We start from the raw sequence: 105,753 nt of genomic DNA, 5'->3' as shown, positions 1-105,753 counted from the left end.
GCCGTCCCCTGCAGCATCCGGGAAACTTGCCTGTCTCTCCCCCCGCTGTGGCCCGGCCCATCCCCTGCGGCCTCCCTGTGCGGGCTCCTGACGAGGCACTGACCTCACCTCTGTGTTCTGAGCTCCAGACCCACCAGACCCCTGGCTGGGGTCCCACTCCTCCAGGCACTTGCATGTGCTGTTTCTAAGTGTGGTATTCAACAGCTCCAGTTCCCGCAGCTCCCCACTTTGCTATTAACTTGTCCTCACCCCACTAGGATGCAGTTCCACTCATGTGAGGTCCGTAGATGAGTTAGATCCAGAGACAAAGTAGATGATGGGTGCTTGGGGAGGGGGAGGGGGAGATAAGTTAGTGTTTACTGAGTTCCAGTTTGGGGAAATAAGTTCTAAAGATGATTGGTGATGGTTGTACACAATGTGAATTAAATGCCACTTCTGAATGGTGCACATAAAAATAGTTAAAACAGTAAATTTCATGTTACATATATTTTACCACACACAGAAAATAACAGCCTGTTCAGCAAGGGCTACAGGACTGCTGGAAACCCCACAGTCCCTGGAAGCTGCCCTCTTTCCCTAAAGGAAAAGCTGTGCTGAGTACAATTCTGTTTTAAAGAGGCAGAAGTAAAAGGAGAGGATGCTTTAAATAAAGGATATGTGAACAGAAACACTTTTATTACAAAAAACAAAACAAAAAAACAAATCCACATTGTATTGAGCTACAATATGGCAGCAGATAAAAAAAAGTTATTGTACAGAGTTTAAGATAAATCCTAACAGAACGTACTCTGGTTGCCACATGATGGAACACAGGATTCCAAGCACTTAGTAGTGGCGAGTGAAGTGAGCTTCATTAGGTTGGCTGCCCCGGTTCTGGCCAGCAAATCCACCTTGCATTCCACCACGTGGGATCACGTGACCCCGAGAGGCCCCACCGGGGGCAAAGCTGCCACGCCTGGAACAAATGCAGATGCTGTTTAGTGGGATGTGTTGGGTGCCTGTGAGTCACATGCTCTTCAGAACCCTCCTTCCTCAAGCAGCAGCACCATGGGACAGACCTCGCACCATTTTAGGACACAGCATTAGGGGAGGCAGGGTAAGTTGGGAAGACTTGAATGTTTCGAAAACTCCCCCAAGGCAAGCTAACATATACAGAGACCGACCAACAGAATGCCTTACCCTGATATCCCTCCCCTGTTCATCATGTGACCTGGTCCAGAGTGACCAGACATGCTTCTCTCACCACCTGGAAAACAAGGACACTTTTCACATGGTGCTTCCAAGCACAGAACGCAGTTTAGAGGACAATGACACAGGGTTCTGGTGTGTCCAGTCCCTTTCTTGAGCCACCCAGTCAAACCAAATCTCACAGGTCCCCAGTGAATGTATAAGCACCAGAAGGCCACAGGACGGTCCTCACTAAGTTACACGGGGGAGGAGTTACCAACACCCATATCACTCTTCTGTGCCAACCCTCACTCCCCACCGCACCCCACCCAGTCATTAAGGGGCTTCTCCTCTACCAGCCCCTGGGGAGGAAGAGCAGAGAAAGTACTCCTGCTCTCAGAGGAGGGGGATTAGCAATGATTAGTGAAGAGCAGGTGCAGCTTCAACTTTCTAGATGCTTCTCTACGGACAGATGCTTCCCTGAGAGCCAGTCCTTACCTTGCCACCTCTTGTGGCCCCTGTCTATTATGCCTCCGTCAGCAGCACCCTGCCATGCACGCTCATCCTCAATTCTTCGGCCATGGTCCCCCCAGTCACGCCTGCCCCTTGGAAAGAAACATCTCTGATTTGGAGGGCCCCATCTCTGCCTCTCAGAACAGCGACAGGAGTGGGTTCTGAGGTGTGGTTTTAGCATTCTGTGTTCCCAGCCCCCATCCCTTCAGGCAGTGGGGACTGAGGGAAACAGGGTGGCTCTGGCCCCATGTTACTCAAAGAGCTCCAAGGTGGCCTGAGTCTCAGAGCCAGTGCTCATCTCACCCCCGAAGACGGTGGGTCCTCAGCCTACCAGCTCTATGTGAGGCCCACAAGGGAACTGGAGTGTGAGACACAAACCTGGGTGGAGGAGGCAGCCCCCGGCCCTCGCTCATCCTCTTGTCAGAGCCGTATCTGCCCCACCCGTCACGGGAGTCCCGTCCGTGGCGCTCTGGTCCTCCGTGGCGTTCAGGATAATGCTGAATGTTAAAGAGCCAAAATGAAAAGGCTTTAGTATTAACCCCTCATCCCAAGGCCTTTGGGGCAACAAGGCAATAAAGACAACTACTACTCAGAAGCACTTGCACACCCGAGTCCCTGTTGCCAGGCACTCTGCACACTGCCTTATGCCACACATGCCATTTCATCTCACATGACACAGCTGCATCGCTGAAGCCTGCTCATGGCCTGGTGAAGAGCAGGTGCTCAGAGACAAGGAAAAGGAGGAGAAGGAGAAGGAGAAGGATATTTAGGGCTGAGATTCACCCTAATCAGAAGGCAGAGAATTGAGAGACTGAGGGACTGAGGGGTGCTGACACCTAGCAACTGCTCCATGCCCAGAATGAGCCCCTGTGCTAACAATATAAACACCCCTGCAGAGCCACGGAGTACAAGGGCCACAGGGATCCTTTAACACAACTCACTACTGGGCCTGGCATTATGCCCCTGACCTGCCACCGGCTCTGCACCAACAAGCACTGGGCTGCGCAGCCTCAACAGTGCCTGGCCCCATTCTTTGTGCTCCAAGAAGGAGGGATGAGAGAAGCCCCTGTCTGCTAGAGGAACATCCATGGATGACTTTTAGGAACCAAGGAGGTGGCTTTCCCTCCATGATTTGCTGTTACACAAACCCTACCGGTGACCTTGGGGGATTTGCCCCAGAACCACATTTGATATGAGAGGGAACCAGAAGGGAGCCCTGGCCATGAAGCGCCTTGGATGCCTGCTACAGCAGTCCGGTCACTGCCCACAGCCATGTTCACATACCCCTTAGGCTGGGAGCCCTCCAAGGCCATGCCCTTACATGAAGCCCTAACTGCCACCTGGTCTCTTACCCCCAAATGTGCACGGAGACCTCCCCTCAACAAGAGAAGATAAGGTGTCAGTTTTACCAGGTGGACAAAACAGAGCATTGTCCCTTCAAGGGGTGAAACCAAAGACCAAAATGTTAACGAAAGTCTGTGCTGTCAAATGAAAGAAAAGCTGTTTAAAATGGACTCCTGAAATAACACTTCTACAAAATAAATTATAGCTCATGATTTACAGAGCTTCTTCATCTGATCGTGGACAAAGACTAAGGTTTAAGAAAGAATGAATTTTGCCAAAACCAGTTTGGCTCAGTGGACAGAGCGTCAGCCTGCGGACTGAAAGGTCCCAGGTTCGATTCCAGTCAAGGTCATATTGGTTGTGGGCACATCCCCAGTAGGGGGTGTGCAAGAGGCAGCTGATAGATGATTCTCTCTAATCGATGTTTCTAACTCTCTATCCCTCTCTCTTCTTCTCTGTAAAAAAAAAATCAATAAAATATATATTAAAAAAAATGAATTTTTACATGTAGCCTTCTATCTAAAGACATAAACTGGACAGAGGAGTATTTAATACAGGGAAGCAGGAAAGTTCTACTTAGCAAGACCTGGTTCTTTAAAGCCCATTTCCACCTTTTTCTGGCATTTTAAAGTTTAACCAATTCTTTTGTCAAACTAACTAGCCCATGTAACAGTTCAACAAGGCCCCGAAGGTCTGTGCTATTTCCCCTTCCTGTTGTCATATGTCATCATCTGCCACTAAAAACAACAAATCCTTTCAGTTTTGCATTGTCTGATACCAGATGAAAACCTGCTAGCAATAACAGCTATGTGTGGGGAACTGTGCAAACACTTTCTCTGACCATGTGGTCTCATTTATTCAACCACCTATGTGGTACAATAATCTCATTTCACAGCTAGAAAAATTGGCTCGGCAAAAGTGGTGGCACCAGGCATGACCCTGGTTCTGATAGAGCTTTGACAGTTTAACCACCGTGTTCGACTTCTCCACCAAAGAAAAACCTTCAGACTGGGTCTAGATGTAGCTGCATGTAAGATTTATCTCCAAGAGCAGAGAAAACGGGCTCATGTGAGGATTAGTTCTGAGGTGGCAGAGGAACCCCTCATATACCAAGGAACCAAGCCACCCTCAGCCACGTTCTTAGGAAATGATGGACAGGCCGGAAAAATGCTGGAGTCAGGGAAAGGACAGACTCACAGCAATTCTGCTGAACATCAGCTTGACCACAACCTTCTCTCAATCCCTTCGATTTTCCATTTAACCACTCAAGAGTTGGCGCTCCTTGGGAAATTTCTCAATCCACATGTAAGATAGGAAATAAAATAGAAAACTAAGCTTATTTTCTAAGGTGTTAATTCTGCAAAGGGAACGAGTGTGGACCAGAGACTGGGATGCTATCTAGGATCAGCAGGAAAGGCTGACCAGGGACCACAGGTGCACCTGGACTCCACAACAAGGAAGTGTGGCATCTGTCAGCTGTGTAGGTCACAAGGTACATTCCTACAGAACCTTTCTGGCATTTTACTACCAGTGTATTTAGTTTTTAGGCGTATTGAACTTGAGGTCAAATCCAAAAAAGGCTCAGAAAATCTGTTGAGATTTCCCAACAAGATGAGCACAATTCAAATTGTCATCCCAGCCGAAACCCTCAGTGGTAGAGTGTCGGTCTGCGGACTGAAAGGGCCCCGGTTCGATTCCGGTCAAGGGCATGTACATTGGTTGCAGGCACATCCCCAGTCTCTGGTGTGCGAGAGGCAGCTGGTCGATGTTTCTCTCTCATTGACGTTTCTAGCTCTCTATCTCTCTCCCTTCCTCTCTGTAAAAAATCAATAAAACATATTAAACAAAACAAATTGTCATCTCACACACAGTGAATGGCTGCCCTTCTCCTTTACTCATTCTCGCACTAATGCAAAAGGGAGGAAGAGAAGGGCTGGTAGAAGAACGAAAGAGAACTCAATGGGAAAACTTTGCCTACAACCATAGTTTCTGACTTACCTGTCCTTCTCTTTCTCCCATCATTGACCTTGAACCTTCTCTCCTGAAAGAGATAATTGAAAAGAAACCGTAAGGAGCTAGTGGTTAGACCACCAAATAGAAAATATCTCCCAAACTGAATCCAGTACTCCACACACACACTGTTCAAGTGGATTCACAGAATCTAGAAGGGCCAACCTCACTTTTTTTTTTTTTTTTTTTTTAAATATATTTTATTTATTTTTTACAGAGAGAAATGGGGAGGGATAGAAAGTCAGAAACATCGATGAGAGAAAAACATCGATCAGCCGCCTCTTGCACACCCCCTACCGGGGATGTGCCTGCAACCAAGATACATGCCCTTGACCGGAATTGAACCCGGGACCCTTCAGTCCACAGGCCAATGCTCTATCCACTGAGCCAAACCGGTTTCGGCCAACCTCACTTCCTTGCTATTTGGAATGATCTAGGACAAACATCATCTGCATTAAGTAGGCAGGATCCTGGGGGCCCAACTCACCTGTCTACTGAGTGGTCAGGGTAGCGGCCCCGGTCTCTGTGGTCAAAGTCGTGGAAGCGGTCGTGGCGGCTGAAGTCAGAATGGTAACGCTCATCCAGGGCAGCTCTCTTGGCTTCTGGCCAATAGGCATCGTCTCGCCTGGGATGGGAAGTAAGAAAGGGCTGAGTGCATGTCCCCCCTCCAAATAAACTATCTTGTGGGAGCTGGTGAACTACCCCCCAAGACTATCCTTGATCCCACCAGTTAACTTGATCAAGAGTATTCTTTGCTGTACAACTGAGAGAGGCTGGGTGACGTAAGGTATGATTGAAAGCCCTGGCTGGTACTGTTCAGTGGTTAGAATGCTGGCCTGTGCACCAAAGGGGTCACGGGTTTGATACATGGTCAAGGCATGTACCTGAGTTATAGGTTTGATCCCTGACTCTTGTAGAGGTGTGTGTGGGTGGCAAGTAATCGATGAGGTCTCTTTCTCTCTCTGCCCCTTCCACCTTTCCATTGTAAAAATCAGATGAGGATTAACAATCAAACAGAAAAAAATCTGACTGAATGACTGTTCTATTTTGTTCAACACATCCATTCCCCTATGTAGAAAAGCTTTGGTTGGCCTGTAAGAGTTGATCACACATACTCAACTGCAGAATGGCCACCCTGAGGGTTGACCTCAATCTATCAAGACAGCAAACAAGAGGTGTTATCGGGGCTCTATAATGTACTTCTGTGTCTTCATCCATGACACTGACTTGACCCATTAAAGACATCCAGTGGGGACGAAACCGGTTCGGCTCAGTGGATAGGGCATCGGCCTGCGGACTGAAAGGTCCCAGGTTCAATCCCAGTCAAGGGCATGTACCTTGGTTGTGGGCACATCCCCAGTGGGGGTGTGTGAAGGAGGCAGCTTGATCAATGTTTCTCTCTCATCAATGTTTCTAACTCTCTGTCCCTCTCTCTTCCTCTGTGAAAAATCAATAAAATATATTAAAAAAAAAAAAAAAAAAAGACATCCAGTGGGGAGGACTTTTAGAAGTATTTGAAGTGATGTTTGAAAACATTTATGAGTAGAACAGACTCCCAGCATCAGTATTCTGCACAAAAGCATTAAAAAGTCCTAAAGGAATCTCAAGACCTCTTATAGACGTCATGTTGAATGTTGTATAGAGACCTCATTTAGCTCAAGGAAGAAAAAAGATAAATGCATTTGGAGACACTCAGAAAGGATCACTGCTGGGATTACCACCCAGAGTCCTCATAGCAGGGTTCAAATTTAGTCCTCTTTTTCACTGGTGGTTAGCACTTTAGTTTCATGTACCACATCAATATTTTTTGTAACAGAAAGTTTTATTATTTGAATAAACAAAAACAAATTACTGCAATGATTACAAAGCCTGGAAGGGGCTCAGAGCAGGTGCTCTTTGGTCTGCCTGCCTGGGTACCTGAACGCCCTTCTCAAGGAATCTGCTCTGGGACTGGAAGATAATGCCTTCATCAGCACAACTTTCTCCAACTATTTCCGCACTGGACCTCAGACCATTGCAGATTCCCCGACCAAGTACAGGGTATTGAGTTGGACTGTAGCAAGTCCTAGAGCTTCCTTTTAAATAAGAATCCCAAATGAACGTGATTTTGGGGAACATAATACAATTCTTTTTACAAAAATATATTGTATTTTATTGAGTTTTTGCAGAGAGGAAGAGAGAGGGATAGAAAGCTAGAAACATCAATCAGTTGCCTCTTGCACACCCCCCCACTGGGGATGTGTCTGCAACCAAGGTACATGCCCCTTACTGGAATCGAACCTAGGACCTTTCAGTCTGATGTCTATCCTCTGAGCCAAACTGGTTTCGGCCATAATACAATTCTTAATGTCATAGGCCACCCAAGGGTAGCCGGTAGGAGCAGCTCGGCTTACCGGCCATCCACATCATAGGGCCTCCGCACAGCAGGTCGCCGTTCCTGCTCATAGCGTAATTCCTGCTGACGCCGCAGCTCCTCCCGCTCTCGGAGAATGCGCTCTTGCTCCTTCCTGCGCTCATGCTCCACATGCATGCGCTCCCGCTCTAGCCGCTCCCGCTCCATGCGCTCCCGCTCCAGGCGGTGTCGATGGAAGGCCAGCCTCTCTCGGGCATACTCCAGCTGCTCCCGCTCCTCCTGCTCCCACAGTGCCTGCATGCGCTGCTCCCGTTCACTGCGCTCACGCAACCTGTGGGCAGAGAGCAGCAGCTGCAGGGGCCGAAAGGCCGCAGTGCTGGTGGCATCACCCTGTGAGTGATGAATGCAGAGAATGCTTTATGAATGCAGATCAGCCATGGAATACTGCAGAAATGTAGCTTGCAGGGCTGGGTGTAGACCTGCAGAACTGCTGCTCTAAGGGGAAGAACAAGGATGGAACCCACTGCATACAAAAGAGCAACAAGAGCCCGGAAACTAAGCATTGGCTGTGCTTACAGAGGAGTCCAAGACCAGCCAGGTTACAGCAAAGAGGTATGTGTGGGATCTATAATATAAACTAAGTTCAACATCTGACTCTGTAAAATTACCCATTAAAAATAAGAAACAGAACATAGTTTTCATAGCAAAGTCTGGATTAGAACCTTTGCTCTCTAAATCATCAACTTCAATTAGTCACAGTGAAACCAAGCTAATGCACTAGAATCAAAATCATTTGATGCTGTTATATAAATTCAGATGAATTTAACAACAAGCAAGGGCCTGTAACAGCTGAGTTGTAAAGTGCCTTTAAGACCATGCAAGGCCCCTGCCCCATGCTGGAGAGCCATTCTTGTGGTAGTGACACTGATCATAGTATAGCACGTTTCCTCCAGTCTCTGTATATCTGCGAGCCTGTCTCCTTTCCATCTTTTGCTATGCACTTACTGACACATATTTGTACTAACAGAAATGCATAATCTTGCCTTGTTTTGTGTGTGTATTTTGGACAAAATGGCAGCTTCCTTGGCTCACGTAACACATCCAGAACCCTCCCATATCCCATGCGCTTTCAGGAAGGAGCTCGTGGAGTAGGCAGGTTTACATAACCAGCACCCAGAGGCAGACCTCATGGTTGCTCCCAATCTCACAAAAAGGGACACCCATATCCCCATTGTCCTGTGCATAAGTTCCTCCAGGGAGCTTTGAAGAGGTGCCATTACTTTGTCTGGGACACTAGGAGTTAGAAGTGTGCCTATGCAGAATGTCTCCCTGGCTGTGTGCCATGTCCACTCCCACCCTACCAATACCCGTCTCCCACACTATAATTCAAATGGTGGATCAAACTAAACTGCTGAATGAAAAGCTGGTCTCACTGCTGTTTTCATCTCAATTTCCCTGATCCCCAGGGAGGCTGAACCACTTTCTACAGGTTTCCTGGACACTTGAATGTCTTTTATCCATTTTACTATCAGGTTTTTTCCTTATCACAGTGATTTCAAATGACCTTTATTCCCACCTATCATATGTCTTTTGACTTTTTTTCGGTCTTTCATTATAGAAAGGTTAACCCTTTGCACTCTGAACCATTCTGGACATTGGCTACCAGCTACTCGACGCTACTTTGCGGCGGAAATGTGCGTTGAATTAACTCAATTCCCCGTAATCACTAATAAACTGCAATGTCCCCTGAGAGGGGACAGCAGAGTGCAAAGGGTTAAGTTATGATTTAGTCTACTTCTCCCTTATGACTTTTCAGGACCTCTAAAGCTAAAATTCACAAATATACTTACTTTCATATTATATGAATGATTTTAATTTTTATGCTTGTGTTCAGTCATCAGTTCATTTTAACTATTTTGTCAGGGACATTGGTGAGTTGGGAGACCCAAAGGAGTGTCCAAAGAACAAATGACCCGAAGTCATTTTTGGGAGAGTCTATCACTACTGGGAAATGTCATTTTTATCAGGTTAATTTCCACATGTACATGGTTCGATTCTGCTGATTTATTTGCCAATTTCATTACGAAAACAAAAATTTCCTTTGCCCAATGCCTTTCCCTCTTAGGCAAAAGTTCTGTGTGGGACATTAAAAACAGTGACCCATTCCCTTTCCTCTAACTTTCTAGACTTTTTTTTTTTTTTTTTTTTTAACTACAGTTTAAAAGTTCTTTCTTGATAAGGAAAACTGTCACTCAACGTGGTTAACACTATTTGTGTTTAGTTTTAAAAAAATTATAAAAACTTTTTTTTTCTCAGCTTATTGAAGGAAGAGGATGTCTCAGCTCTCTCAATATCTGTCCCACCATTCTTCCTTTTTCATAGCTTCCGGAGCAAATCGGAGTAACTAACATGAGTGCACCAATAAACATTCCATCTCCTGCCACTGTTCCCTTCCATAATCTTCAGGAAGAGATGAGCCTATTTACATGAGAAAATAATTTGAAAAAGCCTAAAAGTCACAGCATGGAAAATGGAAACCAAAGGGGCCAACAGTTTCCACCCACAGCGGGCTTTGAAATAGCCTCGGACACAGTTATAACCAGTTCAGGGAAGCAACCAACCAGTGAAGATTTCTGGACCCTGACTCACCTGCGGGACTCCGAGTCTCTTGATTTCCGAGGCTCTTTGACTCTATCAAAGGACACAACAGACCGCTTCTCTCTGCTGGCTGATTTGCGATCCTGGCTCTTAGAAACCTGGTTCACCAAGGAACATTACGAAGGTAGAAATGACAACAGAAACAATCATGACCAGGTCCAAGCATCCAACATGAAGATAAGAAATGAAGATTAATGAGATAACTAGGTAACAAGAGGTTCCCTCCTAAGGAACTTCATATATTGCTTATAATTCAAAATCACAGATCTTCATCACCATTTAATACTAATATACAGGTGATGCAAAAGTAGGTTTCCAGTTGTTCATATGGAAAATACAATAATTAATAATAAAAGATCAAAGAAGAATTTTTTAATCCTTTGTCTTTTGCATCCACAGTAAATTCCTTAATCTTGTAGTTTTTGTTCATAATTTAATATGCAGTGAGTGTCCAACTGAGGCCCCTAGTGGTATGTGGGAGGATTCCTTATTTGTGCTGACTGCATTCTTTTTGAGATCTACCTATTTTAGCCCTAGAATCCACACTTTCATTTTTTACCATTTTCTTAAAAAATGTATTTCTATTAATTTCAGAGGAAGGGAGAGGGAGAAAGAAAAACATCAATGATAAGAGAATCATCAATGATAACAGAATAAATGATCGCCCGCCTCTTGCATGTCCCACACTGGGGATTGAGGCCACAACCCAGGCATGTGCCTTGACCGGGAATCAAAACGTGAGCTCCTGGTTCATAGGTTGACGCTCAACCACTGAGTCATGTGGGCCGGGCCTAAACATTTTTAATAAAGTAAGAGTAAAGGCTAAAATATATTAAAATATTTGCAAAAACATATACATAGACTTCCATAATCAGAATGTTTACTTGCAACTGATGCACACTACTCAATAGCTGGAATGGTTTGTCATCTGTGCAGCACACGGTTAACATAATGGGCCTAGGGTAGAATCTGGAAACTTGATGCTCTAGTGTCCCCAGTGGAGGGTTAACAGGTATGGGTGGTTCACTATGCCTGAACTGTGCAAACTATAGTTACACAGGAACTCCTGCGTTCCTTCTAGGAGTTGGGAATTTGATACATTCTCAGTAACCAGCCCCAATAAAAATTCTGCCTGAGACTCTAATGGGCTTCTGTGGGCAGAAGCATCACCGGTGGGTTGCTGCATTTTCACTGCTCTGTGAGCCTTCATGGGAGGGAGGGAAGCAAAGGAGCTGGTAAAGGGTTCCCTCCAAACTCTGCCTGTCTTTCCCATGATCCACTGTGTATGCTCACAGCATCGTTGTAGCCACCCTTAGCTGGAAGTACGTCTATAAGCTCAGTCCACGGGTCCCTCTAGTGAATCACTAAATGTGGGTGATCCTGGAGACCCACATCTATCAAAGTTGTAAGGCTGTCAAAAGTTGAATGTATGATTATCAACCCTAAAGAAGGGATACTGAAGCAGTAAGAACCTAACAGGGATTTTGTGGATTCTGGGTTCTGTAAAGCATCTGCAAGGAGACAGTACAGGATGAAGCTAAGGTGGCTGCAGGTTGGCTGGGTCACATGTAGATTAGGAATGCACAATGAAGTAATGTCAAAACTCTCAGGGCAGGAAATGAAAAATGGACTGGTAAACACTGGCTCAGGGAAAAGGTTCACCACTTCATTTGAATCTTAATATTACCTTTAGAAAAGAAGAGCAATAATTCTCATCAGGACAGAGTTAAGTATAAAGGAAAGCATTTACTTATTTATTCAGAATTTCAAGAGTTTATTGAGGGGAAAAAAGAGTTTATTATAACCAAACTGATAGCATGGGCCAGAGAGCAAGATCTCATGTGCTTCTAAAGGAAAGCTTTAAAGCTTTTTTTTTTTTTTTTTTAAGTTCAAGATATCTATATTTTGAAAGGGAGACAACCTTTCTCAAATTAACCTCAAGAATCTCTAAAACACACTTAGAAATGTAAATGGATGTCAAATGAAAAAAACTGCTAAATACCCTCGTTAGAAAATCAATACTCACTCTCTCTTTGGATCTCGATGTTTTGACACTAATAACAGGCACACCTTTAGATTTATCCATTACTACAGTCCTCTCGGTTCCTCGACTACCTACAGGAAGAAAGGTGTCAGTGTAAGGTAAGAAACAAGAAACATCCAAATGAGAAAAAAATACTGAACTCTGGAAAATAAATCTAGTTTGTGTTGCCAACCGATGACAGTAAACCAACAAACCACAAGGAACAGAGCTCAATGCGGCTCTTCCATATCGGTTAGGCGGTAGGTTACCTGATTTTGTGGTTCGAGATCGCTCTGATGGGCCAGGTTTCTGATCATCTGGATCTTTACTCTTTTCTCCACTTCCATCTTCACCCTTTCTAGCATCATCTTTTCTGTCAGCTTTATCTTCCCTTTTAAGGTTTGCTGATCTAGGGAAGACCCCAAAACAAACAAGTGTGTTAGATCAGGTATTCTGATAAACCAGCCAGCCACTATCAGATTTTTGCCATGAGCACCAAGAGGCTACCTCAACTGGCATGGACATGACACCCAAGAACAAGAGTCTATCCTGCTTTCGCCAGGTACCCCTGGATTAAGGAAATCCAGTGCAATGATTGGTGCTGGAACTGCCTTACAACAAATGGGAAAAATAAAGGGGGTCAGGGACCTCGTGCTCTTCCCTATCTGGGGAGAATTAAAGGATGTGAAACCAAGAAAAAAATCATCCTGGCTACAATTTCTTAGAAAAAAGAATACCTCTCACTGGTGCTAAACTTCTCTTTTTTCCCTTCACCCTCTCTTTTGTCAGAGGTTTTCTTTCCAGCAGGCTCATTTTTTGCCTGAAAAACAGAAGCAAATGGAAGTATTACCTTACTGTTTCCTCAAATAGTCACAGCCCTGGAAGAAAATGGCCCTTTACCTTTTCCACTGAGATCATCTTCCCGTGGAGCTCAGTCTTGTGCAGGTGGTTAATGCATTTTGTGGCCTCTTCTGCTGTGGACATTGTCACAAAGCCGTAGCAGCGAGCTCCAGGACTCCGAGCATTTGTCACAACCTTGGCACCCACCACCTCAAAGGAAAACACGGAAATATGTCTTGCACACAAAACCCTCCCACACAGTCATTACCGTTCACACTGCTTTCCTCTGATATGCCCCAAGTCACGCTTCCTCCCTGGTATGAGGATCCATGGAAAAACCCTGTCACCAGGTGCCTGAAAAGAGGCAGATGACTGGAGAAGATAATGCTACTGTCTTGCAGTTAACTACTCCAAGGACCTTCTCCACTTATGGCTATTCCTCCAGGGAACCAGGATGGCAGTGTGGCAAAAGCAAAATGAAGGCAGAGTTCTGCAAACATTCCTTTAATATTGTCTCAAACTTGTAAAAAAGTTACTCTGAATATACAGTCATAGATGTGAGCAGCAAATAGAAAGACACATCTATAGATGGCTACTGACCTAAAAACAAGTTTGCAAAGAGCACTCTGGAAGCAGAATCCATCTCATTAGGAATAACAACAACTTCATTAAGATATTTGAAGCACTAAAGGTACGTTCTCACATACTGAGTAATTCCCCCAATCTTTCAGCTGATGTCTGGCACCAGGTCCTGGAGAAGCCCCATAGGAGCCAGTATTCATCCTTATTTTCCACGTGGAATCTTAGCCCCAAAGGAAGGCTTCAGAGTGGTCTGCTTCTGTGTTCAATGAAACCTACAATGCTCCCAAGAACCCATAGGTCTCAGGGTGACGTTTCCCTGCTGAGAGCACCCATCTCCTCTGAGGCCTCAGTGGAATGAGGAAAGGCTCACCCGGATTACTGAGGCCCAGGGAGAAGTCAGCTATTTCTATCACCATGGCGTGTTTAATCTTCCCTTTGTTAGTTCTTGGACATCAATAACCAATGTAAATACTGTCGGTTTTATCTCTTATAATTTGCTCAAGCCTTAATATGAACAAGGGCCTGTACCAAGTTTTACTTTGGCTTGCCCCAAAATCTGACTCTAACAGGAAAGGAGCCCTGGATGTAATTTATTTGGGAGGCAAGTTCAGGAGCCACAGGGAGAAGGTGAGAGAAAAGGAAGGAAAGCCAACACAAGTGCCCTAACAAACAAAAAACTGTAGTGGGAACAGTGGGGGGTAGGTGGGTTGGAGGGGAAAGGGGCTGGTGCATGAGTGTCTATCAATCACTGCCATTACCAAGGGCTGAGGAAGGAGGAAAGAGAGAGGGGCTGGGGGTGCCCAGGGGAAGTGGCCATAAATGCCTCAGCTATAGATAAAAACAGGCTATGGGTGCCCTAACTGGTTTGACTGAGTGGATAGAAGGGTCAGGGGCCCTGGTCAGGACGTGTGCATGAGGCAATGTAATTGATGTGTTTCCCTCACATCAGTATTTCTTTCTGTCTTTCCCTCTCCTTTCCACTCTCTGAAAATCAATGGAAAAAATGTCCTCTGTCCTAACTTAGTTTGGCTTAGTGGATAGAGCATCAGCCCATGGAAGGAAGGGTCCCCCGTTCAATTCCGGTCAAGGGCACATGCCCGGGTTGGGGGCTCGATTCCCAGTAAGGGGTATGCAGGAGGCAGCTGATCAATGATTCTCTCTCATCATGGATGTTTCTCTCTCTCTCCCTCCCTCTCTGAATTCAGAAAAATGTATTAAAAAAAAAGACAAAAAAGAAAAAGAAATCCTCTGTTGAATATAATTTTTTTATTTTATTTTAAATCAGGCTACAGGTGAGAGCTACATACCATCTTTAGGAGGCAGTAATTAAAGGTCCCTCAGTGGGATATATAGTGGAGAGATAAGAAGTGTAGTGACTGGATAGGAGTGGGGAAATATAGGATGGAATCAAGGCACTGGAAAGCAGAAGTACTGAGTACAATGTTTATTATTATTATTATTGTTTATTTTTCAATAGAAATAAACAAATATAAAATTTGTTAGATTGTCATGGAACTACAACTATGACAACCCCTAAGGGTAGGTTATCTGGCTAAAAGCAGGTGTTAAAGTATAGAACAAAGGGCCAGTGTACAGATGATACAGATGTTCCCATAAGAGAATTGACATGAATCAGGGCACACAACTGTAAATGGCAGAGCTGGAACCCGTCACTGGTCAAGATGCAAAGGCTTGTACGTGTACAGCCTCACTTGTGCTGTCCTGCAGTTACCACTGGCTCACAGAGTGCTGATAGCATCCTCTGCCATGCCCTTTGCTACAGCCCCTGTAGCCCTTCTTGGGTTTAAGTCCTGAAGCCTTAAAAAAAAGTGGTAGCATGGGGGCAGTGGATGGGGGAGAATAGAAAATAGAGGGGGTCTGGAGGTTCCACAGATCTGTCACCTCCACATGTAGAGGGATAGGTGATCCTGCACAGGCCATAAACTGTGAGCTCAAAGAACAGCAAGGTGTCAAAGTGGTCACTGAGAGGACAGAAATCTGCATATAAAGGCTTAAAGACATCTTCTCCAGAAAACCCTTGGTCTTACCTTTCCATATTTGCTGAAAAGATTCTTCAAATCTGTAGCTCTGGTGGTGGAAGAAAGTCCACTAACCCAAAAATTTCTACCAGAACTGCTACGACCTATTTAAAACACACACAAAGAGTCTGGTCAAGAATATAATTCAAATAATATCTTAAAGTCATTAGGAACCACATAAGTTCCCCCAACTGTCCAATATACCAGCATCCCCCAAAGTCCACTGTCCTTACACAACTTGATTGACACACTAGGCCCAACAGGACCTGCAGCAATGCTACTTACAACAGCAAGCCAGGGGCTGTTAGGATCAGGGAGATTCCCTCAAAGTTACCAAAACATATCATGAAAACCAGTGAGGTGGCTTTTGAACAAAGAATGCTAGTATCTGTGTCAAACCACTTCGGGGCTCCTTGCAGGTGACATATACTTTGCACCTACCCCAGTTATGATTCTTTTTATAATATTTAAAAAAATATATATTTTATTGATTTTTTACAGAGAGGAAGAAAGAGGGATAGAGAGTTAGAAACATCAATGAGAGAGAATCATCGCTCAGCTGCAAGGTACATGCCCTTGATCGAAATCGAACCCGGGACCTTTTAGTCCACAGTCCGATGCTCTATCCATTGAGCCAAACTGGTTTCAGCTCTTTTTATAATATTGAAGAATGAATCTAGATAGTAAAATGTCAATTAAAGAAAAAATTGTAATCAAGAGGTAAGGTGCTGATAAAGCTGAAATACCAGGTAACTCCAAGATATCTGACACCAGAGCATTTTTTTCCATTTCCAAAGTGCCCTCGTGAAAACAAGGCCAGCATGACAGACATTGATACATTAACCCGAAAGGACTGACCTGCTCCCCACTACCCAGGACCTGCAGAGTGAAGAGCAAGAGTGGAAAAAGACACATGTAACACACACAGACACATCTGGGTGAGAAATGCAGTAATATACCGCACTGGTGCTGAAGCTACATACCCACAAGAGACCGCCGTAGGGACCTACCTTTGTTCTCTTTGGACAGCCGTTTTGTATCCGAGTCATCTTCCATAGATCTAAAGAGAAAAAACAATGTCACTCCAGGAGGAAGAAGCAGAAAGGAAACCAACTTAAAATTATAAAACCCGTGCTGAGGTTGCATACCTACCCGAAATTTAGTTCTGAAAAAATGATACCCCGACAAACTTGTATTAAAAATCTGACCTAACCATAAGATTTCAGACCCAAAGGAGTTAATTAATTCGGCTGGGCTAAAGATAATTAAGAAGAATTAAAGAAAACAACCATGATGGTTGAGAATAGAAAAAAGACTTATCTGTTTAAAATAAAGAGAAATAAAACATTCTTTAGAAATAAATTACAATTTCGACATTCTGACTGCCAATTGTAGAAAAAACAGCTTATGTTTATCATTAAACAACCAATGAAAAGGAGATAGCATCTGGTCTAAAACTGAGAAAAAACAAACCTCATTTTCTGATCAGCGCCCTCACTGGCTGAGGACTCTTTAGGAGCCGGAGGGACTTCATTACAAGCTTCAAAAGCAAACTTCTTCACGTCTTCTTTGCTATCCCTGGGGTCTGGGCTTGAGGCTTCCTGGGGCGCTTCTGCCACCTCCTCGCTAGAGGCTTCTGTGCGCTCTGAGGCTTTACTACTCTGCTCAACTGGCTCCTCTAGCCCTACAGGCTCACAGTCCATCCTCTCGTCACCGCCTGTCTGCTCCACGGGCTCCCTTTTCACTACCGCTAACAGGGTGTCTGCCTCGCTCCACTGAGCTTGTGCTGTTGACTCGCTGGCCAAATCTAAGTCACCCTCCTCCGGGTGGCCGCTGCCAAAAAGGTCCTCTTCCTCCGCAAGCTTTCTGTCTGGCCCCACGCTACTTGTATCCTGTGCAAATGGCTGCTCCAGCTCGGAACCTTCTTCTTTTACTGGCTCAGATTTACAAGTTTCCCCCAAAATGTCGAGTATTTTCTCATTTTCTACGGATTTAACAGGAATAGAATGGCACAAGGTTTAATTACCAGGGAAATAAAACAATCACAAATGTGGAACTGGCGCGGCTGCCACACTAACACGAAGAGAACTGCTAGCTAAACAGAGATTGGAAAACCCATGGGTACACAAGTTACACTGGTTACACTACCTGCACGCCAACCGACTGCTACAGTAAGCCGCTATGCTACATGGAAGAGAAAAGCATCCCAGAGATTTAACCCCCAAAACCTTCTGGCTGATTCTTGAGTCTTCATTCTGTCGTCGTTTACATATGACTCTTCCAAATTTAGCTTCCAAAGTCCATGTTGTTTAACTGAATGTATCACCATTCACTGAACAGCTCAATTTCCAAATTTCTTTGAATTTCTTTTAATAGAACAGTCCAACATGACAATCAGAATCTTTTCCATCGGTGCTCTGAGATATTTGAAGTCCAGAAAGTGTATAGTATTTGTTTGGAATTCTCATGAAGAAACTCTTTCCTCTTCTGGATTCCAGTAATGTCTCAATGTTTTAAAAATGTATCTCCCTGCCGCTATCTGCACTGCCTGAATTAAAAACCATAAAGTTAAGGTACTGTCCAATATCACAAGATCTGTTCTGTGGGGTACCGCAGTATTAGCTCGACAGGCATGCAAACTCTTTCTACATACATTTAAGTGCCATTTATATTTAAAAAGGCATGAGATCGGTTCATCTCATAAATTCATTTTGCAAAATGAGAAATTAGCCACTTTCACAGATCTGGTGATATGGCTGGGTTTCCAATCTCTATGATCTTGGTATGGTCTAGATTGTAAACTTTTAGAACAATGTATACTATCTTAAGGCAACTTTTTAAAATTAAGAATTCAAATTAGAGAAGGTGGAAAACTAGAATGGTTCCAAACCCCCACTAATAAATTTTTCATTGAACAGTACCTGGCTCCAAGGAGGGCTCTTCAATTTCCTGTGAAAAAAACACACACAAATAAATAAAATTAAAAAATAAGATTTGTACTACTTGGTTTATACCAAAAACTACAATAACTAAAAGGGAAATAAAAACATGGACTAGAGCATTCACAAATGCAACAGGGGGAGAACTTGCTTGTGAAGGAAAAGAGCTCTCACATCTGGCATTCCAGCTCCTTCCTCTTGGCCGCAAACCCCACGTTTCAGGCTACTCTCAAGCAACCTGGTCTCTGGTTTTCATTGTTTGCTGTTTTCCCAGCGCCTAGTAACATTTCACTTTTCATGGTGATGAGCTGATCACATGCCTATCCATCCCTCTAGACAAAACTCTTAAATGCAAGGAGAACGGTGCTTTCATTTTTCTACTTTTAGTGTCTAACAGAATGCCTGACACATAGCAAACAACCAGGTTTTCAGTAATTAATGTAGCATTAGTTTAGAATATTCGCAAGACTGAGGGAATACAGGCACGTAGTTGGAAACTGTTATTTTGCAGTTGTACCACAGCTACCCCTTTGTCACCTGAGAGCTCTCCACGATTACATAGATCTCCTACAATCAAGATCCCCACTGGGCCAGGCCTAATTGCTCAATATCCCTCCAACCCTTCTCAGGAAGCCCTGCCAATTCAGACCATTGTTATCCCTCACCTACAATAGCCTCTGGTTTACTATTCCCATCTCCATCTGTCTGCACTTTTGCCACCATAATGAGCACATGCCCCTCTGGGGCCTAAAGGCTTTAGAAATGGCCCCTCACATCACCTCCTTCCCCAACAGGCCCACTTGTTCCCTGACCTCACTCCCAGCCATGTCTTACACATTTAGGTGAGGGGTCCTCAAATCATAGAAAGGTCATCCTGAATGGCTTCAGAGGCTGAAGGGCCTTCCTCTAAATATGTAATGCCTGTCCCCTACAAAGTACATTATTCTAGAATTCCAGTCAATAGTGATGAGCACTATTTAAACACCTTATGTTTACATATATTAGACAGTACTAGCAGGTTGAAACTATTAGTGTCATCTTTTTCTCAGATTAGGGGACTGGCACAGAATGATCGACAAACTTGCTCAAAGAACACACAGCACACAGAGCCCAGATGTAAGCAAAGGCTGCGTACCAGTCAGACCAATTCCCAATGCTGTTTATGTGTGTACTCCACGCATGGAGGACTGGCTTTGTGAGGATGGAGAACAGTCTTTTCTCTCACTCATGTCTGTGTCCACACCATCACATCACAGGTACTTCTCATATATCTCATAAATGGTTGTGGATGGTCTGTATCTTTCCCTGGAAATTGACCTGCCATTCTAGGAAGCCCTAGGAAACTGTTCACTTTATTCAGTTTCATTTAAATGTTAATCAAGTTGTTTTTAATATAACATATGCCACTTTGGGAAGTAAAACACTATGAACAAAACAAAGGATCACTCCAGGCAGAACAATTCTCTCAACTTTTTCCAAAGAAAAATGAATATATTCCTATTTGTCTCTGGAAAGGGTTATGTGCTTTCCATTTTAACTTGGGAGTCCTTTGACCACGAGCAAAAACTCAATAAAACAACCAGAACTGGCTCCTCCTTTCTTTGCATAGGGAGAAACAAAATGCATCTCTTCAAAGTAATAGAGACATCAGTCCTAAAGTGAACTGGGTTCCAGGAAGTTTTATTGTTTGAGGTTTGCAAACTCCTTGAGGCTAGGGCTCTACTTAACCAGTAACAACCAACCTTGCCCTGCCTGGCAGAGCCAAAAGAGATTATTTGAAAGGTGATTTCTTTTTCTTTTCTTTTTTTAAAAAAATATATTTTATTGATTTTTTACAGAGAGGAAGGGAGAGAGATAGAGAGCTAGAAATGTCGATGAGAGAAACATTGACCAGCTGCCTCTTGCACACCCCCTACCGGGGATGTGCCCGCAACCAATGTACATGCCCTTGACCGGAATCGAACCTGGGACCTTTCAGTCCGCAGACCGACGCTCTACCACTGAGCCAAACTGGTTTCGGCTGAAAGGTGATTTCTAATTAAGCAGCACAGTTGACATAAAAAACAAACAAACAAAAAATAACAATCAAGGACTGGAATAAACTGATTGTATTTTCATTTCCTTACAACAGTTTCTATTAAAGCCTTAGCCAGCTTGGCTCAGTGGCTAGAGCATCAGCCTGTGGACTGAAGGGTCGCATAAACCTGGGTTGCAGGCTTGATCCGCCAACAGGGGTTGTGCAGGAGGCAGCTGCTGATTCTTTCTCATCATTGATGTTTCACTCTCCCTCTCTAAAATTAATAAAAATATATACAAACAAACAAACAAACAATTTTTATTAAAAATTAGACCCAAGCCCTGGCCAGTTTCTCAGTGGTTAGAGTTCTGGCCTGTGTAACGAAGAGCTGTGGGTTCAAATCCCAATCAACTGCATGTACTTGGGTTTCATGTTTGATCCCCAGTCTTGGTTGGGGCATGTACAGGAGGCAAAGAGTTGATGTGTCTCTCATATCAATGTTTCTTTCTCTCTGCTCCCCGCCCTCTCTTAAAAAAAAAAAAAAAATCAATGGAGAATATACCCCTGATTAAGGATTTAAAAAATAATAATTAAAAATTAGACCCAAGTAAGTTTATTCCAACAGTTCATATATATATAAGTCTGGCAGAAACATTAAAAGGAAACTCAAGACCCACATTTATTGAAATCATACCTGTAAGTTAGTCCACATCTCATTTTTTCTCATCTAAGGTTTAATATTTACAGATGGTAATGAAACAGCCAAGATGATAGAGTAATCAAAAAAATTCCTTGCATTTTCCATAAGAAATACTTCCCAAAGGCAGAACCAGAAGCCTTGGAATCCATGTGACCCAGCTGTGATGTTTGTGCTCTGCCCAGCCTACCCCCCCTGCATCCTATTCTGGACCCATCAATCTTTCTTAAGGAGGGAGCCCTCCTTTGCTATTGACCTAACAGTCTTTCTGCAGAGGATGCCCTCAGCAATCAAATCAGCAAAAACTTTCCCAAATATGCCCTCTGTTACAGGGAAGCCATAGTAATTGAATGGGAAATCAAGACAATGAGTCCTTTGCAACAGGTACATGTATTTAAGGGGAGGGGAGCAAAACCCTTTCTAAAAATGCTGACAAAGTAGGCAATATTAACAAACCTTGCAATGACTTTTTCTTGGGAGTGCAACACAATGTCTGTATTGGTTTCCAGAAACTGTAGGATAAGCTTTGATGCCAAAATTATTGAGACATAACAATTTACCTGTAATATAGTGAAGTCAGATGATGAAGTATCTAAATTATTTATAGTTTCTCTGTCCTCTAGCTGTAAAATAAACAGAGAAGACAGTTTATTACATCAATAAGGCAACATAATGGAACATCTATACAAAGCAAGTAACAGCCATGAAAAATCACCTATGACTGCAGTACATAAACTTTTATAAGTAGATTTGGAGCATGAGGTTTGGAGAATACTCTTCAAGGAACAATGTCTAGAATCATGCGTTGGAGTGGATTCTTTTTAAAAAAATATATTTTATTGATTTTCCACAGAGAAGAAGAGAGAGGAATAGAGTTAGAAACACCAATCAGCTGCCTTTTGCACACCCCCTACTGGGGATGTGCCTGCAACCAAGGTACATGCCCTTGACCTGAATCGAACCTGGGACCTTTCAGTCCGCAGGCTGACACTCTACCCCACTGACCCAAACTGGTTTCAGCTGGAGTGGATTCTGAAGACTTTGGTGGCCACCACCACTTTCCCAAAACCTGGATGCCAATGACAATGGGACTATTGCTTCTAAGGTGGCAACTTGCCCTGAATGGAATGGCATCTCTGAGAACCCTACTTCCTACCATTTTCAACATCCAAATCAGAGCACAGGACTGGCAAAGCCCCGGTGATCCATCACTTTTTCTGTATACCTAGCAAACTTATCTTCATAAAAGTAAAATTATCCAATAAATGGTATCAAGACAACATGGTGCATGAGTTAAGGCCATGGACTCTGGAATTGGTCTGGTCTTAATTCTTATCCTCTTATGATCCTGGAGATAGTTCCTTACCTTTTAAACCCTCAATTTCTTCAACTGAAAATGGGAATAACACCTATTTGTCATACTGTTGTTTAAAAAACAGCCCAGGCCAGCGTGACTCAGTGGTTAGAGTTGGTTATACCCAAAAGGGTCTCAGGTTTGATTGCAGGTTCTATCTCGGCCCTGTCAGGGTGAGTGAGGGAGGCAGCCAATCAATGTCTCTCTCCCCTCCTGTCCTCCCTTCCCTTTCTCTAAAAAATAAACGGGAAAAATATCCTTAGGTCACAATTAACATCTCCCCATACCCGATTAAAGAACATAATGCCTAATGCCTGGCAGACAAGCCTTCAATAGTGTCCCTGAAACGTTTAATGAATCATTCTGCAAATGTATAGCATATACTCCACTTCTCATCTATTATGACTTTTGAGGAATTGATGCACTCAGGGCACATTCTAGAGACCGAGTACCTACAGCATGTTCTTGAAGCTGCTCAGGAAGCTCTTTCATTTCTCCCTCTAGCTCTCTACTATCAGATAGAGACTCTGGGAGATTATCATCATCATCATCTTCCACACAATCTGCAACACTTCCATTATCGATTTCTGCTTCATCTAACACGCTGATATCCATCATGTCAATGTCCTGCAAGTTCTCCAAACTGGCTTCAACATCTTCCTGTGACATAACAAAACACAGCCATCAACAAATGAACTGCTACTGGTTCATCACTAAGTAGAATTACTGTCAATGCTACACATACCTGTCCATCCCCAGAATTTTCCTCCAGCCCATTATCTTCCACACCTTCTTCTTCTGGTTTACGTCCTAAAGAGATAATAGTCAAAGCAGGAGATTAGTAACATGCGTTTTGCAGAAGCAATACATTTTTTGGGAAATATTTTTATTGATTTCAGAGAGGGAGAGAGAGAGAGAGAGAAACATCAATGATGAGAATCATTTATTGGCTGCCTCTTGAACACCATCTTCTGGGGATCAAGCCCACAACTCGGGCATGTGCCCTTGAATGGAATCGAACCTGGACCCTTCAGTCTGCAGGCTGACACTCTATCCACTGAGCCAAACCAGCTAGGACCAGAAGAAATAATTTTTGACTTTTATAAGCCCACAGCACTACAGAAATGGCCACCTAAAACACCCCCACTGTCATTTTATAATCACTTAATATGTTGTGAACATATTTCCATATTCTTTTGTTGTTGTTAATCGTCACAGGAAGGTATTTTTCCATTGTTGTTTTTTCCACATAAGAAAGTAAATAGAACGAAAGAGAGGGAAGAGTGGAAAGGAGAGAGGGAGAGAAAGAGAGAGAAGTATCAATGTAAAACATCAATTGGTTGCTTCCTGAACGTGCCCTAACTGGGGCCAGTGACCCAACCTGCAATCTTTCAGTGTATGGATGACGCTCTAACCATCAAACTACATGGACCAGGAAGTATTTCCATATTCTTTAATAGCACTGCATGGAGATATCATCATTTGTCTAATACCTATGGCTGAAAAATTTAAAAAACACTTAAGATGAATACTCTGGTGATTTTTATTTTTTATTTGGCATCTAGGCAATTATCCTCTTAGAACATGTTTCTAGAAATGGCACCCCCAGGACAAAGAGGATGTGTATATTTAAGGCTTTGATTAAAACAAATGAAAACAGGCACAATATTGTAATATCCCAGAAGAGTTATTTCAATTCACACAGTTTCATCTGCAATGAATAAAAGTGCCAATCTTTCTGAATCTTTGTTAAAATCAGCCATTTTTCTTTACCCTTACCACTGTACCAGGTAAAAAGGACTACTTGTAACCTGAATTTATCTGATTACTGCTTAGGTTGAAATTTTGTTGTTGCTCAAATTGTAGTTTTATAACTCTCATTTACATCCTTTTGCCATTTAAAAGTTTCTGTTCTTCCCTGACTGGTTTGGCTCAGTGGATAGAGTATCGGCCTGTGGACTCAAGGGTCCCAGGTTTGATTCCGATCAAGGGCATGTACATTGGTTGCGGGCACATCCTGCAACCAAGGTACATGCCCTTGACCGGAATCAAACCTGGGACCTTTCAGTCCGCAGACGGACACCCTCTGCCCTTACCCTCCCCGCATTGTCCTCATCCATAGGTGTACGATTTTAGTCCAGTCTCTTCCTGCACCCCCCAAAAACCCTTTTCCCCTGATAATTATCAATCCACTCCCTTCTCCCTTTCTTTGTAAAAAAATCAATAAAAAAAAATATATATTTTTTAAAAAAACAAGGGTTGGAGAAGTTGTGGAAGAAAGGGAATCATCATTCACTGCAGGTGGGAATATAGACTGGTACAACCACTGTGGAAAGCAGTCCAGTGATCCCTCAAAAATATTGAGAATAGCGATACCATACAACTCAGCAATCTACCTCTCCTGGTTATATACCCCCAAACCTCGAAATCATGTATTGGCAAAGATTCATGCACTCCTATATTCATTGCAGTATTATTCATGATGCCCAAAACATGGAAATGACCAGTATCCCATGATAGAGGACTGAGTAAAAAAGATGCAGTACATATACAGAACGGAATATTACTCAGCCACAAGAAAGGATGAAAGAGTACCATTTGCAACAAAATGGGTGGACCTTCAGAGTATTATGCTAAGTGAAATGCCAGTCAGATAAAGCTAATAACCATATAATATCACCCATATATGGGTTATAAAATTGAAACTTGTGAACATGACCAACAATGTGGCAGAGGGAAGAGGGTGGAGGAAGAAGGGGATCTTAATACATGGTGGCAGGAGGTTTGACTTTGGGTGGTGGACATACGGTGCAATATACAGATGTTTTAATATAGAAACCACATTCGAAACTGTATGTTCACGTTGACCAATACCATTCCAACAAAATAAAAATTAATTAAAAAAAATAAAAGATTCTGCTAAACAAATTATTGGTCTCAAACTACTTTGGAGGAATGCTGAGAGTAACTGAGATATGCTTGCAGGGATTCTGATTAAAATAACCAGAATGCTGATTTCAAACCATCTTGAATTTGTTCATCAAGAGGGTTAGAAGAGCCCTGACCAGTTTGGCTTAGTGGATAGACCGTTGGCCTGTGGACTCAAGGGTCCCAGGTTCATTTCCAGTCAAGGGCATATAGCTTGGTTGTGGGGACATGCCCAGGAGGCGGGGATGTGCAGGAGGCAGCTGATTGATTCTTCTCTCTCTTCAATGTTTCAAACTCTCTATCCCTCTCCTTCTTCTCCATAAAAACAAACAAACAAACAAACAAACACCAATAAAAAATATTAAAAAAAAAAAGATGGTTAGAAGATAGAACTCTACAGTATTTTCAGTTAAACTCCCAATACAATCTAAAAAGGTAGTTGAAAATTGAAAATATTTTCAACTACCTTTTTATTTATTTATTTATTAAATATATTTTATTGATTTTTCACAGAGAGAAAGAGAGAGGGAGAGTTAGAAACATCGATGAGAGAGAATCATCAATCAGCTGCCTCTTGTGCACCCACTACTGGGGATGTGCCCGCAACCAAGGTACATGCTCTTGACTGGAATCAAACCCGAGACCTTTCAGTCTGCAGGCCAATGCTCTATCCACTGAGCCAAACCAGTCCCAGCTCAACTACCTTTTTAGATTGTATTGAAAGGTTAACTGAACTTGTCATATAAAATACTTTAGAACTTGCCATCCAACCTAATAAAAAAGTAATATGCAAATTGACCATCACTCCAACATATAAGATGGCTACTCCCATGTGGTTAAAGATGGCTGCCCCCATGTGGACATAAGATGGCCACCACAAGATGGCCTGCAGGGGATGGCAGTTGGGGGGGGGACCAGGCCTGCAAGGGAGGGCAGTTGTGGGGGACCCAGGCCTGCAGGGGATGGCAGTTGGAAGGGGACCAGGCCTGCAGTGGAGGGCAGTTGGGGTGATCAGGCATGTAGGGTAAGACAGTTGGGAGAGGACCAGGCCTGCAGGGACGGCAGTTGGGGGTGACCAGGCCTGCAAGGGAGGGCAGTTGGGGGGGGGGGGACCCAGGTCTTCAGGGGAAGGCAACTGGGGAGGACCAGGCCTGCAAGGGATGGCAGTTGGAGGGGGACCAGGCCTGCAGAGGAGGGCAGTTGGGGGGACCAGGCCTGCAGGGGAGGGCAGTTAGGGGTGACCGGGTTGGCAGGGGAAGGCAGTTGGGGATGACCAGGCCTGTAGGAGAGGGCAGTTAGGGGTGACCAGGTTGGCAAGGGAGGGCAGTTAGGGGTGACTAGGCCAGCAGGGGAGGGCAGTTAGGGGCAATCTGGCTGGCAGGGGAGCAGTTGGGCATCGATCAGGCTGGCAGGGGAGTGGTTAGGGGCAATCAGGTAGGCAGGCAGACGAGCAGTTGGGAGTTAGCAGTCCTGGATAATGAGAGGGATGTCCCAGATTGGAGAGGATGCAGGTTGGGCTGAGGGATACACACCCCTGTGTAAGAATTTTGTGTATTGGACCACTAGTATAAAATATCACAATACGCCCTAACTGGTTTGGCTCAGTGAATAGAGCATCAGCCTGCAGATTCAAGGGTCCCAGATTCAATTCCAGTCAAGGCATGTACCTTGATTTCGGGCACATCCCCAGTAAGGGGTGTGCAGGAGGCAGCTGATGTTTCTCTCTCATTGATGTTTCTAACTCTCTCTTTCTCTCCCTTCCTCTATGTAAAAAAAAAAAAAAAAAATCAATAAAAATATATTAAAAATATATATACCACAATATTCTATAAAGCTCCAAATAAAACTAATTCTGCTGGGCAAAGAAATCAGACACAAAAGTGATTCTACTGAATGGTTCTACTTACATGAAGTTCCAGAGCAGGCAAAACGAATCTATGGTGACAAGAATCCCAAAATTTTGTGGGAGAGGTAGGAGGGGAAGTGTGACTGGGAAAGAGCAAGAAGAATCTGACAGAACTATTCCTTATTTTGATCTCTACCTACCTCAAAACATATGAAAATGAATTCCAAATGAATTAAAAATGCTAATGTAAAAATAAAACCATAACTATTAGCTCTACAATGTAAATTGATCGTACTTTTATGATGCCCCCTCAGCCAATCATAAACGAGTATGCAAATCAACCCAACAAAGATAGTGGGTTAATTTGCATATGCTCGCAGTGAGCAACCAGGGGTGGGGAGGGACACTTGGGTTGCCACCATGGCGATGATGCAGATGTTCTGCACGGCTCAAGATGCTCTGGGCAACGTGGGAAAGCGGAAAGGCAGCTCTGGGCTAGAGCGAAAACGCAGTGCTGACAGCCATTCTTGCATGAATCTTCATACACCAGGCCTCTAGTCAAAATATATTTCTTTAACCAGAGACATTTCTGGTTCATGGCAGCACTGAAAATTGGATATGCTGAATAAAAATGGGAAAATAATCTCAACAGTCTAGTACCAAGGAAACTGATGAGCTACATATTGCTGTACATCATATGAAAGATTACTATTAAGCTACTTTAAAAGAATAAGGTCTTTTACTTGTAGAAATTGGAAATATGTCCTTAACATGTTAAGTGAAAAAAGTATAATAAATCCTATCCTTTACTATATACTATAATAAAAGGGTAATTCGCAAATTGACCCTAACAGTAGAATGACCAGAAGCTACCGGTCACTATGACGCACACTGACCACCATGGGGCAGATGCTCAATGCAGGAGCTGCAACCTAGGGGGTCAGTGCGCTTCCACAGGGGGAGCACCGCTCAGCCCAGAAGCTGGCTCAGTGGTGGGAGCTTCTTTTGCATCCATAGTAGTGCTAAAGATGTCCAACTAAGCCAGCAGATGGACATTTCCCAAGACCTCCTGGCTGCCAGAAAGATGACTGCCAGCTTAGGACTGATCCACCAGGGTGCGGGCCTAAGCTGAAAGTCGGACATCCCCCAAAGGGTCCCGGACTGTGAGAGGGTGCAGGCTAGGCTAAAGGTCCTCCTTCCCACCAAGTGCACGAATTTTCATGCACCGAGCCTCAAGTTATAAAATATTTTGTATAGGAGCTAGCTGGTTTGGCTCAGTGGATAGAGTATCAGCCTGCAGACTGAAGGGACCTGGATTTGATTCCAGCCAAGGGTACATGCCTGGATTGTGGGCTCAATCCCCAGTAGGGAATGAGCAGGAGGCAGCTGATCAAGGATTCTCTCTCGCCAAAACCGGTTTGGCTCAGTGGATAGAGCGTCAGCCTGCGGACTGAAAGGTCCCAGGTTCGATTCCGGTCTAGGGCATGTACCTTGGTTGCAGGCACATCCTCCGTAGGGGGTGTGCAGGAGGCAGCTGATTGATGTTTCTCTCTCATCGATGGTTCGTTCTTTCTTTCTTTCTTTCTTTCTTTCTTTCTTTCTTTCTTTCTTTCTTTCTTTTTTTTAATATGTTTTATTGATTTTGTACAGAGAGGAAGGGAGAGAGATAACAAGTTAGAAACATCGACGAGAGTCATCAATCAGCTGCCTCTTGCACACCCCCTACTGGAGATGTGCCCGCAACCAAGGTACATGCCCCTGACTGGAATCGAACCCGGGACCCTTCAGTCCCCAAGCCGACGCTCTATCCACTGAGCCAAACCGGTTTCAGCTCTCATCGATGTTTCTAACTCTCTCTCTCCATTCCTCTCTGTAAAAAATCAATTAGGACCTTTTTCTTATTAATCTTCACCCTAGGTTATTTTTTCCATTGATTTTTAGAGTGGGAGGGAAGGACCTATTTTTTTTAAAGCAAAGGATAATAAATTTACATAGGTGTGTCTGCATCTTGATGTTTTTATTTTTAAACTAGTGGCCTGATTGCACGATATTTGTGCACAGGGGGGTACGGGGGGCTGTTCCCTCAGCCCAACCTGCACCTTCTCCGATTGGGGACCCCTTGGGGGACATCCCTTTTGCTATCTGGGACTGCTGGCTCCTAACTGCTCACCTGCCTGCCTGTCCCTAACTGCCTCGGCCTGCCTGCCTGCTCACCCCTAACTGCCCTTCCCTGCCAGCCTGATCTCGCCTCCAACTGCCCTGGCAGCCTAGCACTAACTGTAGGACTGACTTTCCGGTGGTTCAGCCTTCAGTCGTTATGGAGCCTGGGTTTTTATATATATTAGGATGACTGCATATACACATAAAAGTCTTATAAAGCATGCCCAACTTTCTATTAGGTTTTCTCCTTACTGAGAAGAAACTTCTACATATTGCTTAATGCCAAGTCTGTAATTTCAAAAACCTTAGTATAATTTTTTTTTTTGGGGGGAGGGGGTTAATCCTCACCTGAGGATATTTTTCCTTGTTTTTTTTTTTGTGAGTGGAAGGGAGGTGGAGACACAGAGAGAGGGGAACATTGATGTGAGAAAAACACATCGATTAGTTGCTTTCTGAATTTGCCTGAAACAAGGCCGGGGATAAGCCTGCAACTGGATTATGTGCCCTTGACCAGAATTGAACTTGGGACCCTTCAATCCACAGGCTGATGCCCTATCCACTGATCCAAACCGTTTAGGGTAGTACAATTTTTTTTTAATGGAAAAGCAAAACAAAGCAAAACAAACAAACAAACAAACAAAAAACAACATTCAGCCGAAACCGGTCAGAGCCTCAGCCTGCGGACTGAAAGGTCCCGGGTTCGATTCTGGTCAAGGGTATGTACCTGGGCTGTGGACACATCCCCAGTAGGAGGTGTGCAGGAGGCAGCTGATCGATTATTCTCTCTCATCAATGTTTCTAACTCTCTATCCCTCTCCTTTCCTCTCTGTAAAAAATCAATAAAATATATTTTAAAAAATATAAATAAATAAATAGATAGATAGATAAAAAAGATTCAAAAGCTCCCACTACAATTGTCTTTTTCTGATTTTCCAGTACACTTCCCCTTATCAAAGACATTTACTTGGGCAAAGGCAAAAATACACAATGTATCATGGACCCAGAAGTGATTTCATTACAAGGTGAGGTCACAACTACAGCTCGCCCACAGCTTACACCACACAGTGTGGCTGACATTGGTGCCTGCTTCTCAGACATTTCAAACCCTGTTCTTTCTTCATCACTGTCCAAGTAGTATGAATATTTAATTTTGATTTGGACCTGAGCAATAAAGCCTCCAAGGGACTATTCAGAACAGTCCAAATGCCCAATATTAATGGATTCTTTCTTAAAACAGTAGTTGAATGATATTAAATTACTGAGTAATTACCGAGGAAACTATAGGAAGATATAGTCCCTGCCCTCAACAATCTGGTTATGACATGTTGCCAAATGACATAAGCAAGATATGAGGAACTAGGTCACAGCAGTGTAGAGGACCTAAGGACTTGTGAGTTGCTTTTGGTAGGATCACAAGTTGTCTCTTGATGAACGAGGACATGAATACAGAGAAGAGTGGGCAGAATACAGAAGGCCAAGAGAATGAACCACATATTTTACAGCCTGATGAAAGCCCAGAGTGTAGTAGAGGAAGGTAGTGGGGGAGGAAGGTAGTAGGGGAGGAGGTATCTCCCATGTAAAGCAAGCACTGAACAATGCTACGTGGAAAGTGGTTTTTATACAGCAGGTAGTTTTTAAAGTAATGTCTATAAAAGTGACAACTTTGTTTTGGCCAGGCAGCATTCAAAAGCGCAGTTAGTTTCTGCAAGTCACAGCAATAGTAGACTCAAGCCATCCTAATACTCTTTTTTTAAGGAAAGTGAAGAGCCAGGAATAGCAAAGGCTGCTGAGAAATCTAGAGGAAAATGAGTAAAGGTGTAAATGCCCCTTTCACCCTCTGAATTCCCAAGTATCACAGAAATATATAAAATACAGTGATCTGTCCCAAATACGACCAAGTAAATGAGGCACATTAGCAAAGGGAGTAATTTTGAAGACAGTGCGACATTAGCAGTGGTCATAAATTCCTTGATACCTTTGCTAGATCTCTTTGATGTCTTCTTGTTTCCTTCAGAGGTAATTTCAATTTCATCAGGATTACCCCCTTCATCTTCAATTGCCTAAAGGAAAGGTAAATGGGGGAAAAAAATTTCACCATGAAAGTCAACAGAGACTTGACTTTCACAGAAGCTCGGGGTCAATGATTTGGAAGTGCATCACCTTCACCCCTTCCATTCTTTCTCTTGCTCTACACATTGAAGCAAGGGCTCTGGAGTTAGATGATAACAGTTCTAAGCTCTGTGGTCTTAAGGAGATTTAATTAATCACTGTTTTCTACTTCATAACGTGGGGTTACACAAAAATACAGCACTTACCTTAAAAGCTGTGTGAGAACTCTATCCCCCATGTAAAGCAAGCACTGAACAAACTACCGTCTTATTTTTGACATTACCACTACAATCTGGTTTATCCTATTCCCGGGCTCAATGGAACTAAAAAACGGAAAGGCACTCTCCAGTCTCCTATGATTCCACCCGCTATTTGACCTCAGAAACCCCTTTCCATGCCACACCTGCACTCGACACTGTCTGTATAGAATACAATTCGTTGGCTGAGTTCCTACTGTGTGTGGCTTGGAACAAGACATGACATGTGGTACTTCATCTATGACTGACTCTAAAGGTCTTGCTCTCAGCCAGTAGGGGACTCACCTCAAAGGGTACAGAATTAGAGGATCTTGACAAGCCCAGCCTCCCACCCCAAGAACTTGTCACTCAATACAACAGCCACACCCACACTCAGCAAATCAATACTGAACATGCTAATGATGATATCCCTGAAAATTGGGCTTCAGGTTTTACTAATAACCCTTTCTTTTTTTACTGTACTATCCAGTGAGCATAATTTTCCTATAAATCCACTTCAAATACTGCAATTTATTTGTAGACCGTTTCAGATTCTCAGGAGTTGCCAGCTTGCTATCTGAGTTTAGAATGGGACTGGGGGGTCCTGCACCTACCTAATCTGTATCAGGAGCAAACAAAACCTCTCATCTCCCTGAAGCCAAATCTAGAAAAAAATCAAAGTTCTGCCCTGGGATCAAGGAGCAGACAACCAGAAAGAGAATAGAGCTGTTCTAGACAGGAGGAGTACATTTCACCCTCACTCTCATTGGGGTGCAGTGTTTACAGGGTCATCTCTACGGGGACTGAGAGCTCTGAGTCATCCTCATCGGCCTTGGCAAATTAACTTTGTGTGTGATCCCTCCATCTTTTCCTCTTCTGCCGTCCCAGGAAAAATAAACCAAGGAAGGGATACAAACTGGATGACAGAACTTGGAGAGAAAGAGAAGATCAGCAATAATTCCAGACTTGCTTGGGATGGTAGACGAGTTCATAGGCTCCTGGTATTTACTAGTACATAGTGCCCATGTCCCTAAGAAACTGAAAGGAGGGAAAAGGTGGGATGGATTTGTCCCCTGAAAAATGACAGTGATGGAAGATGCAGTCTCAGCCACCCGCCTGACAGGAGGATTTAATACCATCTTAACAGCTGTGCAGGCATGCAGACTCTCTGGGAGGAAAAAGTATAAAATGCCCAATTTGGTTTTGTTGACAGGAGGCTCTGGTGGCTGAGAACATGGACTACATCTTCCCAAGTGCCAACCCTCACCACCCTCCTTGCGTTTCCTGCAGGTAAACATCTGGGTTAATGAACTGCCTGCCCTGAATAAAGGACTTTAGTATTCATAGTGAAGAAAAGTTAAGGAAGTTAGTATCCATAGTGAAAGAATAGAAGCTCTAGTTAGAAAGGCCCCAACTGGCTCTGGGCATGTCACCTCACCACTCTTGAGCCTGAGCTTCCTTATCTGGGAAAGTAAGAAAAATAGGAAAAATATCTACTTCCTCTCAACAGCACTCAAAATAAAAAATAAAACCCCAGCCCTATCTGGTTTTGCTCAGTAGATAAGAGCATGTGGACTGAAGGGTCCCAGGTTCCATTTCGGCCAAGGGCATGTACCTTGGTTGTGGCACATCCCCAGAAGGAGGCAGCTGATTGATGTTTCTCTCTCATCAATGTTTCCAACTCTCTCTCCCTCTCTCCTCTCTTCCTCTCTGTAAAAAAATCAATAAATACATTATTAAATTAATTGAATAAATAAAACCCCATTCCTTAGCTGTTTGGGAGTCAGGGTGGAATGAGTCACATAGCACACTATCTGCAGGGAATGGAGACAGGGGTGAAGGCTGAGGGTCTCAAGACAGGAGGAGGCTGGCAAGTGTGGTTTAGTGGTTGATGTTAACCTATGAATGAGGTCACCTGTTTAATTCCAGGTGGGTGGGGGCTGCTGGCTCCAACCCCATTAAGGGCCTTTCAGCAGGCAGCCTATCAATGATTCTCTTGCATCATTGATGTTTCTACTTCTCTCCTTCCCTCTCTGAAATCAATAAAAAATAAAAAATATAAGAGCTAGGTGGAGAAAAGGTAAAAAAAAATAAAAAATAAAATAAAAATGAAGCTAATAAGAATAAGAAAAGCGTAAGAGATGCAAACATTTACTTGACTCCGTGTTTCTCACACCTATCCTTCAGTACCCCTTCAGGTAGGGATTACAGGAAATGACACAGAGATAAAATGACTTGTGACAGCAATCAGATTCCCAGTGTTTACATGCGCCAGGCAATATGCCAAGGCCTTTTAGGCAACCTCACTTAGTCCTAAAACAAAAGCACTATGTTTTCCTTCTTTTTACACAGCAGCAGCGGGCTCAGAGAGAATTAAACGTCTTCCATGCAAAAGATGAGGCTTCAGAGGCCCCCCAGAGCCCTAATCCCGGTCGCACACTGCCTGCCCTTTGGGGTAAGCCATCTCGGTGTCTTCCCCAAGCTCGTCTTTTACATTTCTGGCCCCTATTGCAAACGACACTTTCCCTTCCGTGTTGTACTTCCAAGATAGTGATGGCAAACCCCAAATTGGTTTTGCCCTTAAAATATTTCCTTGACATGCTCACTTTATAAATTAACCTCCTATTCAAGGATCGTTGGCCCTGATGGGACAATAAACATCTATCTTTGTCGAAAAGACTCTCGCGGCCGGCGAGGGCTCAGGGACTCCGCCGTCTTGAGTTCAAATCTCCTTGACCGTTCAAATCTCTCGACCTTCCCCTGCCTCCCCCAGGAAGTGAGGATTTCAGGATTCCCCATCCATCTTTGGGAATGAGAGGAAAGCCCTCAGCCAAGCGGTTGCTGCGGAAAACAAGCCATCGGGCGATGTAACCCGCCATCCAGGGCTGCGCGGCTCGGCTTCCCCCCGTCGCGTCAGATTTTCCTTTTCTTTCCTCGCCCCACTGCGGCGCTAGGATGTGAACCTGGGCCTGGCTGGGCTCGCCCTCCGCTGGGGCCTAGGAGGAGCAGGGAGAAGCACGGAGCGCCAGGCCGCAAATGGGGGCCGGAGGCGGGCCCCGAGACCACACAAACTCTGCTGCGGCTGCGGAAGTCCCATGACCCAACTGTGGTCCAGGCAGAGGGCCCCGGCCCTACCTTTCTGAGCCTCTCCATCAGGGCGCTCTTGTTGCCGCTCGAGTCGAGGTTCCGTTTCTTCAGCTCCGCCCGCAGATCGATCACCCGCAGGTCGCTGAGGCGCCGCGTCCCGGTCTCAGACGAGGCGGAGCTCAGAGCCGCAGCGCCCGCCGCACCCGAATCGCCTAGGCCTGAGAGAGCCTCCGCCATTCCAGGGACCCTGGCTTCGCCACCCACTTCACACAGAATCGGGCCTGGGTTCTCTCAGCTCCTAGCACAAAATGACGCCACCAGCCAGAAAACTGCTTCAGCCCCCCTCCCGGCTCGTCTCGCTTCTGCGCAGGCGCACCTGGCGAAGGCCCGGATACTCCGTAGCGTCTGGGACTGAGGAGAGAGCCTGAGGGGGGGTGCGCAGGCGCGTTGCGACACTCCAGCCTCCCGCAGCGTACGGCCGGCACGCATGCGTGTGGTATCTACGGCGAGCGTCGTTGGGAACCCGTGGCTGTGGCTCCTCGGAACGCCTGCAACAGTTTGGAAAGCGGGGCGGGAAGAAGTGATTGCGTTTTCCTCTTAGGCGGCGCCATTTTGTGCTCCGAGCCGCTACAGCCGCCGGCGGTGTGGGGAGTAGGTACCGGAGAGGGGAAGCTCGGGATGGCGGAGACCCTGGCGGGCTCTGGCGACTCGGGTTCTGGCGCGGCCGCTGTGAGTCAGGGTGCCTCGGAGGCGGGGACCCGGCGGCTCAGCGAACTGCGAGTGATCGACCTGCGGGCGGAGCTGAAGAAGCGAAACCTGGACACGGGAGGCAACAAGAGCGTCCTGATGGAGCGACTCAAGAAGGTGAGGTGGCTCGGGGCAAGGAAATCAGGGTGCGCCCCTGAGGGGACCTGTCACCGCCGCTTCTGGATCCGGGCGACTTCGGCCCGCCCCCTCTTGGCCGCCCCCCCCCCCCCCCCCCCCCGGCCTGAGCTGTCCGGAACGAGGGCGCCTGGCTGTGTGACCTTGGCCCGTTGTCGTCCCTCTCTGTGCCTTGTTTCCTACCAGGTAGTCGCCTCAGGTGCGCTGACAGCCTGCCTCCTGCCTCCTCCCAGGCGCGAGTTTTAGATTGGGCTCTGTGACCTTGTACAAGTGCCTGTGTCTCAGAGACTCATTTTCCCTCCTGGGAGTACAGATGTTGAAGGACCTTTGAGATCTTGCAGGAAAGGGAGCTGTGCTTGTACCTGCCCCAGGCAGCTCCTTCGCACTTACCATACCCTACGCCAGAGGGCTCCTCTCCCAGGTTGCCTGGCTGACTCCTCCTTGTCTTTTGGATCTGTTTGCGATGTCACCTCCCTGGTCACTCTACCCTGTCTAAATCACCTTCAGTAACGTGCAGCCCCCCCCCCCCCCATACACCTCACTATCTCTTGTCATCCTGTGCTTATTCCCCTCAACACAAGGCATAACCCAAACTTAAATATGGAGGATTGTCGTGTCTCCAGCCAGAACAAGCCTAAGGGTGGGGAACTTGTGAGTTGAGTGTGAGAGCCCAGTCTTGTGCCAGGCAGGAGGAAAGCACCGAGGCCGTTTCCCCAACCCAGCCTCTCTGTCCTCCCTCCCCGCACTACCCCAGGCCAAAGATGGCTTGGTACAAGCCTCTTGTTATTTGTTATATTGTTAACTTAAACTAGAAGGTTGGGCAGTTTCAAGGTTACGGGCCAATTTGCAACTGGTCATGACCCTGATTCTGAACACCCTTTCACACACCCCTTTGTCTTGGGGCCTGAGGGAAGGGGGTGCAGGGAGAACCAAGTTGTTCTGGGTTCATCCCGAGTCTTGTGGGCTTGAAGCCCAGATAGCAGAAACAGACTTGCTCTCTGCAAGGAAGAGTTAGAAGTTGTTACTTAAAAACTACAACGTGGGCCCTGATAATGTAAAATGCATCTCTTGATAATGTAAAATCCATCTCTTCCTGACAGGCAGTTAAAGAAGAAGGGCAGGATCCTGATGAAATTGGCATCACATTGGAAGCCACAAACAGGAAGACAGCAAAGAGAAGTGTTAAAGGTATCCACCTGTACTTACTGCTGCTGGAGGCTCCAGTGTTGTTGTGAGAGCTTACTTAGAGAACTGTCTTTTTAGCACCCTTTCTGCCCTCCGGGCCAGGAGGAGAATGTCTGCAGCTGCCATTGTTTTCCATCTCCTAATTAGCCTGCTCTTCACCAGCGAACAAGTAACTCTGTCAGGGTGCTGGAGGAGACACCAAGTGAAATTAAAATACATGCTGAAAACATCTCAGTTCTTGCCATCTGTATTTAAAAAGGACTAGAGTAAGACCCTCTAAAAGCTGTCCTGACTGGTTTGAGCACCTGCTTTGGCTTCCTTCCTGGTTCAAAAAAATACGACTTAAATCAAGGAAAATGACAACCACCCAAGACCAAATAGAAGTCAGCTTCTCTATGGACCAAAATAGATTGTCACAGTATTTGTACCCAGCCTATGTTTTTACTAGTGCGATTTTAAAAAAAATGAAGATATAATTCAAATACTATACAATTCACCTACAGTGTACAAGGCAGTGCTTATTCACTGTGCAGTCATCACCAGTGTCTACTTCTAGGTATTTTCATTACCTCTGTGCCCACTAGCAACCTCTCCCCATTTTCCCCTTGGCACTGATTGACTTTGTAGATTTGGCTATTCTGGACATTTCATATAAACAGAATCATACAGTCTGTGGCCTTTTGTGTCCACCTTTTTTCACTGAGTATTATGTTTTCAAGGTATTATTGATATATTTATGTCATGCCCATACATTAATTCCTTTATGGATAATATCTATTATTTCTTGGAAGGGTTTAATTTTAGAAAACTTTGAAACCTTGCTCCCCTTATTGTAGGGAGGAATTACTTATTGTATTAAAGTGATGAAGAATTGACCAACTGTCCTCATTATTAGATTTTACAGTGATAAGATCAATATAATTTAGGGAGTGGAGGACAGTTGTTTAGAAAGTCAAAAGTGCCAAAGCCGGTTTGGTTCAGTGGATATAGGGTCGGCCTGCGGACTGAAAGGACCCGGGTTCTTGCCATCTTCCAGTCTGTTTTTAGGACTCTGTAATATTTTTTATTTCAGACAATGTTTTCTTCATTTCTAGTTGATCTCTTTTCATATCCTCATAGGTCTCATTTATTTTATTGGCCTTTTTTAGAAAATTCTTGAAAAGCCTTATAACTGTAGTTTTGAACTCAATGTCCATTCTTTTATTTTCTTCCATCTCCTTCCTTTTGTCCTGCAACTTCTCTGCATTTTAGCTGTTACCCTGATTTGATGGAATAGTTTTGTGTGCTAGTTGTTCTGGTAGAGCCCAGTAGCACAGCCTTCCCAGTTACCTGAGGTGGACAATCTTGGTGTAATCCTTTGTGGGCTGTGTGCAGTCTTGTTGTTAAGCCTTGCTTATTGTTGGTATCACTAGAAAACGTTGATCTCCAAGCCAATTGGCTGTGAGGATCAGCAGTACCTCAGCCAGGAGGGCTTCTGTACTTGGCTTGGATGGAGCAGAGTCTCGGGGTGGTGCAGACAAGCTTTGGTTCCCTGTCAGTCTTGCCTTAGGAAAGTCCTGTTCGCAGTGAGTCTCACAAGATTGATTGTAAGCGCGCACACCTCTGGTATAGGCGCAGACAAGCTTTGGAATCTCGTCAGTCTCTCCTTAGGAAAGTCCTATTTGTGGTGAAAGCAAAAGCCAGCCTCTGGGAGAGCTTCTGTGCTCAGCTTGGATGGGGTGGAGTCTCGGGGTGGTGTAGACAAGCTTTGGTTTCTTGTTAGCCCCTCTCTGAGTCCCGCAGTAATGACCACTGGCTTCACACACCTCCGAGAGATCTCTGCCCGCTGCCTGACAGTTCGGCCTCACCCTGACTGGGGCCATCTATCAGAGCAATAGGGAGGTTCTGTTTTCCTCCTGAACAAGAAAGCCAGCCGCGCGCGTTAGCTGTCAACCCTCTCTGCGCACCTGGAGCAAGCCAGCAGTGAACTTGGCCTTTCTCTCTGCTTGCTGGGAGTAAGTCAGTAGTGAACTCGGCCCGCCCTCTCTGCACGCCCTGAACAAACCAGCCTTTTTGTGCGCACAGTTCTCTGCACCCTCACAGTTCCTGAAGCTTAGCGTGCCTTCTCTCTCCTTCCCAGATGGTAGAGCCTCCTCTCAGCCAGCTGTCCGGCCCTTCAGGGCAATGTTTTCCCTATTTTCCAGTTCTAAATTCAAATTTGTTGTGGTAGGCTACATTCGGGTGTCCACCCTATGCCGCCATTTGGTTTCTCTGAAGTGTTCATTAATCAGTTTTGAAATTTTTTGAAATGCTTAGATATTTTGTTAAAAATCAAATGCTTTTTGTTTGATAGTATTACAGAAATTCTAGATATCATATACCAATGGAGACAGAATTGCACACATTGAAACAGGCACTTCGACTGATTGGCTCTATGGTTGAGTGTCTGTCTACCCATGAACCAGGAGGTCGTGGTTTGATTCCCAGTCAGGACACATGCCTGGATTGCGGGCTCGACCTCAAGTATGAGTTGTGCAAGAGGCAGCTGATGAATGATTCTCTCTCATCATATTTGTTTCTATCTCTCTCTCCCTCTCACCTCCTCTCTGAAATAAAAAAAAATTTTTTTACTTAGTAAAATACTTAAAAAAACACACACAGAAAACAAAACAGGCACGTCTTCTATTTTTTTTGTAATGTGTTCTAAGATTGAAATCTATCATTCTGCATAAACTAATTAAAAGCCTACACCTGAGTGTTATCTGATTAAACAATTATTCTGTAATCAGGACAGAAGATAGAGGAAGAAGGCACAGAAGATAATGGCCTAGAAGAGGATTCCAGAGACTGGCAGGTAGGTGGCATGACAGTGCAGACGGCAGCAGGAGCTCTGAGTCCTGGTCTACCTGGTCATTGATACTCTCATTCCTCTTTATAGGAGGATGTGGAAGCAAGTTGGGAGAGCTTGCAGAATATTGACATGATGGATGTTAGTGTGCTAGAAGAAGCTGAAATGGAGAACAGCAGTGCCCCAGACTTTGGGGATGATGGCACAGACAGCATCCTCGATTCCCTTTGTGACAGCAAAGAGCATGTGGCTGCACAGCTGAGCGAGCTTCCAGCTCAGCTCACAGGACATGCTGTAGGTAACACCGAGACACGTGGAATGTGGCAGGAGGCCCTAGGCTCCCAGTGCTTGTGTGCTGCTTATATGGGCAAGAACATGCTAAGGGTTGGTTGATTAAATCAGTGTTTCCCAACCTTCTCTCATGATGAGAATCACCTGGTGGAGTTGTTAAAACACAGATTCCTGAATCCCAACTAAGAAGTGCTAAACTAGAATTTTTGAGAACATATAGGTAAAATTGCATACCTAACTTAGTGCTCTGTATATAAAATCTGTCTTAGAGCACTAGTTAAGTATACAATTTTACCTATATGTTCCCAAAAATTCTAGTTTAGCACTTCTTAGTTGGGATTCAGGAATCTGTGTTTTAACAACTCCACCAGGTGATTCTCATCATGAGAGAAGGTTGGGAAACACTGGATTAAATAACAAGCAGCAAAATTAGTCACCATAAACGTTTAATTTAGGAACTGAACCTTGGTGGTAAATTCTGTTCATTTAAACTCAGCATAGGTCAGATATTAATAACTTCTTGGTTAATTTAAAAATATATATATTTTATTGATTTTTTACAGAAAGGAAGGGAGAGAGATAGAGAGCTAGAAACATCGATGAGAGAGAAACATTGACCAGCTGCCTCTTGCACACCCCCTACCGGGAATGTGCCCACAACCAATGTACATGCCCCAGACCAGAATCAAACCTGCGACCCCTCAGTCCCCAGACCGACACTCCACCACTGAGACAAACCGGTTTCGGCTTTGTTAATGTTTTTTAGAGACTATTTCTATAATAATTGGCGGGAGACACTTTCTAAGCATAAGCCATAAAAGGTTGCGCAGTTGATAAAGGTATTTTCCCTTTTAAAAAGTAGGTAAAAAACAAACAACTAGAAAGATAAAACAAAAACAGTTTATAACTTAATCATCCAGATAATCTTATAGATGTTTTATTTTTATTTTTTATTAACTTTTTTTAAATAAAATTATTATCTGTGTACATATCTTACCATTGCACCCCCGCCCCCCCCATAGATGTTTTAGAAAGTTTATACATAAGACAGTCATGCCCTGACCTGTTTGGCTCAGTGGTTGGAGCATCAGCCCACTGACTGAAGAGTCCTGGATTCATTTCCAGTCGGGGACATGAATCTTGGTTGCAGGCTCGATCCCTCGCCCCAGTAGGTGCGCATGAGGGAGGCAGCCAGCCTTTGAGTCTCTTTCACATCAATGTTTCTCTCTCTGTTCCCCTCCTTTCCACTCTCTAAAAATCAATGGCAAAATATTCTCAGGATTAACGACAAAAGGATAGTTAATCATATTAAAAGGTGTGACATACAGTGAAAAAAGTATTTGTCACCCCAGAAAAACCCCTTCCATCAAAGGGATTCACATTAATGTCCTGGTGTGTAAGGTAGGGCCTTAATTCCCAAGTTCTCCCAGTATTTTGGCATAGAGCTCTCTGTGGTGGCCATCCTAGAAATAATGGTCATTTGAATCTTACCAACGTGGCATGCTCAGCCATTCTAGTTTGGTTGTGTTCTTTACTTAAGGCATTATACCTTAAACTAAAATAACTGCCCTCGAAGGACTGAACTTTAAACCTTCAAGGACAAAAGCCACAAACTCCAAACATCACTGCTCAACCTAGGATAATATTAAGCAACTGATTTTCCCTCTCTAGGCGTGATCCTGTTGTATTATATTATTTTCAGAGAATGTACTTGGTTTCTAACTTCTTGGTTAATGGAAGTGTCCAGGTTATAAGGTTCAAACTTATAAAATAATAAATATTTGGAAAGGGATATGTTTGTATTTCACTTAGAAAGGTAAAAGACCTTCAAATTTAGTAATCTTTAAGATAAGTGGGATTTGTTTACTTTTTTATTTTGATTTTTGATATAGTAAAAAAAAAATAAAAATAGTTAAGTGTTTGTTAAATACAGCACTCTAGAAGAAAGTACCCTGTTGCTGTTATTTTAAAAGTGTTGCTTCCAAGTGAAATTGGAGGAGTACCTGGTTTTGAGTTCTGCTTTGGGAATTCTATGGCTGAGTGCTGTATGTAGACCACCAGTATGTGGAGACTGGCTGTAAGCGAATTCATTCATTCATTTGGGCAATGCTGACAGAATACCTTCTGTCTGCAAGCCTCTGTCAGTGATGCTGCTGTTATCCAGTACTAGAACAGATGTGGGGACAGAGGCAAGTAATAAACTGAGTAATCTGACAATTAACTTGTGGATGGCAGTAGATATCAGAAGGAAATAGATACATGGGTTGCCTGGACCATAGTGAGGCATAGGCCTAGGCATTCCCAGCTCTGAGCCCACAAAGTGACCTTCCATTATCTTTCAGGTAGACGGGGAAGGCTTTGAGAGCACTATGGATGCTTCATCGTTGGACTTCAAAGTACCTTCGGTAAGTGACCATCTGTTTCTGCATGATTGGAAACTTCACATGAATGATTGGTGTTCCATATTTGGAAAAGATGTGTAGGTGTATGTACAGATGATTCATTGAGGATTAATATTGAGCTGGGTGCTAAGGATAAGAGGTTTGAGAGCCAAACTGATCAGTTTCAGGGTTTGCAGTCTAGTTGGGGCAGGGTTAATAACCAACAAAGAATGTAACTGGGAGAGAAGTTTGAGTAGTTGGCCAATCTAGAAGGCTACCTGGAGGAAGATGTGTTTGAATTAAGGTCTGACATTGGTCAGGAGTTAGCCCAGTAAAGAAGAAAAGAAGATTTTGGGGTAGAAGGGAACATGGCTTATTTCAGGAATGGAGTACACTGGATAAGGGCCGAGGGGCGGAGTGGGGCTGCAAAAGCAGGTGTGCCTGACTGCCAGAGTCTTTGGGTGGGAAAGGATTTGGCAGGTGTTCTTGTTTTCAGTGGGAAGTCAGGGAAAGGTTTTATTTAACAGGTTCCAGTTGTAAATAATAGCTTATGTTGGGAGAAACACACTTTTTTTTCTCCAGTCTGATTTGATCTATAAAGCAGTGGCCATCTGTGTAACTTCTGCCTTGACTGTGGGTGTCTGCCAGCTGCAGAGGCCATTAGATCAGCTTAAACTTGGGTTGGGATGGCCAGACTCTGAGTGGAGAATTGAACAGGCTAAATATTACCGCTGCCTTTCTGCTTTTGCTGGGGGGAAATGGCAAAGTGATTGTATAACGGAATGCATTCTTTTGCGTGGATCTGCCCAGTTTTTAAGTGCCTAATTACTTTTCTATCTCTTCTTATTTATTTATTTATTTATTTATTTATTTATTTATTTATTTATTATTTATGTCTAAAGTTTTATATATGTCTCCTTTGCCCTGCTTGACACCCTCCTCCCCCTCAGCCATTTCCACCCTGGGCAAGTCCCCACCGCCCCAGTGTCTGTGTCTGTAGGTTATGCTAATATGCATGTGTATATGTCCTTTGGTTGCTTTCTACCCCCCTACCCCCCATCCCCCTCCATTTGTCTCTGGTTCTATTCTTGTTCATAAAATTCTGTTGGTCATTATTTTCTCTCTTTTTTTATTTAGGATATTGAAGAACCACTCTTGGAGCCAGGTACTGATAAGAGAAACACAACAGTTATGGTTTGAAAGTTTTTCTCACTATGTTTTTTTCAAGCTGTCTATATATTTTATGCTGTATTGTGATCTTATAAATGATTTTAATGGTGGACAATCCAGATCGTACAAGGATCAGAGATTGGAAACCCATTCATATCACCAGATCTGTGGAACTGCTGCTCTGGTTTCTAGAGATCAGTTGTATGTGGTGAGATGTAGTGGTTACATTCATCTCTCCAACCTCATAAAATGGCATTCACATAATTTCTCCTTGTGATTCTTCCATGTGTTTCTACACATGAAACAGATCCTGTGATATTTCTCTGCAGTCAATTTGATTAATGCAGTTAAGGCAGGATAAAGCAATTGTCAGGGAACTTATAACCTGAGAAGTGACTGGATTCCAGAAGAGGAAACAGAGTTTCTTCATGAAAATTTCCAGCATGTTATTTCCCTTCTGGACTGCGTTTATCTCTCGCCATCTGAAGAGTTTCTGGTGTTCCTGTTGGACTGTTCTGTTAAAAGAAATTCAAAGAAATTTGGAAATTGAGCTGTCATTGAGTGATGACTGCATTCGGTTCAGCACCTTGGACGTTGGAAAAATAAGTCAGAAGACCCAGACTTGAACCAAACATGAAGAAGACTGTTGAGAAGCAGCCAAGTGGTTGTAGGTGTTTAAATCGGTGGGGGCCTGTTCCATGTAGCGTAGCGGCTTACTGTACAGTCGGTTGGCGTGCAGGTAGTGTAACCAGTGTAACGTGTGTACTCGCGGGTTTTCCAATCTCTGTGTAGCTAGCAGTTCTCTTCGTGTTAGTGTGGCAGCCGTGCCAGTTCCACATTTGTGATTGCTTTATTTCCCTGGTAATTAAACCTTGTGCCATTCTATTCCTGTTAAATCCGTAGAAAATGAGAAAATACTCGACATTTTGGGGGAAACTTGTAAATCTGAGCCAGTAAAAGAAGAAGGTTCCGAGCTGGAGCAGCCATTTGCACAAGATACAAGTAGCGTGGGGCCAGACAGAAAGCTTGCGGAGGAAGAGGACCTTTTTGGCAGCGGCCACCTGGAGGAGGGTGACTTAGATTTGGCCAGCGAGTCAACAGCACAAGCTCAGTGGAGCGAGGCAGACACCATGTTAGCGGTAGTGAAAAGGGAGCCCGTGGAGCAGACAGGCGGTGACGAGAGGATGGACTGTGAGCCTGTAGGGCTAGAGGAGCCAGTTGAGCAGAGTAGTAAAGCCTCAGAGCGCACAGAAGCCTCTAGCGAGGAGGTGGCAGAAACGCCCCAGGAAGCCTCAAGCCCAGACCCCAGGGATAGCAAAGAAGACGTGAAGAAGTTTGCTTTTGAAGCTTGTAATGAAGTCCCTCCGGCTCCTAAAGAGTCCTCAGCCAGTGAGGGCGCTGATCAGAAAATGAGGTTTGTTTTTTCTCAGTTTTAGACCAGATGCTATCTCCTTTTCATTGGTCGTTTAATGACACACATAAGCTGTTTTTTCTACAATTGGCCGGCCAGACTGACGAAATTGTAATTTACCTCTAAAGAATGTTTTATTTCTCTTTGTGTATTTTTAGTGGCTGATTTGATTCCTTCTTTTCTCAACCAACTATGGTTGTGTTCTTAAATTGCTAAGTGTTCTCTTCAGTTAAATCGAATTGATTTAAGAATCTGATATTGTATTTTGGGGGGTCAAATATCCAATATAAGCTTACAAAGGTTCTTGTTAAAATTTTACTTCAGACTAATTTTCTGGTAGGTATTCAATTTTAGCACACATTATATTTTTAATTTAGTTCTCTTTTGCTTTTTTCCTGCATGGTTAACATTAACTTTTGTCTCTAGTTCTTTTAAGGAAGAAAAAGATATAAAGCCAGTCATTAAAGATGAAAAAGGTATGATTTACGTGGTGGGGAACCACCTGTGGATCCCTTGGCGTAGGAGGGAGGGGCCTGAAAATTGCCACATTCTGGAATTTACAGTGAATCCTGTCACAACCCCATTTTCCATTGAATAATGTAAGAAGGGTTATAGAAACTGCTATCTTTTTTTTTTTTTTTAAATATATTTTATTGATTCTTCTAGGAAGAGAGAGAGATAGAGAGCTAGAAACATCGATGAGAGAGAAACATCGACCAGCTACCTCCTGCACGCCCCCTACCGGGGATGTGCCCGCAACCAATGTACGTGCCCGCAACCAATGTACATGCACTTGACCGGAATCGAACCTGGGACCCTTCAGTCCGCAGACCGACGCTCTACCACTGAGCCAAACCGGTTTCGGCGAAACTCCTATCTTGGTTGAGATCTGATCATTGAAAGACATTTCAGTTCGTAATAACCTGTACATGATTACTCCTCAAGTAAGAAAACTCTTGTTTTTCCGGTCCAAATTTTCATCTCTGTCCTATGTGTTGGCAGTAATTAAACTCTTGAATTAAAAGAGTTGAAATTGAAAAGAAAAAAGAAGCATTGAAGTTGAATGTGGTTAGGGTTTAAGAGAGAGCCACATTTCAGGAGTGGTCATGGTTACTTTTATTCCTGGTGGCAAAGCATAATCTTCTCTCTCTGCTTCAGGTCGTATCAGCAGCAGTTCTGGTAGGAATTTGTGGGTCAGTGGACTGTCCTCCACAACTCGAGCAACAGATCTGAAGAACCTTTTCAGCAAGTATGGAAAGGTATGCTCTCCCTTATGTCTGTCTTGCTACCCAGCCTCAATTTAGCATTAAAAAACAAACTCAATAAAAATATATTTAAAAAAAGTGTGTGTGTGTGTGTGTGTGTGTGTGTGTGTATATATATATATATATATATATATATTCTCTCTCAAGCCCTGTTGGTGTGGCTCAGTGATTGTCGACCTATGAACAAGGAGGTCACAGTTCAATTCCTGGTCAGGGTACCTGCCTAGGTTGCAGGCTCAAACCCCAGTAGGGAGCCTGAAAGAGGTAGTCCATCAGTGATTCTTATCATTGATGTTTCTATCCCTTACTCTCTGAAATCAATCCTATAAAATAAAAGGCTAATATGCAAATTGACTGGCAAAACGTTGGCTGCTATGATGCATATGACCACCATGGACAACCACTCAATGCAGGAGCTGCCCCCTGGTGGTCAGTGCGCTCCCATGGGGGGTGGAAGTGTGTGGCCACAGCTCAGCCAGAAGCCTGGCTCACCGCTGGTGAGCTAGGAGGTGGTGGGAGCCTCCTCCACCCCCACAGCAGCGCTAAGGATGTCTGACTGCTAGCTTAGGCCCGCTCCCTGCTGTGCATGAATTTCATGCACCAGGCCTCTAGTAAAAATATATACTCAAGTTTAAAACCCTACTTCATGCTAATTTTATTGTTGGTCATTTCTAATTTAAGAAAAGGCTAGAGGAGGAAATCCTCAATGAGGAAAACCTACCTTGTTTTTGGTTAGTGTACCTTTTTTTTCTGTTTGAGAGTGGTTAACAAACTAGATAAACATGATGTAGAACACTATGCAGGAAACTTGTGTAAATAGCTAGAATCTGAAGTTCTTGTGGTTCTTTCTAACTTCTCTTCAAGAAACTGCTATAATCTTTTGGCTTATACAAAATTTAAAGCTGGCATGCTGAGGGTTTTTTTCTTAGCAGTAAGTTAAGTGTTGGCTTTTATATCTTACTAGAGGCCCAATGCACATAATTTGTGCCCTCAAACGGGGGAATCCCCAAGCCTGGCCTGTGCCCTGTTACAGTGCAGGAGCCCCACGATTGATTGCCCCAAGGAGGTAGGCCAGAGCCAGGGCCCCGCCTCCGTGCTGTGCAGAGCCAGGAGGCTGGACTCGCAGGCAGGCTCTGTGGTGTGCACATAGCGTCAAGCCCTGCCCCACCCAGCCCACCTGTGCATGCCCTCTGTGGGCATAGCCATCTTCTGATGGCCTGAGGGCATCACGGCTTGAGGACCACTTAGCCTTTTATTAGTAAGAATAGCATCTTAAGTATATACTTTAAAAATAGAATGTGATAGTGGTTTACAAATAAATCACCTAATAGGCTGATATTGGGAGCAGGCAGAAAATAATACAGTTCTAAAACTTTCTAAGGAACTTAAAGAACTTTTAAAGTGAAAATTATTCTGTTACTTTGGAATTAGGAGATGAAGCAATCTTTTTTAAGCCATAGAGACTGCCCTGGTCTCCAGGTGCCTGTGGGAAGTGGCCCTCTGAGGGGAAGGTAGGGGACAGTGCTTCGAGGAGTTGAGAACTTGCAGGGATTCTAGGCAGAGTTCCTGAGGCTGACTCTCCTAGCCGCTCAGTCATATCTTTGCTCAGATCCATGTCGCCCAAGTAGGTATTGGTGAATACATTAGTGATTTAGGCAGTATGGATCCAGAAGAAGCATTCAAAGGGCTTGGAAAACTTAAGCCGTAACCTCACTTATTTTGTTGACCTCTTTCTGAACTCAGGTACTGATTATAAAGCCTAAGCAAACATATAAGGTCTCTGTCATAGATCTTACAGACTGGTGGGAAAATCATTTACAGAATAAACATACAACACATTGAATAAATATGTTAAGGAAAATTACAGCATGCAATCATATGGTATGAGATCTAATTTAGATTTGGGTGGTTGGTTCAGCAAAGCTTGCTGAGGAAGCCATATTTAGGGCAAGACCTGAATATGATTGGAGTTCAGCATGCCTGTGGAACTCAGCTCTGGGTAAAGGAAGGCCCAGTGGTGGGACAAGGCTTTATAATTTGGATGAACTCATCAAAGGCTACTGTGCAAAGCTACAGGGCAGAGTGCAAGGGTAAGGAGTGGGGAGACAGCTTCTCCTGGTACCAGCCCTTATTTGGGTTTAACTGTCATTGGAAATGATGCCCTTGCAAGGATTATTAGTTTAATGGAAAGATCAAATGGCCCCATAATTGGCTAAGACCCTTGAGCTTCAGGAGAAGTAAGAATGCAAAGCTGCTCTGCTCTGTGAACCGGCACTGTGTCTTCAGCAGAGGCTTCTTTCCCTTTGTCCCAGGATCCTTCAGTGTGCGGGCCAGTGCTCTATCCACTGAGCCAAACCAGCTAAGGCTAACCCAATCATTTTTTATTGGATACCAGGCATTGTGACTTTTACCTTGTGAGCTAGTTATTCTTATATCCCTGCAAATGTCCCTGAGCTTTTGCTGGGGCACAGTTCAGGCACTTGCTCGATCAGTGCAGAGGCCTGCTGTTAAGTTTGTTAATCAGGCCAGAGCTCAGGGCTAGCTTCATCCACTCCTGGGCAGCATCCTTCTGAGCACTCAGCCCAATGCCCATGAATTACAGGCTTTTCTGTCCAGCCCTTGGGTTCATTCTGGGGGAAGTGGGCCTTGCAGCACGAGCGAGCTCCGGGGATTGTTCCCTCTGCTTCTTAGGTGGTCATCTCCCCAGTCTTGGTGGTTTTCTCACACATATGCGCCACTCAGGAGGACACTGAAATTCTCTGCAGCTGTCTTACGTGTCTCTCCGTATGGTACTATGATTGGTCATTGCTTTTATCTCCTCAGACTCTGACCTGTGCTCATCTCAGGGATACCAGCCCCCTCAGTTCCTCCTCCCTGCCCAGGGCCTACACATCTAGGCAGTAAGAATGGGCAACCATAAGGCTGCCTCATGTGTTTCCACTCTTGCAGAGGTCTCCATCCTGTGTAGCCTGGTGCGTGGTGTCTGAAAACCCTTGTTGTCTACATTTCCTACCGTTTTTTAGTTTCAGGTAGCAGGAGAGCTAATGGCTGGCTCTCTGTGCTGGCTGTAAGTGGAAGTTTCTCTGATCTATGTCAGAGGTCTTCCTAGCCTTGGTTCACATAGATCGGGGTGCATTTCTGAGTAGATATTCCCTCAGCTGTCCATGGATAGAATGGAATTAGAGAAAATGATCTGAATGGGAAGGGCTTTTGATTGATTAAAAAGTTTCCATTAGTGTAGTTCAACTCTTTTTAGCTCTCCCTGTTTGCTTTTTGTCACTGTAGAGCTCATCTTGTATCAAAAGCACTTGTATTTTGATAGGTCAATTATTTTTAATAACTAGGAAGAACTGACAAATCCTGGAGAAGTAAAAACTAGTATAAATGATTTTTTGGGGGGTTACTTATGCATATTTATTTAGCTGTGGTCATGGGGATTATCCCAATTTTCCATAAAATCCTCTTGATTCTGCTGCAGTATCATGGCATAAAAGACTCAAAGTGCCACTAGACAAAAAGAAATGGTTTTGTTTTCTTATTGGCCATGATTTTGGATAATGTTTGGGAACATTTTATGTTGATGGCCAGAAGAAAGATACCAAATGTCTAATGGAAATGATTTTGATGATCAGTTAACTGCTAGTAATTTTTTACATTGTGTGATTATCTGTATGAGAAAATAAGAGTGCCCTTTCCCATGAAGGTTGTCGGCGCCAAAGTGGTGACCAATGCCCGCAGTCCTGGGGCTCGGTGCTACGGCTTTGTCACCATGTCTACATCTGATGAGGCTACAAAATGTATCAGCCACCTCCACAGAACTGAGCTTCATGGAAGAATGATCTCCGTAGAGAAGGTAAGGCAGTCCTTGCCTGTTCTTTCTCATGAACTTTACCTGGGGGAAGACCTAGTCCATGAGCCATTTCTATCTGCATTATATTTTTAGGCCAAAAACGAACCTGCTGGGAAAAAGCTGTCCGACAGAAAGGAGTGTGAAGTGAAGAAGGAAAAAGTATCTAGTGTTGACAGACATCATCCTGTGGAGATCAAAGTTGAAAAGTAAAGTAATTTTTTAAAAATATTTTTTAATTGATATCAGAGAGGAGGGGAGAGGGAGATAGAAACATCAATGATGAGAGAGAATCGTTGATTGGCTGCCTCTTGCATGCCCCCTCCTGGGATTGAGCCTGTAACCTGGGCATGTGCCCTTGACCGAAATTGAACCCGCAGGCCGACGCTATGTGCACTGAGCCAAACCAGTTTCAGCTAAAGTAATTTTTTTTTAACGCATTCTCTTGGGATGATGGCTGGAAGGAGGGCAGGTGGCAGCCACAGGGTAGCTCAGGAAACAAGCATGTGTCCTTTGCATAAACAGCCTCACCAGCTTCTCATTACATCACAGGTGATTTCTGCATCTTGCTGCTACTTCAGTGTTTAGCTTTCAACAGATATTCATTTCATAATGCTAAAAAAATAGATTCAGATGATCCTTAATAAGTATGTACATCTAAATAACCTAGTAGCCTGTTGGAAAAAAACACACACAAAATAAATAACATTTTTTTATTAAGTATATTTTTATTGATTTCAGAGGGAAAGGGAGAGAGAGATAGAAACATCAGTGATAAGAGAGAATCATTAATCGGCTGCCTCTTGCATGTCCCCTACTGGGAATCAAGCCCAAAACCCAGGCATGTGCCCTTAACTGGAATCAAACTTGAGTCCGCAGGCCAATGCTCTATGCACTGAGCCAAACCAGCTAGGGCAGGCACCATTTATTTTTTATTCCAAACATCCTGGGCCCTTGCACAGCCTCTGAAAACTTGGAATCATTTCACAGTCCAGGTTGATTTTCATGTGAATCATGCTTTTTATCCCAGCAACTGCAAAAACCCAGCTTTGCAAAGATAACATCATTATTCAAAGGAATGTAAGCTGATTGAATATTGAAATGAGCCGCCTGAAACTAGTATTTTGTGCAGCGCCTGGCAGTTGTCAAGTATTTTTGTGTTTCCCTCAAAAACTTGAAATATCCCAGAATACGTATTAGTTCACTGAGGTACCTTGGGGATTCCTTGGCATAGTAATTTGGGGGTCTATTTTTATAAATAGATACTATTTATTTAAAGGAGGTGATTTGTAGCTTTAATGAAGATGGAAATAGGGACAGATCTTTCACAGCAGGCATTGATTATACTTTTATCAAAACAATATGCTTGCCTTAGCTGGTTTAGCTCAGTGGATAGAGCATCAGCCTGCGCACTGAAGGTTCCCGGGTTTGATTCCAGCCAAGGGCTCATGCCCAGGTTGTGGGCTCGATCCCCAGTAGGGGGCGTGCAGAGGCAGCTGATCAATGATTCTCTTTCATCATTGATGTTTCTATCTCTCCCTCTCCTTTCCTCTCTGAAATCAATAAAAATATCAAAACAAAAGCCATAGGCTTATCATTTGGGTAGGTAGAATTTGGTGATGTGCTTGATAACAGTGTTATACTCAGAACACTGTGTGTCTGTGTTACACTTATATTGTCAACACAATTTATTTCCACTTCCAGGTCCATTTGCATTCTAAAAATTAAACCCTTTGCTAAGAATCTGTAAATTTCACAGTAATTCCATTTTGCTGTTTTTTTTACATAAGAAAATTGATAGTTGAGTAAACATGACTGTGGACATCAATACTCATAAGTATTGGGCTTAGTTTTTAACAGTATAATTGCTGGTCTTCAATGTGACCAAGTTAGAAATTGTAGGGCCATGAGAAATGGCTATTAGATGAGCCTTCATGTACTAAGACCCATGATTTTATCAGCAACTTTAAAAAAAAAATATATATTTTATTGATTTTTTACAGAGAGGAAGGGAGAGGGATAGAGAGTTAGAAACATTGATGAGAGAGAAACACCGATCAGCTGGCTCCCGCACACCCCCCACTGGGGATGTACCCGCAACCAAGGTACATGCCCCTGAATGGAATCGAACCTGGGACCCTTGAGTCCGCAGGCCTACGCTCTATCCACTGAGCCACACCAGTCAGCTATCAGCAACTTCTTATTTAAAGGACACATCTATTAGCAGTGCTAAAAATATCTCTATTGTTAGAATATGAGGAGCTGTTGAGAGTTGGTTTTCTTAGTATCTTGAGATGCTTTTCGTTGGTTGATTTTTTTGAATCACAGAAGTGAGATGTGTTTTTGGCAAAAAGAAAGGGGATAATATTCAACTAATGTGTGTGTGTACAGGGTGGTCCCTGAGTCTCTGGAAGAGTCTTGTGAGATCTGTACTCCGTGTAGAAAGAAGAGGAAACTGGCCCAGAAAGGGGACCCAAGGTCACACAGCTCAGCTGGCAAGCAACAAGGTCAGAATTTAGTCCTGAGCTGTTGCCCTCAGTCCTAGGGCACTTAACTGGGTGATGAGCTTAAGGTGTTTAAAACCAAACTGCCTACGTGATTTGCCTAGCAGGTTGAATATTTCAAAATTTGTTTTTAACCTTATTTATTTCATTCAAATAAACACTTTTATTAACCTTTCCTTTTATATTAGGAATTTCTAGGCTTAGTCGTCAGCCTAAGTGAAATGGAGAAGCTTGTCCATTCAGGTGGCTTGTCTTAGTTGTCATGGATTAGTAGTGATGTTTCTATAATTGTCTTTTAGAAAGCACACACTGAAGTCAGGCAAAATATCACTACCTGGTTGAACACTTTTTGGTATATGTCCCTCCAGCCTTTTTTCCTACGGGCAGGTGTTTTCTTTATTGGTTTTCTTATGTAGGTACTTTTTTTAAAAAATTATTTTTAAGTTAGTGTTATCAACAAGTCCTTTGTGTCTAGGAGGTGCCATGTGAGTACAGTACAAGGAGGGAGAGGTCTTCTGTTGAAACATTATTCAGGTCTCCTTGGAGGGAGGAGGCACCACTGCAGAATAGTGGAAGAGGTACATCAGAGAGATTCATGGTGGCTTTATTTGCAGTCATTTGGCACTGGAACCAATCTCTAGTCTATCATAAGGGAAATGGAAATAGCTGTGCACTGTTGGGTAGCAGCTGAAAGGAACCAGATCTGTGTATGAATCCACACAGACTAACCTTTTTAAAATACGTTTTTATTTTTAATTTTATTTTTTTTTAAATTTTTAATTAATATATTTTATTGAGTTTTTACAGAGGAAGAGAGAGGGACAGAAAGCTAGAAACATCGATGAGAGAGAAATATCGATCAGCTGCCTCTTGCACACTCCCTACTGGGGATGTGCCTGTAACCAAGGTACATGCCCTTGACTGGAATGGAACCTGGGGCCTTTCAGTCCCCAGGCCAATGCTCTATCCACTGAGCCAAACCGGTTTCGGCTTTATTTATTTATTTATTTATTTATTTATTTATTTATTCAGAGAAGCAGGGAGAGGGAGACATTGAAACAGCAATGATGAGCAAGAATCACTCATCAGCTGCCTCCTGCCATGTTCCCTGACTGTGAATTCTGGTTCCTAGGTCAGTACTCAAGCACTGAGCCACACCGCCTGGGCCAGACTAACCTTTCAAGCAGTTATTTTTCAACCGGTGTGCTACAGGAATGTTTAAAACATGTAATACCTGACTATTTAGTCAAGGGTACTGACCTCTTTTCCCTTAGATTGTCAAAATAAAAAATGACAACAGCCAACTAATTCACCAGTAGCCGTCCGATGAATGAAAATCATACCTTTTTTTCCCCCCCTCTTTTGTCACATTGGTAAAAAATACATTTTTTGGTGTGCGGCAGCATTTTATAGTGACTAGTTTGTGTGAGCCATGAGCTGAGAATCACTGCTTTAAAGCATGAGGCGAAAAGTGCTAAAGAGCACCATATCAAGGCCCATCCCACTATGTTAGTCTCCAGAAATGTAAAACATTCCTGAAGATCTTTATGGTTATGTGCAAGTACCCATAAAGGTTCAAGAGGTGAGCCAAATGATTGACAGTTATGGCAACATGGGTGGTGATGGGACAAGTGTATCTGTGACATTCACTGCATCTATAGTATTACTATATTGTAAGGGAATCCTGCCCTGGTTGGTTTTTTTTCTCATCTGCCTGGGGACCAAAGGGTGAAGTGTTTGATTCCAGGTAAAAGGGCACATATGTTAGTTGCAGGTTCCCCAGCCCTAGTAGGGGCATGTGCGGGAGGCAACCAATTGATGTATCTCTCTCACATCGATGTTTCTCCACCTCCTCTCTCCCTATGCACAAGAAGTCACTGGTTCAATTCCCCTTCAGGGCGCATGCGTGGGTTTTGTACTTAATCTTTAGCAGGGGGCATCAGGAGTCACCTGATCAATATTTTTCTCTCATTAGTGTTTCTATCTCTCCCTCTCCCTTCCTCTCTCTCTAAAAAACAGAACTGCCTTTGGTTGAAGTGATAGTTTCCATATTGGCTGACATATAATAGCATTTTATTTTATTTTTAAATATATGTTTTTTATTTCAGAGAAGAAGGGAAAGATAGAAACATCAATGATGAGTGAGAATCATTGATCGGCTGAGCCCACAACCCGGGCTGGGAATCAAACTGTGACCTAGTTCATAGGGCAACGCTCAACCACTGAACCACGCTTGCTGGGCTAATAGCATTTTAACTCCTCCAAGTATGCAGATATTGCCAGGTACAAGTGTTAGTGGGCAGGTGGCTCACTGCTTCATGTTGTAGGAATGTCTGTTCCTGGTACTGTACCTTCATTCTATATCATACTATACCTGTTTGGGGGAAATTTTTTCCAACAAAACTTAATATTCCACATATACAAAATGTTTCAAAATGAGACATTTGAAAATAGTTTTTCACAAGCATTCTTCCATCATGTATAGTTGCATAGATGTCATATATGTAAGTGCTTCTAGCATCTTGGGAAAACATCCTCATGAGCTTGCAGTTTTCTCCTGCATATTTTGAGATGTGACAGATAACTTAAGTGGGAATAGGGGCTGTGTCTGAAGAGGGGAATATTATCAGTTTTCAAATAATTCTCTCCATCCATTTGCTGCTGGCCTGGTTGGTTTTGTGCATCAATCTGTGCGAGCAGACTGCTCCTATTAGAGGCTCAGGAACTCAAGTTTGATAACCATGTTTTTACATAGAACTGTAATTAAGAAGGAAGAGAAGATGGAGAAAAAGGAGGGAAGAAGGCCTGAAGACATTAAAAAGGAAGAAAAAGACGAAGACGAGCTAAAACCAGGAACTACAAATCGATCCAGAGTCACCAAATCAGGTGATTAGAGACTAAGTGTTCCTGAGGGGGAAAGAGCCAGTCTCAATGGGCTGGTGGGTGTCATAGTAGATCAAGTAAGTGCAGCGAGCTTTTTAGTGACTTTGCCTAGTTTTGCTGCTTCTAAAAAGCCATTAAAGCAACAGAGCCTCAGGTGATGAGGTGGCTTAAAGGAGTTTCTACACAACAGCAGAATGCAGAGATGTTCTGGTCAGTGATTTAGCTTTACTGGCAGCTCAGTGATCTGCGTTCTTATTTTTCCTGAGTCTTTCACAGAAAAAAGTGGGGGTTTGCCATGGGGGTGTCCTAGTTCTTATAACTACTTCAGTACAACTCTATACGTGTGTAATCTTATTTTTCTTGCCTGTATGGTAAAGCCAGATCAAATGAGAAACAGAAAATGAAAATCTCATGTCTGTAGACTGTGGAGGAGCAGTTGCACTTATAGTGTGCCACCTCTGTTGTCATTTTATAAAAATTGCTTGCATTCTGCATCTTCAGACTTGCATGAAGCTCCACAGAATGTTTTGTGGCAAAAAAAACCCAAAAACAAATACTCACACACAAAACAAACAAACCCATCCCCTCCCCTTCTCAAAAAAGAAAACCAGAAACAAAACCTGACCATCTGGAGCATTGGGATTTGGTGCAGTGCATTACAAGTTAGATCTTAATCATTGGGGTAATTTGCCAGCAGTCTCCTGAGGAACGTGTTTTTAAAATGCTCCTGGAGTATTGCAAATTTCCCTAAATCCATGGTGGTTCTGGCAGTGAGAGCCTGCTTAGCTTGTTGTGAAGAGGAAGAATTGGTGTAGAACCTTTATTGCTACAGACAGATGAAGGGAAGCCCACTCGTGGGGGTGGGGAGGGGCTTCCTCGGAGCCAGCAGTATCTAATTCAGGCACAAGAGCCTGGGTTATGCAGAGCATCCCACAATGTGTGGTAGGAATAAAAATTGAAATTGGTTATCCTGGAGCCACTAGGATTGAGTATGAGGGGTAAAGGACACAAGCCTACAGGTGGAATGTCTTCGTGTACATGTTGCAGAATGCACTTTGTCTCAGATTTAAGTTGTAAGATGCAGGCAAGTCCATTCTAGATGAGCAAAGACATGTTTCCGCCCAGTGTAGTCCTATTGGTAGTGCTTCTTTTTCGTAATCCTTGCTAGAGGATACTCTTTCCTTTTGTTTTAGAGTGAGTGGACGGAAGAGAAAGACAGAGAAACATCAACTTTTATATCATCATGAAGACAGGGACAGGACACAAAGGCTTTAGCATTAGCATTAGTCACTTGACAGCTGCGGGGCAGGGGTGGCAAGAGCCCCCAGCTGGCCTGTGTACATCAGCACATTTTCACAGATTGCTGTGTTTTTTCCTGAAGGAAGCAGAGGAATGGAACGGACGGTAGTAATGGATAAATCAAAAGGAGAGCCTGTCATTAGTGTGAAAACCACAAGCAGGTCAAAAGAAAGAGTGAGTATTGCTTCTGCCATCTCAAGGCCAGTCGTTTTTTATTTGCATTTATGGAAACAACATTGTTCTGCCTTTAAAATTTTTAAGAGTTCTTTGAAGTCCTTGGGAGGCATATTGTTAACTCTTTAGATTATGCATAGAAACATGAAATTAGATTCTCGAACTTACTTCAGAACAGTGCTTATCCATGTTTGCTTTCCAGAAATGTGTTTGCCCTTCTTTGATTCTTTGTCAGGTTATGCCATCTTTTAGGACAGTGGTCCGCAAACTCATTAGTCAACAGAGCCAAATATCAACTGTACAATGATTGAAATTTCTTTTGAGAGCCAGATTTTTTAAACTTCTAACGCCAATTCTTCAAAATAGACTCACCCATGCTGTGGTATTTTGTGGAAGAGCCACCCTCAAGGGGCCAAAGAGCCGCATGTGGCTCGTGAGCCGTAGTTTGCCAATCATGGTTCTAGGAGAATTGATTGCCAATGACAGAGCTGGAAGGACAACACCCAGGCTTTCCAAATCGGAGGCAGCTTCTACTCTTTTGGCTAATCTAATAGCAGTTTATTCATTTTCTTTAGTTGATTTTCTATTAAATTAACCAAAAAGAAAAGTGGAGTCCACTCTAAAACTGACTGTCATGTTATCAAACAAGAAGTTACATTGCTTATTTTGTTAAGGGTTAGATGTGCATGTGAAAGAGGTCAATGAAATAAGACAAGGTTTTTCACCCTGAGGAATTAGCTGCCATTTACTAATATAGGTAACACTGGGAAGGGAAGCCATTTTGGAGTTAAAAGTCCTAAATTCTACTTCATATATGGTAGGTTACACATCCATATTTGCTTTATATTTCAGTGTAGTTATTGAGTAGGAACTTGGATATACAAGCTGGAGTTTAGGAGATACATCAGAACTGAATATGTAAATATGAGACTACTAGAGGCCTGATGCACCAAATTTGTGCAAGAGTAGGTCTTCCTTCCCCTGGCTGCCAGCACCAGCTTCCCTCTGGCACCTGGGACCCAGGCTTCCCTCTCAGCCCTGGCTTAGTCCAGAATGTCGTCAGGAAGGACATTAGCATATTATGCTTTTATTATTATAGATTAATACATAGATGCCATTTGAGGTTCTAGAATTGGATAAAATCACCATGAAATGAGAGTATAGAGATCAAGAGAAGCCAAAAAAAGAGATAATGAAAGTAAGATGTTTCTAAGTGCTAGTTCAGTAAACAGGACTCCCAGTGAGATTGTTAATTGCAAATGTAAGAAGAGAAGAGTAGAGGAAATCATCTGATATGCCTGATCCAGCTAGGAATATCATTCTGAAGCTCACGAGAGAAGATGGGAGTGAAAATATATAATTAACAATCATACACATATAAATGATGGTTAAACTCAAGGTCCTGGATCATGTTCTTTTAAAACGACGTGAAGGAAGGAATGGGACATTGGGTTCCCTTGGTGTATCTGGTCAGTACAGGAGTCTGGAAAATCAATCAGAATGTTCATATATTAATTGGAATTTAAAATAAAGATTACTTTTATACATAAAAAAAAAAAAAAAAGAAGTTACATTGCTTATTAACTTAAGCACATAGGTGGACAAGCTAGCGACCTCCATTTTATCTGTTTCCCAGATTAAGATTCTAGCTAATATGTTAATGAGGAGAGCAACACTTTTTCAGTGAATACACTTTTTATGATTCACCCAAGAATACTTTGTGTTGTTAAGACTTAAATTTTAAATTAACATTTAAATTTCATAGAGAGCAGTTCCTAATGCCATTTTTTCTATGGACTTCATGGAAATCATAAAATACAGAGAAATAAATAAAAAAGACCCATAAACTTACCACTCAGATAACTGATGTTAAAAAAAAAGATGTAGTAGTGATGTAAATGTGATTAAAGCATTCAGATATTATAAGAAGGCACAACATAAGCACAATGGAAGCCTCTTTTCTGCGTGGGCTCCTCACACTTCTTCTTTTTTTTTTTTTTAATATATTTTATTGATTTGTTAGCGAGAGGAAGAGAGAGGGATAGAGAGTTAGAAACATCGATGAAAGAGAGACATCGATCAGCTGCCTCTTGCACACCCCCTACTGGGGATGTGCCCGCAACCAGGGTACATGCCCTTGACTGGAATCGAACCTAAGACATTTCAATCCGCAGGCCGATGCTCTATCCACTGAGCCAAACTGGTTTCGGCACACACAACACATTGTATATGCTCTGAAACACCACCACGAATGGGTTCAGATGACTTGCTCTTGGACACCTTTTGTGCATAACATACTGAGATATACAGTGCTACTTTCTAATTTAATTTTGAAATTATTGTAAATTCACAGGGAGCTGTAAAGAATAGGACAGAGGTCCTATGTATCCGTCACCCAGTTTTGCCCAGTGGTATTATTTCCTGTAACTGTAGCACAATATCAAAGCCAGCAAGGTGATGTCGATGTACAGTGTGTGTGCAGTGCTAAAACATTTAATTGCTAGTGTAGATGTCATGCTATTGAAAACTGCTGTGGGCAGCCTTCCTATGTCTGCCTCTTGGCAGACTTGCAAACACCTGTCAGTGGGATTGCTAGGTCCAAAGGTGTATGTATTGCTCTTTGTGGTGGATGTTATCAGGTGCCCTTCAGAAAGTTACAGAGGATGCTGCCATTCCGGGGGTGCAGAGCTTTAGCCGAGTCACCAGTAGGTGGCGAGGCCATGTTATGACCAGGAGTACAATTTGAGGACTGCAGTGCCTGCTGGTCTCTGCACTAGATCATATCCTTCCCCCAGAACCTAGGGTGGCTGTCCCTCCTCATTCCCATCTGCGGAGTGTGTGATTACACTTTAAGCTCTGCCCGTCTCATAGGTGAATGATGTTTTGGGGGTGCATCTGTCTTCTATTTGAATGTCCCTCTCTATTCCCCCAGCCCCCACAATCTTTTTTTAGTAGAAGATCTGGTTCTAATCTTTGCCCATCTTCTTTCCAAGTAGCTTTGTCTTCATTGATTTTTTTTTCTTAAACCCCTTGTGTGTGCTAATTAAGAAATTAAGCTGAACAGCATTTTCTTTTAAGATTTTTAATTGATTTTTAGAGGAAGAGGAAGGGAAAAAGGGACAGAGAGAGAGAGACACATCTATGTGAGAACAAAACATTGATCAGCTGCCTCCTGCATGCTGCCACCAGAGATTGAATCTGCAGCTCAGGTATGTGCTCTGACCAGGAATTGAACCAGTGCAACCTTTTAGTGTACAAGATGACACCCTTAACCAACTGAGCCACACCAGCCAGGGCAGAGGAGCTTTTTAAAAATGTGGTGTCCCTGACCCTGTCCTGTGAAGGAGGCCCTGGGTTCTGGGATATGTGAAAGCTTCCTGGGAGCGTCTGATTGGTGGCCAGTCTTGGGTGTCTCAGCCTCTGAGAGCCTTAAAGATGTTAGTTGGCCATCATTGTTTTCTACCTTATGCCAGAAACAGAATAGGCAAGTCACCCATTAATCTTTTCTACATTATTGGGAGTGAACTTTACAGTACAGTACCTTGTACTGTATTCTGTTTTAAGGCTGCCTGCTTGAGCCCTGACTTAGCACTTGAGAAGTGAAAGATGTAGTCTTTCATCTTACTGTCCAAACAGCAGGCCCTACAGCTGCCCCCCCCCCCCCCCCCCCCCAGTGAATGAAGGGGCCATGTGGCTCTGCTACACTAGAAAAACTGCCTGCAGGTTTCCTGAGGTTCCATCCCATCTTTTCTCTTCCCTTAATGTCCTTTGCTTACAAGGTTTAAAAGCCAGACTAGAGGGCCCTAGCTCGATAGGCCAGTTAGAGCATCGTCCCGACACACAAAGGTGGTGGGTTTGATCCCCGGTCAGGGCACATACAAGAATCAACAGGTGAGTACATAGATAAGTGGAACAACAAATTGATCTTCCTCCCTCTCTCCTTTCTCTCACTTCTCTAAAAGCAATTTAAAGAAAAATTAAAGACAGATTATGGGGTGAGCAGTGTGACTCGGATGTGGAATGAAGCGGCCTGTGCTGGGACCTCCATGTAACCTGAGTGCCACAGAAGAATCTTAGCTTAATCCAGATAATGTGTATTTCACTTTCATTGTGAATTTGTTGTAATCATTTTTCTGACATTAATCAACCAATTTTGGTGAACAGAGCTCCAAGAGTCAGGATCGAAAATCCGAAAGCAAAGAGAAGAGAGACATGTTATCATTTGACAAAATCAAAGAGCAGAGGGAGCGAGAGCGCCAGAGGCAGTGGGAGCGGGAAATCCGAGAGTCGGAGAGGCGGCGGTGAGTGGGGCGGAGCAGGCTGCTGGTCTGCTCTGGGGATGGTTGTCCTTTCTCCCCAGTGAGTCTCCTCTGTAGCCTGGGCTTGCAGGCCATCTTGTGTGTTTCCCCTGGGGCCAAAGGGACAGTATGATATTCATCAAAAGGCCCCCTTTTTTTTTTTTTTCAAATTGAATTATTTGGGTAACATTGGTTTATAAAATTATAAAGGTTTCAGGCATACAATTCTACAGTACATCATCTGTATATTGAATGTGTGTTCACCATCCCACCATCAAAAGCCCATTTCTGCTGAGCATTTCCCCTGCCTGGCTGTGGACCCTGGCCCGTGGAGCTCACCCAGGGATGGCTTTGATGGAAGGGTCCCAAGTGTCGAGGTCTAAGTCTTCCCTAGGGAAATGTACATAAATAGGTGAGATTTAAAAATAATAATAAGTGAGATTAAAAAAAAAAAAAGGCAACCAAGGAATGTGGCAGTTTTATTGGCGATGTTACAGGAGTGGCCTCTTCACCCCTGGATGTCTGCGGTTATGGCCTTTTCCTGCAGCAGGGGTCGCAGTCATGTTCTTTGCCCTCTCACCTTTCATTAAGAAGATAGTCTATTGGAGTAAGCCTGTCATTTCTGATTCTGTGTTCTGCCATATCATGTCAAGATATTCAGAGCCCCCTGACATTCCTTCCAGTGTTGTTCCATGAAACAAAAGGTTTACATCACGGTGTTTGGAGAAGTTTCTTGAGCTAAAGCAGATCACATACAACCCTCTTAAGTTATGCTACGTTTATCTGAAGTCACGTGATTTCAGCTCCTGCCTGTGTCACTTTAGTAAATAAAAGCACGTTGAGAAGCCCTTTGATCCCATTCGGAGGTATTTTGCTTCCAGCTTGCTCCTGCTTGGTTTGGAGGCTTCCAGGCACTGGTGGAGAGTGAGAGAAGCGGCAGCATGTCCTCTTCTCTCACAGAGAGGGTTGGTCCCAGTCTCTGCTCAGCTCTTGGTGTGCCGTGACCGAGGACATGAGACCTTGGTCCCAGCTGCCGGTGCCAGGCCACCATACAATCGCCTCACTAGCTTTTGCCTATCCCCACACCTTCCTAGGTCTATTCAAAATGACACTCATTTCAAAATACAGTGTTTTTAGGGGGAAAATATAGAAAAGAGGGGGCTCATTGACAGCATTAACCTACAATAGAGTACCTCTTTACCCTCAGGGAAAGCTACCATAATTGCTTCTTAAGGGTTTTCTCTGTATACACAGCAGTTACCCTTTGCTTTTCTGACTTTTCTCTACCTTACTGATGTGTGGCTTTATTTGGGGGCCTTTGAGTCAAGACCTCCTGGCCTGAACCTGAGCCCTGTGTCTCCTTGCTGGTCCCTCCCAGCCCACCTGTGTCTTTGCTTTTTTGAGAAAGGGAAAGTTTGGACATTGGGGCTTCTGGCTGTTCTAAGCAACTTAGTGGGAGTGGGTAAGCACCTGCCGCCTATAGCCTGGCCCAAACCAGTGAGCATCCAAGAAACCCAGAATGGCCAGGTGGAGGTATCCTGGCCCCCTTGGAGGGCAATGCCTCAGTGGCCTGGGACCTCACTCCAGAGTGGCCTTGCTGTGTCCCTGCAGAGAGCGCGAACAGCGGGAGCGGGAGGCCTGGAAGGAGAAGGCACGGCTGCACCGGGAGCGCATGGAGCTCGAGTGCCAGCGTCACCTCCTGGAGCGGGAGCGCATGGAGCGGGAGCGGCTGGAGCGAGAGCGCATGCGAGTGGAGCGGGAGCGCAGGAAGGAGCAGGAGCGCATTCACCGAGAGCGGGAGGAGCTGCGGCGTCAGCAGGAACAGCTACAGCAGCTACGCTATGAGCAGCGGCAGGGCTTCCGGAGGCCCCATGACGATGGGCGGTAAGGATCCAGCCCACCTGCGGCCTAGAGGTGTGGCCTCTCCTCCCGTTCCGGAGCTGCTTCGGCTGCTGTCCATCTGAGTGCTGGAGAATCAGGGCTGTTTAACACGAAATTTGGACACCTGTCCAGAACTCGTTGCCCTCACCACCAGGGGTGTGTGTAGTTTGATGTCAGACTCTCCTGGCTGTGCAACGTTCTCCCCAACTGAGTTCATGGAGAATCTTGATAGTTCCAGTGCTGAAGGGTTTGTGATGCTTCCGCTTAGGCTGTGCCATTATTTGCACTGATTCCTGGTGGAGCATCACCACCCTCCAGGTGCTGTTGCAGGAGATGACCAGGCGTGCATTAGGCCCTCATTGGCCACGGCCGCCACTCCACGTCGTGTCCTTGTAGGGGGAAAGGCACAGAGTTGGCACTGGGGAGAAGGATATTACCTTCTGTTTTAAAAGTAGGCTTATTGGTCTCTAGCTTCTCTGAGCTGCTTAATTGTCAGTCACCCATTACCTCACCACCCATGAGCCTAGTTTTCTGGTAAAAATCAGGAAGAAGATAATTGGATGCTGTCCTAAGCTGTATGTAGTTCACTATCACCCGATCTAATTCCTTTGCCTTTTGCATAAATCTCAGGGGGAGGTTCAGGTTATAGAAGATGGAAAGCTGAAAACGTGGCACCTCAGAATACCAGTATTGAAGAATCAAGTATTTTTATTTCACTTGCATTTGAACTCAGGTGGGGATCAAGGTATTAACAGCGTTATGACACAATTAGCTGACAGCGGTCCGATTTTCAGAATTGTCAGATGAGAATACTCGTGCCTCTTGGCAGTTTTGGGAATATTAATTTATCCAATCAAAGTGATAGTGGTTGAATGTTTAGCGATTAGCCCTGCAGTACATTTTAAATGATGCTGGGTCTGGAGAGAGAGCTCCCCTTCCTACCTTCACTCCCTTTTTTCCTTTGTTCTCTTTCATAAGTAAAATTTCCCTCCTTTTTAAAACAGGCGAGATGATGCCTATTGGCCAGAAGGAAAACGTTTGGCCCTGGAGGACAGGTACCGCCCTGATTTCCCTCGGTACGATCACCGCTTCCACGACTTTGACCATCGAAGCCGAGGCCAGTACCAGGACCATGTGGTTGACAGGTCAGTCCCCCACCCCCTTTTTGCAGTAGAGACAGGTCTCCCTCTGTTCTCTTAATGTATGATTTACTTGTGATGTGCTAGTGGGTAGGGTTTGACCAGCCACACATGGGATTCAGAAACAGGCCTTGAGCAAAGTGTCTGAATCGTGGCCAGTTATGGCATCCGGGATTTGTCTGGCAAGACGGTCCCCCAGACCTCATTTCATCCACTGTCCTTTGCACGGAGAGGATGGATGGGGCCCTAGGCAGGACCTGAGCCTCAGAATTCCCCAACACTCAACTCTCTTGGGGGTGGCCCAGGCTCTGGGTTTCACACCTCCCTGTCCCTCACGTCAGCACCAGCCCCCAGGATTCACTATCACCCGATCTAATTCCCTTTGCCTTTTGCATAGGGAGGGAGGGAGGAAGCAATTAATATACAGAGATGAGAAAGCAGTTCTTAGAAGAGGTGTGACCTGCCTAAACTGGTGAAGGCAGAGTGGGCAGGAGGGTTTACTGACAGGTGTAGGTTTCTTTGCCAGCAAACTACAGAGAGAACTGACCAGAGAATGGGGGGCAGTTCTCACTGGGCCTTGTTTGTGCTTTGCAGGTCAGGGTGGGTTTTCAGCCAGTGTTTTTTCTTTGCCATGCGTGATTTAACGAGGACTAGATTAGGAAGACAGCCCTCACCTTTCCAGGTGAAGAGTTCTCTCTTTTTGGGAGAAATCCCATTGGGCTCCCCTGGGCTGCATATCCTGGAGCCATTTCACATTCATTAGCTCTCTGGAAGGGAAAGGAAAATGTGGCTAAAAAGCTACTTATTTAATTCATTGTGGCTGGAGTTGGTTTGAGATTTGGTGTGAATCAAATGTGTTGAGTAAGAGGTTAGGTTTCCCTGTTACCAGGCCATAGATAAGTGAAGGCTTAGCTTCATTCATGGGTGTCTGCTTCTGAGAACCTTCCCTCCGGGGTATTTCAGTAAAATTAATATTTCTACCTTGTTAGGATCTGACTTTACTCCCACCCCCAGGGAAAGATGTGAGCCTGCTTTTTTTTTTTTTTTTTTTTTTTTTTTGAGGCAGTTCTTCCTTGGGGAAATAGAATGAGGACCCCAATTGTGGCTTTTGTGGGACCTGTAGAAATGTTGTATGGTACCATCAGCTGCCATTGGAGTTAGATTCTTTTACTTATTTATTTTTTTCAGGAGGGAGGGCTCAAGGACAGTGATGGGAGAGCGAGACGGACAGGTGAGTAACATCCAGACATTGGGTGCTGCTCTGTGTCTGGGTGGGCGGGGAGCATGGGCACGGCGCTCTGGAGAGTAAGTAACAGGCAGAATTGCTTGTTTTCTGATAAGTGGAGGCTTTGTTCAGATGCAAAGGGCTTGTTCTTGTTTCATTTTATCTAGCAGAAACTGCAAGTAGCTCTTGTTGCCAGCTTGCTTAGAGTGCCTCTGAGTCTCGGGACTGTGGGTACCCCAGATGGGGCTTAGTGGCCTGTCAGGCGGTCATTTAGCCCATGTTTGGTGGTGGCGGGAATCCCTCTGTTTCAGGTGCCTCCGGGGTGGATCCCAGTGCCCCTCATCTGCTGATACCTGGTGAGGGATGCATAAGGTGTCAGTTCAGAAAATAGGGGAGCCTGCCAGGAGAAAGGCAGGGGACAGGCATCGGCAGCATAGTTCTTTAAACAGGAGTGTGTGTTCCAAGAACAGTAGACCAGCTCCATATCACGGCCCAGACGTGCTGGATTCCTGAGCACAGAACTGGTTGGCCAAGGCACTGAAGTTCTCTGCTGCGCTTGCCTCCAGTGTCAGCTACTGAGGAGCCGTGCCACCTCCATAGATTGAGGACAAAGGAGGAAGTCAAGGGGACCTCCTGTTATCAGCAAGGAAGACTCTAAGTGACTTTTCTCAGTGGACCTCACAGGGCCAGAGAGGCTTGTGCTGGCACTTTGTGTGGCACCAGTGATAGAGCTGTAGGGACTCTCAGTTCTCAAGCAAGGAACAAAGAGCTCTGCCGTGAGCTCCTCAGGTATCGTCAGGGTCGCAAACAGAGCATCCAGAAGCTAGCAGGATTCAGAATGGGCCTGGGCAGGCCCTCTCAGAGTGGCCAGAGGCGCTGTGGCATACCCTGGCCCAGCCCGCAGTGTGTATAGGTTGACAGGCCTTCCAGAGGTGAACCTGTACGGGCCTGTAGGGAGTGAGATGGCTAGAGTCGCTCTGTCCTTCTGCCTTTCAGCACTACTCAGATGACCGCTACTGCCACGGAGGACCACCAGAGCGCCACGGCCGGGACTCTCGGGATGGCTGGGGGGGCTACGCCTCAGAGAAGAGGATGAGTGAGGGCCGGGGGCCACCACCTCCACCCAGGTTAGTGGGCAGCCCATGATGGTGGTGGGCATCTTCCCCTGGCTGGAGGCCCGCCTCTCTGAAAATGAACTGGCTGTGTGCACCTTGCCAGGTTGCCTGCATCACCCCAGTTATGAACATCTGTATCACAAGGCCCTGCCTGCTGAAGGAGACATCCCTGAAGCCTTCCTTAGATTTCTCCCCCTAGAGTCTTAGGCTAGCGGTTGAGAACCGCTAGCAGGGTCGCCTAAGACCATCGGAATACACAGATACCTACTTTAGGATTCATTAACAGTAGCAAAATTAAAGTTATGAAATAGCAACGAAAATAATTTTACGGTTGGAGGTCACCACAACACGAGGAACTGTATTAAAGGGTCGCGGCATTGAAAAGGTTGAGAACTATTGCCCTTGACAGTAGAAAAGCTTTACTCCCCCACATCCACACCCCCCTCCCCAGAGTTTTCTTTAGGAATTTTGAAGGCCAGCATCTTGGATACCAGAAGGTTCTACTTTATCTCTCTTGGGGTTTCAGGGGTTCAGTCTGATAGATTAATGCAAAGTGTGCTTTCCCAAGCCACCTACTTAGCACTCAGTGTACATTTAAACCATTTTCCTTAAGTACCTGTGGGAATATAAATGAGAGAACTCTCTTTCTCAGACTGTTGACAGCCCTGAACAGCCTCACTGCATGATTGGGTGTCGTCACCTGTTGGCAGGCATTAGAAACTTTCGGGTGTCACTTTTGGGGAGCAGTTTTGCATTTGCCCTCACAGACGTGTTGGGGGCTCTGGTGGATTCCTAGTTCTTGCCTCTGAGCACTTGTCAGCCCAATGGTCAGTACACTTGTCATTCTAGACTCAGCCTTGGTCTTATCATTCCTGGATAGTCATGATGACTGCTGGTACCCTCACACTGGGACCGTATTTGGATTTTAATCTCGCAAAATTTCTGTCTGAAATAAATTTTTTAAAAATATGTTTTTATTGATTTTAGAGAGAGGGGCAGGGAAAGGGATAGAAAGAGAGATTGGCTTTCTCCTATATGACCCCTACTGGGGATTGAGCCCACAACCTGGGCATGTGACCTGACTGGGAATCAACCAGTGACTTTTTGGTATATTGGTCGATGCTTAACCACTGAACAACACCAGCCAGACTTTTTTTCAAACAGCTTTTTTTGACACATATTTCACATGCCATACAGTTCACCCATTTAAATTGTACAATTCGCACTAGCCAGTTTGGTTCAGTGGAAAGAGCATAAGCCTATGGACCAAAGGGTCCTGGGTTTGATTCTGGTCCTGGGCATGTACCTTGGTTGCAGACTCCTTCCCTGCCTGGGCCTTTGTCAGGGCTTGTGCAGGAGGCAACCAATCAGTGTGTTTCTCTCACCTCGATGTTTCTCTCTTTCCCTCTCCCTAAAAATCAATGGAAAAATATATTTGGGTGAGGATTAAAAAAATAAAGTAAAATCTACAATTCAGTGGCCTTCAGTATGTTCATTACAGTCTATTTTAGAATATCTTCACACACAAAAAAAAGACTTGCCCTAGCTGGTTTGGTCAGCCAATATAGCGTTGGCTTGTGGACTGAAGGGTCCCAGGTTCTATTCTGGTCAAGGGCACATGCCTGGGTTTCAGGCTTGATCCCCGGTAGAGTAGGGGGCATGCAGAAGGCAACTGATTGATGATTTTCTCTCATCAGTGATGTTTCTTTCTCTCTCTCTCTCTCTCTCTCTCTCTCTCTCTCTCTCTCTCCCTTCTCCTTCTTCCTTCTCCCTCCCTCTCTCCCTCTCCCTCTCCCCCACCTTCCTCTCTGAAATAAATAAAAATGTATTTTAAAAAAATCATTTTCTATCCCCTCCACCAGCCCCTAGCAATCACTAACCCACTTCCTGTATTTCTGGATGTGCCTATTCTGGACATTTCACATAAATGGAGTCAAATTCTTTATGGTCTTTTGTGTGTAGCTTCTCACACTGTGCATCATGATTTCAAGTTTCATCCACGTTATAGTGAATGACAGTGCTTCTTCATTCGTTGTGGCTGTTTTAATTTATTGCTTTGAAAGAGAAAAATATTGGTTTGTTGTCCCACTTATTTGTACATTCATTGGTCGCCCCTGATATGTGCCCTGATTGGAGATTGAACCTGAAACCTTGGTGTTTCTAACCAACTGAGCTGCCTGGGCAGGGCTTTTTCTTTTCTTTTTTAGATTTATGAGTTTACTAGAGGCCTGGTGCATGAAATTTGTACACTCGGAGGGTGTGTTTCTTGCAGTCCAGAAGCCCTCAGGGGATGTCCGACTGCCTGCCATGGCCTCTGCACTCACCAGCCATGAGCCCGGCTTTGGTTAAGCAGCACTCCCCCTGTGGGACTGCACTGACCACCAGTGGGGCAGCTTCTTTGTTGAGTGTCTGCCCCCTGGTGGTTGGTATGCGTCATAGCGAGTGGTCGTTCTGCCATTGGGTCGATTTGCATATTAGCCTTTTATTATATAGGATTTGAGCCAAACTAATGACATATGCTGGGAAGCTAGATCTCAAGTGTTCCCACTGCACTCCCTTTCATGGTCACATAATGTTCTCCAGTATGGATGGACCACTTCTTATGTATCCAATCATGAGTTGAAGGACAAACACTTGGGTTATTTCCGTTTGGGGACTATTATGAATTATGCTTTTATGTAAAGGTTTTTGTTAACATATGTCCCCTTCCCTAGACACTTAGGAGAGGTGTTGCTGGTTCCATGGTCCCTAGAAGGTGAACCTTTAGAGGAACCACTGCTGTTGTTTCCCCCGGAGGCTACCCCATTTTCGGTTCCCGCTAGCAGTGTGAGGGTTCCAGTTTCTCCACATCCTCACCAGCACTTGTTACAGTCTGTTGTTGTTTTTTATTGCTTTTTTTAAAATCCTGACCTGAGATTATTTTCCCATTGATTTTGAGAGAGAGGGAGAGTGGAAGGAAGAGAGGGAAACATTAATATGAGAGAGACACACCGATTGGTTGCCTCCCACACACACCCCAACCAGGGCCGGGGATTGAGCCTGCAACCCAGATACATGCCCTGACCAGAATTGGACTCCTGACTGGAATCAAACCCACAACCTTTCAGTCCAAGGGTTCACATTCCATCCACTGAGGCAAAGCTGCTAAGGTTAATCTTTTGTGTGTATTTTTGTTTGTTTTTGGTTTTTTGAGAGAGAGAAAGAGAAAGGGGAGATAGAAACATCAATTCGTAGCTCCATCCATTTATGCATTCATTAGTTGTTTCTTGTATGTGCCTGACCAGGGATCGAACCCACAACCTTGGTTTATCAAGACAACATTCTAATCAACTGAGCTGCGTGGCCAGTGCCTATCTGATAAGAGTCATGGCGTAGCTGGGATGGGGGTGCATCTCAATAATCTGGTTGAGATGTTACTGATGTTGACCACATTCTTGTGTGCTTACTGGCCATGCGTGTACCTTTGGAAAAGTGTCTGTTCCCATCTTTGCCCACTTCCCTCAGAAACAATCGGTACAAGGTGTGAAGGCTGAAGCCATGGCACAGCCTTCTCTAGAGGCACACTGGGGTGTATCTGCTTTCCCCCCCCCCCCTTTCGGTACAGGGGTGGACATGACTGGACGGAGCACAGTCAGAGGCTGGAGGAGCACCAGGAGCGTGCCTGGCCAGGCATGGTAGACGCAGGCACGGCAGGCCGGGAGCACGGTAGGTGGCTAGGTATGGGCTAACTTCTGCCCATTGGGGGGGGGGGGGGTGCTCCCAGGAAGGGTTGGCCAGTCCCAGAACTCTCCATAGGCCAGCTCGCCCCTTTTTCCCCCCAGCCTTTCCAGAAACTTCCAAGAAGCGAGTGTTTGCAGGCTCTTTCTTCTCTTCCAGGTGCTGAGAGGGGCCTTTCTGGACCCTCAGTGACAGGGCACGTGGCCAGTCGGGGTGGATTGTCGGGGTAAGATTTGTTTCTGCTTCTCACTTCCTCTCCCTTTTGTGCATGTTTGATCAACTTGCTGGGTTGAATGGTTTGAAAACAAGTCCCAAAAGCAGCTCTTGGTAACTAGTGCAAATAACACTCTCCAGGGACCTGGAATGTAGTCTGTAGTTATGCTGTTTCTCACCTGGAAAAAGCCATGCGGGCTCCGAAGGCTGCAGAGCTGCGTGCTGCCATGTGATGGTGAAAATGTAAAGCATTTCAAGGGATAAATGTGTGCCTTTGTTCCTAGGCGAGGTGGCTTTGCACAAGATGGGCATTCCCAGGGCCACGTGGTGCCCAGTGGAGAACTGGAAGATGGAGGCCTGGCCGGCCAGGACCGGGGCAACAGAGTCCCGCACCCCCACCCCCCTCCATACCCCGCCTTCACTCGCCGCTACTAAACCCCACTCCCTCCACGTGTTCAGGTAGGCAGATGCACTGTTGAATTTCTTAGCCAGTTACCTTGAACTTGTGGAATCTTTTAAGAAACAACAAATCCTGCCACCATGTAGTAGCTCGGTAATATGTGAACTCATTTTTTTCTTTTTTTAATAAGCATGTTCTTGTTCTGCTATTTTTGAGACAAGGTTTCTGTAATGAGGCATTCCATTTTCCATTAATATAAGTTTATGGTTCGAATTCTTGTGTGTGTGTGTGTGGTGGTGATTACAGAGCAAAGAATAGTAATACCTTCAGCACCACCATTGCTCACTTGGTGGTGGCTGCCAGCTCATCATACTTGAATTCTTCCAACCGTTGATAAAGTGGGCATAATCTCCCCATCTGAGAAATAAGGAGCCAGGTGCAGGGGTTAGATCACATGCCCAAGGTCTTAGAGCTTGTAGGTGGCAGAGCTGGGATGGGAATTGGGAAATCTTTGTTGAGGGGAGGGGTGTGTGCATTGTGGAGCCCCTGACCAGTCACTTCACTCTGTGCCAGAGTGCCTGGGGCAGCGTCCTGTGAGGGTGTGAGGTTGGGGGCCTGGCTAAGGGATGGGCACATGTGTCGGGCCCTGGGGTGCTTGGTAGCTGCCCTGGGCGCCCAGAGCACACTGGCTCTTCTAAAAGGGCTGCCTCTTCTTGGCACGGGCTCAGTGCGCCTGGTCCAGTCATTTTTCTGGAAGAGAAAATTTTCTTTTTTTTTTTTTTTTTTTTGGAAGAGAAAATTTTCATGTGAAGTCTCCTCATTTGTGATAGAGTTGATTCCGGTTTTCTTCATTAAAGACTACCGAATAAGGCACCTGACTGGGCAGAGGTGCCACATCGCAAGTCCGAGCAGGCCCCTCCAGGGGGACACCACAGTGAGGTGCTTCTCTTCTGGGAGAAGAGCAGTGGCACAGGCAGACTGCCCCTCAGAGAGGGGCACTGCAGGCATGTTGGGGCAGAAAAGCCATATCCGTCACCTCATGAGTAGGAGGTCTGGTGGCCACAAGGCTGAGGCAGGAGGAGGGTTCGCTTCCCACCTTTCCTGGCCCTGGTCTGGTGTGGGAAGAGTTAATCCACTGTGCTACCTGCTGGGAACCTCAATTCCCTTCCCTTGGTAACTGGGACAGCCACCCCACAGGCCCCAAACAATTGCCAATTCTCCCTGAATACCCTGTGTTCCTGCTGGGCTGTTTAGTTTTAAAAGAGCAATCTGAAAATCCTCCCCACCATCAAAGGCAGGCAGTGCTGGCCCTCCGTGACCTGTCTGTCTGAATTGCTGCAAATAAACACTTTGTGAGCTTTCCCCACCACATGGGTTCCTAGAGTCGTTTTCCAATGACAGGTTGACAGGACATCGGCCCCATGTTGCGGACGGGGGACGACATGGCATATTGCTTCCTGCACAGAAGTCTGTTTCTGCAAAGTATAGTCTGGGCTTTCCATTTGGGGCACGAAAGCCAGACTTAGCCTGAGGTAGTGGGTGAGAGCAGCTCAGCTGTGGTCACGTAGCTGTGATGGAGCCATTACTCCGGCGGGCAGAGTTGCATCCCAGAGTGCCACCAGCGCGCTCAACGGGCACCGCCACCGAGCTGCTTGGGGAAGCCTTGGACAGCCCCTTCCAGTTAGCTGGGCCTTTTTTGTTAATCCTTTTAATAAAAGGTGTTTTTGTTTTGTTTTTGTTTTTTCCCATTGATTTTTATTGTGGAAGGAAGGTTGGAGGGAGAGAGAGAGAGACACATGGATTGGTTGCCTCTCACCTACATGTGCCCCAACCTGGCCTAGGATTGATCCTGCAACCCAGTTACGTGCTCTTGATCAGGAATCTAACCCTTGACCCTTGAGTGCACAGGCCAACACTCTAACCACTGATCCATGCCAGCCAGGGCCCAGCTCTGTTTTATTAGTATATAGAGACACAAAATATTTAGTTTGCTAGGGCTGCCATAACACAGTACTGCAAACTGTATGGTTTGAAACAAATTTATTCTCTCCCAGTTATGGAGGCTAGAAGTTCAAGATCAAGGTGTTGGCAGAGCTAATTCCTCCTGAGGCCGTGAAGGAGGATCTTTTCTGGTGGTCACTGCCAATTTCTGGCATTCTTGCCATGGGAAGCATCGCCCTCTCTCTGCCTCCTTTTCCCAGCCTCCCTGTGTGTTTGCATCCAAATGTCCCCTTTTTATAAGGACACAGTCATACTGGATTAGGGTCACCCTAATGACATGCTACCTGTGTAAAGGCCTTGTCTCCAAATGGGGTCACATTATGAGGTCCTGGGGGCCAGGACTTCATATGGATTTTCCCAGGGGTGCAACATCTGGGTAAATTGAGAGGAGTGCTTATTGTTCAGTACAGAACCTTACCAAGAGTTGCTCACCATTTCTGTGAGCAGAGCTTCTGGGGTCTCTGCCTCCCTGCTGATTCTGCCTGATGGGCATTGGCTGAATAGGTAGGTCCTCACCTTCGTGCTCAGTGTCGGACATTCTTGTTTTTTCTGTCTCTATCTGATAATGAATGCATCACATTGGTTGGATTGTTCCTTTTTTTAAGTTGTGTATAGTTAGGTTATATTCACTCTGATTTTTATTTCAGGAGAGAAAAGAGGAGGTGGAACAAGATATCTGTTACATAAAAGGGGCTGCAGCCCTGGCCAGTGGGTTCAGTGGTTAGAGCATCGACCTGAGGACCAAAGGGTCACTGGTTGGATCCCCAGCCCTGGTCCGGGTACATGCAGGAGGCAACCAGTCACTGTGTCTCACATCAGTTTTTCTCTCCCTCCCTTCCTTTCACTCTAAAAAAATCATTGGAAAAATGAAAGGGACACTCGGGTTGTTCCATCCTTTGGCTTCTGTGCATAATGCTGCCATGAAGACAGGTGTATCTGTTTGCCGTTCTCTTGGTGGAGACTTTTTAACTTGAGGAACCGCCTAAATGTGGCTGCACCATTTTCTATTCCCACCAGCCATGCACAAGCTTTCTAATTTCTCCACATCCTTGCCAACACTTGTTAGTTTCTGGTTTTGTTTGTTTCATTTTATTTTTTTGTTTTGTTTTTGTTAATCCTTGCCTGAGGATATTTTTTCAATGATATTTAGGGAGAGTGGAAGAGAGGGAAAGAGAGAGAAACATAGATATGAGAGAAACACATAGATTGATTACCTCCTGCTCCAGGCCCCATGCCAGGTAGGAGCCTGCAACCCAGATATGTGCCCTTGACCGAAATCGAACTGGGGACCCTTGGCTGACAGGCCAATGCTCTATTTACTAAGCTGAACTGGCCAGGGCTGTCTGTTTGTTTTATGATAGCAATCCGGACAGTAGAATACTATTGTATTCATCCTTAAAAAGGAAGGACATTCTGACATCTGCTACAAAGAGATGGACATTATGCTCAGTGAAATAATCCAGTCACAAAAGGACAAATATTGTGTGATTGCATTCATAAGAGGTCCTTAAAGGAGTCATATCCATAAAAACAAAGCATATTGTGGGCCCTAGCTGGTTTTGCTCAGTGGATAGAGCATCGGCCTGTGGACTGAAGGGTCCTGGGTTTGATTCCAGTCAGTGGCACATACCTGGGTTGCAGGCTCAATCCCCAGTAGGGGGTGAGCAGGAGGCAGCCGATTCTCATAATTGATGTTTCTATCTCTCCCTCTTCCTTCCTCTCTGAAATAAATAAAAAATATATTTTAAAAAAATACTTTTAAAAAAAGAAAAAGAAAGTATATGATTGGAGCCAGGGGCTGTGGTAGAGGAATGAGTGTTAGTATTTAATAGGGACAGAGTTTCAGTTTGGTAATATGAGAACATTCCGGAGATGGAGGGTGGGGATGGTTGCACAACATTGTGAATGTACTTAATGCCATTAAGCTAAATACTTCAAAATTGTGCCCTGGCCTGTTTGGCTCAGTGGATGGAGCGCCGGCCTTCAGAGTGAGGAGTCCCAGGTTTGGGGGCCCAAGTTTGATTCCGGTTAAGGGCATGTACCTTGGTTGTGGGCACATCCCCAGTGGGAGGAATTCAGGAGGTGGCTGATTGGTGTTTCTCTCATAGATGTTTCTAACTATCCCTCTCCCTTTCTCTCTGTTAAAAATCAATAAAATATATATTTTAAAAATAGTTACATTTTATGTATATTTAATCACAATCCTATCTAATAAAATGATAATATGCAAATTAACCATCATTCCATCACAAAGATGGCAGCGCCCATATCCATGAGATGGTGATGCCCAATACTCTCAGCCCTGCTGGAGTCCCCCTAGTCCAGGGGGTGGGAGAGGTGGCCACTGAGGGCAGGCAGCGTGAGTAGCCTGGCAGAGTGCTTGCTTCGTTGCCCCGGCGATAAGGCAAGCATTCTGCGCCTGGTCGCTGATAGGCCTCTGGGCCACAGAGAGCCTCTGGGCAGTGGGCATGGAGCAGCCAGGCCCTGCAGAGAGCTACTGCCCCACAGATTCGTGTGCAGGGCTACTAGTTTAAAATAATTTTAAAGGTGGGGATCTGTTAGGTATCAGGAGTGAGAACCACTGGGATATAAACTGGGAAGTGAGGCTCAAGAACCAGACTGCTTAGAATCAACCCGCCTGTCTGCCTGCACCTTATCCCTATATGCTAAGGCCTGTCCACAGGAATTTACTAATTTTTCTCTGCTTTGGCTTCCATAACTGGAAGAAGGGAATAGTGATAGTATTTACCATAGAGGGCCTTTGCTATGATTAAATTAATTAATATAGCCCTGGCCGAATGGCTCAGTTAGTTGGAGTTTCATCCCATACATCAAAAGGTTGCAGTTTTGATTCTGTCAGGGCACATACCAAGGTTGCAGGTTTGATCCCTGGTCAGAGCTCATATGGGAGGCAACTGATCAATGTTTTTCTCTCATTGATATCTCCTTTTCTCTAAAAATCAATGAACAGCCCAATAGACAACAAACCTTCAGGTTCGATTCCAGTCAAGAACATGTACCTTGGTTGCAGGCTCCTCCCCAACCTGTGTCCTCATCAAGGCTCGTGCAGGAAGCAACCAATTGATGTGTTTCTCTCACGTCATTGTTTCTCTTTGTCTTTCCCTTGCTCTTCCAGTCTCTCTAAAAAGCAGTGGGGCCCAGCCGGCGTGGCTCAGTGGTTGAGTGTTGACCAGGAGCCAAGAGGTCACAGTTCGATTCCCAGTCAGGGCACATGCCTGGTTTGCGGACTCGATCTCCAGTGTGGGGCATGCAGGAGGCAGTCAATCAATGATGCTCTTTCATCATTGATGTTTTTATCTCTCTCCCTCTCTCTTCCTCTCTGAAACCAATAAAAATACATTTTTTAAAAAGATATGTTTCTCTGCCGGAACCGATTTGGCTCGGTGGATGGAGCGGCGGCCTGCGGACTAGAAGGTCCCGGGTTCAATTCCGGTCAAGGGCATGTACCTTGGTTGCGGGCACATCCCCAGTACGGGGTGTGCAAGAGGCAGCTGATCGATGTTTCTAACTCTCTATCTCTCTCTCTTCCTCTGTACAAAAGTCAATAAAAAAATAAAAAATAAAAAGAAAGAAAGAAAATCAATAAACATATCCTGAGATGAGGATTTTTTTAACAATTAATTATAAAGCTCAGAATTGCTCCAGGCACATAATAAGTGCTTAATAAATTTTGCCAGGCACTAAGAGGCCCTGCAGGAATAGGGCCCAGGATGCCCGTGTTTACAGGAGATCTGTAAAATGAGGAGGCTAGAGGAAAGAATTTATTGGCTCCACAAGTACAAAAAGAAGACTGTAAAATCAGAATTAATACCTTATCAAACGTCTCCACATCTACAAAAATGTGTCAACTTTATCAACTGCTAAATTTTGTATTCATAATGATTTCATTACATTTCAAAACAGCTCCTAGGTTAAATTTTCTCACTTTGTAGGAATTCCCACGCCTGCAGGATGATTGCCAGGCTTACATTGCATGTGTTAGTTTTAGTCAAAAAATTTCAAATGCAACGTTATAACAGGGCTTTTTACCTTTTAAACACACATCCACAAAGTCGTTGGTTAGTGGGGATGGGGTGACTTTTAACTGGCTTCCAGGTCTCTCCTGTGAAGTATCACTGTCCCTATCTTGGTTACATGGTCCAAGGTGAGACCCAGATGTCATAAAGAGACAAAAGTCAGAAAATAAAGACTTGGCCAACCCACCTAGAATGTGGTAGACACAGAGTAGTGAATGCTTACCGAACTTAGGAGGAGGAGAAAGAAAATACAGAATAATTCTGTATCTTCAAGTTTTCAGTTTGCTTCACCTCTTGTATGACCTACTGGCTCTTTTGAGGCCTGGTACAAAATTTCTCTGGTTTAAAGTCTTATGGGGCTTCTAGATCCTGTGTCTTCTGGTGTGGGCAGTAAACACCAGGTGGAAGACTATCTGCTGAGACTCAGAGGGAGCACTACAGACATGTTTGGACTGTGCAGTAGTAAGGCTGCCGTTACTTAGAACTGAGGAAGGTATAGGGAGTTGCGTGCTTCTTTAAAATGCACCTCCTGCTCCAGCCCAGCAGCTCAGTTGATGAGAGCATCATCCCTATATGCTCAGGCTGCAGGTGCAGCCCAGGTCACATACAAGAAGCAACCAATGAATGCATAAGTAAGTGAAACAACAAATGGATGTTTCTCAAATCAATACATAATTTTTTAACGTGCACCTTACTCCACCTCCAGCAGGTCTGAGAGTTGGGGTTCCCAGGCTCCCAGTCAGACGTGCTGGTTTGATTCAGGCCCTACCTCCAGCCACTCCTGGGATCCTGACGGTTGAGAAGCACTGGGATGGTGACCCTTTTGGGGAGGCCTCCATGAGGGTTGGGTGACTTGAGACCAAGCTAGGCGGGAGAGTTCCAACCCAAGCTCTGCCCTTCGCCACCTGGATGACCTTGAACCCCTCTGAATTTTCTTGTAAAATGGGCAGGGCGATTCAGAGGATGTGAGAAGATGATGCATTTAAAGTGCTTTACACAGTATGTGCATGTAGTAGGCTCTTAACAAATGGTTGTAGTAGCTGTTAATCCTATAAGAACCAGGTCTGAAGTAGGTCTCTGCCTCCGCCAGAAAGCCCTCCCTCTAAGGAGCAAGTGTGGCCTTAAGATGTAAGGAAGGGGTCCATTCGGCATCCATGCCCGTCTGTAATCTATGATAGTGCATTAATAATTTCTTTTATTTAAAAATATTTTTTATTGATTTTTTTACAGAGAGGAAAGGAGAGGGAGAGAGAGAAACATCGATGAGAGAGAATCATCGATCAGCTGCCTCCTGCACACCCCTTACTGGGGATGTGTCCACAACCAAGGTACATGCCCTTGACTGGAATCGAACCTGGGACACTTCAGTCCGCAGGCCGATGCTCTATCCACTGAGCCAAACCAGTTAGGGCTGCATTAATTTTTAAAACCAAGAGGCCCCAGGTTTGGTCTTTTGAATGCTGCATGCTGCGGGGTTAAGTGCTGGGAGCCTCTCGCCGCTTCTTCCATTTCTTCAGTCTTACCTACTTCATGCCAACCTGCTGGGAAACTGCCAGGGCGCCCCACATACCCAGCCACAGAAACCTCATAAAAGGGAGGCTCATAAAAGGCACTGAAGCTTCTCCTGCATAGTGCTGCCGGCCACGACGGACCAAATGTTTACAGACTCAGCTGAAATGAGACCCAGCAGGGTAGATTTCACAAGCAGCTGAGAAAATGTCCCTTCAGCCCCTGTCCCTGGAAAAACAGGACACATGGAGGGAAGAAGCCCACTTGGCCAAGCCCCCTCCCACCCCCAGCAAGGCAAGATCAAAGATCTGGGCTCAAGAGTATACTTAGGAGCCTTTTCCAGCTCACTCATTCATTTAGCAAACGCTTCCTGGGCATTTCCTGTGTGCTGGGCTCTGCCAGGGACACAGCCATGACCATAACCAAGACAGACCTGCTCTCCGGAGCTCAGTGGATGATTTCAAGGACGAGATGGAATAAGGAAAAGAAGAGATTAAGAGGCTCCCTGGAGGAGGTGACTGGAAGGGCATTCTGGGAGAGGGAACAGAATGTGCAGTAGCCCAGAAAGGAAAGGGTGCAGCACCTCAGAGCAAGCAGGTGCAGGGGAGACGTGGGGTCAGGCAGAGTGGCCTCCAAAGTCTGGGTGGTCAGGGTTCAGGTGTCAGCTAGCAGGTGATGTGGGGGGCGGGACATTGAGAAGAGATCCCTGCCCTCTTAGTAAGGTTCAACGGTGATTGTTCTTCCCTTTATTTTTTTTACTTATTTATTTTTTAAAATATATTTTATTTGATTTTTTTACAGAGAGGAAGGGAGAGGGATAGTTAAAACATCAATGAGAGAGTCATTGATTAGCTGCCTCCTGCACGACCCCTACTGGGGATGTGCCCGCAGCCAGGATACATGCCTTTGACCAGAATCAAACCCGGGACCCTTCAGTCCACAGGCCAAACCAGTTTGGGCATGTTCTTCCCCTCTTTTGGACCTTCCTTGCTTGGGGGCCCAACAGGGAGCCAGCAGTAGCCAGCCCTACTGCTGGCTCCCTGGGGAAGGGGTAAGCCAACATGGCCTATGGGCCTCTTCAGTAACAGAACCAGGCACCCCCAATCATCCCTCCCTGTGTACCCCTTATTAGCCGCACCCTCTGTCCTCTGCTCTGCCCTTGTCCAAACAGAGGCTGGAAAAGGATAAAGCAGGGGGACCACGTGCTCCTCCAGGTATGAGGTCCCCTCCCCAAAGACCAGAACCTAGGAGGCAAGTGTGGCTGGCAGGCAAAGCTGATGAGGTTGGTCATCACACCCCACCCCAACTGAGTCATAGCGACAGCCTATGGTGGCAGGAAGTGCCAGGATGATATCATTGGGGGACAGGGCACAGGGGATGTGGCTAAGAAGAGGGGTACACAGAGTTACAGTCGTGTTCTCAGTGTCCGAGTCTGCCAGCGCTGCCCCGATGGCCTTCCAGAACCGTGACCCAGCTGCCACCAGCTCGTAAAGGAGCCGAGCCCAGCGGGGCACCGCCCGGGGCCCTTGGGCAAGAGGTTACAGCAGGAGCTGATGAAAGGAATTTCTTCCTTCCCTGAATCAGACAACCTTTGCAAATGGGTGGGGACCATCTGGAGTAGCTGGCACAGTATTCGTAGACTTGAGGTATAAACTCTCCCTAGAGTCCCCCAGTGGCTACCCTTACAACGTGCCCGCGGTGAAGTTCTTCACGCCCTGCTACCACTCCAACATAGACACCCAGGGTAACATCTGCCTGGACATCCTTAAGGACAAGTGGTCTGCCCTGTATGATGTCAGGACCATCCTGCTCTCCATCCAGAGCCCGCTGGGAGAACCCAACGTCGATAGCCCTTTGAACACACATGCCACAGAGCTCTGGAAAAACCCTACAGTCTTCAAGAAGTACCTACAGGAAAACCATGCAAAGCACGCAAACCAGCCAAGAGCCCTGACCTGGGCTGTCCAGCCTGTCTCCTTGTGCTTTTTTAAAAATTTTATTTTATTGATTTTTTGCAAAAGGAAGGAAGAGGGATAGAGAGTTAGAAACATTAATCAGCTGCATCCTGCACCCCAACCCATTGGGGATGTGCCCGCAACCAAGGTACATGCCCTTGACCGGAATCGAACCTGGGAACCTTCAATCTGCAGGCTGACTCTCTATCCACTGAGCCAAACCAGTCAGGGCTTTGTGCTGTCCTTTTACTTTTTTCCTTGATGGTCTGTCCTTGCCTTGATTTCTGTGTAGGACTCTATCTTCAGCTGTGGTGTCATATTTGTTTTGTGTCTTTGTTTTTTAAATTAAGTCTCTGGTTGAGCCCGTGATGAATATATTAAATAAATACATTTTGAATTAAAAAAAAAAAAAAAGGGGTATACAGGAAGGACTGATTGGAGGTAACTGGCTCAGTTATTGAAGAGACCTTGGGCTCTGGCAGTGGGGAAGAGGTGTGAAGGGAGAAAGAAAAAGAGATAGAGAGCCACAGAAGATGAGACAGAGCTGGAGAGAGATAGACACAGAAAGAGAAGGAAGAGAGAAGAGGCTGAGACAGAGAAATAGACACAGAAACAAATAGAGACATAAGCAATCACAGATGAACACAGGGGAACCCCGAGACCCGCAGTGATGTTAAGCCGGAGCTGTCATGCCCCCTGTCCCTTGTACCCACCAGGTGGTGTCCAAAGGCCATGCAGCCATCCCTGCCTTGCCCCTCCTTAGCAGGAGGCCCTGGGCCCCAAGGAGGAGGGATGGAGGTGGAGGCTGGCACAGGGGAATCCCACCTAACCTGGCCCTAATGTGTGTGCATGTATCATGTGTATACCTATGCTTGTTTGGGACTGTGTCTGCATTGGTCTGGGTGTGCTTTTTAAAAATGTTTTTATTGATTTTAGAGGGGAAGGAAGAGGGAGTGAAAGAAATATCAGTGATGAACTGAAACAGGTTTGGCTCAGTGGTAGAGCGTCGGTCTGCGGACTGAAAGGTCCCAGGTTCGATTCCAGTCAGGGGCATGTATGTTGGTTGCGGGCACATCCCCGGTGGGGGGGGAGGGGGATGGTGCAGGAGGCAGCTGGTCGATGTTTCTCTCTCATCGACATTTCTAGCTCTCTATCTCTTTCCCTTCCTCTCTGTAAAAAATCAATAAAATATATAAAAAAGAAAAAGAAAAAGGAAAAGAAATATCAGTGATGAGAGAGAATCATTGATGGGCTGCTTTCTGCACACCGAATGGGGATGGAGCCCGTAACCCAGACATGCGTCCTGATTGGGAATTGAACCATGACCTCCTGGTTTATAGGTCAACGCTCAACTACTGAGCCACACCGGTTGGGCTGCATGTGCTTGTTTTGAAGTGGGTGTGTCTTCATAGGTCTGGGAGTGTATGTTCTTGAGTGTGTTTCTGGGGAGGAGAGGTAACTCTATGTGTCTCTTGTCTCCATACCCACAGAAACCTGCCACTACCTCTCCATTCACCTTCCTCGGCAGCTCTGTGTTGAGTCACCGAAAGAATTAGAGATCTGAGCCCTGACCGGTTTGGCTCAGTGGATAGAGCATTAGCCTGCAGACTCAAGGGTTCCAGGTTGATTCCAGTCATGGGCATGTACCTTGGTTAGGAGTACATACCCAGTAGGGGGTGTACCTGAGGCAGCTGATTGATGTTTCTAACTCTATCCCTCTCCCTTCCTCTCTGTAAAAAAAAAAAATCAATTAAAAAAAAAAAAAAAAATATATATATATATATATATATATATATATATATATATTAGAAAAAGAATTAGAGAACTGAAACATTTATGGAGCACTTACTGGTGGCGCCCAGAGTCTGTCATGGGACCCCCAAGGAAAGATGACAGGAGACAAAAACAGGTGTTCATGAAACTGACGGAGGAAAATTTAGGTTCTACTAAACCTCAGCACCTACCGTGTGCCAGGCCCTAGCTAGAGGGCTACTTTAATGCTGTGGACTCAGTTTCCTTGTCTGTAAAATGGACCTGATATTAGACCAGATTATGGCTTTGCTGTTAAGTGATTGAGTTGAGTTTTGTAAAGCTCTTTAAACCCTGCCTGGCACAGCCCAAGGAGTCCGTAAGCATCAGAAATCACTTATAACTGCAAGCACAATATATATATATATATTGTGCTTGCAGTTTCTAATATATATATATATATATATATTTTTTTTTTTTTAATTGATTTTTTTTTTTTTACAGAGAGGAAGGGAGAGGGATAGAGTTAGAAACATCCATTCACCCACGGGTCAGTGGGAGCCCCTGGGAGCCCTCCCCTCACTGCTCAGGGTGTGAGGATTGTCTTAAAGACCTAAGAAGGTAGAAGCTCCGAGGCCTGCACAAAACTTCCCTTTTGGTCCAACTCACTGGTTCAGTCAGCGCACAGGGAATTGAGTAGATGAGATGCTATTCCAGGCATCAGGGACTCGGCCATGAACAAAACAGACAAAAATCCCTGCCTTCGGGCAGTTTCTGCTCTCGTGGAAACAAAACACAATAAATGAAATTGATTTGTCACTGGGCAAAGGTGAGTCATTATAATTAGTTATTACCCATCAAAGGCTTTCAGTACACTTTGCCATTTTACCTTCATGAAAGATGGTACTGACTTACGCCAGCAACAGATGTGTTCTTTGACTTGTACCCTCACAGAACTTAGTATCTTCGTTGAATATTAGAGAATTCTAGGGTGATTAAACACTTTTTCATGTGAGTCTTTATTTTATGATTTCCCACCTATGTCTTCTATTTTTTCATTGTTTTTTAAAAACAGCCCAAACCGGTTTGGCTCAGTGGATAGGGCATCGGCCTGCGGACTGAAAGGTCCCAGGTTCGATTCCAGTCAAGGGCATGAGCCTTGGTTGCGGGCACATCCCCAGTGAGGGGTGTGCAAGAGGCAGCTGATCGATGTTTTTCTCTCATCGATGTTTCTAACTCTCTATCCCTCTGTCTGCTTCTCTGTAAAAAATCAATAAAATATATTTTTTAAAAAATATACCACTTTTTAATTTTTTTGATTGGTACAGCCACTTTTTTATATTTATTTATTTATTTTGAATCCTCGCCCTAAGATATTTTTCCATTGATTTATTTTTCGTTATTTAAATATATATATATATATATATATATATATATATATATATATTATTGATTTCAGAGAGGAAGGAAGAGGGAGAGAGAGAGAGAAACATCAATGACAAGAGAATCATTGATCAGCTGCTTCCTGCAGGCCACCTACTAGGGATGGAGCCTGCAACCTGGGCATGTGCCCTTAACCAGAATCGAACCTGGGACCCTTCATTCTGCAGGTGGATGCTTTATCCACTGAGCCATACTGGCTAGTGCGGTCTTTTATTTTTAATTTTCAGTGTTAATCCTCACCTGAACATTGATATTTAGAGAGAGTAGAAGAGAGGGGGAGAGACACAGAGAGAGAATCATTGATGTGAGAGAGACACATGGATTGTTTGCATCCCCCATGGGTCTGAACCAGGGCCAGGGATCGAGCTTGCAACCTAGGTATGAGCCCTTGACTGGAATCAAACCTGGAACCCTTCAGTCCAAAGGCCAATGCTCTACCCACCGAGCCAAACCAGCTAGGGCTATGTCTTTTATGTGTTCACAGTGGCATCCATGTCCTTTGCATATCTATTTTTATTTATCTCTAATGACTCTTTATATATGAAGGATGCTACTTTTGAACAGGTTGCTAGCAAATAGCCTTTGTTTTTAATAGAACTAGAAATAACATAATTTACCAACAGGGACCACCATGAACCCTCTTTTACCAGGTATCCTAGCAATGAATTTCTTATAAAATTTCTTTGGAGTGGGACACGTAGACCCAAGAAGTAGTAGCTATGAAGAGAGCACTCTGACCTGAGATAAAGCCATCTTCTAAAATAGATTCCACATTGCCAGGGACCTTTCTAGCATAAATTAGATCAGGCCACTCCCTTGTTTCAAACCCTCCCATGGCTCCCCATTGCCCTTAGAAGGAAATCCAAACTCCTCGCCATGCCCTTCTCAAAGCCGCCCTTTCCACACCACGTTTTCCTTTTGGTTCTGCACCCGGCAGAGGCCCCTGAGCTCTCCTGCTCACTCGTTTCTGCTGTTCCATTTCTGCCTGCTCACCTTCCTGCGTGGCTTTGGGAAGCCTCCGTTTTCTCTTCTGAGAAACAGAACAAAAGTACGGACCTCATAGGCTTGGTGACAGGGACCCAATGGGGTAGCTGATTGCAAAGCATGGAGGGATGCCCATTTGCTTTTTCCATAACCTTCTTAGCATCTCTTTGTGGGGGAAGGAGAGACATTGGCAAACAGCTTCCTTGGGACTCGCTTTCCTGATCAAGATGAGGATACAAAGTCAGTTCTCTTACTGGACCAGGGAAGGCCAGCCCTTCAGAGCTCAGGGCGTGCATAGGACCAGGCAGGGATTGTAGGGAATTTGTGTCCCGTCCTCAGAGGGCCCATGGCTGACCCTTGGACTGGGGGCCCAGTAGAGCTCCAACTTCTTTTTTTAAAAAAATATATTTTATTGATTTTTCACAGAGAGGAAGAGAGAGGGATAGAGAGTTAGAAACATCGATGAGAGAGAATCATCGATCAGCTGCCTCTTGCATACACCCTACTAGGGATGTGCCCGCAACCAAGGTACATGCCCTTGACCGGAATCGAACCCGGGACCTTTTAGTCCGCAGGCCGATGCTCTATCCACTGAGCCAAACCGGTCCCGGCAAGCTCCAACTTCTTATATGGAAACACTCACTGACCAATTCTTTAAAAAAAAACACCAAAAAACAGCCCTGGCTGATTTGTCTCAGTGGCTAGAGCAAGAACCTGCAGACTGAAGGGCCCTAGGTTCGATTCCGGTCAAGGGCACATGCCTGGGTTAAAAGTTTGATTCCCCAGTGGTGGCTGTGCAGGGGCCAACCAATCAATGAGTCTCTCTCATCATGGATGTTTCTATCTCTCTCTTCCTCTCCCTTCCTCTCTGAAATCAATAAAATGTAAAGTAAATAAATAAATAAATAAATAAATGCAACTAAAACATTGTGTGGGCCTCTGGGCTTGCAGTTTGAGGGGATAAGTCCAATAACAAACCTCTTTTGGCCCTGGCCAGTGGGTTCAGTGGTTAGAGCGTCAGCCCGTGCACCAAAGGGTTGTGGGTTCGATTCTTGGTCAAGGGCACCTACCTGGGTTGCAGGTTAGTTCCTGACCCGGGTGGAGGCATGTGTGGGAAGCAACAAATCGATGTGTCTCTCTCACATTGATGTTTTTCTCTCTCTTTCCTCCTCCCCCCCTTCTCGCTCCCACTCTCTCTAAAAATCAATGCAGGGGGGTGTCACAAGAGACTAAACATCTGTGACTCCAGAATTTGGCCAAATTCAGTGGCTATGTCTCCCGTAGGGGCAAACGGGCACAGACCTCACCCTCCCTTCCTATCTGCCTGCAGTATCAGGGGACACCAGCCCCACCCACACATATCCCTTCTGCTTCAGAGGACCCATGCATTCTGGCCCATTTTTTTTTCTTTCATTTTTTTATTAAGGTATTATATGTATATCTGGCCCTTTTAAAAAACCTGTTCTTCTCACTTCCCACTGATTCTCTGAACTCCCTCAGAACCTTCCCCCACATTCCTTTGCCCCCTAAGACACCCAGAAGTCACCTGTGTGTTGATTAGTAGGGAACCCTGAGCCCTGGATTCTAGAATGTCCATGAGGAGGGGTGAATATTCTGAGGGTCTGGAACGCCAGGCCTTCCAAGATGCTGGGAGTCCGCAGTTTCAGTGATCCTACGGTTCTGAGCCTCCCAGGTCCCAGACGCAGGGATTCTCCAGCTTATCCCTGCCCGCCCGGCTCTTCCATAATTGCCCCTGACAGATAGTAGTGTCTCCGGGCGGAAGAGCCCACAGCCACCTGGCTTTCCCGAACAGCTTAATGAGAGAGTCAGAATTAATTGGAACTGGCACCCGACACTTACAGGGCTCAGTGTGGCCAGCTTGGCCTCCATATGTTGAAGCCAAGTGTCCCTGGGCCTCGCTCTGATCTGTCCTAGACATCAACAGGTATGACACGTGAGGCCTGGAGCTTAGCCTGATAAGGGAGGTGGCTGGGGCCATGCTGACCTGGTTCTGCAGGTAGAGCCAGCCTGCTCACCTTCCCTGGAGAGAGTGCACACCCTCGTTCTATCACTTCCCCCTCTCTGCCTCAGTTTCCCGCTTTTGTTCCCTGAGCCAGCCTCGTGGTTTGCTGTAAATTGCTCAGCACATGCATTGTGCTGTAATCTGTCCTTGGGCACATGGGTAGACTCCCAGAGGGCTATAGCAAGTTTATTATTTCAATAGCTTTTATCAGAGAGATGATGCTGTTTCACACTCCAAACCCCAAGATGTGAGATGGCTCTTTCCCCAAAACCCCAGCAACATGGTGAATGATTCAAGTTTTTCACCTTCAGCAATCTAACATTGCATTTTTATAAAGCTATTTCATGATAGTTTTACTTTATACTAGTTTGTTTTACTTTATATCTAGTTTATATGAATGAAAATGACTTCCTGTCATGTGTTCAGAAGACACTGTATTTCCTTTTTTTAAAATGTATTTTTATTGATTTTAGAGAGGGAGAGAGAGATAGAAACATCAATGAGAGGGAATCATTGATCGGCTGCCTCCTGCACGTCTCCTACTGGGGATGGAGCCTGCAACCTGGGCATGTGCCCTTGACTGGAATTGAGCCTGGGACCCATCAGTCCACAGGCCAATGCTCTATCCACTGATCCAAACTGGCTAAGGCGTGTATTTCCTTTTAAAAAACTGTTAGTATTTTTGCCTTTTTCTATGGGCCTATTGGTCATTATTGAGCTTTTGAAGCTGTGGACGAAAGGGGCCACATGCTGACCTGACAGGCTCAGGGGAGGCCTGCATGGCAGTCATACAAACTCAGAGACCTAAAGTCACCACAAAGAATGGTCTGAAATTAAACTTTAACTAAACGCAGTTATGGTGGGCAGTTATGTCCTAGGTCGATATCTTCACTGACAAGGTCAACCTTAACTGAGCCTATCTGTCTTTATCCATCTGTGATAACATACTCTTGAAGTCTCTGGGTAACTTTTAACTTCCCTTTTTCTGGACCCCCGGGGGTACAACCAAATGTGCCAGGCACCAGGACAGATATCACAAATTCATTCATTATCATGTTAATTGTTCCTTCACCCACCTAAACATGTGTCCATCATTTTACTTTTTAAAAAAAACCCACATATATTTTTTATTGATTTCAGAGAGGAAAGGGAGAGAGAGAGAGAGAGAGAGAGAGAGAGAGAGAGAAACATCAATGATGAGAGAGAATCATTGATTGGCTGCCTCCTGCATGCCCCATACTGGGGATTAAGCCCACAATCCAGGCATGTGCCCTTGGTTGGAATCGAACCTGGGATCCTTTAGTCCACAGGCTGATGCTCTATCCACTGAGCCAAGCCGACTTGGGGCTCATTTTATTTTTTATCCAACCCCCCTCCCCTCCCCCCACTTTGCTTTATCCCACCTCCTTAATCTATCACCAATGGATTTCATGTAACCCACCTATGTCCCTCCTTTGATTGCAGTGTATAAATACAGATGTAACCCCCCATTCTCTGGGGCATTATCTCAATTCGTTGAGGTTCTGCTTCCTGGCATATGTCGACAGTTGGGTTCAAATAAACTCACAAATATTCTTTACAGGTTTCAATGTGTGTTTTTTACGTTGCCAAAGCTATTTACATATTAAGGAAATCAATCTTGGAAAAGTTTTCCTGACTTTGGCTATTGACTGTCTAGTATGTGTGTGTGTGTGTGTGTGTGTGTGGGAGAGATAGAGATAGAGAGATAGAGAGAGAGAGTTTTACATTTGCTTGCAGTCAGTTATTAATCTTTTAATTAAAGACTTCAGGGTTTAGCCGAAACCGGTTTGGCTCAGTGGATAGAGCGTCGGTCTGCTGACTAAAAGGTCTCAGGTTCGATTCCGGTCAAGGACATGTACATTGGTTGCGGGCACATCCCCAGTGGGGGGTGTGCAGGAGGCAGCTGGTTGATGTTTCTCTCTCATCAACGTATCTAGCTCTCTATCCCTCTCTCCTCCTCTCTGTAAAAAATCAATAAAATATAAAAATTTAAAGACTTCAGGGTTTAATGTCATGTTTTAACAAACTAGGATTATTATTAATTCCCATGTTTTCTTTGAGTAGTTTATAGTCTGTCTCCCTCCCCCCCCTCCTCTGTTCTGGAAAGGGTGATCCATCTGGAATTTGCTTTTAGCCACTTTCAAAAATCTTAATGTGAAATCCCATGATTGTGTAAGAAGCTTCATAGTCAGCGGACAATAGCATGAGTTTTGAAGCCAAGTGACTGAGATTCAAATCCTGGCTCTGCCATTTCCACTGTGGACCCAATCAGGGGAGCCATATATTCTCTCTGTGCCTCAGTTTACTCATCTGTAAAATGGGAGATAATAGCATTATGTGAGAATTAAGGGATGTGTCCTATTTTTTAAAATCTGTTTTTATAGATTTTAGAGAGAGAGGAAGGGAGAGAGAAACATCCCTTTGTTGTCCCACTGACTTGTGGATGTATTCACTGTTGTTTCTTATATGTGCCCTGACCTGGAATTGAATCCACAAGCTTGGTGTATTGGGAAGATGCTCTAACCCAGTAGTTGGCAAACTCATTAGTCAACAGAGCCAAATATCAACAGTACAACGATTGAAATTTCTTTTGAGAGACAAATTTTTTAAACTTAAACTTCTCCTAATGCCACTTCTTCAAAGTATACTTGCCCAGACCATGGTATTTTGTGGAAGAGCCACACTCATGGGGCCAAAGAGCCGCATGTGGCTCGCGAGTCGCGGTTTGCCTACCACTGCTCTAACCAAATGAGCAACCAGCCAGGCCAAACTGCACTTTTTTCTGAATATCCTCTTGAAACCAGACAACCCATGGGTCCGGGCCGCCTGTCAGTACTTGAGCCAATTCAGCAGAGACAGGGCTGAATCATATATGAGGGTTTATTCCGGTGCCACCAGCAGTACAGGAGAGCAGCAGGCCACCCACAAAAATCTGCTCTGCAAACCCCCACAAACCAGCTGCCTATCAGGTCGGACTAAGATTACTGGGAAAGCAGGGATTACAGGCATGGGGAAATAGGCTATGCGGGCTGGGGTGGGACTCCATTTTTTTTTTTTTTTTTTTTTTTGGGAAAAGGTTGTTAATTTTTTCATGATAATAGGCAGTTCTTGACTGAGAATGGACCACATTCCAAGGTTGAGTCCCAGGTCCTGGGTGGGGCTACACTCCCAGCCAGGTTCAATGTCCTTTCTTTCTTTCTTTCTTTCTTTCTTCCTTTCTTCCTTTCTTTTTTTTTCTTTTCTTTTTTTTTTTTTTAATATATTTTATTGATTTTGAACAGAGAGGAAGGGAGAGAGATACAGAATCAAAAACATCGATGAGAGAGAATCATCGATCAGCTGCCTCCTGTACACCCCCCACCGGGGATATGCCCGCAACCAAGGTACATGCCCTAGACCAGAATTGAACCCGGGACCCTTCAGTCCCCAAGCCGACGCTATATCCATTGAGCCAAACCGGTTTCAGCTCGAATGTCCTTTCTTGAACCAGAACAAGGCAATCATGGTTAACACAGCATGGTTTCTATTTCCCATAACCACAGCTAGTCCCCAATATTCTATTTTTGCCCCTAACACTTTCAGCACAGACAATTGTAAGTGACTGTGCTTCAGTAACATTTCTCAGTGCTCTACCCTCAGTCATTTCATCCTCATAACAACCCCAGCGGATAGATGGGAACGTGGAGGCCCAGGGTCTCTAAGTTCCTTCCTGGGGATCTTTTAAGGTCGGGTTAGAGCCCACACTCTGTCCACTTCCTGTTCTGGCCTCATCCTCCCGCTCGCCCTCCCTCCTGCCACTGCTGGAGGAGGAGTTCCCAGTGGGCTTCATCTTAACTGGCTTCTAAGTACAGACTGAATCATGGAGGCCAAGCCAGCATCCCAGATACCCAGAACTGGTCAGTCCTGTCCTGGCGGGTAAGACAGGGGCAGGGGCGGACTGCAGGCCATCAGGGAAGGCTTTGGGAAGAGGGTGCTCTGGGAAGAGGGGTGACTGGAGAGGGGAGAGGAGCCTGAGAAAGGGGTTGCCAGGGTGGGGGGACATGGCATTGGGGTAGGTGAGTCTCCTGTGGCTGCCACTGACCACAAATCTTTCCTCCTGCTTTCCCCCCCACGAGGCACACACTGAACTATAAAGTTGGTGATGGATCGTGGGAAGGTGTCTCCTTAGTGGGAATGTTGAACTCCTATTCATCTGCCAAAGCCCTAGCTCCAATGCCTACCAGTCTGGGAGGCCATGCCCACATACTGGCCTTTCCCAGTCTGGGTTCTCTCTTCCTACTTAAGCCCTGACCTCATAGGCCTGGGAGTGTCTGTGTCCAACTCTGTATTCCTCACCCTCAACTGGGAGACCCTTCAGGGCAGGGCCCTCGGTTGTGATGTCTCTGGTGCTTGGCATTGCCCAGCCCAGCACAGAGTAGATGCTTGCTGAGTGTGTCTTGAAGGAAATAAGGAAATAAATGAGTAAGCGATGAATGGAATTCTCAGTCACTTGTTTCCCTCTGCCCAGGGCCCCCAGTGTTCCCCCGGCCCTCAGGGTAAAAGCCCAAGTCCTCCCCAAGGCCCACGTGGCTCTGTAAGACCTGCCCCTCATCACCTCCCTGACCTCACCTCTTCCCTCTCTCCCCCTTGCTCCCTCCCTCTGCTCAGCCACCAGGGCCCCTATCTGTTCCTCTAACCACCAGGCTTGACCCTGCCCCAGGGCCTTTGCATCCGGCCGCATCCTCTGTCTGGTCTGCAGCACTCTGATCCTTTGCATGACTGACTCACTGCTCTCACCTTCAGAAGTCAATTCAAATGCCACCTCCTCAGAGAGATCTCTCTTAACCCAGATGTCTAGGAGAATCACCAACCTCGCTTCCCTTCCTTCTTTTTCCCTCCCTAGCCCTTCCCAGGATAGGGTGCATTGTGTATCTTTTTAAAAAAATATATTTTATTGATTTAAAAATATATTTTTTATTGATTTTTTATAGAGAGGAAAGGAGAGGTGAGATATAGAGAGCTAGAAACATCGATTAGAGAGAGACATCCACCCGCTGCCTCCTGCACACCCCCTACTGGAAATGTGCCCTCAACCAAGGTACATGCCTTTGACCGGAATCGAAACCCGGACCCTTCAGTCCGCAGGCCGACGTATCCACTGAGCCAAACCGGTTTCGGCACACTGAGTATCTTTAAGATGTGGGGGAGAAGGTCTCTGACTTGGGATTTGTTCGCAGTTATCCAGGGCGCTTCCAGCAGGCACTTAATACACGTGTGCATGAACATGAACAGAAAGGGGTCTGCGGGAGGGGAAAAGGGCCCTGGGTCTGCCCTGCCCTGGGTCTGCCCCGCCCTCCAGGGCCCTCCCTCGGGCACAGCGGGCGGGGCCGGGCGGGCGGGGCGGGCGGGGGCGGGCTGCCAGTCCAGTCGGGCGGGTGCGCTGGGCACGCGGGGCCAGGGCCGGGGCCGGGGCCGGGCGGGAGCGCCCGGCGGGCGCCATGGAGGGGCTTCGGCGGGGCCTGTCGCGCTGGAAGCGCTACCACATCAAAGTGCACCTGGCGGACGAGGCGCTGCTGCTGCCGCTCACCGTGCGGCCGCGCGACACGCTCAGCGACCTGCGCGCCCAGCTGGTGGGCCAGGGCGTGAGCTCCTGGAAGCGCACCTTCTACTACAACGCGCGGCCGCTGGACGACCACCAGACGGTGCGCGACGTGCGCCTGCAGGACGGCTCGGTGCTGCTGCTCGTCAGCGACCCCAGGTGGCGGCCCGGAGGCGGGCGGGCGGGGGTCCCGGGTGGGAGCGGCCGGGCGGGGAGAGGAAGGCAGGCAGGGGCCGGAGGGCTGGTGGGGTGGGGGATGGGGATGCGGCAGGGCTGGGGGAGAAGAGAGCGGGGCACCAGAGGGCCCGGCTGGGGTCCGGGTAGGAGGGACGTGGGCGGGAGGGTAGACTAAGGTCCTTCCCGACCCCTGGGACGCTTTCTCCCCGGCCCCAGCTCTGCCCTGTGGGCACCGGCTGTAACAGAGGAATGGAGGGAGGCAGCCCCCCCCCCCCCCCACACACACACAGAAACGCCAGGAGGGCAGCTGGATGCCCCCTGCCTGCTTCCTTCTTTTCTCTCCCGCTGTCTCTGGCCTCCCTTCCCTTTCTTTGTCTCCCCTCTCTCCCTCTCTCAGCAGTGCTGTCCTATTTATTCCACTTCCTATCATTCTTTCTGCCTCTCTATGGCTCGGCTCATTTCTGTCTGTCCATTCTGTCTCTGCTCTTTTCTCTGTCTCTTTCCCCCCGTCTCTCAGTGCATTTCTGTCTCTATTTGGCTCTGTCTCTGTCTTTCTGAGTCTCTGGTCCTTCCCTCTTTATCCATCTCTCCAGTACACCTGCCAACGCATATTCCCATCCTGACACTGGCTGCCTGCACTCTGCCCTGGCCATCTGGAGTCCTGGCCAGGGTGACCCACAGGGGTCTGCAGGGAAGGGCTTCTGGGCCTCGGGGAGAGCACACGCGGAGGCCTGGGGCTGTGCTCAAGGTGTGTGTGTCGGGGGAGGAAGGATCTTAGGGGCAGGGGGAGAAGATGGAATGGTGACCGATGGGGGTTGGGGTCTTGCGCTGGCAGAGGGTGTTCCTGGCAGTGCACCTTCTACAAGGTTGAAAGCTGGACAACCCCAGACATCACACACCATAATCATTGTTTAATACGCAATAAGCATTTATTGAGTGCCTACTGTGTGCCAAGCCATGTGCTGGGCCCTGGAACCCAGTGGGGACTCAGACTAGGCCTGCCCTCACTGAACAGACATGAAACCAAATAAACATGGTTAATTGTCAGATTGGAATGTTTTACACCTTCCCCCTTCCCTCCCTCAGCTCCTTCAGGTCTTTGTTCAGATATATACATCCTGGCAGAGATACACACACACACACACACACATATATATAATTCAGAGAGGAAGGGAGAGGGAGAGAAAGATAAACATCAATGATGAGAGAGAATCACTGACCGCTGCCTCCTACACATCCCTTTACTGAGGTTCGCAACCCTGACATGTGCCCTGACTGTGAACTTCTGGTTCATGGGTCAATGCTCAACCACTGGGCCACACCAGCCAGGCCCCATCCCTGCTTTTATCTTTCTCTCACTTTGCTATATTTTTCAATTGTTTTTTACCCCATCTCCCCCAGCAGACTGTAAACTTCATGAGGGCATTGTTCATCCTATCCACTGTTGTGTTCACAGTTCAGTGCCTGCACATAGTAGGTGCTCAATAAATATTTGTGGAAGGTATTGTCTGGGGGTGAGGAAAGGGCTGCTCAGAACATTTTCCTGGACCCTAACAGTTCCTGGATGTGGGGGAGAAGGTCTCTGACGTGGGGGTAAGTCCTGGCAGGTGTGGGAAGATGCATCAGCCAGAGGCTAAGCAGATAGGTGAGCCTTTGAGAGCCGAGGTGAGGACTGTGTTTGGCCACAATCTGTGCCTTTCTGTCGCCCTCCTGCAGGTAGCCCGGGTTGGAGGAGGCAGAGCCATGACCGAGGGGCTGAAGATGCTGGCTGAGGAGCAGGCTGGGTGGGGGACACCTTCGGGAGGTAAGTCATTCCGGGGACCTTACCTATTGTGAGGACCACAGTTGGGGGGAAATGAGGCCCAGAGAGGAGAAGGGACTCACCTCTTTTGAGTGTCACCCCCCAACCGACTCCAAAGCCCTGCATTGGGCAAGGACACTGTCCTTCCTTCTCAGGCACCTTTAGACCAACCGCACTGCCCCGAACAGGAATGATGTTCCCAGACTTGCTGTGTGGCCTTGGGTGAATGACTGCCTCTCTGGGCCGTCACCCGCCTCCTCACTTTGTCCTCTTGGCCTGAATTCCTGTGGCTCCCGCAGCCAGGCCCTCTAGGAATGGCTGGCTCCCTGTGGCCACAGGGCCTCCTGTCCCTCCTGGAGCACCAGCACGTGGGGAGGAGGGAATGGCTGCAGGCGTTGCTGTCCACACCCATGGAGGGGGGGGATTTCAGGGAAAGGGAAGAGGCAAACCTGGCCAGAGAGCTGGTGTTTCATGCTCCTAAAGGCCTGAATTGAGATTGGCTTATCCGCCCCTCCTGCTGTTCCAGGTACTGGGCTCCGAGGGTGGACAGGGCAACACTGCCCTGACCAGCTGATGCCCACTGCCGGGGACACTCCTGATGGAGCCCCACTCCCTGACTCTGAACTAGGACATTGTCGCCCCAGCTCAGCCCATCAGCTCAGCCCATCAGGTTGTACTGTGTGACCCTGAGGCCGTGCTGCAGGAACCACGGTGCCGGCGTGGGCAGCCAAGAGAAGCACAGAGGGGAGCGGAGAGGAAAGAGGCAGCACCACTCCCACCTCGTACATTCTCGTGGCCACGCTTTGCCCAAAGGCACCTTCCACAGCCCTCTCTGCGGCTCCAGCCCACTTGGAACTCCAGCCTCCTCCAGGAAGTCTTCTCGGATGCCCTCCTGCCCAGCCAGTGAGCACCGCATCCTCTTGTGGGTCCCCACAAGCCCCTCTACTGTGATCAGCCTTGGCTGTGGGGAACAGCCAGTCGCTCAGGAAATCTCAAATGACTGAAGGTGGAGACTGGGGGACCCAGCCCTCTCCCAGTTCTCCAGTGTCTTTCTGTGCTCTATCCTTTCCCCAAATACCTCCTCTCATTGCATCTGTGCCCGCCCCCCTGGAGTGCCCTCCCTTAATGCCTCGCCCCCTGTTTGCTGCTTGGGGTTTCCTGGTTGGGTCTGAAGGGCTCCGGTGGAGCAGGCAGAGATCTGGGGGCCTCTGTGCCTGGTAGAGCACTGAGGCTTGGGTGGTAATCTTTTTTCCCCTACCATTCCACTCATTTTTATTGTGACAATAAAGCACGTTTTTGCGAGGTCCCAAATGCCGAAAACAACTCCTTAAGGTTGGCTGCAGCCGCTCACCCTGCTTTCCACTCCGAGCCTTGGCCATGGGTGGTGATTTTGAGGACATCCCAGGCAGTGTGTTATGGGAATTCTGGGTACGAGACCCCCCCAGATCGAACGTGGAGCCTTGGTTGGATCTCTAACCTGCAGCCGCGTGGAGTCTGGTCCTTTGCGCAGACCTGGAGGCTGATTGGGGGTGGAGGGTCCATCCTGCCTGTGTGTGTGTGGCGTTCAGGCTCCAGCTGCTGGCCTGGCGCCGGGAAGAGGCATGGGAGCCTGGGAAGAAATAATGTTTTAATTAAGAAAGAGTCATGTTGGCCGCAAGGCCCCGAGCGGAGACAGGTGGATAAGAAATCATGGCTGTGGGGACAGTGTGCTCAGACCACGTTTGCCTGTTGCAGGGCGGGCACCAGGCCTGCAGGCACGTCTCCTGGGAGGTGCAGTGCTGTGACCCAGGTTGTCCCTCAGAGGTGGTTTCCAAGCACCCAGTGGGTGCGCAGTGGGGGAGGCAGCCAGGCCCCGATTCTGCCAGGTTTGGGCTTCTCTCCCTGGGTGACATGCATGGGCCTGTGGGGGCCCAGGGACCCCTCCTTCCAGGGCTCAGCAGAGAGGTAGGGCTTTTTAATAATCATCCCAGCTCAGTCCCTCCCTGCCAGGGTCTGTACCACATACTTATGGGGCCAACCATGATGTTTAACCGCGGTGGTGGCTGTAATTACGGCCCATTTTACAGAGGGGGTGTCTGAGGTCACCACCCTCCCCTCCAGGCTGCTGCTCCAGCAGCCCTTAAACTGAGGGGTCCTCAGCCCAAGCGGGGGTCCCTGGTGAGGATGGGGGAGAGTTTTCTGTGTGTATATGGGATGGGGGTGGGGAAAAACACTTTGGGGGGATTTTCATGGTTAACAAACACCATGCAAATTTAATGCAAATAACATGCAAATCACCACCCATTTCTTAAGCCTAGACAGCTCTGGCATGTTGTGAAATAATAATGTTGGACTTGTCCCTTGGTGCGGGTCTGGAGGTGAGATACAAAGCCTTCTCCTTCTTTCCTCCTCCCTTTCCCTTTCCTTCTTTTTTCCTTTCCTCCCCTCACCTTTTCTTCCTTTCTTTCCTCCCATACTTCAGTTTCTCTCCCTCCTTCCCTTCCTTCCCATTATTTGTTGAAGACCCCTCCCGCCGAGTCCTGAGATGAACACAAACAGCAAAAGTGGCTTCTGGTGTCACTATTTTCCAGATGGGGAAACTGAGGCACAGGCCTGGCCTGAGGTCCCAGAGCCACGTTGTGGAGAGTGTTCCCGTCAAGTGTCCTTATCGGCCAAAGTGGGGGGTACCTATGACCCAAGGAGAAGAGCTGACAGTGGCGGGACAGGCTCACGGGTTTCTTGGCCTTAAATGGCAGGCTGCTAAGCCTGGATCTGAAGTCTCACACTGACTTGCCCATTCCTCTAGTCTAGGGGTGTCGAACTCAATCAGAGAAGGGGCCAAAATCTAAAATCCAGCCTAAATCGCGGGCCGAATGGTTTACTGAACAGTCATAAACTGACAATGTCATAAACTGACAGCGGAGTGCAGTGATGACAGCGCGGTGCGGGCCACATTGCAAGGCCTGGCAGGCTGGATTTGGTCCGCGGGCCTTGTGTTTGACACATGTGCTCTAGTCCTTCTTCTCCTCCCGCTCCATCTTCATATTCCTTGAATTCTGGACACAACCCCTCTGCTCCATTTGCATGTCTTACCTTCTCTGTTTGGCAAGCTTCTACTTATCCTTTAAAAGCCCAGCTCCAATGCCCCTTCTTCATGAAGCCGCTTCTGATCCTCTGAGAAGAGCCTCTATTTCCCTCTGGGCTTCTGTGGCACCTGGCGTCTTTCTGGTCCGGCCATGACCACCTGGGGCCAGCAGTGTCACTGAACACCCTGACAGTTCAGCACTGGCCTGCTAATGTCACACTTCCAGTCCTTTGCATATTCTCTACCCAGAATTCCCTTTTCAGTCCTTTGCACCTGGCACACCCCTAAATTTTCAATGCCCACCACGAACGTGCCACCTCCATGTGGGCTCTGCCGCTCTCTCCCAGACCACACCCGGGGCCTGCAGCCTCCGTCCTTCTTTCCGGCCCACGCCTGCCCCTTGGAACTGGGAGGTCTGGGGAGCTGCCTCTGGGGACCTGGGGTCATCCAGGTTGGGACTGGGTACAGAGCGGCTGGCTGTGTGGAATGTGTACTGATGAAAGATTAAGTGTTTGAAAACAAAATCAAATTCAAACCTCATAGCCAGCGCTTCCTTCACCCTTTCCTCTTGCTCTCGTCAGGCCTTTGCATAAGCTGTGTCCTGTGCCAGGAATTTCTTTCCCCTGGAATCCTCTTCTGGGGGACCCTAAGCCAGGCACCTCCCCTCTCTGGGCTGAGAAACTGGGGGAGCCCGCCCCCCACCCCAGGGCCTTTCAGGCTCCTGGCTCCACCCCAGGAGCAAGTCTGGGCTGTGAGAAGTTTCAGGTGAGACTTGGCAGCCACTTCCCTCTCTGGGCCCACGGCGGCGTCCGAGGGAGGAGCCGCCTCCTGCCTTAGCTGCCCACCCGTCTGTGCTCTCCGAATGTCAAGGGGCATTTTCCTGGGCAAGTAAATCCAGACAATTCCCAGAGGAGGCACCTGTGGCTTCGCTAGAAACTACATTTACCCGACCTCCCGCTTCAGTCCTGTTTTCTCTCTCTCTCTACTTGAACTCAGTTAAAAGAACCCCCTTTTTTCCTGATGCCCTGCATGTGACCTCGGGCATTTTCAAAAGCTGCTGGGGCCATGCAATTTGAAATACTTGAATAGGCACCACCAGTTTACACGGATGGCGTGGTGGTCAGGACACCCAGCCATGGGCCCTCCTGGGGCTACAGAGTCAGGGCCGCTCCTGGTACCCCAGTCACAGACTTCCTCTGATGACCTTGAGTGGTTTTTGTCCCTCTCTGGGCCTCAGTTTACCCACAGCCAGAGGAGGGAGGTGTTAGGGTGGCTGGGCCAGGAGCTACTCTCATGGCATAGGCTGTTTGTTGGCAGAGAGAGCCTGACTCATCCCCGTGTCCAAATGGGTTTGAAAGAATCCTCCAAGGGGAAAACAGTTGTAAGAAAAAAACAAAAAAAACAAAAAAAAGTCCCAGAGCTGACCACCCAGCCTGCCAACTGACTCACCTCGGAGGAAACAGCCCCCCTGCCGTCCCCTGCAGCATCCGGGAAACTTGCCTGTCTCTCCCCGCCCCTGTGGCCCGGCCCACCCCCTGCGGCCTCCCTGTGCGGGCTCCTGACGAGGCACTGACCTCACCTCTGTGCTCTGAGCTCCAGACCCACCAGACCCCTGGCTGGGGTCCCACTCCTCCTGGCTCCAGGCACTTGCATGTGCTGTTTCTAAGTGTGGAGTTCCCTCTCCTCACCCCTCATCTTTCACTCTCCCACTTGCAGGTTCATTGTCATTTCCTTGGGGAGGCCCTGAACAAGTCTCCCGTTTTGCATGCTCACAACATCCTGTTCTTTTCCTGTGTGGCATTAGTTATTTGGGTTGTTATTCATTCAATGTATGTTTTTCTCTGCTAGCCTGTGGGCATCGTGAAGGCTGGGAAGGGGTCTCAGCTAGTCACCACTGGATCACATGGCATTTAATAACACAGTATGCTATCAACAATAAAATATACATATAGAAAATAAGCCAGTGTAAGGACTGGGGGACCAGGGACATCCTCCCTTCTCAGGCCGTGAAGGCCTCCTGCCCCAGTTCCCGTCACCATGCTGCCACGCTCCCGGTGGCCCCGGGGCACAGGGGCTCGGGATTGGGATTCCAGGCATTCTGGCTCCTGCCATGGTGATGAATGGGAAAAACTCAGAATTAATTATTGGCTGCTCCTCTGGCCTGATGTGGACAGGTACAGAGTGTCCTTGCTGCTGTGTCTGCCCACCACCTCTCAGGAGTTAATTAGAGGCTGGGAATTGGCCGGCTCAGAGGAAGGTCCCAGAAGGCGCTGCTGCCAGAGAGAGCTGGGTGCACAGCCTAGCTCTGCCGGGCCACTTCCTGCAATTCACCTCTCCTCTCTGAGCCTCCGTTTTCTCATTTGGAAAGGGAAAGAGAAAACACCCTTGTCTGTTGGGGTGAGTTTCTTGGGAGAATCACCTGGAGCTGGTAGAGTGTGGTGTGCAGTAGGTATCCGATGGATGCTGCAGAAATGGCAAGTTGTCTATGCAGGCTTAATTCTTCCTCTACTGCCAAGACAGGAGAATGAAGTGAGGGTTAGGGGCAGCGTCCTTACTCAGAGGTAGATCTGTTTCCCTCACCCGGAGAGATAGCACATGGCAAACACAGGTCTGTTTGTAAAAACTGATCTAAGACAAAAACCACAAAGGACCAACAGTTTGTCTGAACTACTTCCTTTTCCCTCACATTTCAGATTGCCTGACCCCACTGCGAGGGTACAGTGCCCTCTGGTGGGCAGTATGAAGGTGGCATGAATACAAATGTCATCAAGTCCACCTTGCACTGAGTGGTAGAAAAATCATGGAATCCATAAACGTAATTTAAAAATTTCTGGTACCACTAGAAAAAAGTAAATGTAAGCAGGTAAATTTTATTTTAATAATATTTTATTAAAATATTATTTGATTCAATACACAAAATATTTTAACCAATATAAAAATTTGTTAATGAGCTATCTTACATTTTTTTTTATACCAAGTCTTTTAGAATCTGGTGTGTATTTTATACTAACATCTCAATTTGAACTAGTAACATTTTTATTTTATTATTATTTAAAAATATTTTTATTGATTTCCGAAAGGAAGGGAGAGGGAGGGAAAGAGAGACTATAGCACCCATCATGGTCATCTTGTTCCCCAAATACCATCTCCATGTGCTGTGAGTGCTCATCGTTAACTACCCTGGACCCACTAATGTGAAAGAACTGTGTGTCTCTTCCTTTCACTCTTTATCCAGATTCTCAGAGATTTTCCCACTTTGCTTTCCCCGCCTCCCTAATCGTCCACCAGTGGATTTCCTGACACCCTCCTGATGTCTTCCTCCTTCGGTTCTAATGTATAAAATAAGCTGCAGAACTGCCATTCTCCGGAGCGTTTTCTCAGTTCGTTGAGATTTTGCTTCCTGGCCATTGCCAAGAGTTTGGCTCAAATAAACTCATAAAAGTTCTCCACGGGTTTCTTCCATCAACGGCTCAGACGAGCTCCTGACACAGCGCTGCAGTCCTGCCTGGGATCAGGGTGAGGGGAGAGGCACTGGCCTGGGAACAAATGATAAGGGGGCTCCCTGAGACTCAGTCATCTGGATAAATGCTACTCTAATGCAACATTTAAGAAGCAAACAAACAAAAAAACCAAACTACGACTGTAAAAACATCTACAATGAAAGAATCAGTGTGACGTATTGGCGGGATCTGACCCTACCCGGCTCCACCCTGCCGCACTAGCCTCCCCCTATTCCGGGCTCTCGCATCACCTGGGAGGCCCTTCCTCCAGCACAGTCTCCCCTCCCAGCCTCAAAGGCCCCTGATTAAGCCTTAATTCCCCATAATTAGGCCCAGGGATCTGGTGGGCCTGAAGCATTCTGAGGAGGGAGGCCCTGGCAGGGGTGGGCGAGCCTGGGCTTCCCTGGGGAAAGGGGAGGCCAGAAGGGAGGCCACTGAGAGACGGCGGGGAAGCCCAATCTTAATTAGTGCCTCGGGGTTAATTATTGGGCCTAGGAACAGGCTGAGACATCTTTTTCTCTAAGCCTACCCCCATTCTCTTCCAACACAATATGTTTATTTTTAAAATGTTCTTTTGTCTGGCCAGGTTGCTCAGTTGGTTAGAGTGTCATCCCGATACCCCAAGGTTTCGGGTTCAATTCCCCATCAGAGTCAGGGCACATACAAGAATCAACTAGTGAATGCATAAATACGTAGAACAACAAATCGAAGTTTCTCTCTCTCCCAAAAATCAATCAATTTTTTAGACTTCTTTTTTTTAAATATATTTTTATTGATTTCAGAAAGGGAGAGAGAGAGATAGAAACATCAATGATGAGAGAGAATCATTGACCGCTGCCTCATGCATGCCTCCTACTGGGGATCAAGCCCAGACATGGAATTGATCCCAGGACTCTTCAGTCGACACTATCCATTAAGCCAAACTGGCTAGGGCAATCAATAAATTTTTATTTTATTTTTTATTTTTATTTATTTATTTATTTTTTTAAAATCAATCTTTATTGTTCATATTATTACAAAGGTTCCTCATTTCTTCCCCCCTCCACCAGGTTCCCACCCCACTCTCCACCCCCCCCCCATCCCCCATTGTCCTCATCCATAGGTGCAGTTTATGTTCAGTCTCTTCCTCCCTCCCTTTCCCCGATAATAAATCCCTTTTCAGATAGTAAATCAGTTACTTAGCATTTTCTCATATCAATAATACCTCCACATGCCCAATGATACATTTCACACAAAAGACATTTCCAAATAGGTCAACCAGCCTCATCCAGGCCACACCCAAGGCACTCACAGATCAACACCCCAGCCCTATACTAACTCAACACATCCAGATCTAAGCCTTCATCACTTGATTCAGCAGACCCTCAAGTTCCCACAAAAGTTTCCAGCCATGTCTGAGAGGCAGCCATGGGGCAGGGGCAGGAGAGGAGCGAGCTGTTCCGGGCCTGGCTGCTCCGGGCCTGGCCTCTGTTGCTCTGGTTCGTTCCACAACCAGCTGCTCTGGGTCTGGTCACTGCCGCTCCCGACCCAGTTGCTCTGGACTTGGCTGCTGCTGCTTCGGGCCTGGCTGCACCCGACCCGGCTGCTCCGGGCCTGGCCTCTCCCAGCCTGGCAGCTGCTGCTCCAGGCCTGGCCGCACCCGACTCGGCTGCTCCGGGCTTGGCCGCTCCCAGCCTGGCAGCCGCTGCTCCGGGCTTGGCCCCACCAGACCTGGCTGCTCCGGGCCTGGCCACTCCCAGCCTGGCAGCCGCTGCTCTGGGCCTGGCTGCACCCGACCCGGCTGCTCTGGGCCCGGCTGCCCCATGCCCGGCTGCTTCGAGTCTGGCAGCTCCCAGCCTGGATGCTCCGGGCTTGGCTACTGCTGTTCTGGGCCTGGCTGCTCCCAACCCGGCTGCTCTGGGCCCGGCTTCTCCGGGCCCGGCCACTCTAGGTCTGGGTGTTCCTGGACTGGCCACCCTGGGCTTGGCTGCCTCCTCCTCAGGCCTGGCTGCCACTGCCCCAGGTCTAGCTGCTCCAGTGCTGGCTGTTGTTGCTCTGGTTCTGGCTGCTGCTGCTCTGGGGCCTGGCCGTTGCTGCTCCGGGCCCGGTTGCCACTGCCTTGTGCCTGGGCACTCTAGGCCTGGCCGCCGCTGTTCCAACATTCTGTCCTTTTTTTTTTTTTTTTTTAAATGCATATATGTTGCAATGTTGGCTGGTGAGTTGAGTTCTGACAGTCTTTGATTTTTCAAGATCTTCTTTGTATTCTTTCTTAAGAAATTTTACTATCTTTTGCTCTCACTTGATTTCTTCACATTGAGAACTTCTTTGGTTTCTTCCTCCTTGTCCTGGGAGCTCAGCAGGTTGGCCTGTGGCACCCCTTTGTTCTCCGCGGGCTTCCGCGCTGCTCCAGTCTGTTGCCGGGGTCGGTGCTGCCCAGGAAGCAGCCCAAGGCCTTGGCTCCGTTGCCCGCGCTCAGAGGTGGAAGGCTCAGGGGCACCCCCCCCCTCCAGGGGCCCTGTTGCCCGGCTCCCTGCCGGCGCCTGGCTGGCCAGTGTCCGGCAGGGGCTCCTGCTCCCTGTCGCATTCCTCCAGTCTGGAGCTTTTTTTTCTCCTTCCCGCTAGGGGAGTCTAGGATCAGAGTCAACAGACTGTCCTCTGCGCGCAGTGCGCGAGACTCTGGGGGCTCCGCTTTTCGCCACTCCCCTGGGATTCCGCCTCACAGCCCCGTCTCCCCCTGCTCGAGCCTGGGTCCCCAGGGTCTGGTCCAGGATTGGGATTCAGAGCAGTCGAATCTGGGGCCCAACACAGCTGGGGCTCCCGTTTCCTTCCCTCCAGGGCAATCCCGCATCAGAGTCAACATTCCTTCCCTTGCAAGCAATGTGCGTGACTCCAGAGGCTCGGCCTTTCGCTGCTCTCCCAGGACTCCACCTCACAGCCCCGTCTCCCTCTACTTGAGCCTGGGTCCCCAGGGATTGGCCCAGAACTGGGGTTCAGAGCAGTCCGGACTGAGGCTCAGTGCCGCTGGAGGCCCTGTTCCTTCCGGCTAGGGTAATCCATCATCAGAGTCAACATTCAGTCCTCTGCGCGCAATGTGAGCGCGACTCCGGGGGCCCTGCTTTTCGCTGCTCCCCTGGGATTCCGCCTCACAGCCCCGTCTCCCCCTGCCGGAGCCTGGGTCCCCAGGGTCTGGCCCATAACTGGGGCTCAGCGCTGCCGGTTCGGGGGTTCAGCCCAGGCTGGGGGTTTTATTTCCTTCCTGCTAGGGAACGCCGGGCAGCACCCATCCCTCTCCTCCTCTCCGGCTGCGACCTCTCCGTGCGCATGCGTGCGGGTGCGCAGCATGTCTCCGTACCTTAGGCTTTTTTTCAGCTCCTCTGATTTTCCTTCTGGTTTTCTCTTTCCTTCTTGTTGTAGAATTTTCAGTCAGTCGACTACCTGTAGCTCTGGGCGATGTCCACTCTACATTTTAGTTGTATTCCATTGAAATTGTTGTGTGCTGCTGCTGTTAGGTGTCTACCCGAGCAGCCATCTTGGATTCTCAATCAATAAATTTTTAAAAATGCACTTCTATAGTCTACCATGAAAACATCTATATATATAAAAGGCTAATATGCAAATTGTCCCCATGGGAGTTCTGCTGGGAGACCAGAAGTTCGATTGCTTGCTATAATGTGTGCTGCCCACCAGGGGGCAGCATGCAATGAAGGGAGTCCCCAATAGGCCCTGATCGCCCACCAGGCCTAGGGACCCTACCAGTGCATGAATTTCTTGCACTGAGCCTCTTGTATGTGTGTGTATGTGTATATATATATATATATATATATATATATATATATATATATATAACAATGTATTATATAAACTTTGGGGATATATATTGAAATGAATATGTGATCTTATTTAGAATCATGGTAACTGCAGCTGCTTTGTGAGCACTGAGGATGTGCCCATTGTTTACACACATTTCTTAGCTCATCTCACAAGAGCTCTGGGGGCATACAAGCTATTCTTACCCCATTCCACAGAGCTTGCCTGACTCTAGGATCTGTGCTCTTGGCCCCAGTATATACACCAGAGTGGGTTCAACTTGGCATCTTCGCCTGAACAGGCTGTTCTATGCAGGAAAGCCACTTTGGGTTTCAGGTGAAATTGGAATTTGTGATTTTTTTTTTTTTTTTTTTTGCTTGGGTGTCCAAGCATTTGCCTGGGCAGTTCCCTCCACCAGGAATGCCTCTCCTTCCCATGTGTGAATCCTCCTTGATATTCCAAACTCAGGACACATGTCTGAAGGAGGCTTTTTCTGAGACTCCCCAAATTGAGGCTTCACAACTTCCTGCCAAGGGCTCCCAGTCTCCTCCGGCCTCATGAGGCCAGCCGGGTGTGCCTGCCGCAGAGGGGTATTGCAGGGCCTGCTCTGCACGCCCCGTGTCCCCACAGCCCTGCCGGTGGGTGGCAGGTCGTCCTCCCTGTCCCCTCAGCCTCACACATCAGCCCGCGCTCTGCCTCCAGCCGGGAACAATTATAGTGTCAGAGATGTTGCCATCGCCTCAGACAGGTCGGCCTCATGTTTAATTCATCTCGGGGCTAATTATAGCCAGGCTGGGGGAGGGGCGCGGTAAACTTGGCTTCCCCGCCCCGGCCCTTCCTGCTGCCAGGGTGGCCCCGACAGGGTGGTGGGCCGGACAGGGTTTGTGTCCCTCTCCCCACCTCCAACCCCCAGCTCCGGACGGCTGTGCCAGCTTGCAGCACCTCCTCCACGGGTGCAATCTCGGAGGCAGCACTGATGGCGGGAACGCAGACCAGGGCAGGGTGGGGCAGTGGAAGGAGGCGCGTGGATTCCAGCTCCTGGCACCTGTGTGCGAGCATCCGGATGCCCTCTTCCCTCCGACCTCCTTCCCCCACCCCTCGTTTCCTCGGATCAAG

At 46.3% G+C, this 105,753-nt stretch overlaps 3 protein-coding genes and 1 pseudogene across 7 annotated transcripts; 3 read left to right on the top strand and 1 right to left on the bottom strand.

Moving 5' to 3' along the window:
- Positions 1-471: 471 nt before the first annotated feature.
- LOC311622463 (scaffold attachment factor B1) lies at positions 472-35,322 on the bottom strand. Of its 2 annotated transcripts, none has more exons than XM_084883676.1 (21): positions 34,951-35,322; positions 31,446-31,530; positions 23,282-23,346; positions 22,993-23,196; positions 21,743-21,805; positions 18,451-18,478; positions 17,003-17,513; positions 16,540-16,589; positions 15,539-15,633; positions 12,969-13,118; positions 12,806-12,888; positions 12,338-12,477; positions 12,072-12,160; positions 10,037-10,143; positions 7,428-7,718; positions 5,522-5,659; positions 5,023-5,065; positions 2,059-2,177; positions 1,666-1,772; positions 1,180-1,246; positions 472-955 (listed from the first exon to the last, which is right to left on the bottom strand). In XM_084883676.1, exons 1-21 carry the CDS (start codon positions 35,137-35,139, stop codon positions 826-828), a joined length of 2,754 nt encoding a protein of 917 aa, XP_084739802.1. In that variant the 5' UTR covers positions 35,140-35,322; the 3' UTR covers positions 472-825. The 2 variants fall into 2 exon arrangements, with proteins under 2 accessions (XP_084739802.1, XP_084739803.1); XM_084883677.1 differs by having other exon boundaries at positions 1,666-1,766; positions 34,951-35,286.
- An 89-nt stretch (positions 35,323-35,411) lies between these two features.
- LOC311622460 (scaffold attachment factor B2-like) lies at positions 35,412-71,685 on the top strand. Of its 3 annotated transcripts, none has more exons than XM_084883671.1 (21): positions 35,412-35,766; positions 36,885-36,972; positions 39,738-39,802; positions 39,887-40,094; positions 42,434-42,492; positions 43,606-43,633; positions 44,542-45,052; positions 45,476-45,525; positions 46,208-46,308; positions 50,018-50,167; positions 50,258-50,370; positions 55,421-55,551; positions 56,930-57,021; positions 61,186-61,322; positions 62,931-63,203; positions 64,205-64,345; positions 65,528-65,570; positions 66,561-66,691; positions 70,284-70,384; positions 70,556-70,622; positions 70,894-71,685. In XM_084883671.1, the coding sequence occupies exons 1-21, from the start codon at positions 35,581-35,583 to the stop codon at positions 71,042-71,044; spliced, it is 2,826 nt and encodes a 941-aa protein (XP_084739797.1). In that variant the 5' UTR covers positions 35,412-35,580; the 3' UTR covers positions 71,045-71,685. The 3 variants fall into 3 exon arrangements, with proteins under 3 accessions (XP_084739797.1, XP_084739796.1, XP_084739798.1); XM_084883670.1 differs by having other exon boundaries at positions 35,413-35,766; positions 70,284-70,396; XM_084883672.1 differs by lacking the exons at positions 66,561-66,691; positions 70,284-70,384; positions 70,556-70,622; positions 70,894-71,685 and adding an exon at positions 65,876-66,534 and having other exon boundaries at positions 35,415-35,766.
- A 7,855-nt stretch (positions 71,686-79,540) lies between these two features.
- LOC311622465 (ubiquitin-conjugating enzyme E2 C-like) lies at positions 79,541-81,080 on the top strand (annotated as a pseudogene). Its single transcript has one exon. The product of its transcript is annotated as a ubiquitin-conjugating enzyme E2 C-like (transcript).
- A 10,788-nt stretch (positions 81,081-91,868) lies between these two features.
- Positions 91,869-94,952, top strand: LOC311622467 (ubiquitin domain-containing protein TINCR). The gene is made up of 3 exons (XM_084883681.1): positions 91,869-92,468; positions 94,203-94,290; positions 94,814-94,952. The coding sequence occupies exons 1-2, from the start codon at positions 92,209-92,211 to the stop codon at positions 94,204-94,206; spliced, it is 264 nt and encodes an 87-aa protein (XP_084739807.1). The 5' UTR covers positions 91,869-92,208; the 3' UTR covers positions 94,207-94,290; positions 94,814-94,952.
- Positions 94,953-105,753: the final 10,801 nt, after the last annotated feature.

The sequence above is a fragment of the Pipistrellus hanaki genome (genome assembly GCF_964339955.1).
Source record: "Pipistrellus hanaki genome assembly, chromosome: 5".
Lineage (NCBI taxonomy): Eukaryota > Metazoa > Chordata > Mammalia > Chiroptera > Vespertilionidae > Pipistrellus > Pipistrellus hanaki.
Note: the sequence above shows the minus strand (reverse complement) of the source record. Positions and strands in the feature narration are given on the sequence as shown.

Bases quoted from the DNA above. Each gene is read 5' to 3' on its own strand.
- LOC311622463 (XM_084883676.1), bottom strand. From the start codon at position 35,139: ATGGCGGAGGCTCTCTCAGGCCTAGGCGATTCGGGTGCGGCGGGCGCT. The intron at 17,514-18,450 runs GTACTGTTCAAT...TTAAATCCGTAG, and splicing joins AGAGCCCTCCTTGGAGCCAG to AAAATGAGAAAATACTCGAC. The intron at 15,634-16,539 runs GTAGGTCCCTAC...TGTTTTAAATAG, and splicing joins GCTGTCCAAAGAGAACAAAG to GTCGTAGCAGTTCTGGTAGA.
- LOC311622460 (XM_084883670.1), top strand. From the start codon at position 35,581: ATGGCGGAGACCCTGGCGGGCTCTGGCGACTCGGGTTCTGGCGCGGCC. The intron at 50,168-50,257 runs GTAAGGCAGTCC...TTATATTTTTAG, and splicing joins GAATGATCTCCGTAGAGAAG to GCCAAAAACGAACCTGCTGG. The intron at 70,397-70,555 runs GTATGGGCTAAC...CTTCTCTTCCAG, and splicing joins GGAGCACGGTAGGTGGCTAG to GTGCTGAGAGGGGCCTTTCT.
- LOC311622467 (XM_084883681.1), top strand. From the start codon at position 92,209: ATGGAGGGGCTTCGGCGGGGCCTGTCGCGCTGGAAGCGCTACCACATC.